This window comes from Pongo pygmaeus, chromosome 19, assembly GCF_028885625.2.
Source record: "Pongo pygmaeus isolate AG05252 chromosome 19, NHGRI_mPonPyg2-v2.0_pri, whole genome shotgun sequence".
Classification (NCBI taxonomy): domain Eukaryota; kingdom Metazoa; phylum Chordata; class Mammalia; order Primates; family Hominidae; genus Pongo; species Pongo pygmaeus.
Window position 1 is genome coordinate 10,404,842 of NC_072392.2, and position 144,179 is coordinate 10,549,020.

Below are 144,179 nucleotides of genomic sequence, written 5' to 3' on the forward strand. Positions count from 1 at the left end.
CTTTAAAATTCTCCTCTTATGAAGCAAGCTTCTCACTACTAGTTAGGATTCCCACACTGGCGAAGGAGATTTCCCAAGGCAGCTCCTCCATTAGAAAAGACTAACTTTGAAAAGACAGCACCACTATAAAGAATAAATTGGTATTCTCTTATCTTATTTTTGGAAGAAGCAAAATTTTAAATTTTAATAAAATATCAAAGAGAAGAACACTATGGCAATGGCTATGATAAAATTTTGGTCATACTCTTTTTGAAATTAAGAATGAAATTTCCTTTATGGTTCCTCCTTAAAATATGCAAGATACTGAGAAAAGTCAGGCTCCTTTTCTGGAGCAAAAATGGACAGAACTTTTTGGATGAATCTTTCTGTTGACCTTCTAATTCTACATACAATTAGATTTTTGGATAAATCTTTCTGTTGACCTTCTAATTCTACATACAGTTAGATTTTTGGATAAATCTTTCTGTTGACCTTCTAATTCTACATACAATAAACAGAACTTCATCTGCATCATGGCCTAGGTGAAGTATTCCTCATAAGTGAGCAGAACTGTATGTAGAATTAGAAGGTCAACAGAAAGATTTATCTAAAAAGTTCTGTTTTTCTCGGAGAAGGAGAAAGTTCAGAGGAAAATAACTTCTTCCAAAAGGAAATGAAATCTGTAACCACAAAGTAACTGGGAGGTTTGAATGCTGTGAAACAGTTTAACTTCTTCCATTCTTTCAAGCCCTTTCTTTATACTGTGTTAGAACTGTGCTTTCATTCTGCATTCTTGTTTATTTCCATCACTATCATCCATTCTTGTTCATTTCCATCACCATCATCTCTAATTTTGACCATTTTAATAGCCTCCTAAACAGTCTTTGAAGGCTTTGATCTTTCCCACCTTACTCATTCCTCCATACTGCTGCCATAATTGTGTCAACTCTCCTCTTTAAGAAATTGGACCAATTTGATGTGAGGCCATACCCTTCACAATCAGGCCTTAACTTCCATATCTGGCCTCATCTGCTCTCCTTTGCTCATGAAGCCTATGCTAAAACTATGCTGAAATCTCAAGCTTGTTTTCTTTTCTTAGAATGATCATATGTTTTTTTTTCTGTTTCACCTGATAACTGTCTGGTCATCTTTTAGGAATCAGCTCATAGTCTCCTTTGAGAAGCCTTTCTGGATTTCCAAAGTTAGCAGCTCACTCTATGTTATCACCACACTTGTTTTTCACACTTATGTCAGAGTATGTATGTTGCACATACATATAGCATATATCTGTTTGAATTGCAATCTTCCACACTGGATTGAACTCCTCAAAGACAGGGATAACTGTCATATCTTTGGTGTCCATTTCTGTACCAGACATGTAGTTGATACTCAGTAAAACTGGTTGAATGGAATTGAGAGTGCATTTGTCACCTTCATGTCTCCTCAGAGCATCTTATTTCATTTACCTTCTATTAAAGTTGGGTTCACTGCCTACATTCATTTTTGTTACTATCTCTCATTGCACATATTAGGAGCTCCACAAATGTTGAATAAAGGAATTAGTTCTAATAGCACTAAAGAGCTTATAATTAAGAGACAAATGTATTTTTAGATGCAAAATTATCTAAAGATTTTATTTCCTTGATATTCAGGACAGTGACAAAGAACTTCACATTTTGTGCATTTCTTTGGTCACATTTTCTTTCATTAGAATGAATTACTCTTCACTTATGACTTTTGTGTGAACCTCCCGACTCTTCACTCTCAGCTTGTTGACTTGGGACTCAGCAATGTCAGCCCGTTCCTCGGCCTCCTCCAGCTCGTGCTGGAGCTTGCGGAACTTGGCAAGGTTGACATTGGATTGTTCCTCCTGAGAACAGAGATGCATTTGAGATAACAAGAAAATTGGACATTTTCTGATTGTTATTGCTTTTGTTACTTCAGGATTTGCCTCATGAATGAGAAAGAAAAAGGCTCTGTTGTCCAGGTGTGGTGGCTCACACCTGTAATCCCAGCACTCTGGGAGGCTGAGGTGGGTGGATCACCTGAGGTCAGGAATTCGAGACCAGCCTGGCCAACATGGTGAAACCCCCGTCTTTACTAAAATTAGCCCGGCGTAGTGGTGGACGCCTGTAATTCCAGCTACTCAGGAGGTTGAGGCAGGAGAATCTCTTGGACCCAGGAGGCAGAGATTGCAGTGAGCTGAGATTGTGCCATTGCACCCAGCCTGGGCAACAAGAGCGAATCTCTGTCTCGAAAAAAAAAAAAAAAGAAAAGAAAAAGGCTTTATTATTTAGTAACATAGTTATTTGAGAGCAAGGCATCTCACAAACTCGCCTATGTAAATGAGTGTGCTTATGACCCTCCTCAAGTCTCTCTCTCACTTGACTCTCTGGCAAACTGAAGAGGCTGCAGTGATAACTGGAGAACAAAGTAGCAGGGATCTGAATTCCATCTTGTTTCTAAAAAGCAAACTTTAAAAAATAGGTGCAGTAGTGGCATTTGGTGCCAAGAACCCTAAGGAAGGTTTCAGAATTAACAGAATGAAAAAGATAACTGCAGCCGAATTGAAAAAAAAGGTCCCAAGATGGATTTATCATGAAGTTAAATGAGGCTTAGAATTCATACCCTCATTTGCACAGGTCCATATGAGTGCTGAGGGTTGTAGAATGTTCTAGATAGGGAGGGAAGTGGATTGCAACCAAGAAACATTTGTATATTAACATGTCTGGAAAATTGCTTAAAGAGGTGTCAGAAGAAGTAAACTCAAATCTCTAAGGCTCCAGTAATTTATGGTTCATTTTTCTCATTCTAAATATTCATGTTCATACCTAATTATGTATTCCCAATTTAAAGAAAGCCCCCTAAATTCTATAAACTTTAGGCCCCACAAAACCTGGATGTGCATCTGAACCTTTGATTTCTACTGTGGAGATACTCACAGCCTCTTCAGCTTGTCTCTTGTAAGCTTTGACTTTGGTTTGCAATTTGTCCACCAAGTCCTGCAGCCTGAGAATATTCTTGCGGTCCTCCTCAGTCTGAAAGAGGGGCAAGTAGATAGTGCCATTATTTTAAAACAACTCATTATTTTCTTGAAAGCTGTAGGCCTGGAAGATATGAAAACACTGGTCACCTGGTAAGTGAGTTCCTTCACTCTTCTTTCATGTTTGCGAAGACCCTTGACAGCCTCAACATTGCGCTTCTGTTCACTTTCCACCTCGCTTTCAAGCTCTCTCACCTGGAAGGGAACAAAGATGTTTACCAGTTTGGCTGTAACTGGCCACAAGGAATTGAGTGAAGTTGTGGAGACCCACCCTGGCCTCCAGTTTCTGGATCTGCTTCTTCCCGCCCTTCAGGGCCAGCTGCTCAGCCTCATCTAGACGGTGCTGCAGGTCCTTCACCATCTGCTCCATATTCTTCTTCATCCGCTCCAGGTGGGCATTGGTGTCCTGTTCCTTCTTCAGCTCCTCAGCCATCATGGCAGCCTGGTTATCAAATAAATTGCGAAAATAATGAATTCTGATGATAGCAGGCAGCATGTATGTGTCAGTAAGACAAATGCTCATCTTGCTTACATCAGTGATGGCCTTCTTGGCCTTCTCCTCTGCATTGCGGGCTTCCTGGACGATGTCCTCCATCTCTCCCTGGATTTGGGAAATGTCTGTTTCCAGCTTCTTCTTGGTGTTGATCAGGCTGGTGTTCTGTTTCAAATTAATGAAAGAGAAGAGAAGCACATTTAATTACAACAATTGACATTGTCATTTTACCTAGTGTACACAGGCAAAAATTATTGATCATAAGAAATGTTTAGAATAAAAACCAAATTAGAAGATAATTCTAAGTTTATGCCTTTTCTCCTTTCTATATATAGCTCTATTAATCAAACTTCTAAATTTAATTTCTGATATCAAACGTACTCAACTATTACTGTTGCCATTTGTAAGCATGAAACACAACCCGCAAAACTCAAAGTGCTGTACCGTGCAGCACCACACCACAGCTCATTTAAAATGAATCAGTAATTTTTAGCTATTAACTCATGTTGGTTGTTTCCATATTTATAAATGCATAAATAGTAGTCTTGTTGACCCGGCACGGTGGCTCACGCCTGTAATCCCAGCACTTTGAGAGGCCGAGGCGGGCAGATCACGAGGTCAGGAGATTGAGACCATCCTGGCTAACACGGTAAAACCCCGTCTCTACTAAAAATACAAAAAATTAGCCTGGCATGGCGGTGGGAACCTGTAGTCCCAGCTACTCGGGAGGCTGAGGCAGGAGAATGGTGTGAGCCGGGAGGTGGAGCTTGCAGTGAGCCGAGATCGCGCCACTGCACTCCAGCCTGGGCCGCAGAGCGAGACTCTGTCTCAAAAAAAAAAAAAAAAAAAAATAGTAGTCTTGTTGGGATAAAAATGAACCAAGAATCCCTTCTGTTTTTGGCAAGTTGACAGTATTTGGAATAGTCAACTTTAGATACTGTTAATAAGAAAAATGTTGCATATTAATTTGATTTTAAAATTATATAAAGCATGTGATTTTAACACTTCTATAATAGTTACGTTTATATAGTGCAACTTTCTGAAGTATACAGTAATATATATTTATTGTAAAAGATAGTAGAACATACAAATTAGCAGACAAGAGACAAAAAATAATTATTGCGCTCTCACCAGAGATAAAGGATAAACTTTTATTTATCCTTCTGGATGTTTCCTATATGTTTATATGGGAAAAAAGATCACACAGCCTATATTATTTTTAAGTTGCTTTTTTAACTTACTATAATGTAAACATCTTCCCATGGCAATAAATGCATACTACAGTGGTTACATATTAGCCATTGTGAGGATATACCACCATTTATTTAACAAATTCACTATATACAACAAATGCTGACTAGTATTAATAATGGCCTCCACGAATTTGAACTAAAGAGCTTCTCTTTGTATCCCATGAGGTTAGCATTCTGTGCATATGTGATACATAAATATTATTTAGTGGCTTTTTGTTTTTCTCCTCTATTTTATTTGCCTATCTTTTTGTAGCTTAGAGTTGCATAAGACAAGACAGCTACAAATGTTGTGTGTATGTTTATTTGTAGGTGGTCTTCTGCGCTTTTTAAATAAAAGTTTCTAGAATTCCAGATTATTTCAACTCAGCGTGATTATGCCAGCCCATAAATATACTCGTGAACCAGCTAGGTCCCAGTAAATCCTTACAGCACCCTATACATTTTCCAGAGCTCCAGGAAGGGACAAAGATTACTTTTTACTTTATAAACAAGCTTATCTTCTCAAATTGTCTTCAGCTTCAGGGAGTACTTTTTCTAAACCATAGTCTTGAACTTCACCTGAGTGTGCAGAAGTTGCACACGCTCACTGGCATCCAGAAGCTCTTGCTCTGCCATTTTCCTGCTTCTCTCAGTCTGTTCCAGGGATGCCCTGAGCTCTTCAACTTCAGCCTGCATCAGGTTAGCTCTGCGCTCAACCATTGCCAGTTGTTCCTTAAGGTCATCTTGGCTTCTGATGGCATCATCCAAATGTAGCTGAGTGTCCTACACAGAAAGAGAAAAAGCCTTTTATTCATGCTCCACTTAAAGCAAATGCAAACTTATGGTCATGTACACTCTTTGATCTTAATGACTTAGAGTATGATTAGATAGGAGCAATCTGCAAGTACCTTTAACAATAAATTCTTTGTAGCTGAGGGTTGCAGTTCTACTCAAAAGAACATGATGTTTTATTATTTTAGACCCTGAATCATTAAAAAATACCATGGCTAGCTCTACAAAATTTTGGATCAGGAAAGTATCCTTAGACTTCAGCTAGTCCAGTGGTGCTATTTTACATATTAAGCAAATGAAGTTCAGATTAATGAAGTGATTTAAGCAGTGGCATGTAGCCAAACTCTTTCATCACTTCCTCTATCTCCCTACCCCTCACCACAGTGCTTCTCTGCAGATAACAAAGCAAACTCTGTCCTGGGCCTTCCAGAATTAAGCTCTTTTTCAGTTGTGTGCGTATAACTTTGAACTTTGAACTGATTACCATGTTGCTTAGGTGATTTATGACACACAGTCCTCGTAAAACATTAAAATTTGAGTTACACAATGGCACTGAGACTGTACAACACTATGTGTATTTACCCCAGCATACCTTCAGTATTCCTTGTGTGTTTCTAAGATTCCTTAGTGCCTCAGCAGCCTGGCGGTTGGCATGGTTCAGCTGGATTTCCATTTCATTAAGATCTCCCTCCATCTTCTTCTTGATCCTCAGAGCATCATTTCTGCTCCTGATCTCAGCATCAAGTGTACTCTGCACTGACTCCACAACTCTGAGATGGTTCCTCTTTAGCTGATCGAGTTCTTCATCTTTTTCAGCAATTTTTCGGTCAATCTCAGATTTCACCTGATTTAGCTCAAGTTGAACGCGAAGAATTTTGCCTTCTTCATGCTCAAGAGATACCTTAATAAAAGCAACATTTATTTAGGTTACCTAAAGAGCTTTTTATTTCTTTCACATTATGATAATTTCTCCAAGAAGGCATTAAAAAACCCATAAACTATCATACATCTTAATGTAGCCTATTAGCTCTGCATTCTCAAGGTACAATTCAGTATTTTTCACTGAATTACATGTGTTATTCCCTAAAGATTTGCAACATGATAGAGATCTCAGTTGCTATTAATTTTCAATTTATTTATAATGCAGAGCTAAGCAAATGAAAAATGTACCTCTGCTTCCTCTAGGGAAGCCTGTAGTTCACTCTTCTCATGATCAAGTTGTTTCTTTACTTTCTCCAGTTCGTGGATGTGCTTTCCACCCTCTGCAATTTGCTCTGTCAGGTCAGAAATCTCCTCTATGATAATAAAGTACCAAATTTCAGTTGAGTAGAAAGAAAAATTGAAAAGATACCTCCCTACCATTTTTAAAATAGAATGATTACAGTGACTCACGTTGTAAGTTCTTATTCTCTCGCTTTAGAGTTTCAAGATGATCCAGGGATTCCTCGTAGGCATTCTTCACCTTGAACAGCTCAGTGCTGAGAGAACGCGACTCCTTCTGGGAGGCCTCAAGTTCAGCCTGAGTTTCCTCATACTTCTGTTTCCATTCTGCCAGAACCTGGAAGTATATAGAAAATAAGCCTTTGAAACCAAGAATGATGTCAGTTTCCCCCCGGGGAGCTGGTACTGTGGACCACCTTGTCAAAGTTCCTTTGCTTCTTATCGAGAGCTATGCAGGCAGCATTAGATCGTTCCACATCAATCATGAGGTCCTCTACTTCATTCTGTAGCCTCTGCTTTGTCTTTTCAAGAGAAGCACATTTGGAATTCACAGCTTCTACATGTTCTTCTGCATCCTGCAGATGCTGGGCCAGCTTCTTCCTGAAAATTGGGTCAGTATGAGTGACCAAGAGCAGACTCAGAGTCACCACAGTGCCCTTTATAAAGCTGCTGACTGGGAAAGCATATTTCCCCAAGAGTTGCCTACAAGTTGTTGAATTTTTCTAAACATTTTCACTCTCTTAGAATTCTGTTTTCCCTGTTGAGTTCTTATTTTTATCCATCTCAGGTATTGCCAAACATATTTACGAAGCACGTGTGTGTGTGTATGTGTGTGTATGAGAGAATATGTTAGCACTAGAGCTGAGTAGGCAATGTGAAAATTTGCTCCTCTTTCTTTGTTTTTATTTCACTAAGCTGGTCCTCTATAGTGTGGCACATTTTCTTGAACTTTGCCTGGGGTGAGAAGTAGAAAACAGGAAGAGACAATACATTTCTCTTTTGAAGCCTGGGATTTAGAGATCTGTAACTACTTGTGGAAAAGGGCTGAGTTTTATTTACTTTGAGGAAGAAATGGCAACCATGAACAGAAGGCATATCACCAAGGAATGGTAGCATTTTCTAGTATGATTCTGTAAGGGAATTTCTAGTATGGTTCTAGTAAGGAATTTAAGCATTTTCTAGTAAAGAATTTAAGCATTTTCTAGTGTGGTTCTGTTTATTTTGCAAATGAGGAAACTGCAGCCCAGAGTGATATGTTCAAGGTCATACAATGAATCAGTAACTTTCTTGATTTGGTGGCCTTTGATAATAAATATTACTGCATTATTGCATTTCCCAAATTTCCTCCAAAATCTTATCTACTACTCTTTTCACCAACCTATGTAATTCATGACCTTTCCCAGCCCACACTCTTATCTAGAACTCTCTCTGGAAATGCTTGCTACAAACTCTTTCATCCTGTTTAATTCTAACAACTACTGAGATAAATTTAGAAAGGCTTCTTTCACTAGGAATATAATGCTTTTTTTCTTTCTGTGTGTAAATCTGTAAATCTCATGACTTGTAGTCCACAAACAGTACGTGTAATTAGTGAATACATTCATTGATATAGGTTGTTAGTTGAAATAATGACAGCATATGACAACCTTAATATAAACATTCAATACTCCAGGTAAGGAAAAACTGATTATTGTTAATTGTAATACTCATAATAATTTACCAGATAGTCTCAATGTCTCAATTTTTCCTTCTATTAAAGGATACTAATTCTATTTAATTCAAAATAATATTCTGATAATTAATAATCCATCTTGGTGGAAAGAAATTTAAGATGCTTCTGGACCGGAATGGGTGGAGGGATCTGGTCTCATTCCGTTCTCCAGTGGACATACACTGGGCTTTAAGAAGAAGAATATGGTGGAATCCACCAACCTATAATAAAATAAGCTGAAGTCTTTCATGTGTCCCCAAGCCTGGAATATTCTCTTTCTTCTATTTTTCCTTCACCGCCTTTACTTTTGTTTCTTCCTGCCCCCCTGCACTAAAAGCGCATACTTGGCCTCCTCCAGCTCCTCTGTGCGCTGGATGGCGTCCGTCTCGTACTTGGTCCTCCACTGGGCAACCTCACTGTTGGCCTTGGACATTCCCCTCTGCAGCTCAGCCTTGGCTTCCTGCTCCTCCTCATACTGTTCCCGCAGCAGGTCACAGTCATGGCGGGCTGACTGCAGGGCATGGGCCAGAGCGCTTTTGGCCTAGACCAACCAAAAACTATGTGATATAAGTTTATCTTCTGATCATTGAAATTCTCTATGCAAAGTTCAATAGTGTGTTATGTTGCACGGTTCAAGTGATTGAAAGTATCAGCTGGAGAATTCTCACCTTAGTCTCCTCTTCTAGCTGCCTCTTTAATTCTTCAATCTGTTGTGTAAATGCTTGTTTGCCTCGGGATAGCTGAGAAACCATAGCATCTTTTTCATCTAGCTGTCGTGAAAACTCACCTGTGGAAGACAAAACAGCAATGATTTAGTTCTGTTGTCTAGGTAAACAATAATTTAAAGAATGGAATAACATTGTAACCCTCTTATTTCATATGACGAAAAAAACCCTCAAGATTTTCAGTGCTGTTGAGAAGGTTATTTCTTGCCTTTTAAAAAATGTATGAGTTTTCTTTGATATTTTAGAATTCGAGAACTTTTGAGGAATGCTGAGGCATAAAAAATCTCCTGAGCCCAGGGAGCTTAATTCTTTTCCCCAATTGTAGCTTAGAATCATTGCATTTTACTGTCTCATAATAAAAAGATGGAGGAATAAGTAAGACATGATAAATGAATGTGTAGAGCTTGAGAAATTACTTGTATTTGATAGGTAAAGGCTTGTCTTTCATTCGTCACCTCTCCGAAGGCTGATGCTATTTATTTACTGACCTGATTCTGTGTGTAAACGTGCCTTCTGGGCTGACAACTCATTTATTAAGCGTTGTTGCTCCTCTTCCTTTGTTTTTATTTCACTAAGCTGGTCCTCTAGGGTGCGGCACATTTTCTCAAAGTTTGCCTGGGGTGAGAGGTAGAAAACAGGAAGAGACAATACAGTTTTATTCCAGAGGCTGGGATTTAGAGATCTGTAACTACCTGTGGAAAGGGGCTGATTTTTATTTACTTTTCTATCAATCTTGCGTGGTGGCTATAAAGTAGTAGAGGCATTGAATTTGGCTAATTAATGAACACACGATTATCAAAATTATATTCTCTTTGAAAGCGTGAACATCATTTAAATTCTGCATCATTTAGAGTATGGTTTTTAGGTAAACCTTTTTTGTAATTATATATTTTTTTCATGGTAATAGTATCAAAGGTTAAAGTGTTTTCTACAAAGAAGTTAAGAGAACTTAAGTGATTCAATACAATAATGTGTACTAGGAGTAAGTTTAAGCTTCAGATGGCATCTAATGTTTGTGTAATTTGGCTAAAAATAGTCATATATAAACTTGGTCATTTTGAATTGTTGCAAATAAAGATGAAAAGGGCACAAATTAAGGAAGACCTTGGCTTTGGAGACAGTCTCCATGTTACTAGCAAGGTCATCGATCTCCATCTTCAGCTCACTCTTTTCCTTCTCCAGCTTCTGCTTGACCCGCTGAAGGTTGTCAATCTGCTCCCCAAGCTCGGCCACACTATCTGCGTGCTTCTTCCGAAGAGCAGCTGCCGTGGCTTCGTGCTGCAGGGTGGACTCTTCCAGGTCCCTGCGCATTTTCTGGAACTCAGCCTCCCGCTTCTTGTTCATCTCAATCTGGGCTGAAGCGGCCCCACCGGCTTCTTCCAGCCTCTCGCTGATCTGCTCCAGTTCCCGGGAGAGATCAGAGCGCTGCTTCTCTGCTTTGGCCCGGGAGGCCTGCTCTGCCTCGATTTCCTCCTCCAGCTCCTCAATGCGGGCCTGGTTGTGATATGTCAACATTAATGTGAATTTATGTCAATTTTGTTTCCTGTAATGCCCAGAAAAGGTGGAGGTTATAACTTACCTGTAACTCTTTGATCTTCTTTTGTAGCTGCATTGCAAGGGCTTGTTCATCTTCAATCTTGCCTTGCAGATTGCTCATTTCAAACTCTTTCCTATTAGAAGAGCAACACATTAGCTTATAATCACTTCTCTTACCAATCTTCTTTTCTATGTATAATCTAAGATTTTTTTTATACTGCTGGTGTTGAAGGAGTGAGTAGTACAATGTTTTACAGATTAATAATTGTATTAGTTTAATTAAATAAAAAGGTCAAAGATGTCATTATTTTTTTCCATATGTCATGATGTAACATTTTGGAGATCTTTTTAGCGTATGTTTCATTTGCAGTGACATACAACAAGCAGGTTATAGCTGAATTATACCATACTTACTTTTTGAGTTTCTCATCAAGTTGCTGTTTATCATTTTCTATATCCATTGTGGATTCTTGGACCAATTTTAGGTCACCCTCCAGTTTTCTCTTGGCTCTTTCTAAGTCCATGCGAAGTTTCTTTTCTTGTTCCAGAGATCCTTCAAGCTAAATTTATGATACATTTTATTTATTTCAGCTCTTAAGCACTGAACCCTATGCTAGTAGCCTTCAAAGATACATAAGAAAAAAATTTAAAGATACAACAAATAGCACAAGAACTTTATTCAGAGACCAAGCGTTAAAGGCTTATGACCATCAGTGCTGGTTTCATGTTACAATTGTTTATTTCATCGCAAGGGGAAACGTTTTCTTTTTCACACTTACATCGTCCACTTGCTGTTCTAGCTTGGTTTTAGCTTTGGTCAGGGTGTTGACTTTGTCCTCCTCCACCTGCAGGTCATCCAGGGTCTGCTGGTGGGCCTCCTGGAGAGCCGCCTTCTCCTTGGTCAGCTTTGCAATGTTTTCATCCAGGCCTGCCATCTCTTCTGTGAGGTTTTTCACCTTTAGATTTGAACAGATGACCGGAATGTCAATGACAACCTATTATCTTGATGAAAAACATGATACTATAGTATCCTAGGATAATGTCAGTCTGAGATGGAAAATGAGAACCAGTAGCTAACCCAGGCCTATAATGGCTGAAAAAGTAGGAGGTAAAGGTCAAGTAAGTAGATTGAAGTGGTAAAGACTAAAGAGATGACATAGTTATGACAGTGTCATTTTTCATATTCAGTCATCTTAAGATTAAATTTTTAATTAAAATACTTCAGTATCAAGGTACTTACAAATATTCTAAAATGGATCATGATTTGTACCTTGCTCTCTGTGGCATGTTTCTCCTTCTCAACCTTGGCCAGTGTCAGCTCAAGGTCATCAATGTCTTTCTTGAGCTCTGAACATTCATCCTCCAGTTTCCTCTTCTTGGCTGTCAGCTCAGCATTGATCTCTTCCTCATCCTCAGCTCTTTCAGTTACCTCTTTGATTTTGGCCTCTAGCTGGATTTTGGTTTTAATCAACTGATCACATCTTTCCTCTGCATCAGCCAAGGCATCTGCTTCCTAAAGGGAGAAATTAAGCATTTTCATTTGTCTGAGCTATATCTACAAGCACACAATAATTTATTATAAGGTAGAAACTTCAGTGACTACCAGTTTGGTCAACATGTATACCAGTTGCTAACTTTTAAAATGAAACAGACAAAATGTTAATACTGTTATCTACTGATCAAGTATAATAACAGATTTCCTTCAGATATTCATGTGTGGAAGGCCAAATCAGGAAAACTAGCCCTTTGGCAAAAATCTGCCACTTTACTAACCTTTGCAACTTTGGAAAAGTCACTTGTTCACTGTAGGACTCAGTTTTCTCACATTTAAGAGGGGATTAATTTAGCCATTTCTCTGCCCTGATAAAAACAACATAACTTCTATTTTATGCACAAAAATACACTAAAGAAAGAATAATCTGATCTGAGAGAAAGTTCCATAAAGAAAGGAAAATGTCTATTGATATTTTTATGAATTTGCTCACTGATGACCAAACTGTGTGTGAATGCACATATGAACATGTGCAGCATGATATGTGACTTTGCATCTATTGCTTCTTTATGCCCGAGTCTTGGTGTTTTTGAACAGCAAACAATCAGAACAAATGTTTCAGTGGAAACCATTCATTTTAAAACGTTAAAAACAATAAGATGTGGCTGAATTGCAATGTATAATACTTACAGCTTGAACTTGGAGTTGTAAGTCGTTTTTCTCTTGCATTAGTGTCACCATCTTTTCTTCTAGTTCTTTCCTTTTTGCCTCTGTCTTAGCCAGCTCTTCTTTGGTTTTCTCAAATTCTTCCTTCATGTTGGCCATCTCCTTCTCTGTCTCTGCACTCTTGAGGAGGGGCTTGATCTTGAAATACAGCTTCATCCAGGGCCAGTGCTTCACATTCATGAAAGCACGGATGTTGTACTGAATGCAGAAGATGGACTCTCTGTAGGAAAAGAAAAAAAGATGCAAATGGAGAATAATGTGGAAAGTGATCATCACTCAACAAAAGTAATGACTGCAGTGGATTCATTTATGAAAGTGTGGAGAAGGAAGACTTGTGTGTGGGCTCTCACCTCCTCTCCATCATCTTTCTGAACTCCACTCTCATCAGGAGCCCTCTGCATATGGCTTGAGTGCGCGTGATGAGTTGAGCTAGCTTTTCATCTCGCATTTCCTCTAGAGTTCCCAGCAGGCCAGCTTTAAAGAAAACCTTATGAAAGAACAAGTTAAGTATGTTATTTCCACTTAAGGGAAAGTCTAAAAGTGATAGAATTATGACAGATAGAAATTTGGACTGGTGATACCTTGGTATGACCGAATTTGTACTGGGTGTGGTCAATGTCAATAGACCCTAGAAGTTTCTCAGAAGCCTTCTTGCTGTCAATGAACTGACCCTCTGGGATAGCACTCGCATTTAGAACCTTGTATCTGTCAGAATAAAAAAAATATAAAAATGTGGTTTTTCTTCACTGAAAAAACCGGTAGAACATTTGGTAGCTATCATTGAAAAGATGATAGATTAAGTTTTGGCGAACAAAATGCCATTTAAAAAGTCAGACAGTGCTTTATTTAAAACTTGGGAAGACATGATGAAAAACTTATGATAATATAAACCTAAGCTTCTTTCTTTTATGATCAATTTTCAAATAATTGCATGTCATTTTTCAAGGAAAAGTTTAAAACTGTTTGAATTATATAGTGATTTTGTGTAGACTAAGACATTGAAAGGGAAAAATAATGAGATACAAACCTCTGTTTGAAGTCTGCATAAAGGATTCTGCTTGGGAAGCCTTTCCTACAGATGCGGATGCCTTCCAGCACACCGTTACACCTCAGCTGATGCAGGACAAGTTCATGCCCCATGGCACCTAAAAGAATGAATCCACATGCCATACTTCATGGTCTATCACACACACACTGGAGCTTGTCTGGATATCAGAAATGTCTTACCAGGAGTTTTAGTTTCATTGGGGATGATGCACCGCACAAAGTGGGGGTGAGTGCTCCTCAAGTTGGTCATCAGCTTATTCAAATTCTCCTGTGGAACCATATGAAAAGTTTTAAAATCATTTCTAGTTGCATCTACATGGGAGTCCCTATCAATGTTTGTCTTTCATTTAACATTTTAATGAGCTGTCTCAAGGAAAAACAAATTATCATAACAGAGAGGAATCATATATGTGGAGCACAGGTAGGAAATTACAGATTACACAAAATCAGTTAATTTCAGTTTGTTATTCTCAAGCACCACCAGAGAAACTTTGTGTTGAGATTTTTGTCACATGAAGGAGATATAATTGAATACAGTGGTTATTTTTAAAAGAGCATTTGATTTCATGTGAAATTTGTACAATACCAGATCTCTTGGATGTAGGGCTCAGGGGCAATGGTTCATGTATCATAAAGATTGATGTGAAGAGATACACAGTTTTTTTTGGTGCTAATTTTTTTTCCTAAGGCATTTAAAAAGGTTACAAAACCTTTAGTAGTATACTAAAAAGTATGCTATACTACTTTATTCACTTTCACCATAAATATCTTTAAAAAATTTTTCTGTTTTGATAGTTTAGTTTTTTAATGAAAGTATTTATCTGTAATTCAAGAATATACTGTACCCTGAAAAGAGCTGACACTGTCTGGAAAGAAGAACCCTTCTTTTTGCCACCTTTCTTTCCACCACCACCCTCTAAAAAACAAAATGGAAAAAATAAAGTTATTTGCAACTGCCTTTTAAGTACTATCCATAAACATCAGGACTGCCAAAATTCCCTTTAGAATTTACATTCGCACTCATTCGCTTGCATCATTTCTATTCTTTCCATGTCTCTCCTCCCTCAATTGTAGATTAAGAAAGTCTAAGATTTGGCTCACTTTATAGGCATTCAGGAAAAAACCAACAACAAAAGAATTGTGAGTGTAAGGGGTAGATGTGGGTAGGGGATGGGACTCCCCTACTCCAAGTCAGCAATGTCTGTTCTCTGAAGGAAGGGCCAAGGAAACAGAGTAGTAATGCCTCGTTAGTGCAGGCCTCACTTGGAGAACAGGCAGAGTTGCACACTTGATCCCGGGTACGTGAACCTCTGCTCACCTGCAGGGAAATCTTGGCTCCCATTTGCCTGTGCTTCCACGGTGTTTCTTGCACATCTGGTCTTAGAACACTTAAGAGAACAGAACTTCAGTTCCCCAAGCACTAGGGCCCTGACAAAGGATTTCCTTATCTCCAGCCTAGCTGGAGAACCTTGAAAGAACCAATACTCTTAAAATGATAGAAGTGAGTTTTATGATCCTGAGCAAATCATTTAACCTCTCTGAGATTCTTGTTTTCTCATCAGTGAAATCAGGCTGTGGGCTAAATGCTCCATAGTGTCACTTAGCTCTGAAAGTCTATGACTGTAAGACTGTATCACAGTTACTACATACACTTTCTTTCATTAGGCATGTATTGGCCAGTGTTTTCGTGTCAGGTTTTGCTGTAGCTACATTTGTCTCTGTTGAACAGTGTATATCTATTTTGTGACTCTTGTAACATATTAATGCTATTAAACATGACCTGCTTCAGCAGTTTGTGCCCCAGAGAAGAGGAGAGCCAGAGTCTTCATTGCAGACTTCTGGTACAGCCCCACCACAGTCTCATTCAGGGGGTCCTTGTTCTTGTCCAGCCAGCCAGCGATGTTGTAGTCCACGGTGCCGGCATAGTGCACCAGTGAGAAGTGAGCCTCAGGCTTGCCTTTGGCAGGCTTGGGCTTCTGGAAGTTGTTGGATTTTCCAAGATGTTGTTCATACAGCTTGTTCTTGAAGGAGGTGTCTGTTGCCTTGGGGAACATGCACTCCTCTTCTAGAATGGAGAAGATGCCCATAGGCTAAGAATAGGAAAAAAGGGATGATAATCATGAGTCCCTCAGAAAGTTATGCTCCATGTAATTGATGGAAAACTGAAAATACAATGTTTCAAAAGAAGACTTTGAATGATAAATTAAATAGGCATGACATGTGAAGCAATCATTATGTACCCAGAACATATGGGAAATATACTTGCTAGAAAGACTCAGTTAAAAAAAGTAATCTGAACCATTTGGCACACTTTATGTTCAGTGTATAAAATCAGATTCTGAAAACATCACTTCAAAATTGAATTCTTTATTCCATAAATGTATATATCTGACTACTTTCTTTCCTACTGACAATATAACTTCCTTTACCTCGAATCTAAAGGTGACAGAAGTATGAAGGGAAGAGAGATTATGTGTAAGGACTAAAAATGATCCATTCCTAGGAGAAAATTGCGTCTTACGTTGTATCATTAAAATTCTGTACTTTAACCTATATTCTCTACCACTGTGGAGTTAAGTGATAGTAACTTGGTTTTGCTTTCTAAGAGTTTGGCTTTTTTCTTAATGTATTTTGTAGGAAAGACTGAAAGAAAATTCAACATTGATGATTTAACAAATTCACAAATTGTACCCCTAAGACTATTTTGGTGATACAGAAACTGAAATACTAGAGAATAAAATAAATGCCTTTTCTGAGGACCGTAAAGTTTTCGTGAATAGTAGAGATATTATATCACCAAATTAACATATCTTTTCCCCAAATTGTGCAGACCTAGTCTGCTTTTAAACTCTTTTATCTTTCATATTTTTGTGAATTTTAACCTGAGTATTTTAAGTTTTCCTAGGTGGCAATTGCATTTACTCTTCCCTTCCCACTGCTTAGGGTAGGGTTCACACATACACTTTATTGATATCAATAAGTATATGACAAGCTCCCAAGATACTTTTGGAAGTGTTTAACAATTGCTTGATGAGTGTTAACATATCTAGATCTGATGTAACTGTTGCTCCACCCCCTTAGTAATGGGGAATTCAGGGCCCATTTTCTAGGTAAGTGATACAGAGGTTTGGTGTTTATTCAGTAGTTATCGTGAACGGAGAAAGACTTAATGACTGCAACGGTTGAAGGACTAACTTTCTGATCTTTAAGACATGTTGACATAGCCTGCCTTGTTACACATGAGGGATGATGATAAATGCACAATACATTGTCGTGAGTGCACCAGGGTTAATTACACAACCCAGAGGAATAGCTGTAATTTCATCCCTTTCTCCCATATGCATGAAATCGTTTAGGAAGAAAAGTGAGAGAGAATTAAGTTTTTAGAGGGATAAATGCGAATCCATATGTGTGTGAGTGATAAACATTTTTCTACAAACTGCTCTACTTATTAACAGATCACTTGGGACATACCTCACAACTGGTCAGAATATACGAGTGTGTCAGGAAACAGCACTGCTTGTTCTTTGAGAACAGGGAGTATGATTAAGCACAGGGAGGCAAGCAATTTGGTTTTCATGTTTTGAAAGCTAGAAAAGTCATATGAACCTTCTCGATGAGCTCGATGCAGGCAGCCAGGTCCATCCCGAAGTCAATGATCTCCCACTCGATGCCTTCCTTCTTGTACTCCTCCTGCTCCAGCACGAACATGTGGTGGTTGAAAAACTGTTGCAGTTTCTCGTTGGTGAAGTTGATGCACAGCTGCTCCAGGCTGTTGAACTACAGGACAAGATAAATATAGGAAATTACACATAACTTAATTATTCTATCTACAGAGTATCTATTAGTATTTTCTTTTGAATTTAAGGCATTTTGGTTTATTAAATTATAAACCTTCAGATTGTTTTCCTATTATATAGTTCTAAACAAAGTAGAATTGATTCTTTGAATACTTATTTTCCAAGTAACTGCATGAGATCATGCATACTAGGCAAAATACTGTGAAATGAGGACTCTGAAATATTCCCTCAGAGTAATTTTAAAAAGGTGTTTTCATGCTCATCTGCTTGGATCCAGGATAGATTTTGACTATTTTAACCTCTCAGGGATCAACTTTTGAGACTTCTAGACTCAAAAGAATAGAATTTTCTCTTTTCCTATTTATACCTATTTACTTTTCATATCTTTTCAAAGACTCTTTTCAGTAGGAATTACATTTGTATATTTTGTAAGGTACATTTTGTAAAAGTGATTTTGTATGCTCTAACCAGATTGATAAAATGACTGAGGATTTGCACTTGCTAATTTTCTGTCAGTTCACTACTCACATCAAAGATCTCAAAGCCAGCAATGTCCAAGACCCCGATGAAGTACTGCCTGGGTTGCTTGGTGTCCAGCTGCTGGTTGATGCGGGTGACCATCCACAGGAACATCTTCTCGTAGATGGCTTTGGCCAGAGCACCCACTGCGTTGTACACCTTCAATAGAAGTGATAGTTTAGTTTTTTAAATTGAAAACAGTGATGAACTCCTGAGTCACTTGCGGTTCAAATAAATCAGAGAATTTAAGTCATGTTTACCTGCTGCACAGTCTGGCCTTTGGTGACGAACTCATTGCCGACCTTGACTCTGGGATAGCAGAGAGATTTGAGCAGGTCAGCAGAGTTCAGACTTGTCAGATAAGCAGCTTTGTCAGCAACTGTGTGAACAAGGTGAGAATGGTGAAACTGACCATGGCTTACACAATTTAAAATGTAAATGATGATGACAAAGAAAAAAGGTTTTACTCAAAAAGATGTGCAAATGTTATTGAAACCTATTCATTTGTTCATATTGCCTCAAAAGCATTGCCACCACTTGCACTAATTTTAGTCATTTCTTGTGATGATAAATTGGAGGTTGGGGAATCGATGCTCTCTGTGATATTTAACGTGGCAAAAGTAGACCACAGATAAAAATAATTTGAGAAACCCTAACCTAGAGGAGTAGTGACAGAAATATTCAGATCTCTGTTTCTTTCAGTGCATGTGGGCACACAGATTATCCACTGAAATAAAATATGTTTTAGTCAAATAGCAAATATGAACTTACGAAAAGCCAATGAAGAATGGAATGAGCAGAAATCACAAATCTGCTCAATAATGTAAAACGTCAGGCAGTGTGTAATTTCCTTCTCGTAATACTTTTGCCCTTCACGAGCTAGATCAGAGAAAGTAAAAACACGGTCCCTGCCTCTGAAAAGTTCACTATGTCAGTTTTGTCAAGTGGAAGATACCAACAGGGGGTGGTACCTTCCGTGCCATCTGGCTCTGCCTGCTCTTCCCTTTGCTTTTGCTTGAATTTCATGTTCCCGTAATGCATCACGGCTCCAGTGAGCTTGTAAATGGCCACCTTTTCATCAGCAGTGAAACCCAGGATGTCCACAGCACTCTGTCAAAAGAGTTGAATTTACTCATCCCCAATTAGCACCATGGAAGAATCCCTCAGAACACCGGGACTGTCTCCCACTTTTTTCTCAAAATGCGTTGCCTTATATTTGACTAGCACTTTGCCACTCATATGCTTTACCTTTTGATCCACATGGCAACACCAAGAGGTATGCATCAGTCTTTCCATTTGAGTCATGAGTCCATTTGGTCACAGCATATGATGTGACTTGTCCACACTCACTGAACCAGGACTCAGAGCCATGACTTTTGATGCCAAGGCCAGTGCTTTGCCCCTTTTCTCCACCCCAGCCCCCCTTTGCTTCTCAGGCACATGCTCCTCAAGGTCTTTTGGCTATTTTTGTTTCTTTTCTCCAGTCTCACGAGTCTCTCTGTTGCTTCTTATTCTCCTATTTGTCCTATCCTAATACATAATCCCAGTCTACCTTCCCCCGCTAATGGGCATGAGTGATAAAGTTGGAAAGAGGGTATGAGGAGAACAGCAATGGTTGTGAGTCTTTCTCCACATGCCTCTCTGATAGCAAGCCACAGCTGAGCTGACCATGAGATGCCTGGGGTAGCAAACTTTAGCTAGTCATTTATTTCTCATGCAGAGAAGAGACATTTATGAAAAGAAGGAATTTCGCCGTTTAGTGTAATATTTCTGTGTCTTTTTTCTCTATCGAATTTGATTACCTTTTTAGTTGCCCACATAGGCTTTGAAAAGGCTTATAAATGGGGGCAGGATTCAGAGCAGGCAGAGGAAAATATGTTTATTTACCATTCTTACCTAAGACTCCTTCCCCAGATTATTGACTTCCACTTCCAGCTCATTAACTCTACCTATTTACAGAAACTAGACATTATTACAGAAGTCTTAGAGCAAGACTGCTACATTTTTTTAAACCTCGCAGACCAGGGTGTGTTTCTTAACTCCTTATCACTTTTGGACACACAAAGATAATAATAAGTTATAGAGAGTACAAGCTGATATTTATAATATAAAGCCACACAAATGAATTATTGACTTCTTGAAAATAATATTTTAATAGAAAAAGCAGTTTTGCAAGCACTGTCAACCCTAACTCGGGGGTATTGGGATAGTCCCACTGATATTAAAGTTAAAAATAAGGAAGATTATTTAGAAATCAAAAGAAAACGTGAAATATATATAAAGTTTACATATAAAGAAAGTAAGCCAAAAAGCAATAATCCTTAAAAAAGAGGTGATGGTGGGGAGAGAGTGTGTTGTTTCAAAAATAAATATAAAGGCTTATGGAGTCCCCAAAATGAGTGTTTTTGAAGTAGACAACCCACTTCTTCTAATGCTGCTTAGGGAGTAGAGAGGGATATATCATTAGCCCACAGAGGTTTATTCAAAATAAGGCTTATGTTTACATGTGACTGTAGAAGAACAGTGGGAGTTCCATGTTTAGTTGTAATAATATTGCAGTTCCTTCCCAGAATCTTGGGTGTGAGGTCTGGCATAAAATAGCAGAGAAACGTTAATATTGGAGCATAAATATCAACCAAAAATGACTAATAAGAAAGATAGAATAAAAGGAGCCTACTAGCTAAGGAATACTAAAGACCCAACATTTATTACAGGCAGTGAAATCTTTTTAACGCATGTAGGGGGAGGGTATTGAAATATCCTATAATTTGTTTCCAAAAGTAAGAAAGCCCAAAGGGTTGTATTACCTATTTATAGTCTTTCTGCCACTGCTTTCCACCCTAATAGAGGAGAGTGTTGTACACTGGAAAATGAATTTACTTTTTACTACTTTGTACCTATTACTTACATCTGTGGCCATCAGCTCTTCCTGGTCATCAATGCTGGGCACAGTAATTTCCCCTTGGCTGACAAACGCGAAGTCATATGGGTTGGTGGTGATCAGAAGCATTTCTGAACACATGGAAAAGAACAATATATAGACAGCATTGCTTTGGTCATCAAAAACATTTCAGAGAGGCTTCTTAGAAGGGCTGTTATTCTTTGGTAGAAATAAATCAAACATGTGTCTTACCAATGAGCTCTGGTTTCTTATTGGACATGATTTGATAAAATATGTGGTAGCTTCTTTCAGCCTTTAGCTGAAAAGTAACTCGGGACTTCTCTAGCAGATCTGGAAAGTCAGATTAAGCTCATTTAAAAGAAGATACCACAGTGAAAAATTAAGTGTTTGAAAATTTCACACAACAGAAATAAGTACAAGATTTTCTAATATGTACCCACAAAGAAAAAGATTCTCAATCACTAATATTTATTAACTTACATGTTTCAATATCTGCAGAAGCAAGTTTGCCTGTGGCACCAAAATGGATCCTGATGAATTTACCCTTAAAAAAGAAAAGGAGGGATTATTGTACACATTAAAATCAGAAACTATTCTTTAGCTGTGGACCAAACAGGTGGAAAAAATATTGACACCACATGCACACAAGAGTCAGTGCTGATCCTCATGAAAATGAAGATCAAGAGACTTACAAAGCGAGAGGAGTTGTCATTCCTCACGGTCTTGGCATTGCCGAAGGCTTCCAGTAGGGGGTTAGCACTGATGATTTGATCTTCAAGGGTCCCCTTAAGAGAAATGAATAAGACAGACAAAGAAAAAAGTTGCAGTAAATAATTTCCCATTGACCTCTTTCCCTTCCCCATTGCCCCTGCACAGTATTCTGTAACTTTGGGAAAGGCTTTCTAAAATAAGTTAAAAAGAAGGTAAATTGGGAAGGGGAATGGGATACTCCAGTGATGTGGTCTTGATTTCTGCATCCCCCAGGCCCAGAAAAGCACCTAAAAAATGATTGTGAGAATTTTTGCCTATTATACTTGCCAGTACATTGCCCTATTCATCTCATTCTCACAAGCTCTTCCAAGAGTTATTTTCCAAATTCTGGCATCACTTGCAATTAGCTGCTATGATTTTGAAGCACCACAGTCAATTAAAAAAATTAACCTTTATTTTGGATTCAGGGGATACAGTGCAAGTTTGTACATGGGTATATTGCATGACACTGAGATTTAGGGTATGGATGATCCTGTCATCCAGGTAATGAGCATAGATAGTACCCAATAGGTAGTTTTTTGGCTCTTGCCTCCCTCCTACCCTTCCCCATCTAGTAGTCTCCAGTGTCTATTCTTCCCATCTTTACGCCCATTCATGCTCAATGTCTAGCTCTCACTTATAAGAGAACATGCTGTATTTGGTTTTCTGTTCCTGCATTAATTTGCTTAGGACAGTGGCCTCCTCATGTTGCTGCAAAAATATGATTTTGATCTTTTTTAAGGCTGCATAGTATTCCATGGTGTATACATACTACATTTTCTTTATACAGTCTACTGTTGATGGGCACGTGGTTAGATTTTAAAATCTGTTATTCTGTCCTTAGATGACTATCATGCCCACCTGCATTTTGCCAGAGGTAGGTTCCTCTTTTTTCTTCTCTCCAGTAACTGCAATTGTTGCAAAGTACTGGATGACACGCTTCGTGTTCACAGTCTTCCCTGCACCAGATTCTCCACTATCAAGTTCAAACAGAAGAAAAGGTCAGAATCTAAGGTAGTAGTAGCCACTACAATGATCAAAACAGAAAGAAAGTAATGAAATCTACATACGTAATCAGGATTGACTGGTTTTCACGATCTGTAAAAGAGAAGCCAAAGATAATATTTAGAAAAACGCACTTAACACATAGGTCAACACAGCACTTATAAACTCAAAATTGTCTTTTAAAACTCCCCATTTGCAAAAATAACTATATGAATTTGTGCTTTGCTTCTCATAAGGTTTTTCTAAAAATAAGTATCAAAGATGTGCTAATTAATAATCCCATTACCTTTCTAATGTATAGACTAATGCATCATTTTACCATTTTATCCATGAAAATAATCTATCAATATCAGATTAATAACAATTTTGTGTCCCATCCAGTCACCTGGTTCATAGTACAAAATTATGTCAATGTCCAATTTAAAGTTTTGTACTGTGCTTGTGATAACTTGTCACTGTGAGACTTCAAAACTTACTTTTTAGGAGAGATTATGTATTATCTATAATTCAAATGCAGAGTTGATGCCTAAATTTAATTAATTTTGAGGTGGAACTAGCATTAGTTAATTTGGATTTTAGCATAGAAATCTAAGCAAAATTTCCTCTATTTTTGGAACTAGTGCTTAGCATAGAAATCTAAGCAAAACTTCTTCTATGTTTGGAACTAGTGCATTTTATTCTAAATATATTTCCCTAATTTTATTATTTCTGTTATCATGTTTGTGCTGAACATTTATTCTCAGAATACTAGCCCTATTTTTTTTCTGATATCAGTATACAACTATTTTACAAATGGCTATGGAAATTGTAATTCTCACTCACCAGTTAGCATGAACTGATAGGCATTGTCAGAGATGGAGAAGATGTGGGGCGGGGCCTCCTGGCGCTTTTTGCCTCGGTAGGCTGTCACCACCTCAGGGTTGTACACCGGCAGCCACTTGTAGGGGTTGACGGTGACACAGAAGAGGCCCGAGTAGGTCTGTGGGAAAGGACGGGGATGCTCAATCAGCAATCACCTTATTTATCTATCTTGGAAATACTGCTTTAAGGGCAAGTAGAGCGGGACCTAAGTACTGTGTTAGTTCTCATAAAGTTTCATTCATTTGTTGCCTCCCTCCATCATTGCTGCTGCACAAAATGCTTCAGTTTTTCAAGCAATTCAGTTAAGTAAATGGTTTTCCACATGTACATTTTAAAACATATCAGAGTTTACAACATTAACCAAACGACTGGTCATAAAAGAACAGTGCAATAGCCAAATTTATTGAAAGCCCTTAATTTATTTTAGCTAACGTGTAGAATGTGGAGTGAGTGAGAAATAGCGTTGAAAGGGTGCTCACGTAGATCATCCAGGCTGCGTAGCGCTCTTTGAGGTTGTACAGCACAGCAGGCTCATGCAGGTGAGTCATCATGGCCATGTCCTCGATCTTGTCATATTTGGGAGGGTTCATGGAGAAGACTTGGTCTTCTTTCACAGTTACAGTCTGTTAAGAAAAGAAGGAGCCAGTGCATATCAAATAAGTAGCAGAAAAGGCCAGGTCAAAAAAATAAGTATCACCTAAATTAACCCAAAATGAGGCAGAGTCTAATCAGCTCCAGGTGTTTTTACTCACAGCTCCAGCTTCGGTCTTGGCTGTCACCTTCCCCCCTTCCCTGCTCTGCACTGTTGCTTTCACGTAAGACTCCTTAGGGTCCACCACAAAGACTGATGTCTTGGCATCAAAAGGCTTGTTCTGAGCTTCAATTCGCTCCTTTTCAGACTTTCGGAGGAAAGGAGCAGCCTCCCCAAAAATGGCCATCTCAGAGTCGGAACTCATGGCTGCAGGTTATTGATGGCAGTACTGGACTAAGTATACCTAGAGGAAGAAACAGAGCCAAATGATGATTCAGGGTTGGGGTGGAGAATTGTTCTGTTGATTTCATATTAATGTGCTTAATTTTCCATGCTTGTTTCCTCACCCCTGCCTTTAGGGACCACTCCTGTGTACTATGTCAAGGAGCTGAGAGATCAGCTCATTGATTTGAAAGCACTATGTTGATAGCTTAATTTTTGTGATACTTTAAGCCTAAGTTCCATCCTCTATGTTGTAAACCTTAGTTGAGAAATGTGGAGGAATCAACATTCAATCAGCAACATTTGTGATGCTCCAAGCATGTTCAGAATTTTTTCTTTTTCTTGCTACTTTTCTTTCTTATTTCCAACTTCCCCCCTTAACATTGTGATGATACAAAGAAATGGACAATAACTGTTTCCAGTGGCTTTACAGTATAAATGAACCTGTCTTAAAAAACTCAAATACAGATCTTTAGGCAAATTTTCCTCTCATCCCAAATTATTAAAATTGGATGTCAGAGTTACTAAAATTGAATGTGGACAGATACACCTGTTCTTTCAGGACATAAGTCCAGATCTAATCATTACAAATAAACACCTAGTTAACTGACAGCTATTAGGTAAGTAAAGGAAAAAATAACTACAATGAAAGCTGAATATCCAACATATAATTTTGCTGTAAGTTAAAATTAAAGTCTCCTTTATTAGTTTTGAAATTGTTTGAAAGTCAGAAGTAGTATCTAAACCAAAAACAACTTTAAAAGATTCTTGGAGAAAAAGAACTTCTTAATTTTTAATAGAATTTTATAGTGATTGTATGTGTTGAGTCTGTATTTCTCTTTGTTTTTAGTTGGATTTCAACATAACATATTTTAAAATCTGATTCTTATTTTCTTAGGTTTATAATCTCGTTCTTTCTTCTCCTCTTTTTAAAAATACTAACCAGTCTTCTAAATACTTTTTGTGAAATGGATAGCCAGTATAAAGTTTCAAGCCAAAATGAACTTAAAAAATTTTCCCCGCTGACAAATTAATTATGAGAAAATAAAATAAGTCCTGCTGTCCTGATGGCAAGGACAGGGTGAGTGGCCAGAATAAAAGAAGGTGACCTCTGTGGAGCAGAAGTGTCTTGGTTGCCAATGACAATGACAGGAATGATGGCGACAACAACAGCAATAGCCACCACCTTCTGTAGGCTTTCCAGAGTCTTGATCTTTTGTCATCAGCATTAACTTTCCCTCAACTTAAAATGTTAGCTATGGAATTTCCACATACTCTATTTTCAAAATCAGTCTTATCTGTAAAAGTGTCCTGATGACACTGTGAAACTTAGACATATTTTCAGGGGATATATATTGGAACATTTAATGTCAGGTTTTTTTTCTTTGAAGAAGAAATGTTATTATATTACATTATATTTTGTTTCTGTGTTTGTTTTTACACCAGGCAACTTTGAATTAACAACACACTACCACGTGGAGATTACTATAATGCAGTGTATCCAGGAAACACAGAAAGATGATTGCTACCCTTCCCATCTCCTGTCTTATTATAGATTAATTGTTTCCCAACTTGGGGATCAAGCCCCCACAGAGCCTCAGGCTGTTGCAGGGGGTCCTTGAATCCACCCACACAGTGATCATTGCCTCAAGTTTGAGGAAGGAACATTTCCACATGAACAGTGTTTTCTGTTCTTTTCTAAATGAATATAGCTGCTATGTTAAATATAAACTCATTTAAAATAATTCTTAAGTGTAGAATAGGTTTTCATGATTATATATACCCTTAACATAATACTAAAAGTACATGTCTCCACATGCACAATTAGCAGGATTCCATTAGTTTTGATTCTCCATTAGCAGGGTTCCATTAAATGTTTTGATTCTGTGGAGGAGTCCTTGAAAACCACTGACTTCAATCACAGTTGGCAAGAGCTGGAAGGACTTTAGCAGTCAATAGAATCCAGCCTCCTCGTTTACGGATGAGGAAACTAAGGCCTAGAAAGGTTAAGGGTCATTCAGTGTCATAGAGGTGAGTGATAAGTGGCGGTGCTGGGACATGAGTCCTGTTCCACTAAATGCAGGTTTGTTAATTCCACTGCAACACACTGTATTTCGAGATACATAAAGGCTAACTGGCTTGACCCAGGCAAATAGAATCAGTGAAAAGCCTGGATTAGCACCTAGAAATATCGACTTGCAGATAAACACACCTTGATTTTATCATGCGGTCTCTCTGATATATCTTTATGGGTTAAGTTGTAGTAGTTCTCATTAAATATTACATATGATGGCTGCATTCTTTCTGAAGTTCTAACAACATGTGAAAGAGAAGTTTCATTAAGTTTTGTTTGATTAAGTGGCCTGAAAAGTCAAAATTTTATGAGAAGGCATTTTTAAAGAATAGCTGCCCCAATATCCTATTCCCAATACTAAACTAGGAAATAAAATGGTAGCTCATTAAGATGTAGCAATATAGAGATTCCTTTGTTCTTTAGAGTGTAATAATAAATTATTCTTACCTCTTGTATTATCAGATGAAGAAGGTGGCAGACTCAAAGCAGACAACTACTGTTGAAAGAAAAAATAAAGAGAATGCGGGATTCTTTTTTTCCCCATTTAATCACAAAATACTAGTAACTATATTGTGTACAATGTCATCCTTAAGAATGGTGGAAAGAATAATTAAAATTTGGGAAACAGTAGATATCCCTTAAATGAAAAATCGTCATCATCAGGAATGTAAAAGTAAGTGTTCTTCCACATATACATACCTTCAAGAATTTTGAGGAAGGACAGGACAGAGGCATCTCAGCTCCACTTTTATAGAGACCATTCTGCAAACACAGCAGCCACCTCAGCTGTCCTAGCTGGGAACCTACTTGGCAAAACCATTTTTGGCAATCTCTTTGCACAATATTCACTGACTGTGGCTGTGAATGGATATAATTAGAAATATTTCTTGACACCCATAAATAATTTAACAGAGGATGATCTAGGGTTCTTTATAGGCATTTGATAGGGGATGGGGATTCAGGGCTTCTCACACTGTTTCTCCAGTTTGGCTGTTGCGTCATTCATCACAGAATTCAAAGCCAGATTCCCACTTACTCCTCTGCCTATAAAATTGGTCCAACAGAATGAGTCTGGTGTGAGGAGTTTAGCATTGATTAATTTGTTGGTTCTTAGAGCCATTAAGGAGTCTGGAATGAATTTTAGATCTGACACTATGATTGGAAGCAGTGAGTGATGCATATTAGGACAACATTCCTAGCCACAGTCTGGATTTTAGAAAGACTGGCGATAGCTTCTTTTAAAGTCTGAAAGTCTAAATATGAAGGTGAAAGTGAATTCTCAGATTAGGCAGTGGTGATGGACCACTGGGGGAGGCATAAGGGATTTAGAATAGATATAAACACTTCTGTTCTTTTTCTGGAGGACTTTCCATGGATATCTCCAGCTTGTATGTTTTCACTGAAGGAACAACAGGATGCTGTGTGATGTTCCATGCATGTTTCCTCTGCATAATGGAAGGAGAAACATGCACTCCTAGTTCATGGGCAGACTCTCATGACTAGCTATAGCTCTAATGAGGTGGGTACCGCATATTTTTATTTAAGGTGGGAGGAAAGTCATGGTATCCACAATATTCTCCCTGTGGATTGAAAAGATGGATGGGCCATCACATATGCCCATAATACTAATAAATTGGCTTTTGATGGTTTTGCTACATACACAGCTGTTACTGAATATGACAGGAAATATGCCTACTCTAAGTGTGACCCTAACTGAGATCTGGTGAGATATTTTCAACTATCATTAGCTGGCTTAAATTACTGATTAATGAGATCAATGTTTTTATAATTCTGTTGACTTAGAATTTATCTTTGACACATTGATAGATTGAATCTTTTATACTTTTAAAATTTATTTTGATAAAATTCTATGAAATAGGTAGTCAGGCTTTAAAAACAAAATCTCCATGAAAATAACTCACCGAAGTCTAGCGACTTACCCAAAGTGCTAGGCTCTAAGCCAGAAAGAAACTTGTTCTATTTTTTCTCTCAGATTTTCACAACTCATTTATTTTTACTTCTTTTGGAACTTAACATCTGACTTGCAGACGTAACAAGTATGTATTATATTTACTGTATTTGAAGTTGAAAGATTAAAGAAGAAAATATGAATGAGACCAAGATACATAGGATGAGTTATAGGATTACAGATAATGAGGACTCTTTACATAACAGTTAGAACTCTGATCAATTACAGATAGACTGATCACTCAGATCTTGAAAGCTCTGAAATGAGACCATAATATTCTAGTGGGACCCCTATTATGGGCCACCAGGGGTGGATCAGAGGACCTTGCAGAGCTTGGACAAGGAGAGAAGAGAAGCAGCACTGAGTGAGGGAGTACACATTTCCCTTAGACTTGCTTCTTAATGGATTGTCTACATAGAAAACACAGGAGATTAACACGAAGGCTTTTGTATTTGTATGGTTCTTTGTGATTAGATATGAGTGGGAACAAAGGCTCCAATCTAAATAAGGAGAATTATTTTGGAAGATGTATTTAAGCAGTCTGTGTAAAAGCTACTCACTCTCTATTTTCCTCAGATTAGGAAATGTTACAGGTTTCTATAACCTTGCATTTCCTTATCTATTAAAAACATAAATCTGGTGAAAATCACATACTGCCTTCACCTTACAAGGTTGTATGAATTAAATTAGATTTTATATATGTAGGTATCAGAAATTATATTATTATATCACATATGGGAGATTATCTATACTTTATTATATGTAATCTTATGTAATTCATACATGCACGTATGTAAACTGCTTAGGATAGTGTCACCAGGGGCAGCTGAGGCAAACATTTCTTCACTAGAGATGAAGGTCACAATGGCTTGCTGGTGTTTCTCCCAGATATACCCAGGGAGTTGAAGTGGTAGTAAAGAGCTGAAGATAGATGGTAGATAGGAAATGTCTAGTGAACAAGATTATTTTTTTCTTTTTTTTTTAAATTTATTATTATTATACTTTAGGTTTTAGGGTACATGTGCAGATTAGTTACGTATGTATACATGTGCCATGCTGGTGTGCTGTACCCACTAACTCGTCATCTAGCATTAGGTATATCTCCCAGTGCTATCCCTCCCCCCTCCCCCCACCCCACAACAGTCCCCAGAGTGTGATGTTCCCCTTCCTGTGTCCATGTGTTCTCATTGTTCAATTCCCACCTATGAGTGAGAACATGCGGTGTTTGGTTTTTTGTTCTTGCGGTAGTTTACTGAGAATGATGATTTCCAATTTCATCCATGTCCCTACAAGGGACATGAAATCATCATTTTTTATGGCTGCATAGTATTCCATGGTGTATATGTGCCACATTTTCTTAATCCAGTCTATCATTGTTGGACATTTGGCTTGGTTCCAAGTCTTTGCTATTGTGAATAATGCCGCAATAAACATACGTGTGCATGTGTCTTTATAGCAGCATGATTTATAGTCCTTTGGGTATATACCCAGTAATGGGATGGCTGGGTCAAATGGTATTTCTTGTTCTAGATCCCTGAGGAATCACCATACTGACTTCCACAAGGGTTGAACTAGTTTACAGTCCCACCAACAGTGTAAAAGTGTTCCTATTTCTCCACATCCTCTCCAGCACCTGTTGTTTCCTGACTTTTTAATGATTGCCATTCTAACTGGTGTGAGATGGTATCTCATTGTGGTTTTGATTTGCATTTCTCTGATGGCCAGTGATGGTGAGCATTTTTTCATGTGTTTTTTGGCTGCATAAATGTCTTCTTTTGAGAAGTGTCTGTTCATGTCCTTTGCCCACTTTTTGATGGGGTTGTTTGTTTTTTTCTTGTAAATTTGTTTGAGTTCATTGTAGATTCTGGATATTAGCCCTTTGTCAGATGAGTAGGTTGCGAAAATTTTCTCCCATTTTGTAGGTTGCCTGTTCACTCTGATGGTAGTTTCTTTTGCTGTGCAGAAGCTCTTTAGTTTAATTAGATCCCATTTGTCAATTTTGGCTTTTGTTGCCATTGCTTTTGGTGTTTTAGACATGAAGTCCTTGCCCATGCCTATGTCCTGAATGGTAACGCCTAGGTTTTCTTCTAGGGTTTTTATGGTTTTAGGTCTAACGTTTAAGTCTTTAATCCATCTTGAATTAATTTTTGTATAAGGTGTAAGGAAGGGATCCAGTTTCAGCTTTCTACATATGGCTAGCCAGTTTTCCCAGCACCATTTATTAAATAGGGAATCCTTTCCCCATTGCTTGTTTTTCTCAGGTTTGTCAAAGATCAGATAGTTGTAGATATGCGGCGTTATTTCTGAGGGCTCTGTTCTGTTCCATTGATCTATATCTCTGTTTTGGTACTAGTACCATGCTGTTTTGCTTACTGTAGCCTTGTAGTATAGTTTGAAGTCAGGTAGTGTGAGGCCTCCAGCTTTGTTCTTTTGGCTTAGGATTGACTTGGCGATGCGGGCTCTTTTTTGGTTCCATATGAACTTCAAAGTAGTTTTTTCCAATTCTGTGAAGAAAGTCATTGGTAACTTGATGGGGATGGCATTGAATCTGTAAATTACCTTGGGCAGTATGACCATTTTCACAATATTGATTCTTCCTACCCAGGAGCATGGAATGTTCTTCCATTTGTTTGTATCCTCTTTTATTTCCTTGAGCAGTGGTTTGTAGTTCTCCTTGAAGAGGTCCTTCACATCCCTTGTAAGTTGGATTCCTAGGTATTTTATTCTCTTTGAAGCATTTGTGAATGGGAGTTCACTGATGATTTGGCTCTCTGTTTGTCTGTTATTGGTGTATAAGAATGCTTGTGATTTTTGTACATTGATTTTGTATCCTGAGACTTTGCTGAAGTTGCTTATCAGCTTAAGGAGATTTTGGGCTGAGACGATGGGGTTTTCTAGATATACAATCATGTCGTCTGCAAACAGGGACAATTTGACTTCCTCTTTTCCTAATTGAATACCCTTTATTTCCTTCTCCTGCCTAATTGCCCTGGCCAGAACTTCCAACACTATGTTGAATAGGAGTGGTGAGAGAGGGCATCCCTGTCTTGTGCCAGTTTTCAAAGGGAATGCTTCCAGTTTTTGCCCATTCAGTATGATATTGGCTGTGGGTTTGTCATAGATAGCTCTTACTATTTTGAGATACATCCCATCAATACCTAATTTATTGAGAGTTTTTAGCATGAAGAGTTTTTGAATTTTGTCAAAGGCCTTTTCTGCATCTATTGAGATAATCAGGTGGTTTTTGTCTTTGGTTCTGTTTATATGCTGGATTACATTTATTGATTTGCGTATACTGAACCAGCCTTGCATCCCAGGGATGAAGCCCACTTGATCATGGTGGATAAGCTTTTTGATGTGCTGCTGAATTCGGTTTGCCAGTATTTTATTGAGGATTTTTGCATCAATGTTCATCAAGGATATTGGTCTAAAATTCTCTTTTTTGGTTGTGTCTCTGCCCGGCTTTGGTATCAGGATGATACTGGCCTCATAAAATGAGTTAGGGAGGATTCCCTCTTTTTCTATTGATTGGAGTAGTTTCAGAAGGAATGGTACCGTTCCTCCTTGTACCTCTGGTAGAATTCGGCTGTGAATCCATCTGGTCCTGGACTTTTTTTGGTTGGTAAGCTATTGATTATTGCCACAATTTCAGCTCCTGTTATTGGTCTATTCAGAGATTCAGCTTCTTCCTGGTTTAGTCTTGGGAGAGTGTATGTGTCGAGGAATTTATCCATTTCTTCTAGATTTTCTAGTTTATTTGAGTAGAGGTGTTTGTAGTATTCTCTGATGGTAGTTTGTATTTCTGTGGGATCAGTGGTGATATCCCCTTTATCATTTTTTATTGCATCTATTTGATTCTTCTTTCTTTTTTTCTTTATTAATCTTGCTAGTGGTCTATCAATTTTGTTGATCCTTTCAAAAAACCAGCTCCTGGATTCATTAATTTTTTGAAGGGTTTTTTGTGTCTCTATTTCCTTCAGTTCTGCTCTGATTTTAGTTATTTCTTGCCTTCTGCTAGCTTTTGAATGTGTTTGCTCTTGCTTTTCTAGTTCTTTCAATTGTGATGTTAGGGTGTCAATTTTGGATCTTTCCTGCTTTCTCTTGTGGGCATTTAGTGCTATAAATTTCCCTCTACACACTGCTTTGAATGCATCCCAGAGATTCTGGTATGTTGTGTCTTGGTTCTCGTTGGTTTCAAAGAAAATCTTTTTTCTGCCTTCATTTCGTTATGTACCCAGTAGTCATTCAGGAGCAGGTTGTTCAGTTTCCATGTAGTTGAGTGGTTTTGAGTGAGATTCTTAATCCTGAGTTCTAGCTTGATTGCACTGTGATCTGAGAGATGGTTTGTTATAATTTCTGTTCTTTTACATTTACTGAGGAGAGCTTTACTTCCAAGTATGTGGTCAATTTTGGAATAGGTGTGGTGTGGTGCTGAAAAAAAAGTATATTCTGTTGATTTGGGGTGGAGAGTTCTGTAGATGTCTATTAGATCTGCTTGGTGCAGAGCTGAGTTCAATTCCTGGGTATCCTTGTTGACTTTCTGTCTCATTGATCTGTCTAATGTTGACAGTGGGGTGTTAAAGTCTCCCATTATTAATGTGTGGGAGTCTAAGTCTCTTTGTAGGTCACTCAGGACTTGCTTTATGAATCTGGGTGCTCCTGTATTGGGTGCATATATATTTAGGATAGTTAGTTCTTCTTGTTGAATTGATCCCTTTACCATTATGTAATGGCCTTCTTTGTCTCTTTTGATCTTGGTTGGTTTAAAGTCTGTTTTATCAGAGACTAGGATTGCAACCCCTGCCTTTTTTTGTTTTCCATTTGCTTGGTAGATCTTCCTCCATCCTTTTATTTTGAGCCTATGTGTGTCTCTGCATGTGAGATGGGTTTCCTGAATACAGCACACTGATGGGTCTTGAGTCTTTATCCAATTTGCCAGTCTGTGTCTTTTAATTGGAGCATTTAGTCCATTTACATTTAAAGTTAATATTGTTATGTGTGAATTTGATCCTGTCATTATGATGTTAGCTGGCTATTTTGCTCGTTAGTTGATGCAGTCTCTTCCTAGTCTCGATGGTCTTTACATTTTGGCATGATTTTGCAGCAGCTGGTACCGGTTGTGCCTTTCCATGTTTAGCGCTTCCTTCAGGAGCTCTTTTAGGGCAGGCCTGGTGGTGACAAAATCTCTCAGCATTTGCTTGTCTGTAAAGTATTTTATTTCTCCTTCACTTATGAAGCTTAGTTTGGCTGGATATGAAATTCTGGGTTGAAAATTCTTTTCTAAGAATGTTGAATATTGGCCCCCACTCTCTTCTGGCTTGTAGAGTTTCTGCCGAGAGATCCACTGTTAGTCTGATGGCCTTCCCTTTGAGGGTAACCCGACCTTTCTCTCTGGCTGCCCTTAACATTTTTTCCTTCGTTTCAATTATGTGTCTTGGAGTTGCTCTTCTCGAGGAGTATCTTTGTGGCATTCTCTGTATTTCCTGAATCTGAATGTTGGCCTGCCTTGCTAGATTGGGGAAGTTCTCCTGGATAATATCCTGCAGAGTGTTTTCCAACTTGGTTCCATTCTCCCCGTCACTTTCAGGTACACCAATCAGACGTAGATTTGGTCTTTTCACATAGTCCCATATTTCTTGGAGGCTTTGCTCGTTTCTTTTTATTCTTTTTTCTCTAAACTTCCCTTCTCGCTTCATTTCATTCATTTCATCTTCCATTGCTGATACCCTTTCTTCCATTTGATCGCATCAGCTCCTGAGGCTTCTGCATTCTTCACGTAGTTCTCGAGCCTTGGTTTTCAGCTCCATCAGCTCCTTTAAGCACTTCTCTGTATTGGTTATTCTAGTTATACATTCTTCTAAATTTTTTTCAAAGTTTTCAACTTCTTTGCCTTTGGTTTGAATATCCTCCCGTAGCTCAGAGTAATTTGATCGTCTGAAGCCTTCTTCTCTCAGCTTGTCAAAGTCATTCTCCATCCAGCTTTGTTCCGTTGCTGGTGAGGAACTGCGTTCCTTTGGAGGAGGAGAGGCGCTCTGCTTTTTAGAGTTTCCAGTTTTTCTGCTCTGTTTTTTCCCCATCTTTGTGGTTTTATCTACTTTTGGTCTTTGATGATGGTGATGTACAGATGGGTTTTTGGTGTGGATGTCCTTTCTGTTTGTTAGTTTTCCTTCTAACAGACAGGACCCTCAGCTGCAGGTCTGTTGGAGTACCCGGCTGGCCGTGTGAGGTGTCAGTCTGCCCCTCCTTGGGGGTGCCTCCCAGTTAGGCTGCTCGGGGGTCGGGGGTCAGGGACCCACTTGAGGAGGCAGTCTGCCCGTTCTCAGATCTTCAGCTGTGTGCTGGGAGAACCACTACTCTCTTCAAAGCTGTCAGATAGGGACATTTAAGTCTGCAGAGGTTACTGCTGTCTTTTTGTTTGTCTGTGCCCTGCCCCCAGAGGTGGAGCCTACAGAGGCAGGCAGGCCTCCTTGAGCTGTGGTGGGCTCCACCCAGTTCGAGCTTCCCAGCTGCTTTGTTTACCTAAGCAAGCCTGGGCAATAGCGGGCGCCCCTCCCCCAGCCTCACTGCTGCCCTGCAGTTTGATCTCAGACTGCTGTGCTAGCAATCAGCGAGACTCTGTGGGCGTAGGACCCTCTGAGCCAGGTGCGGGATATAATCTCCTGGTGCGCCGTTTTTTAAGCCCGTCGGAAAAGCGTAGTATTTGGGTGGGAGTGACCCGATTTTCCAGGTGCCATCTGTCACCCCTTTCTTTGACTAGAAAAGGGAACTCCCTGACCCCTTGCGCTTCCCGAGTGAGGCAATGCCTCGCCCTATTTCGGCTCGCGCACGGTGCGTGCACCCACTGACCTGCGCTCACTGTCTGGCACTCCCTAGTGAGATGAACCCAGTACCTCAGATGGAAATGCAGAAATCACCTGTCTTCTGCGTCGCTCACGCTGGGGGCTGTAGACCGGAGCTGTTCCTATTCAGCCATCTTGGCTCATCTCTATTTTTTTCTTTTTTAAATTTTGTTTAAAAATACAGTTGGGACCTAAGTTGGAGATGTTCATGTCTTAGCTTCTATAGTGTCCAGTGTGGCAGCATGACATTAATTAAAAAAACCCTTAAGATTCAGCAAGTCAGACTGGTGTTTGTCTTCTTTTAAATTTCTCTGAGACTCCAAAGGGCCATCACTACTGAAAAGAGGTTGTATAGTCACTTTCAAGTCAACTACTTATTACATTCTACATAGTTATATTTCATCATGTGGGTAGGTCACTGACTCACTTGTTTGCTCAATACATACTTACAGAGTGTCCACTATGTGTCAGCTGTTGTTATAGCACAGGGGATAATGCAAAAAACTGGCAAAGCCCTGCCCTTATGGCAATTTCAGTCAGCAGGGGTGGATATACATAAACAAATAAACAAGTAAATATGTAGTATGTCAGATGGTATTAACTACTATAAAAGGAACAATAAAGCAGAGTAAGGAGTAAAGGGAATACTGTACAAGGGGAGTGACCTGGATGGGCTTCTGTATTAAGGTGTCGTTTGCGTAGAAGTTTAAGAGAAGTGAAGGAGCAGGCCATATGAATATCTGGAAGAAGAATTTTCAGACAGAGGGAACACAAAGTACAAAGTCTCTAAAGTAGGAGTACACCTAAAGTGTCTGATTTGTGATAACACGTATGAACCTGGAGAATACTATATTAGTGAAATAAGCCAGGCACAGAAAGACACATACAACATGATTTCACCTACAAGTAGAATCTGAAGTTGAATTCATGGAAGCAGAGTAGAATAGTGATTACCAGGGATTGAGGGTTGGGAGAAGGAATTAGATGTTGATTAAACGATATACAATTTCAGTTAGGAGGAATAAGTTCAAGAGATCTATTGTACTGCATCATAACTATAATTAATAACAATGTATTGTATACTTGAAAATTGGTAAGAAAGTCGATTTTAAGTGTTATCACCACAACAAATAAATATGTGAGGTAATGCATATGTTAATTAGTTGAATTTAGCTATTCCAGAATGTATACTTATTTTAAAACATCATGTTGTACACCATGATATGTGTAAATATATATAATTTTTATTTGTCAATTAAAAAAAGCAGCAAGAAAACCTGTAACAGGAGCAAAATGGGCAAAGAAGAGAGTGGCAGGAGATGAGTTAGGAAGGGTCAGGTAATGTAGGTCCTTATGGGACTATAGGGACTTTTGGCTTTTAATCTGAGTGATATAGGAAGCCAGTGAGAATTTTAGGAAGAGAAGCAATAAAATCTGACAGAATTTAAAAATCACTCTGTTTTCTATGTTGAGTGTAGACTGTAGGCATCAAGGGTAGGCCAACAGTGGGCAGCAGGGCCAAGGATAGATAGGCATTGCCACAATGCAGATGGAATAGAGTGATGGCTTGGACTGTGTCCAAGTGACTATAGCTGCATAACAGATTACCCCAAATATGGTGGATTAAAACAGCCATTTTAGTAGGCACATGCATTCTGTGGGTCAATAATTTGGAAAGGACACAGTGTTCTCTCTGTTCTCCAATATCTGGGGCCCCTAAGATTCCAAATCCTGGGGGTGATTCAACACCTAGGGACAAGTACTTTGTCTCATAATAATGGTTAGAGAAAAAAAGGATTGTTGAGAAGGATAACAAATAAATGAAGTGGTATCTGGAGGCAGACATGGGGTCAAGATAGGAGAAACTAAGCATATTGTCAAAAGATGGGCAAGATTAAATATATTTGTGTTGAGGAGAAAAATTCTGTGAGTTAAACAAATTGATAATGCAAAAGACGGAAAGTCTAGAATCCAGAGGCTAAATGGAAGGGTTGGACTCTGATGGGAGCAGGAACACTTTGCGTATTAGGAAAGAAGACTGAGAGTGAAGGCAAGTTTTAGCTTAGTTAGTAGATTTGATGGTGAAAAGATGAGGGAGTTGGTACTTATGGGACTATAGGGACTTTGGCTTTTAATCTGAGTGATATGGGAAGCCATTGAGAATTTTAGGAAGGAATTCTGCTTGCTTCTGTTTTCTCAGTGACATATGCAGCAAGGTCATTGACTGAGTGGAAGGCTGGGGAGGAGATGTAGTGGGTATATAGAGAGAAGATGTGAAGTGTTCATTTTGGAGAGTGAGAGGTATACTACATGTCCCCAGAGTATTGAGTGATAATCATGAAATTAAAGTGCGACCTGTTTAGCAAAGTTACATGCTTTTTTTCCCACAACTTTGGTTGCTTGGATGTGTCCACAGAAAAGATGAATATTTGGATTTAACCAAGGTAAGAGTTTATCGGGTAAGTGCAATAGAGGGAGAGATGGGCAAGGGAGCTAAGAATCTTTTCAAGTGTGTAATTGTAATAATGTGCCATAAAATTTAAGCTTGAATAAGGAAGGAAGTGAGAATATGAGGGGACACATCAGAACAATGAAAAAGTGGAGGGGCATCAATGGATAGAAGGTCTTGATGATATCAAAGAAATTGTAGGGATGAAAATCTGGAGTAGGTGAGCTGGAAGGGCAGAAGGTATTGGATAGAGACTGATTGTAATAAATCCCAATTGGTTGTGATGTGTAACTCTTTTTATACACTGTTGGATTTGATTTGCTAAGATTTTGTTGAGGATTTTTGCATCTATGTTTATGAGAGATATTGGTATGTAGTTTTTCTTTCTTTTTTTTTTTTTTTTTTTCAACATGGAAAGTTATATTTCTTTTTTTTTTTTTTTTTTTTTTCTTTTATTATTATTATTATTATACTTTAGGTTTTATGGTACATGTGCGCAATGTGCAGGTTAGTTACATATGTATACATGTGCCATGCTGGTGCGCTGCACCCACCAACTCGTCATCTAGCATTAGGTATATCTCCCAATGCTATCCCTCCCCCCTCCCCCCACCCCACAACAGTCCCCAGAGTGTGATGTTCCCCTTCCTGTGTCCATGTGTTCTCATTGTTCAATTCCCACCTATGAGTGAGAATATGCGGTGTTTGGTTTTTTGTTCTTGCGATAGTTTACTGAGAATGATGATTTCCAATTTCATCCATGTCCCTACAAAGGACGTGAACTCATCATTTTTTATGGCTGCATAGTATTCCATGGTGTATATGTGCCACATTTTCTTAATCCAGTCTATCATTGTTGGACATTTGGGTTGGTTCCAAGTCTTTGCTATTGTGAATAATGCCGCAATAAACATACGTGTGCATGTGTCGTTATAGCAGCATGATTTATAGTCCTTTGGGTATATACCCAGTAATGGGATGGCTGGGTCGAATGGAATTTCTAGTTCTAGATCCCTGAGGAATCGCCACACTGACTTCCACAAGGGTTGAACTAGTTTACAGTCCCACCAACAGTGTAAAAGTGTTCCTATTTCTCCACATCCTCTCCAGCACCTGTTGTTTCCTGACTTTTTAATGATTGCCATTCTAACTGGTGTGAGATGGTATCTCATTGTGGTTTTGATTTGCATTTCTCTGATGGCCAGTGATGGTGAGCATTTTTTCATGTGTTTTTTGGCTGCATAAATGTCTTCTTTTGAGAAGTGTCTGTTCATGTCCTTCGCCCACTTTTTGATGGGGTTGTTTGTTTTTTTCTTGTAAATTTGTTGGAGTTCATTGTAGATTCTGGATATTAGCCCTTTGTCAGATGAGTAGGTTGCGAAAATTTTCTCCCATTTTGTAGGTTGCCTGTTCACTCTGATGGTAGTTTCTTTTGCTGTGCAGAAGCTCTTTAGTTTAATTAGATCCCATTTGTCAATTTTGGCTTTTGTTGCCATTGCTTTTGGTGTTTTAGACATGAAGTCCTTGCCCATGCCTATGTCCTGAATGGTAATGCCTAGGTTTTCTTCTAGGGTTTTTATGGTTTTAGGTCTAACATTTAAGTCTTTAATCCATCTTGAATTGATTTTTGTATAAGGTGTAAGGAAGGGATCCAGTTTCAGCTTTCTACATATGGCTAGCCAGTTTTCCCAGCACCATTTATTAAATAGGGAATCCTTTCCCCATTTCTTGTTTTTGTCAGGTTTGTCAAAGATCAGATACTTGTAGATATGTGGCATTATTTCTGATGGCTCTGTTCTGTTCCATTGATCTATATCTCTGTTTTGGTACCAGTACCATGCTGTTTTGGTTACTGTAGCCTTGTAGTATAGTTTGAAGTCAGGTAGTGTGATGCCTCCAGCTTTGTTCTTTTGGCTTACGATTGACTTGGCGATGCGGACTCTTTTTTGGTTCCATATGAACTTTAAAGTAGTTTTTTCCAATTCTGTGAAGAAAGTCATTGGTAGCTTGATGGGGATGGCATTGAATCTGTAAATTACCTTGGGAAGGATGGCCATTTTCATGATATTGATTCTTCCTACCCATGAGCATGGAATGTTCTTCCATTTGTTTGTATCCTCTTTTATTTCCCTGAGCAGTGGTTTGTAGTTCTCCTTGAAGAGGTCTTTCACATCCCTTGTAAGTTGGATTCCTAGGTATTTGATTCTCTTTGAAGCAATTGTGAATGGGAGTTCACTCATGATTTGGCTCTCTGTTTGTCTGTTATTGATGTATAAGAATGCTTGTGATTTTTGCACATTGATTTTGTATCCTGAGACTTTGCTGAAGTTGCTTATCAGCTTAAGGAGATTTTGGGCTGAGACAATGGGGTTTTCTAGATATACTATCATGTCATCTGCAAACAGGGACAATTTGACTTCCTCTTTTCCTAATTGAATACCCTTGATTTCCTTCTCCTGCCTAATTGCCCTGGCCAGAACTTCCAACACTATGTTGAATAGAAGTGGTGAGAGAGGGCATCCCTGTCTTGTGCCAGTTTTCAAAGGGAGTGCTTCCAGTTTTTGCCCATTCAGTATGATATTGGCTGTGGGTTTGTCATAAATAGCTCTTATTATTTTGAGATACGTCCCATCAATTCCTAATTTATTGAGAGTTTTTAGCATGAAGGGTTGTTGAATTTTGTCAAAGGCCTTTTCTGCATCTATTGAGATAATCATGTGGTTTTTGTCTTTGGTTCTGTTTATATGCTGGATTACATTTATTGATTTGCGTATATTGAACCAGCCTTGCATCCCAGGGATGAAGCCCACTTGATCATGGTGGATAAGCTTTTTGATGTGCTGCTGGATTCTGTTTGCCAGTATTTTATTGAGGATTTTTGCATCAATGTTCATCAAGGATATTGGTCTAAAATTCTCTTTTTTTGTTGTGTCTCTGCCAGGCTTTGGTATCAGGATGATGCTGGCCTCATAAAATGAGTTAGGGAGGATTCCCTCTTTTTCTATTGATTGGAATAGTTTCAGAAGGAATGGTACCAGCTCCTCCTTGTACCTCTGGTAGAATTCGGCTGTGAATCCATCTGGTCCTGGACTTTTTTTGGTTGGTAACCTATTGATTATTGCCACAATTTCAGCTCCTGTTATTGGTCTATTCAGAGATTCAACTTCTTCCTGGTTTAGTCTTGGGAGGGTGTATGTGTTGAGGAATTTATCCATTTCTTCTAGATTTTCTAGTTTATTTGCATAGAGGTGTTTGTAATATTCTCTGATGGTAGTTTGTATTTCTGTGGGATCGGTGGTGATATCCCCTTTATCATTTTTTATTGCATCTATTTGATTCTTCTCTCTTTTTTTCTTTATTAATCTTGCTAGCGGTCTATCAATTTTGTTGATCCTTTCAAAAAACCAGCTCCTGGATTCATTTATTTTTTGAAGGGTTTTTTGTGTCTCTATTTCCTTCAGTTCTGCTCTGATTTTAGTTATTTCTTGCCTTCTGCTAGCTTTTGAATGTGTTTGCTCTTGCTTTTCTAGTTCTTTTAATTGTGATGTTAGGGTGTCAATTTTGGATCTTTCCTGCTTTCTCTTGTGGGCATTTAGTGCTATAAATTTCCCTCTACACACTGCTTTGAATGCATCCCAGAGATTCTGGTATGTTGTGTCTTGGTTCTCGTTGGTTTCAAAGAACATCTTTATTTCTGCCTTCATTTCGTTATGTACCCAGTAGTCATTCAGGAGCAGGTTGTTCAGTTTCCACGTAGTTGAGCGGTTTTGAGTGAGATTCTTAATCCTGAGTTCTAGCTTGATTGCACTGTGATCTGAGAGACAGTTTGTTACAATTTCTGTTCTTTTACATTTATTGAGGAGAGCTTTACTTCCAAGTATATGGTCAATTTTGGAATAGGTGTGGTGTGGTGCTGAAAAAAATGTATATTCTGTTGATTTGGGGTGGAGAGTTCTGTAGATGTCTATTAGGTCCGCTTGGTGCAGAGCTGAGTTCAATTCCTGGGTATCCTTGTTGACTTTCTGTCTCGTTGATCTGTCTAATGTTGATAGTGGGGTGTTAAAGTCTCCCATTATTAATGTGTGGGAGTCTAAGTCTCTTTGTAGGTCACTCAGGACTTGCTTTATGAATCTGGGTGCTCCTGTATTGGGTGCATATATATTTAGGATAGTTAGCTCTTCTTGTTGAATTGATCCCTTTACCATTATGTAATGGCCTTCTTTGTCTTATGTATTGGCAAGGCTATAGAGAACAGGGAACCCTTGTATATTGTTCCTGGGCATGCAAATTGGTATATCCATTTTGGAAAACAATATTGAGGTCCTCTAAAGAATTAAAAATAAAACAGCAATTCCACTTCTGAGCGTACAAAGGAGATTAAATCAGTATCTTAAAGAGACACCAGCACTCCCATATTTACTGCAGAATTATTCACAACAGCCAAGATATGGAAACAACCTAAGTGTCTATCAATGGGTGAGTGGATAAAGAAAATGTAACACACACACACACACACACACACACACACACATGTTATTCAACCATATAAAAGAAGATAATCTTGCCATTTACAATGACATGGATGAACCATAAGGACATTATGCTAAGTGAAATAAGCCAGTCTCAGAAAACCAAATACCACATGATCTCATTTATACAGTGGAATCCAAAAAGTTGAACTCACAGAAGCAGAGAGTAAAACAGTGGTTGCCAGGGACTGACAGTGGGGGGAATCAAAAAGATGTTGGTTAAAGGGTAAAAAATTTCACATTTAAGAGAACTAAATGCTGGGGATCTAACGTACAACATGGGTAGTGATGGATGTGTTGATTTAATTGATGTAATCATTACACAATGTATATGTATAGCAAATCATCAAGCTGTACACCTTGAAAATATACAATTTGTCAATTAAATATTTTAAATTAAAAAAAAGAAAAAAATAGACATCACCAAAAGGAAATGGGCTTACGTTTATACTGCCAAGCCATCTTGCTCAAAAGGAAATGGACTCACATTTACACTGCCAAACCATCTTGCTCCTTCCAGTGAGGAGGTATCTCCTCCAATTCAAGGTCATCTTCTCTGCTTGGCACTAAATCTCACTCCCTCCCTCCTTTCTTTTTTGGAAGATTTATATAATAGACTACTTCTCTTTCATTTTCATCCCCAATATCTCCCACTCTACTGGATCGTTTCTTAAACTCTCTCTTGATCCTATTTCTTTCTCCAGATTTTTTCTCACATCTCAACTTTACAACAAAGTGTCTGAAAAGAATTGTGTATACACGCTGTTTTCATTTCCTCACCTCCCACCTACGCTTTAATTCATTTCAAAATAGTTTTTGCTCCCTCCACCTCACTGAAATGGATCTCACTCTGATTCAATGATTCATTTGTTGCTAAATCAAATGGACACTTCTCAAGTCTTAACTAACATAACCTTCCAACTATATTTTATACATCTGACCATTCTTTCTTTCTGAAATTGATCTCTTCACCTGATTTCCAAGACTTTTTCCTGCCCTGGTTTTCTTCAGAGCTTTGGCTCTCTAGTCTCTCCTCCTCTCTCCTTTGTCATTTCAACTTCCTCTCTGTAACCTTCTAGTGTTTATGTGAGCTCAATGTGATATGACTCAAGGTCCCATCTTAGACCCCCATCTCTTCTCACTTTACATTTTCTCCCTAAATGATTTCATCCACTCCCTTAGCTTCCATTGCCATTCGTAACCTATGAATTCCAACTTTATATCCCAAGCCTAATTCTTTCCCCTGAGAGTCCGACTCAATCTCGCTACTAATAAGCACTTCAAACACAACACAGCCAAGATGAATTCATGACCTTCCCCTCCTCTCTTTAAAACTTGCTTTTGTTCCCATACCACTCTATCATAGTGGATGGCAACATTATCTACGTGATTGGTTCAAGCTAAAAGCTAGGAATCAGCCTTGAAATCTACATGTCCTTCATTCCCCCATATCCAATCAATCATTAACTTTTTTTTACTACTCCTAAACATCTTTCAAGACCATCAATTTCTCTTTATCTTTGCTGTCATCTTCCTTGTCCAAACTACTATCATCTACTGCCTGGTCTTCCACATACCTATTCTTACTCCACAAATCTATTCTAAACTGCAGGCAGAGAGAGCTTTTTAAAAATAATAGGCTGATCACATCACTCTGTAGCTTAAAACCATCCCTTTGCTCTTAGCATAAAGGTCAAAATCCTAAAGAAGTCCTTTCGCACCTTGGAAGCTTCGCCTTGTGATACTCTTCACTTCCTGGTCCCTCCACAACAGTTAAGATGTCCCTGTTATATGATCTCATCATTTATTACTTATAATAACTATAATAATGTCTTTCTCCCTCATTAAAATACAAGCTACATGAGGGTAAATTGGGGGTCTTACTTGTTCATCTTTGTATCCCTCCACTTGGGATTGTGCCTTGAACAGTTTGTGCTCAATACCTGTATTTTGAAAGTATAAGTAAATGAATGTCTCCAATTTTTACCCAACTTTCATGCTTTCTTTAGGCATCAAAGTATTCACTTTTATAAATTCTATGATACCCAGGTAGACTTAAGTGCTGCCTTTCCCATATTTTAATAGCACAGTCATATTCTTCTTTCTCCTGTTGTAATGCTTTTTCCTCCTCTTTGCAAGTCCACCCTACTCATCCTTCAATGTTACCAGCTTCAGAGAGCATTCCCTAGTAGGAAGGAGAATCTGTCTGTAATAAGCTAATATTTTCCCCCTTTCAGTTATTACTTCCTATCTTACATCTCCTATTGATTTACTCCATCCTGATTATCTCTCCTGTTCAGTTATTGCATCCAGTCTTATGTCTCCTGCTTAGTTATTGCACCCTGTCTTAACTTTCCAATCCAGATATTCCACTCTTCCTTATTTCTCCTGCCCTTTTATTGCATCCTATCTTATCTTTCCATTTCACTTACTGCATCCTGTCTTATCTCTTCTGAACAGTTACTCCTGCTTGTTTTATCTTTCCTATTTAGTTATTTCATCCTGTCTTATCTTTCCTGCTCATTTACTATATGCATCCTGTCTTATCACTCCAGTTCACTTATTGTATCCTGTCTTACCTCTCTTTTTCATTTATTGTGTCATGTTATCTTTCCCATTGAGTTATTCCGTCTTATCTCTTCCACTTATTTTTGTACCCTGTCTTATCTCACCTGCTCATGTACTGCATCCTGTCTCACCTCTCATATCCATTTATTGCATCCTGTCTTCTCTCTCTCTCTCTCATTTGTTGTATCTGTCTGATCTCTCCCTCTCATGTATTACATCCTGTCTTGCCTTTTTCATTTATCACATCCTTTCTTATCTCTCCTCTCCAATCACTGTATCTTATCTTATCTCTCCCATTCAGTTATTATATCCTGTCTTATCCCTCCTGTTCATTATTCCATCCTGTCTTATCTTTTACCTTCAGTTATTGCATCCTGATTTGCCTCTCCTCTTCAATTATTGCATCCTGTCTTATTTCTCCTGTTACTCAAGGCAAATCCAGATTTCAGATTGATACATTCGTTTTACTTGTTCAAAGAAAAATATCTGTATTTATCCACATTTTACTTCTGCATTTTCCCCAGCTACAACCTATGTTTAAGAAACAATTATTTTTTTCAATCTTTTCTCTTATTTTCAACACTGTCAAAATCAACAGGCTACTGTTTACCCAGTAAAATTTATAGAAATCCAAAGTACTCACAAACAACTAGTACATGAAAAAGAAAACATTTAATCCATTTTCCCAACATAACTGCCTCTTATCTTTTTACAGTTATCTTTCATTGCTATCCCACAACTTGGAAACAGAGTGTATTCTCTTCCTATCTCTAATGCCAACTCTATAGGAGATGCTAGCTGTTGGCAGGAACAGCAGTGACTTCCCGGTACTTCTTTTCTTGATTAAAGGTATCTTAGTGCCATACCCAAAACTTGAACACAAATAGAATTCCTGAAAGGAAGCATGACTTTCAACATAAAAGTCCACCTCCTGGAGCAAGATGCCTAAGCAAGTCTTTCTCTCTAACTGGAACTGAGGAAGAGGTGAGAATTTAAGGAAATCGAATATATAATTAAATTTGTCCACTGATTCATTTGTACTACTGTTCATCAATACCTGGAAAATCAGATTCTCAAATAGTAAGTATTAATGTTGCCTGAGCAGTGGATCTAGCATATGATTTTTCATACCTTAGGGTAGAAATGTCAGATAACAACAAGGAAGGAAAATAAGAGTAAGCCACACAAATAAGCACCGACCCTTGGGAATCCAGGTCCTAAATAATAACACAGAATAACTAGAAAGAGTTGAAAGATTCTATCTCTCCAAATTTTTTCCCATTGAGACTTGCTTGTCCAAGAAAATGTGTGCCTCTGGGTTATTATAACATCACATTTACACTTCTCTATTCATACAACGGAAGAAGTAAGAGGAAAGGTGTAGACAGCCAGGAGGGGTAAGAGGTGAGTGAGCAAAACTGTTTCACGTATTGGGGCCAAATGATGAATATGTCACCAAGATAGAATTTTTGAAAAACAGGTTCAAGGCTCTACTTATATCCTGTAGTAAAGAAAACATAAGTCTCTATACATTTCTATCTTTTCAGAGTCATGTAATTTCCATATTTCTATGTGTCATGATTTTAATTTATTTGTGGCATCCTGGTTTTGAATATGTCTGCTTCTGGTGGATAAGAATTATGGTATGTTCAACAACTGAATACCATAACATCACATGAAGTTCCCATACATGTAGGTTTTCATAAAGTGTAAGTCATTTTACAGGAGGTCCTTCACTTATTATCCTGTTAGCTTTTTACTTCTGGCATTACCTTTACTGTGTCAATAAAATACCACATTAGATAAATATAGAATCTTTGAGTTGGAAGGGCCCTTAGAGGCCATACAGTAAAAGGATAGGCAATGCACCAGGCATGGTGGCTCATACCTGTAATCTCAGCACTTTGGGAGACTGAGGCATGTGGATTGCCTGAGCTCAGGAGTTCAAGACCAGCCTGGGAAACTTGGCGAAACCCTGTCTCTACCAAAAATACAATTAGCTGGGCATGGTGGCGCGTGCCTGTGGTCAGCTACTCAGGAGACTGAGGTGGGAGGATTGCGTGAACCTGGGAGGCAGAGGTTGCAGTGAGCCGAGATAGTGCCACTGCACTCCAACCTGGGTAACAGAGTGAAAGCACATCTTAGAAAAACAAGTCGGGGGAAGGGAAGGGAAGGAGAGGGAAGGAAAGGGGAGACAAGGGGAGGCAAGGGGAGGGGAGGGGAGGGGAGGGAAAAAAGGATATGCCATGGTCTCTGGGATAAACCTGCCTGAACTGAGCACTAACTCTACCACACACCAGAGTTATGTGGCCTGAGCAATTTACTTACTCAGACTGTGGCTCAATTCCTTCTCAGTATATGGCAATAATAGTACTTTCTACTCTTCGGGTTTGCATGAGGATAGCATGAAGCAATGTATATCAAATGTTTAGAATATACACATGGTTTGTAGTAGGCATTCAAAATATAGAGCTATTTTTTTCTCACTCACTTCCCCCAAATTTTCCCTACCTGGAATGCTCTTCATTTAGATTTTTGCATGGCTAGTTATTTCACATTATTCAAGTCACAGCTGAAAGAAGCCTACCTCTTGTGGTCCTCTCCCCACATCAATCTCTATCTCGTTACTCTAATTTATACCTTCCATGGTCTAGCACTTGGAACATGAAATTCTTCTTTAAGTATTTTTATGAGCATATTGTCTCCACTACCACCCCCATCAAAATGTAAATTCTATCAGAGCAAGCAGTTTGGTTTTTACACCATTGTATATCTGCTCAATAAATACCAATTGAACAAGTGAATACTAACATGGAAGGAAGCTCAAAATACAGTAAAATGGAAAAAAAAAAACCATCCGTATAATACAATCCCATTCATATAATACAATCCCATTTGTATAATACAATCCCATTTGTATAAACACCATCCGTATAATACAATCCCATTTGTATAAATATATACACTATATATGTGTGCACAAAAATGTGTTTGCATGTATAGAAAATGGCCTCTGGGACTCCCCAGAGTTTAGATTCAGCACATAGTCATCCTTGACTTAGTCATCATCACTATGTGTGTACCTTCTCCAAAACCTCAATTTCAATCATACTATTCAGCCTCTGCACAAACTTGCATAAGGAGAAGCAGATAATCTAAATAGGACTATATCTATTGCGGAAGTTGAATCAAGAATTCCCTAAAAAAGCACCAAGCTCAGATGGTTTCACTGGTGAATTCCACGAAACATTTAAGGAAGAAATAATACTAATCATCCACAATAGTTTCAGGAATATAAAAGCAGAGAAAATATTTTCTGACTCATTCTTTGAGGCCAGCATGACCCATACCAAAACCAAATAAAGATGTTATAAGAAAGAAAAACTACATACCAATATCTCTCATAAACATAGATGCAAAAATCCTCAACAAAATCTTAGCAAATCAAATCCAACAGTGTATAAAAAGAGTTACACATCACACTTTGTCTTTTTTTTTTTTTATTTTTTTTTATTTTTATTTTTATTTTTATTTTCCCAAATCAATAGGTCTTTTATTGCATCATTTAAATATCACAAATAGGTCTTAGGAGTCATCTGGCATCTTCTTTCTGTAGCTGGATAACTCTTAGATCTTATTCATCAGCCTGCTGAACAGTTCCTTTTTCAGAGACATAGATACCATCCAAAAATTTCCTGATATCTTTGTTTTTAACTGTTGTGGCTTGCTGAATCAAAGACGCTGAATTTGAAACAAGCTCAATGTCATTTCCTTCAAGGATTAATTCATCTTTCTGGGCTTGAGATACTGAACAAACAACACCTGGTCTCATCCAAACCCTGCGGATGTATTTTTCACCCAAGAAATTTCGGATTTCAACAAGAGACCCATTCTCCTGGATAACGACGTTGATGGGGAAGTGAGCATACACAGACCTCATCTTGTAATGGAAGCCTAGTGTAACACCCTTGATCATGTTCTGTACATGACTACAAATAGTCCGAACGGTAGCCAGTTTCTTTCTGTTCCCCCACCATTTGTCAACCTGGAGCCTCTTCTTTTTCTTTTTTTTTTTTTTTTTTTTTTTTTTTAACCAATCAATGTATAGGTTTATTTGCCAAAGATAAGGCTTATGGCCTGTGACACAGCCTTAGGGGGTCCTGCAAACGTGCCCAAGGTGGTTGGATTACATGTTGGTTTTATACACTTTAGGGAGACACAGTTACAGGCAAAGACACAAATCAATACATATAAGATATACATTACTTTGTCCTAGAAAGGTGGGATATCTTGAAGCAGGGGCTTCCAGGTCACAGGTGGATTCAAAGGTTTCCTGATTGGCAACTGGTTGAAAGAGTTAAGCTCTGCCTAAAGAGTTGAATTCATCATAAAGAAATACTTGACTTTAGATAAGGGGGTGTGGAAGACAAGGTTCTTGTCATGTAGATGAATCCTATGGGTAGCAGACAAAGTAGACGGTGAATGTTGCTTATCAGACCTTAAAAAAAAAGGTCAGACTCTTTGGAAAAGACTTAGTAAGGGGAGGAGATTCTCTGCAGATTCCCCCACAACAAGTAGCGTTGCAGGGCCACTCAGAATATGTCAAAGAAATATTTTTAGAGTAAAATATTTATATATTTTTCATGGCCTATTATCTGTCACGTTGGAGTATGGCATCTTATTGCTACAAATCATCTGTTTTGTCAGTCCAAAGATCTCTGTTGTAATGATAATGCTGGTCAGTTGTGTCTGAACACCAAAGGGAGGAAAGTATAATGAGGCACCTCTAAACCCATCTGCCAGTCATGGCCTAACCTAGTTTTTCAGATTTCTTTGAAGTTCTCTCTGCCAAAAGAGGAGTCCATTCAGCTGGTTGGTGGCTTACAACTTAATTTTTGGTTTTAACACACAGAAAAAAATATCGCTGCGTAAATTCAATCTAAAATAGATTGGTAAAGAAAAATTAAATTCTTCCTGAATATTCCTACATGTCAAAGAAAAAGAAATGATAAGAATTCAGGTGAGAAATACCCCTCATACAAAAGAATAACGATTTTTTTTTAAACTATATTAGTTTGGCTCCATCAGCAATGAGGATTCCTTTTTAAGCAGCAAATTTACACTGGGAGAAAAGGAGGAAGGTGAAGGAGGGAACAGAAGATGAGTGGTAAAAGACACATCAACAACCCAACTGACTCAGGATAACTGAAGATCAACTGCATGTGGAAATATGGACTAAATTCCTCTGGGCTGTTCCACCTGAGAAATGAGAAAGCTGGGGTATGTATACACCTCATCCTGTCCTCACTGATTTTGAGCTGTCTGTCTTGTTCTCTTTCTTTTTTTTTTTTTTTTTTTTTTACCTTTTTTTTTTCTTTTATTATTATTATTATTATCATTATTATACTTTAGGTTTTATGGCACATGTGCGCAATGTGCAGGTAAGTTACATATGTATACATGTGCCATGCTGGTGCACTGCACCCACCAACTTGTCATCTAGCATTAGGTATATCTCCCAATGCTATCCCTCCCCCCTCCCCCCACCCCACAACAGTCCCCGAAGTGTGATGTTCCCCTTCCTGTGTCCATGTGTTCTCATTGTTCAATTCCCACCTATGAGTGAGAATATGCGGTGTTTGGTTTTTTGTTCTTGTGATAGTTTACTGAGAATGATGATTTCCAGTTTCATCCATGTCCCTACAAAGGACGTGAACTCATCATTTTTTATGGCTGCATAGTATTCCATGGTGTATATGTGCCACATTTTCTTAATCCAGTCTATCATTGTTGGACATTTGGGTTGGTTCCAAGTCTTTGCTATTGTGAATAATGCGGCAATAAACATACGTGTGCATGTGTCTTTATAGCAGCATGATTTATAGTCCTTTGGGTATATACCCAGTAATGGGATGGCTGGGTCGAATGGAATTTCTAGTTCTAGATCCCTGAGGAATCGCCACACTGACTTCCACAAGGGTTGAACTAGTTTACAGTCCCACCAACAGTGTAAAAGTGTTCCTATTTCTCCACATCCTCTCCAGCACCTGTTGTTTCCTGACTTTTTAATGATTGCCATTCTAACTGGTGTGAGATGGTATCTCATTGTGGTTTTGATTTGCATTTCTCTGATGGCCAGTGATGGTGAGCATTTTTTCATGTGTTTTTTGGCTGCATAAATGTCTTCTTTTGAGAAGTGTCTGTTCATGTCCTTTGCCCACTTTTTGATGGGGTTGTTTGTTTTTTTCTTGTAAATTTGTTGGAGTTCATTGTAGATTCTGGATATTAGCCCTTTGTCAGATGAGTAGGTTGCAAAAATGTTCTCCCATTTTGTAGGTTGCCTGTTCACTCTGATGGTAGTTTCCTTTGCTGTGCAGAAGCTCTTTAGTTTAATTAGATCCCATTTGTCAATTTTGGCTTTTGTTGCCTTTGCTTTTGGTGTTTTAGACATGAAGTCCTTGCCCATGCCTATGTCCTGAATGGTAATGCCTAGGTTTTCTTCTAGGGTTTTTATGGTTTTAGGTCTAACATTTAAGTCTTTAATCCATCTTGTCATCTTGGAAGTGAAATACACACCACTATTACAATATTAGTGTATTCTGATTTTGACTGTGTATTTAACTTTCCCTATGAGTTTTATACTTTCATATGTTTTCTCTTTTCCTTCCTTCCTTCCTCTCTCCTATTTTCTTTCTTTCTGTCTTTTCTTCTTTCTTTCTCTTTCTTTCTTTCTTCTTTCTTTCTCTCTCTCTCTTCCTTATTTTCTTTTCTTTCCTTCCTTCTCTTCTTTCTTTCTTTCTAGTCTTTCTCTGCTGCCTAGGCTGGAGTGCAGTGGCATGATCTTGGCTCACTGTAACCTCTGCCTCCTGGGTTCAAGCGATTTTCCTGCCTGAGGGAGAATCAAGCAATTCTGCTGAGTAGCTGGGACTACAGGCACGAGATGGGGTTTCATCTTGTTGGCCAGGCTGGTCTCAAACTCCTGGCCTCAATTGATCCACTTGCCTTGGCCTCCTAAAATGCTGAGATTACCAGCATGAACCACCATCTCTGACCTCATATGTTTTCATGTCGTACTTAGCATTCTTTCATTTCAATCTGAAGAATTCTCTTTAGCATTTTTTGTTAGGCAAGTCTTGTAGTGATGAGCTCTCTGAGCTCTTGTTTGTCTGGGAATGTCTTTATTGCTTTTTCATTTCTGAAGGATACCTTTGCCAAATACAGTATTTTTGCTTGTACTGTTTTATTTCAGCACTTTGAATATGTCATCCCACTCCTTTCTGACTTGCAGGGTTTCTGTTGAGAAGTCCATTGTTAGCCTTATGTAGGTTCCCTTGTATGTGATGAGCTGCTTTTCTCTTGCTTCTTTCAAAATTTTCCATCTTTGACTTTCACAATTTTATTACAATATCTTGGAATATTCTTTTTTGGGGTTAATTTGTCTTGTGATTCTTTGAGTTTTATGGATCTGGATATCTATATCCTTTTCAAGATTTGGGAATTTTTAGCTAGTATTTCTTTAAATAAGCTTTTTGTCCCTTTTTGTCTCTTCTCCTTCTGACACTGTCATAATTTGTATATTTGTGTGCTTGATGGTGTCCATAGTCCTTTATGCTTTTTCTTTTTCCTTTTTTGATCCTCTAATTGACTAATTTCTGATGACAGATCTTTGAATTCACTAATTCTTTCTTTTGCATGATTGAGTCAGTTGTTGAAACTTTTTGCTGAATTTTTCTATCTTTTATTGTATTATTCAGCTCCAGGATTTCTGGGTTTTTTTTTTTTTTTTTTTTTTTTTTGTCTTTACTATGGTTTCTATTTCTTTGTTAAACTTTTCACTTTGTTCATGCATTGTTTTCCTAATTTTGTTTAGTTGTCTATTTTGGTTTTCTTGCTTCTCATTGAGCTTCTTTAAGATTATTATTTCAATTCTTTTTCATGCAGTTTATAGATCTCCATTTCTTTGGGGTTGGTTATTGGAGCTTTATTAGTTTCATTTGGTGGTGTCATGTTTACATGATCCTTTGTTATCTGTGTAGTCCTGCATTGGTGTCTGAGTTTATTCAGGTTTAGTTCTTTCCACTCAAATGTAACAGGGTGTAGAGAATGGCAGAGAAATTTAGGGAGTTGTCAAGAGAATGGCTATAAAGATAGGTTATGAATTTTTCCTTAAATGGGAAGAGAAATGAAGATAAAAAAAGAGACTGATTTAGATAAGAAGTAAAGAGACCAAACACTCAGGTGCTAATGGGGTTGAAGAAATGTTATGTTGGGAATAGTCCAACAAACAAGGTAGAAAATCAGAAAGGAGATGCTTTATGTAGTTAGTTTGGAGAATGGAGATTGGGCAGTTTTGTGATATTTTCTAGAGTGAGACGAGACTATGGAAGAGGGGTAGTGGCAGAGAAGGTAGTCAAGGTAGAAGTCAGTGTATTCAATGAATCATCCATGTGGACATTGAAATCTCCCAGGAATGTGGTAAGGATTGGGTGGAAAGGAAAAGCAGGTGCCAAAATCTTTGATGAATGAAAAGTTAGTAAATGACCACAGTAGGTGTATGGAATAGCTAAATAATATGAACTTCAAAGAAGGAAGAGTCTTCTATAGGAGGATAAGCAACAACGGGAATTGAGAGGGGTATTATTTCTAGCTTAGGACTAAGGAGTTCTTGAACCATGAGAGAATAATGGCCACCTCTTAAGAAGACTTACAGGGAAGGATTTTTATCAGCGGGAGGCAGATTTCAATTTAAACCAAGAAGTGGGTTGAGGGGAATATTCCAAAGAGCATAAGAGATCTCATGTTTTCCGGGAGGGTCAATATTAAGTGAGGGTACAGCTAAGATTTGCTACCATAATTAGATCCTTCCATCCTTTCCTGACTCTTTGCTTAACATATGCCCATTTATTTATCCATTTTTCTCATTGTGAATAACCAAAGGAAATGGCAATGTGTAACTGGAATATTAGGATATAAACTTTGGGAGAAAACTGGATATTAAAGTCTATTAAAATTATTTTAAAGTCCAACCCAAGATATAGCATTACAATAGTGAGTTGTTTCCAGTAATCAATAGAAAATAAGTGGAGGTGCATAATGACCCAGAGAGAATCTTCCCCAGGAACTGAGGTCCAGAGATGTATGACTGGATATTTTAACCTACTGGATCATAAGATTAGAAACATTTAATTGTATATTGTTCCTTTTCAGTAGACTGGGTACTATTCTCACAAGACCTTTGTTATATCTTTAATAGATGAGATACTTGCTATTTTACTTGCTCATGTTGTATGAAAAATTGACATAGGTGGAAGGCCCATGCTACCCTCAGTACAGGTAAACCTGTGGTAGTAATACCACGGTTACAACAATGATGACAATAATTGCCATAGCACTAAAGAAAGGCACAATACAGACATCTAAATATAGAGTAATGAGAGTAGGGTACTGACTTTAAAAAATATGAACTGACCTATTGCTATCAATATACTTACAAGGAAGAAATCCTTGTAAAATACAGAAGTATCCAAAGAGATAGAAGACATAATAGAAACATATTTCTTAACAATTTTTAACTCCTGGTTACCATTTGATTGTGATAACCAAGGAGGGGGCACAATCCAGCAAACTAAACATCTGTAGATAACAAAAGACTAAAAATCTCTTGTATTTAGAAAGGGCCAGAAAACCTACAGAACATGCTTCCCTCTCAAGGGATTCTAATCCCAATTAAATGGTTCATATAGTTATAGTGAAGAGTTTGCATTTTAAATATTTTTTACAGTACTTAAACCTAATTTTTAAATTTTTCTCATTTTATGTAAATAACATGTTTTAATTTATTTTTACTCAGCCTTAGGATGAAGGATTTCCTATCATTTTATGAAGAAAATCAATAATTTCATTGACAGAAACTAGCTATGTTTTGTCAAGTAAGGTTTACCAAATATTCTATGTTTTATGTGCCTGTGGTATACCTTTAGGTTCACCTACTTCCCATAGGGACGCATATGGTGGCACTTGCCAGGTCGGCCTAGCTGCTCTCTATCATGTCTTAATATTGGTGACTAAGCACTTTTCTGTAAAATGTAACCAAAATATTGAGATGTTTTTCTTTTCTCGGTACTTCTAAAGACAAATTGACATAGAGGGGAAAAAGAGACTCACAAGTTTTTGGCAGATAAATTTTTTATCTCCAAAAGTCATAAGTACAAAATGGAGTGACAAAGATTTTCACATTTTGTGCATTTCTTTGGTCACCTTCCAGCAGTTAGATAAATTACTCTTCACTTATGATTTTTGTGTGAACCTCCCGGCTCTTCACCCGCAGCTTGTTGACCTGGGACTCAGCAATGTCAGCCCGTTCCTCGGCCTCCTCCAGCTCATGCTGGATCTTGCGGAATTTGGAGAGGTTGACGTTGGATTGTTCCTCCTGTGAATGGAAATCCATTTATGAGGGAAGAAAGTTCAGAATTTTTCCATTCTTAGGTCAATGGATCTTGAATTTCCTTTTTACTTAAAAATGATTCACTCTAGCAGATATTTTAAGAAACCTAGAGAAATGCTCTTGAATTTTTTTTTTTTTTTTTTTTGCATTAGCTTCTTGAACTCATAGATAACAAGGAAGGACAGGTGACCTTTGTATCTGAACTTTCAGAACAGCAGAACATCCTAGAGCTACTACTAAATATGCCAGGTGTCCAGCTTTTTTTTTTTTTTTTTTTTTCAGAATCCTGAGAATGGAACCAAACCTTTTAAGAATGCAAGTATGCAATCTATACCAAACCAAACCATTAAGCTTGAATATAAGTTATTGCCATGTGAGTATAAATTATTGCCACTTAAGTTTAGAAATTAAGCAAGAAGTTTGTTTCCTAAAATAGTCTGAGCTGTCCCTGATTATACTTAAATATATAGCAGAGAATTTGAGCAGGTCAGTTCTAGTTTAGTCTCTGGTAATCATTCTTATTTAAAAGTCTCAGTAAGAACCTCCAAAATGTGGCATTCAAATTTAGAACAGACATAAAGCTTAGAATCATTAAATAGTATAGCTTGAGAAAAAACCTCAGCTTTTCCTCTTACGGATGAGGAGAGTAGGAACTGGAGAAAGATTAAGCAATTTGTCCGAGGTATGGACAGTAGTGTGTGTGTGTGTCTGCGCACACAAGTGTGTTTGTTTTCTCTCCCTCCTTCATTCCCCTCCATTCCCATCTTTCTCTCTCTCTTACCTTAGATGTCAGGGGTAAAATAAAAACCATCAGTGAATAGAGGAACTCATTTGTGATATGTAACTATGCATATTTATATGTAGGAAGTTGAAACTATTTGATTATTAATCCAGATGAATCATGGGATACGGAAATGAGATAAAGTGGAGTGTTAAGAATCTACTGATTTGAACATAACCAAGACCTTCTGAGTTTCAGAATCTTATATTTAACTATTTACTTGACATGTTCACTTGTGTGTATATGGTATTATGTATCTAAAACAGAATTCCTGTTTCTTTCTTGCCCTGAAAATCTGTTCTTCCCTTTGTTCCCCACTTAAGTGTTACATCATCCACCTGGTTACTCAAACCATAAACTTGATAAATTACTCTTAATTGCCTTTCTTTCATCTCCCAAGTGCAACCTATTAGCAATCTTGTAGTTTCTACCTCCAAAATACGTCCTGAATTTCTCCACTTCTCTCTGCTCCACTCTCTTATCCAAGCCACAGAACCAACCTGAAAAGCTTCCTAACATGTCTCTCTGCACCCACTTGTGTTACCCAATAACCCATTCTTTACATAGTATCCTGAATGCTCTTTTTAAAAAATATAGATCAGGTAATGACTGACTGACCCACATTAAAACCCTCCCTGGCTTCCCAGTACCTTATTGTTCTTGCCATGGCCTGGAAGACCCTATGAGCTGCCTCCTGCCTGACTCTCCAGCACCAGCTGTGGTGCTTTCCTCCTTTTTTTGTCTGCTTCTTGAGCCAGACTCTTTCCCACTCAAAAGCTTTGCATTTGCTCTTCCCCATCTCTAGAACATCTTCTGCTGGCTTGTCAGGCGGTTGGTTTTACCTCAGCCTTGGACCTCCATGTAGCCATTTGTTTTCTTTTGATCCTTCCTCATTTTACTCATCTTTCTTTTGTCACTTTAACTAAACTGGCCTGGTCATGTCTGAGAAAAATCACCCCAAGGGGTTGTGAACTCACCGCTTCTTCAGCTTGTCTCTTGTAGGATTTCACCTTTGCTTGCAGTTTGTCCACCAGGTCCTGGAGCCTGAGAATATTCTTGCGGTCTTCCTCAGTCTGAAATAATGTTTTCAAGAGTAAGTTTCTTGAAAGTACAAATATTACATTTTGTCATACATATGGCTTTTAATCCCATGTAGACTAAAGTGAAAACCTAGACGGGCCATTTTCCTTACTTGGTAAGTGAGTTCCTTCACTTTTCTCTCATGTTTGCGTAGACCCTTGACAGCTTCAACATTGCGCTTCTGTTCACTTTCAACTTCACCTTCAAGTTCACGAACCTACAAGAAGATGGACATTTTAAGGACATTCATTTGACGAATTTCTACTTCTTCACATGACCCACATACTTTTTTACTCTGCTTTATATGTAGTTTTTAATGCCCTAGTTCAGTTTTCCTTATTATGAGCTTTTGGGCATGAGGGAATAGCTCTCCCTCATCTCAGTATGGCCCACATCATCTAGCAGTGCTAGGTATTCAGAATCATGTGTTGGATTGGAATGAGATAGGAATACATGCTGATTAGGAGACCCACCCTGGCCTCCAGTTTCTGGATCTGCTTCTTCCCGCCCTTCAGGGCCAGCTGCTCAGCCTCATCCAGACGGTGCTGCAGGTCCTTCACCGTCTGTTCCAGGTTCTTCTTCATCCGCTCCAGATGGGCGCTGGTGTCCTGTTCCTTCTTCAGCTCCTCAGCCATCATGGCAGCCTAATTAGCAGTAAAACAGAATGGGTTAAGACAGCTAAGGCAGCACATTAAGATTCAAGTTTGACCGCCACTGTGTTACCCTTCACTGACATCAGTGATGGCCTTCTTGGCCTTCTCTTCTGCATTGCGGGCTTCCTGGATGATGTCTTCCATCTCTCCCTGGATTTGGGAAATGTCTGTCTCCAGCTTCTTCTTGGTGTTGATCAGGCTGGTGTTCTGTTTAAAATGTGAAATTTAGAAATACTAGGCACATGAGAGAAAAATTAGGAAACCTCATGTTCTAATGAACCCATAAACTAATTAACTAAATGAATTCATTAATATTCGTCCTTGTTTCATAAATTATCTGAGTTGACATATGTTTAAAAGACAATCAACTGGCTGGGCGCAGTGGCTCACGCTTGTAATCCCAGCACTTTGGGAGGCCGAGGTGGGTGGATCACGAGGTCAGGAGATCAAGACCATCCTGGCTAACACGGTGAAACCCCGTCTCCACTAAAAATACAAAAAATTAGCCGGGCATGGTGGCGGGCGCCTGTAGTCCCAGGTATTCCGGAGGCTGAGGCAGGAGAATGGTGTGAGCCCGGGAGGTGGAGCTTGCAGTGAGCCGAGATCGCGCCACTGCACTCCAGCCTGAGCGACAGAGTGAGACTCCGTCTCAAAAAAAAAAAAAAAAATACAATCAACTATGGATGTTATAGTTCAGATAAACAAAAATATAGATAATCAAAAAAATAAAATATTTTAAACTTTATCCTTCATGAAATCTTATAAATAGATTTCTTAATAGTACCAAGATTTCAGCAAGAATGTCATTTTCATACCCTTGTATTTGTTACTATTCTATTATTACATGCACCTGGGTGTGCAGGAGCTGAACACGCTCACTGGCATCCAGGAGCTCCTGTTCTGCGATTTTCCTGCTCCTCTCTGTCTGTTCCAGAGTGGCCCGCAGCTCCTCGATCTCAGCCTGCAGCAGGTTGGCTCTGCGCTCCACCATAGCCAGCTGCTCCTTCAGGTCCTCCTGGCTCCGAAGAGCATCATCCAGGTGGAGCTGGGTATCCTGTGGAACAAACCGTCATTGAGACACCATATATTCAGGGTTGCAGGCACCCCAATTGTCATGGGACCATCTGTTGGACATATTTACCTTGAGGATGGCTTGTGTGTTCCTATAGTTCCTCAGGGCCTCAGCAGCCATGCGGTTGGCATGGTTCAGCTGGATTTCCATTTCATTGAGGTCTCCCTCCATCTTCTTCTTGAGCCTAATGGCATCATTCCTGCTCCTGATCTCAGCATCCAGCGTGCTCTGCATGGACTCCACGATTCTAATGTGGTTTCTCTTCAGCTGGTCAATTTCCTCATCTTTTTCAGCAATTTTCCTATCGACCTCAGACTTGACTTGGTTCAACTCAAGCTGGATGCGCAGGATCTTTCCCTCTTCGTGTTCAAGAGATGCCTTAATGACAGCAAGAGGTGACATTAGTAGGGTAATGGAAGTGTGTAGTATTCTAGAGATAAGAATGATTTATCCTTCATGAAACCTTATTTATAAATAGATTTCTAAGTAGTAGTAAGATTTAAGCAAGAGTGTCATTTTCATGCCTTTGCATTTTTTTGCTATTCTCTAACACACACACTGTCTGCCTTTGTGCTGCCATCATACATTTTTATTTTGTTGTTATAGAAATTTCTACAAATTATTGAATGTTATTGTTGATTTTATATTCTTTTATCTCCCTAGATAGATTGTGCCCTTGAAAGCAGGGCCTTTAACTGATTCATCTTTGTTTGCTCCATGTGTAGCACAGTTCCTGACATATGGTTATGTTGGTTGTATGCATGATCAGTTCTCCATTCTCATCCCTAGTTCACGGAGCAAAAATTATTTTTCGTTTCTCTTGATTCACCATTTCTTGCATTTAATAGACCCCAATTCCTCCTCTAATTGTTTTAGAGTATGCAATAAAATGCTTACTTCTGCCTCCTCTAAAGCAGCCTGAAGTTCAGACTTTTCTTGCTCAACTTGCTTCTTTATTTTTTCCAGTTCATGGATACGCTTTCCTCCTTCTGCAATCTGTTCGGTGAGATCAGAAATCTCCTCTGTTGGTGAACAAAAAATATAGAAATTTGTTTATAGATGGAAAAGATTCTTTCAAATCTTTTATTGTTAAAGAAAAGGTAAAACGTTCTCACGTTGCAAATTCTTATTTTCCCGCTTCAAGGTTTCAAGTTGGTCTAAAGATTCCTCATAAGCATTCTTAATCTTAAATAGTTCTGTGCTGAGTGAGCGGGATTCCTTTTGAGAAGCTTCAAGTTCAGCATGAGTTTCTTCACACTTCTGTTTCCATTCTGCCAGGATCTGAAGGTCAAGGAATGGACAAGAAATTTAGTGGACAAAATTTGATGAGATAAAAACCATCTATTCTAGCACCTCTCAGAGTTGAGGTGTTCTGGGACTGAAAAAAAATTACGAATGAGAAGAATAGAAACCACAGGAGCACGTCCCATCTCCACAGACAGCTGCTGCTGATGGGTCAAGAGCTACTGAGAACAGCCCTCAGATGGTTTGAATTGGGCACACTGAAGGTAGCAGGCCATTGTTAATTCTGTGTTGAAAGTTGAAGCAAAAACTGGAGAGAATACCTTATCGAAGTTCCTTTGCTTTTTGTCCAGGGCGGCACAGGCAGCATTTGTCCTCTCAACATCAATCATGAGGTCCTCAACTTCATTCTGGAGCCTCTGCTTCGTCTTCTCAAGGGAAGCACATTTGGCATTCACAGCTTCTACATGTTCCTCAGCATCCTGCAGACGCTGAGCCAGCTTCTTCCTAAAAAGTGAAATATGGGCAATAAAAGTGAATGGCTGTCAACTGAATTGGGTGTTTCAAAGTGGGTACAAGAGAGTGAATTCCACAGTCAGACTTCTTTAATACTTTGCTTCTCAAGCTTGTTTTGTAGGTCCAGTTCTATATTAACTCATTCCCGATATCCTACCACCAAATACCAAAAACAACCCCAATTTTGGTATTGCCATACTTCATAGAGTGGCTTTAAGGCCATCCATGACAAGCATGAGCTAACATTTTACCCTTCTAGGTAGCTGGCTTATTCCTCTTCTATAGAATATTAATATCTACCTTGAATTACTGGTTTGTTTTTCTGTGTCTCCACATAATTTTAATCCCCAGAGGGAGAGTCTGTACTGTACTAATCTTTGTATTCTTGTAGGCTGTCCAACATATTAAGGACTCAAATGTTGGATAAATTGAATTCAAATGAAATATACTTGATTTTGTCTGTCTAATTGTATCCCTTATTTGTGCTAGTTTTTAATTAATCCATTAATAATAAAGAAGCTTTCCCACATCAGTATATATTTTGCATCGAGAACTCCTCTCAGAATCTCTTCTAAGGCATCTACCAAAACATTAATTCCAACAATATGGCTGTATATGGTCCCAGAATGTTTTTTCCCTAGTTTTTCATATGTTTTGGGAGCAAGGAAACTGTTTGCCCTTATAGTTCCATTTTAACTAAGTCTGGAACATACTTGGCCTCCTCCAGCTCCTCTGTGCGCTGGATGGCGTCTGTCTCGTATTTGGTCCTCCACTGGGCAACCTCACTGTTGGCCTTGGACATTGCTCTCTGTAGCTCGGCCTTGGCTTCCTGCTCCTCCTCATACTGTTCCCGCAGCAGGTCACAGTCATGGCGGGAGGACTGCAGGGCGTGTGCCAGGGCACTCTTGGCCTGAGAACATAGAGATTGGTGACTTAATTTTATATATTTAAAGTGATGTTTGATTCCTGATCTCCTATAGGCCACCAGAAGAAAGTCTGTAAAAGTAAGCGAAAAACAAATAACGAGAACAATAATGACAAGAACGACAAGTGGAGCTTACCTTTATCTCCTCTTCAAGTTGCCTTTTCAATTCCTCAATCTGTTGTGTAAAGGCTTGTTTGCCCCTTGAGAGCTGTGAAACTAATGTATCCTTTTCATCTAACTGGCGTGAATATTCACCTATAAAAGACCAAGTCCAGAAAACTCAACCTCACTTTGGAAATAAAAACTCTAAAATAAAAACTTGAGCAGGGAAAGGGAGCCGAGTTTGAAACTTGATGGAGGGCATGCGTGACAACAAACCACCAACATCCGCTTTAACCCTGATAAGCAGATCCATGTAAAAATTAGAAGCATGGAGAAATTTGAGGCAGATTACATGCTTGTGAACAGCACAAAAGATTGCAAGAGATATTTACGATTATTTGATCATAGTCAACATTGATGAAGAAACGTGAAAAAAATGTAAATCAAGCCAACAAAATATTCCAGTACTTTTTATTTTATGTAAGGCAGTAGTGTTGTCTAATTTGCCTTCCATTGAAAGTTGGTTGAAACAAAGGATTTGTACTGTGGAAAGTAAGAGACTTTGGGCAATTTCTTCTGTAGGTAGAAATGATAGTCAAAATAAATTCTGGAAAGATTTTTATATTAAGAAATGATTAAGTGGTCTCCCATCCCAGAATGAATTGGTTTCTGGATAAGTACTTTCCAAACTAAATGGCATTTACACATGTCTTCAATTTTTTAAGCCCCATAATGCAGAAAATGCACTACATTATGTTAGAAAGATAGTAAAACTCTTCCACACCATTTTTAAACTAGTTATCTTGAACTTTATCTCTGGCATTTAATAAGAATTATAATAAATATTTATTCTGAACTTTGTTATAGAAAGAACAGTATTTGAATACCAAAAGTGTAGAGTGATTTTCCGACACTTTAACCTGCCTATTACTTTAATAGCCTAAATTACCCATAAAACAATTTCCATTTTGTTACCTTTACTTGGGGAAATAGAACTTTGGTAGAAAGTTGGACAAGTCAGTAGGAGGGGGAATAAATGCAGAGACTTTCCAATTTTTCTAATAAAAAATCTACAAATCTTACTTGAATGCTTCTCAGCTGGGTTGTGGTCTTGACTATTTCCCTACTTAACCATGTTAGTTACCAGTAATTGGCAAGACTTCAGGAAAAAGACTGGAGTAAACATTCTTGGACAAGTCGCTTCGTCAGTACCATAATCCACTGTCTTTAAAATGGGGATAGTATTACACAGACTAATGAGGAAAATAAAGTAACACAGAGCTTGCGAAAGCATTTTGAAAAGTGAAAAGAGGTACTGTAAGGATACACTTTGTTTTTGATAACTTTTTGATTAAAGCCAAGTCTCCCTTAAAGTCTTCAAAAATAAAAGGGCCTGATTCTATTTCTCTCTCTCTCTCTCTCTCTCTCTATATATATATATATATATATCATATATGTATGGATATATGATATATATATGTATGGATATATATACACATATATATATGTGTATATATATGTTTCATATATATACACATGTATTTCTCTCGTATATATATATGAAAGAAAGCAACCTCATGCCAGTGGTCAATAATGTGTTCATATTAGTGGGGATCTCCCAGGGAGGTAGTATATGACCTCAAGTAAATAAATGCAGAGTTTTTCAGCAGATTGCACATGCGGGGTGAATTTGTCATTCAAGGTCAGCACTGGTACATGGCCCACCTGATTCTGTTTGCAGGCGCGCTCTCTGTGCTGTGAGGTCATTGATCAGCCGCTGCTGCTCCTCTTCCTTGGTCTTAATTTCACTCAGTTGATCTTCTAGAGCACGGCACATCTTTTCAAGGTTTCCCTGCATTCAAAAAGTGGTAGAAGGCATCTCAAGTAAGTAGTTGGACCAAAGAAAGTTTCAGTAATCTAAACATTCCATAGGAGCTGCAGTACTCATTTATTTTGAGAAGAAACTATCTTTACAAACAAAACGAGCAAAGGTCTTAGATTATGATGGAAAGACTAACAAGATACATAGTCCAAGCATACAGCCACTGAATTACTTGTTAATCTAACTACTTTACTAAATTGTACTATCTGTGATACGAGAAAAAGGGTGCCTGATTTAGTTCATGAGACGTTTTTGAGATACAAATTATATTTGTGCTAAAGGGAAAAACAAAAAACCAAATAATCAATGTGAAGTGTTGATTGTACCTTGGCTTTGGAGACAGTCTCCATATTACTAGCAAGGTCATCGATCTCCATCTTCATCTCACTCTTCTCCTTCTCCAGCTTCTGCTTCACTCGCTGCAGGTTGTCAATCTGCTCCCCAAGCTCGGCCACACTATCTGCGTGCTTCTTCCTCAGGGTGGCCGCCGTGGCTTCATGCTGTAGGGTGGCCTCCTCCAGGTCCCTGCGCATTTTCTGGAACTCAGCCTCCCGCTTCTTGTTCATCTCAATCTGGGCTGAAGTGGCCCCACCGGCTTCTTCCAGCCTCTCGCTGATCTCCTCCAGCTCCCGGGAGAGGTCAGAGCGCTGCTTCTCTGCTTTGGCCCGGGAGGCCCGCTCTGCCTCAATTTCCTCCTCCAGCTCCTCAATGCGGGCCTGGGAATGGTGAAAAATATTAATACAAACTCAACTTCTTGGTGTCAGTAACTTTTTGATGTTGAATTAGCCTGGTGAAAATCATTTAACGTACTTGTAACTCCTTGATTTTCTTCTGCAGCTGCATACCAAGGGCTTGTTCATCTTCAATCTTGCTTTGCAGACCGCTCATTTCAAACTCTTTCCTATTAGAAAAGCCCTTTATGTCAGTCTCAGAAATATTAAGAGTAATTTCCCCACAAAACTGTTGTCCTAAAACTGCTTACTTTTTAAGCTTTTCATCAAGTTGTTGTTTGTCATTTTCTATATCCATTGTGGATTCTTGAGCCAATTTTAGGTCTCCCTCTAGTTTTCTCTTTGCTCTTTCTAGATCCATCCGGATTTTCTTTTCTTGTTCCAAAGATCCTTCAAGCTAAAAGTTAATAATCCATGAATATGGTTCTTAGAATGGTACCACCTTTTGTCCCGGATTAAATTTTTAAACATTATATCTATTCAGCAAACTATTTTTCTATGAATTAGGCAGATTTGTCCCATTGATTCCATTCTCCTTGGTATTTGCCTAGTTGAAAAAGTCATCGTTTAAAAGGTAAAACGTGCCTCTTTGTCACATTGTTACAATAAGTTACTAGTGAGACATTATGCCTTCTGCATCTCCCCACTGGAATCCAATACTTTTCCAGCTGGGATGGACACCATGCTAATACTTCCAAACCATGAACTTTTTTAATGCCTCCCTTACTCAGGCATTTTCAGTGGGTTCTCTATTAGATATCAGATCATGTTTAAAGCCAAATTTATCTTCCACATTCTTAATTCTGAGTGTCCTTTGTTTCTGTGAGAGAAAACCTTATTGATCATTACAACTTCTTTGCTGCTGCTATGCTGCCTGCTTAGAACACCCTCCCTCTTCTGTAACTGCACGTAGCCCCTTGTCTTTCAAGCCCAGCTAAAGACCTGTTTTGCTTGTATAGCTTTTCTTTGTGAACACATTAACCTTCCTTTCCCTCAATTCTTTTTACCCATATTGTCTATTATTCACAGTTAACTTTCTTTATTGATTTTAAAATCTTTCTTGTGTGTACATCTTAGTCCTTGTAATAGGGATGATGTTCCATATTCCTCATTCATAGGAGGTACTTGATAAGTACTCACTATATCATAACAACACAAACTTATGCTTACTTAGTTTGTTACAAAATTTAAAAAATCATTTTTATATGTTAGGCTTACATCATCCACTTGTTGTTCAAGTTTGATTTTAGCTTTGGTCAGGGTGTTGACTTTGTCCTCCTCTGCCTGCAGGTCATCCAGGGTCTGCTGGTGGGCCTCCTGGAGAGCCTTCTTCTCCTTGGTCAGCTTAGCTATGGTTTCGTCCAGACCTGCCATCTCTTCTGTGAGGTTTTTCACCTACAAAGGTGAAGAAAGTAGCTTAGTTGCTATAAAGCAGCTTAGTTGGGTGGCAGAACCTCTATACAGTACTGTAGAATATGATTGATACCTTGTTTTCTGTGGCATGTTTCTCCTTCTCAACCTTGGCCAGTGTCAGCTCAAGGTCATCAATGTCTTTCTTGAGTTCTGAACATTCATCCTCCAGTTTTCTCTTCTTGGCTGTCAGCTCAGCATTGATCTCTTCCTCATCCTCAGCTCTCTCAGTCACCTCTTTGATTTTGGCCTCTAGCTGGATTTTGGTTTTGATTAGCTGGTCACACCTTTCCTCTGCATCAGCCAAGCTGTCAGCTTCCTGAGAAGAGGCAATAGATATTTTAGATTTTAGTTTCCTAGACATTTTCAGATTTTATTAATATTTTGAAACCAAACAAGTAAATTGTTTTAAGCCTTCAGGTTAATTTTTATTAGCTTTCTACCATTCAGTAAATATTTATTGGGCACTTATGAGTCTGGTGATAAAAAAAGGAACTTAAGTCATAGTTCCTGGTGAAATTATGTTACAATTATATTTGCTATAACATATATAATGTATTGGTATATAATTTCGGGTCAGCCAATTTTCTTTACTTAATATTTATTTTCAGGAGCATTCAATATATGAAAAACCAATAGACAAAAGAATTGGGTTTCTAGCAGGTTGCTAGGAGAGAGAGGTACTATCAGAAAAGTGCCTTAAAAGGAAGAAATGTCATCCAGGGACAGAGTAGACAAAGGGAATGGAACATGTTCAAGGTGATGCTTAGAGAAGTAGCAAGCATATTTCTCATAAGAAGAAATAGGAGTTGGGATAAACTGTGAGGGAAGGACCATGTCTCTCATTCAAACTTACATCCCTGTCTGGACTTCACCCAATATTTATTAGTGGATAGTTGATAGAATATTGTTAAACAGAGGTTTTATAATACTATCCTCAAAGAAGAGGAGTATTCTTGGATAGATTATCTCCTGTTTCTTGAAGGCATGATGAACTACTCCTCAATGTGGAAAACCCTGATCTATACAAAGTACAGGAAAGTCACAGTACCAACCTAGGTATTTGCAATTCATCATTCTTTAGATTTTCTAAATATGTGTCCCAAACTTGTAGGCACAATGGGACTAGTCAATTCCCTTTCTGAACTCAGAGAACTGGGAGGGTAACTTTTAATGTTTCTGCTGTTGGTTTTGGTGGCAGCAATTGAACTGTCATGTTATTTGGGTTACAAAAATGGGTTAGATAGTGGCTCTTGATCAAATATTTCTCTCTAAGCCTCTGGATAGTTACTGGGACATTAAAATAAGAATATCAACCCTATCTCTCATACTTTGCATAAAAATAGACATTATCTATGGAAGGCATTGCCATTATCCTTACCAGAAAGCATTGCCATTATTCTTGCCATAATCCTACTCTTTCAGATACTAAAAAATTTCTAAAAATAAAGTTGAGCAGAGAGTTGCTCGGGGATTGTAGATAAAAAACTCAGAATATTGATTTCAAGTTAATGTGTTTTCATCAAAGTCTCCTTCCTCTTCACTGACAGTATTTTTCTTTTTCACAGCTCTTATTTGCATTTTAGAGAGCAAAGCTCACTTTATTTCCTGTTCACATTCTGCTGTGGAAAACAACAGAGGGGAAGGAAAAATGCTTTTATTTTTGCCTTCTTGACATCAAAGAATCCTACCACAGTGCTTTTTAGTAATATTGTGTAGGGAATTCTATAGAACATTCTAAGGAGTTGTGGATTATTAAAGATTCATAATCTGTCCCTTATTTGGTAGAATCTAGATCTCCTTAGTGACCACTGAGCTGAAGTTTTAGCATCAGATTGCAGGAAATGACTTCGGGATACTCACAGCTTGAACCTGGAGTTGCAAGTCATTTTTTTCTTGCATCAGAGTAACCATTTTTTCTTCCAGCTCTTTCCTTTTTGCCTCGGTCTTAGCCAGCTCTTCTTTGGTTTTCTCAAATTCTTCCTTCATGTTGGCCATCTCCTTCTCTGTCTCTGCACTCTTGAGGAGGGGCTTGATCTTGAAATACAGCTTCATCCAGGGCCAGTGCTTCACATTCATGAAGGCACGGATGTTGTACTGGATGCAGAAGATGGACTCTCTGTCATAGGAACAGAAATGTCCAAATCAGATTATAATAAGAAGCAGAATTAAAACGCCTAAGATGATGCGGTTAAGTAAAGAATTCTTATTAATACCTTCTTTCCACCATTTTCTGGTACTCCACTCTTGCCAAGAACCCTCTGCACATGGCCTGGGTTCGGGTAATCAGCTGGGCCAGCTTCTCATCTCGCATCTCCTCTAGGAGCCCCAGAAGACCAGCTTTGAAAAAGACCTATGTGTGGGAAGAATTTCAGATCAGAAAATTTACATAAAGTTCAAAGGGACAGGAATAGCATCAGGTAGGATTTACAGAATATTACCTTGGTGTGACCAAATTTATACTGGGTGTGGTCAACGTCAATGGATGCCAGGAGCTTCTCTGAAGCCTTCTTGCTATCGATGAATTGTCCTTCAGGGATAGCACTTGCATTTAATACCTTGTATCTGTTTAAGGCAGACAAAAAAATGATATGGCTGTTGTCACAGACAAGAAATCTTCCTGTCTGGCTATAGAAACAACATAGCCACTGGGTAATCTGAAATAAACAAGAAATCATATCTACCCCTTTATCTATCCTCTGTTTATTCAAAGGACTTCAGAGTTTTCTTATGTCAATATGGAGTTTGTTAAGTGAGTTTATCTTCTCTTCAATTTTAAGAGGAGGTATAAAGGATTCTTTCATTGAAAAATGTTTAAAAAGTAATAAAAACCTCTTAAAATAATTTACAGCAAAAAATGTCTGACCTCTGTTTGAAGTCTGCATAAAGGATTCTGCTTGGGAAGCCTTTCCTACAGATGCGGATGCCTTCCAGCACACCGTTACACCTCAGCTGGTGCAGGACAAGCTCATGCTCCATGGCACCTAAAAGAATGAATCCACATGCCATACTTCGTGGTCTATCACTCACACACTGGAGTTTGTCTGGATATCAGAAATGTCTTACCAGGAGTTTTAGTTTCATTGGGGATGATGCACCGCACAAAGTGGGGGTGAGTGCTCCTCAAGTTGGTCATCAGCTTATTCAAATTCTCCTGTGGAACCATGTGAGTTTATACTTTAAAAAATGTACTGTTTTCTACATTCATATTTATAGACATAATTATTGAGATCTATGACAGTGGTTTAATTCTAATGAATAGTATCCAGATGAAAATTTTCAAAGAGTTATCTCTGGAATTTCCACATTCCTAGTATGTCCCCCTATTTTCTGTTGGTGTGCATTAGAAGCATAGTTTTCTACTTGCTGTTGAAGTGACTGTTCGCTGCTGTTGAATTTCCTAGTATATGTTTTAAATTCACTATGACACTCTAAATATATGGAAATACTCTACCCATTCTCTTTTTGCCTGGATACATGGTCTGATTTTACTACTGATCAATGCCTTCCTCTAATTATTCTCACACTTTTTTCTTTGTCCTTTCTTCTTCTTCTTCTTCTTTTTTTTTTTTTTCTGAGATGGATTCTTGCTCTGTTGCCCAGGCTGGAGTACAGTGGTGCAATCTTGGCTCACTGTAACCTCTGCCTCCCGGGTTCAAACAATTCTCCTGCCTTAGCCTCCTGAGTAGCTGGGATTACAGGCACATGCCACCACCCCTACCTAATTTTTATATTTTTGGTAGAGACGGGGTTTCACCATGTTGGCCAGGCTTGTCTTGAACTCCTGACCTCAAGTGATCCACCCGCCTTGGCCTCCCAAAGTGCTGGGATTACAGGCATGAGCCATGGTGCCCAGTCGCACTCACTTCTTTCTTTACCTGACGTTCACTTGTATCTTTGTGTCTATCAAATGCGTATTCCTTGCCATAGATACAGAGCTGTGTCCTCCTGCTTATTCCACAGAAAGTGGCGTTTATTAATGCCTATTCTGGGAATTGGTAGAAAACTGACAGCCATGTTACCAAGCGTGTAAAGTTTTCCATCTTTTGAAAATCCTGGTTTTTCCGAATATCCACAGCATCAGTTATTAGAGATAGAATCAGAAATGGGATTGCCAAAAGAAAAATAGACTTTTCTTTTTTTCCTTTTTTCCTTGAGATGGAGTCTTGCTCTGTCACCCAGGCTGGAGTACAGTGACATGATCTCAGCTCACTGCAACCTCCGCCTCCTGGGTTCAAGAGATTCTCATGCCTCAGCCTCCTGAGCAGTTGGGATTAGAGGTGTGCACCACCATGCCCGGCTAATTTTTATATTTTTGGTAGAGACGGGGTTTCATCATGTTGGCCAGGCTAGTCTCAAACTCCTGGCCTCAAGTGATCTGCCTGCCTCGGCTTCTCAAATTGCTGGGATTACAGGCATGAGCAACTGTGCTTGGCCGTAATTTTTTTTAAGTGTTATTTATTATCACATCTGGTTTCTTATTTCCTTCTTTTGACTCGGGCTCCAATTCCCACCCCTGTTCTATCTTTAGCTTTCAAAATCTACTCATTTCGGTTCTATACCAATGTATCTTTAAGCACCTAAATCACTTGGAGGCTCCCAAAGCCTCAAGCAAGTCTCAGCTTTACTTAATCCTATCCCACTGGAGTCTTTTAAGTGTTAAATGACCTCATTCTCAGGCCCCGGAATCGAATTTTGCCATCTGATACTGACTTCTGCAATTTGCTTTCATCTCCCCTGACTCCTGTGTCTTCTGAATAGTTAGGTATCTCTTCCAAACTATCCCCAAGCTCCCTAAAACTCAGTTTTACCACTACCAGCTGAACTATCTTGTTGAGTCACATCATTTCTAGAATCCTTGAAAGGTTAGTTTTTTCCCCCACACCATAGAGTACATTTAATATCCTAAATCTAATTAGAGAAAATGAAGTTTGTACCCTGAAGAGAGCAGACACGGTCTGGAAAGAAGAACCCTTCTTCTTACCACCTTTCTTTCCACCGCCAGCCTCTGAGGGGAAAAAGAAAGCAATCATAGGATAGCCTTTCTCTGGTTATGGGTTTTTTGTTTGTTTGTTTGTTTTTTTGACGAAGTTTCACTCTTGGTTGCCCAGGCTGGAGTGCAGTGGCATGATCTCAGCTCACTGCAACCTCCACCTCCTGGGTTCAAGCAATTCTCCTGCCTCAGCCTCCCAAGTAGCTGGGATTATAGGCACCTGCCACCACACCCGGCTAATTTTTGCATTTTTAGTAGAGACAGGGTTTTGCTATGTTGACCGGGCTGGTCTTGAACTCCTGATCTCAGGTGATCTACCCACCTTGGCCTCCCAAAATGCTGGGATTACAGGCACCATGTCTGGCCTCTGGTTGTTTTATACCTTAGGTAAAAGATTAATTATATTGATAATTACCTGCTTCCGCTCCCGTTGCCCCAACAAAGAGGAGAGCCAGAGTCTTCATTGCAGACTTCTGGTACAGCCCCACCACAGTCTCATTCAGGGGGTCCTTGTTCTTGTCGAGCCAGCCAGCAATGTTGTAGTCCACGGTGCCAGCATAGTGAATCAAAGAGAAGTGGGCCTCAGGCTTGCCTTTGGCAGGCTTGGGCTTCTGGAAGTTATTGGATTTTCCAAGATGTTGTTCATACAGCTTGTTCTTGAAGGAGGTGTCTGTTGCCTTGGGGAACATGCACTCCTCTTCCAGGATGGAGAAGATGCCCATAGGCTGGAAGAATGAAAAGAAATAAATGCCACTTGAATTCTGTCTGCTTATAGAAATAACATGTAACATTAATAATTATCCCATCTGAGTAAATTCATCCTTTAATTCTACAGAGTTAATGAAAATTCGTTCCTTTGGTCAGAAGTCATTAACTTAACAAATATCTATTGGGTGCTGATCAGAAGCCACGTGCTGTGTCAGGCTTGGGATATGACAGAGTAAGACAGATGAGGGCTGTGCTCCTGTGGAGTTTGTGTCTTTACCCCAAAGACCTGAGAGCAATATTTCTCCAAGTGTGACTTGCAAATTAGCTGCATCAGAATCATTTGCTCAAAATGAGGATTCCGATGTTTCATCCTACACTTACCAGAAAATATTTCTAGGGGTGAGATGAGGGAAAGATGCAATTGTATCAAGTATTCTTGGTGAGTCTTTCTCACACTGGATTTTAAAAGCCTCTGCTTTAACGTACAGTAGTAGAAATTCATACTTCGAATGCAGTAATAATGACTTTAGGATTACAAAAAACAGTAAGTAAAAAATATTCTAGTCAGTGCACTTTTTGTAAGGAAAGATGACTTTAAATGTAAGACTTTGTATTGCAAACTGTGGGTAAGTGTTGTGTTCTGGACTCTATAGAAAATATTTAATCTCCTTTTACCAGAATGTCTACTTCAGAGTTGGCAACGTAAGGAATTCTCCTCATGTTTTTCACAAGTAGAAATATTTAGCCATTGCCTATATCAAGATTTTATGATTTTCTTTTAAATACTGTACAGCAGTATGATCTGTGGTCTGCAAAAAGCAAGCCAACCTTCTCGATGAGCTCGATGCAGGCAGCCAGGTCCATCCCGAAGTCGATGAATGTCCACTCGATGCCTTCCTTCTTGTACTCCTCCTGCTCCAGCACGAACATGTGGTGGTTGAAAAACTGTTGCAGTTTCTCATTGGTGAAGTTGATGCACAGCTGCTCCAGGCTGTTGAACTAAATGAGTTGAAAATACAAATTAGCATTCAATTTATAATGAAATCTTCTCTTTGAAAGGGGTGTTTTTTTAGTTAGCCCAATTGCCCTCTTAGGATGGTATCGTTTTGTCCTACCTATACCTACGCAATGAAGTTTTTGCTGCTGTTAGCATACTTGTTAAAATTGTCTCTTCAACACCCGTCAACAAGCTCTGAATGATGCTTTCCTATGCAATAAAAAAAAGTTGTTTGGAGCTGGAGGCCATTATTCTTAGCAAACTAACGCAGGAACAGAAAACCAAATACTGTATGTTCTCACATATAAGTGGGAGCTAAATGATGAGAACACATGGACACATAGAGGGAAACAGCACACACTGGGGCCTATTGGAGGGTGGAGAGTGGGAGGAGGGAGGGGATCAGAAAAAATAACTTATGGGTACTAGGCTTAATATGTGGGCGACACAGCTTACCTATGTCACAAACCTTCACATGGACCCCTGAACTTAAAAGTTTTTTTAAAAAAGTTGTTTGGTTTTTATAGTATTTGTTTTTGTTAGTCAGAGGTTTCTTAATGATTATGATTATGTTGTAAACTAGCTAAATTTGCTAGATCTGAGCCATTATGGTCTGTATGTTGTCCTTAATAATAAAAATTCAACAGCTAATATTTGGTGAACATTTACTCTACAGTAGACACTATGCTAAGTGCCTTGTGTAAGTTACTGCATGTAATCCTCACAGCTACCTTTGTAGGTGGTATCATTTGCTCATTTCATGGGTGAGGAAACACTATTAGGGAGGCTAAGTAACTTGTGTAAGACCATAGTAGTAAGGGTCATGGCAGGAACCCCAACATTTTGATGCCAGAGCCAGTGTTTGTAACTACTCCTAGAACTTGAGTAGACCTGCCCTGCTTCATTATTCGGGACATCTACATAGAAACACAATTGAGGATGCCCTTGTTTAAGGGCACTATCACCATACACAAAAGTCAAAGGAGTTCTATGAGGGGGATGAATCTGGCAAGCATATGCGAAGTGCAAGAAGCCAGTCACAAAGACCACATATTATCCGATTCCATTATAAGACATGTCCAGAACAGCCAAATCCAGAGACAGAAAGTAGATTAAGGGTTTCTGTGGCCTAGGGGGAGGACAAAATAGAATTTCCTGTTGGGATGATGAAAATGTTCTGAAATTGTTATGATGATAGCACATACCTCTGAATATACTAAAAACCATTGAATTTTATACTTTAAATAGGTGAATTGTATGATATGTTAATTATATCTCAATAAAGCTGTTACTTCAGAAAAAAAAAAACAAACCTCAAAATGATTGCAAGTACCCTATCATTAGTTTTCTTATTTTAAAAAGTGTGGATTGCTTTTTCTGTTCCTGCTTGATGACAGATTATTCCTTTCTTTCCACGTTGGCTTGGAAATGTCTGGAAGTGCCTCCGTTTCTAAAATTTCATCCAGTTTCAGTCAGTCCATACATAGATAAAAGTTTAGAATTGTGACCTCTAAATGAGACACATCCGAGATACTGCTGTCAAGTGGAGGATTGCAGTAGCCCTATTTCCTAAGCTGTGTAGCAGATATTCTTTCTTAGGCAGACAAATCTGAGTTTATTTACAATGCCATTTCTATACTCAATACCTGGATATTGCAGAGGTTATCCTAATGATTAAACACATTTCATTTCTCGGCAAACAGAATCTCAAAGTCTTTCTTTTAAAGACTTTGTCTTCTCCACCGCCATCTTTGATCCTATTGTTGCCCTCAGTATCTTACCATTTACTGAGTGCTGCCTGCATGCTTGGGGACTGTGTTAAGGGCTGAAAACTCAGAAATCTTGAAACTAGCAGACAGATCTCAGAAGTGAGTCTGTGATGTGGAATGCTGAGTGCTTTACCTACAGGTCCTAGTTGAATTTGCCCAGTGATCAATCAGGTACCATTCCCATTATTACACAGCTAGTAATTGGCAGAGCAGGAGTTTGAATCCAGGTCTGTCTCATTCCAAAGTTCATTTCCTTTCATGGTCTTTTGGTGCTCTTTCATATGTCAGTTAAGTTTATAGTGCAGCTATTTTTCATAGACCCTTTCCATAGGTGACTACAGTCATGCTGTATGACTGCAGCAACAAGCTTGCTTGTTGGAAACTTTTTTGATACAATTTTTTCTGCTAACTCACATCAAAGATCTCAAAGCCAGCAATGTCCAAGACCCCAATGAAGTACTGCCTGGGCTGCTTGGTGTCCAGCTGCTGGTTGATGCGGGTGACCATCCACAGGAACATCTTCTCGTAGACAGCTTTGGCCAGAGCACCCACTGCATTGTACACCTTCACAGATAAAGTTTGTTGGTGTTATTAAAGACATGTCATGAAGGCCTGGGATGTGTGTGATTCATTGAGGTCATGCACTTACCTGCTGCACAGTTTGACCTTTGGTGACAAACTCATTGCCGACCTTGACCCTAGGGTAGCAGAGGGCTTTGAGCAGATCTGCAGAGTTCAGATTTTGGAGATAGGCTGCCTTGTCAGCAACTGCAGAAACATAATTCAGACACCCAATATGACTTACTCTGGGACCCACAGTTCAAAGGGGCATAGTATTGGGTAAATAACTTTGTAGAAACTCTGTGTGTGGGTACATCTAAGTATGTCCATCAGGAGCTCAGCTGTAAAGAAGACTTGAGTTTTTTTTTTCTTTTTTTTTATTATTATACTTTAAGTTTTAGGGTGCATGTACACAATGTGCAGGTTAATTACATATGTATACACGTGCCATGCTGGTGTGCTGCACCCATTAACTCGTCATTTAGCATTAGGTATATCTCCTAATGCTATCCCTCCCCCCTCCCCCCACCCCACAATAGTCCGCAGAGTGTGATGTTCCTCTTCCTGTGTCCATGTGTTCTCATTGTTCAATTCCCATCTATGAGTGAGAACACGCGGTGTTTGGTTTTTTGTCCTTACGATAGTTTACTGAGAATGATGATTTCCAGTTTCATCCATGTCCCTACAAAGGACATGAACTCATCATTTTTTATGGCTGCATAGTATTCCATGGTGTATATATGCCACATTTTGGAATGGACATTTTTGCCTATATTCTCTCATTAAACCCAGATAGAGATTCATTTGGTACCTTCAGTGCCATCTGGCTCAGCTTGCTCCTCACGCTGCTTTTGCTTGAATTTCATGTTCCCGTAATGCATCACAGCCCCTGTGAGCTTATAGATGGACACTCTTTCATCTGAAGTGAAGCCCAGAATTTCAATGGCACTCTACCAGGAGAGATGAGAAGACAAAGATTAAGGCACAAGAGAATTTATACTGTATCCTTTACACACATATAGACGGCTGTTATTGCCATGCATAATGGATTTTAAATTAAAATTAATGTATAACTTACATCTGTGGCCATCAACTCTTCTTGGTCATCAATGCTGGGCACTGTGATCTCCCCTTGACTGACGAAGGCATAGTCGTATGGGTTGGTGGTGATCAGGAGCATTTCTGGGTCACAGAATTCAGGGCATATGTTTTACATTAGAAGATAGTACAGTGACAATCTTCTAGCTATGAATTTATTTCTTACCAATTAGATCTGGCTTCTTGTTAGACATGATCTGATAAAAAATATGATAGCTTCTTTCAGCCTTTAGCTGGAAAGTAACTCTGGACTTCTCCAGAAGATCTGCAACGGACAGTAGACATCAGATTATGGGGAAAAATTACACAATGTCCTGGAGTGATTTGGGGACTTGGAATCATTAGCTAAATCTCATTGGCCTCTTGAGATTTCAACTGAATGTTCCTGTGAAGTGCCACATATTATGTCTCTACAAACACTATTGCATTTCCTCCTGCCTCCTGGGAAAAAAGTGAAATATGATTGGCTCAAGATATTCACTTCTCATATAGAAGATCCTTGACGTTTGGAATATAATTGAGTCCTGAGACTCCCTCTGCAGGGTCCTGTCACCATATAATAGAGGGACTACTAAAAGCAACAGTATTAAAGCTCAGACTAGGAATAAATCACATATCCTCAATCCCTGGACAACTTGTTTACTTCTAGAGTTAGTTTTTTCTTAAAAAAAAAATTGAAATCATTCTGATGCTGGAATACTTTGGACATGCCCAGTAGTTCCTGGCAGTGCCCACAGAAGCATTACCTCATGACTGGAGTGGGTAAAGCATACTGTGGGCCATGGATGAGACTGACATTAACCACAAGCATGTTTGGCAGCAGACTGGTACTTTACAAGCTCCATGTTCAGCAGGAGCTGCAAAGTGTTCCTCCAAACCAATATTTGTCATTCTTGGATTCTATTTAGGAGGTCCTGTCACTCACATGTTTCAATATCAGCAGAAGCCAGTTTCCCTGTGGTACCGAAGTGGATCCTGATGAATTTACCCTTGTAAGTAAAAAAGATGATGTTATACCCAAAGCTTGAAGTACGTAGTAGGGATGCCATTGAAATAATTCAGACATGCTTTCTCTGGCATCTAAAGGCAGAGAAGACCCTTTGGCAACCAAGAGACTTACAAAGCGAGAGGAGTTGTCATTCCTCACGGTCTTGGCGTTGCCAAAGGCCTCCAGTAGGGGGTTGGCACTGATGATTTGATCTTCCAGAGTCCCCTGCAAAGGCAAGAGCAGTCCTTGCATCTGGGGCTTGGGAATTTCCTACCTGAGAGTCCCGACAGAGACTGGATTCTGACTGTGACAATCAGACTCACCTGCATTTTGCCAGAAGTAACTTCTTCCTTCTTCTTCTCCCCAGTAACTGCAATTGTTGCAAAGTACTGGATGACACGCTTGGTGTTCACAGTCTTCCCTGCACCAGATTCTCCGCTGTCAAAGACCGAACACATGAGAAATTAAGCACTGTGACAAATGAAACTACAACTACCTCATGCCTTTGTCTTTATGTCTCTATTAGAGAGCCTTTTACATCTTTCTTTTCAGCCTACATATAGCTCATATTATTTCTTTTGCTTTGCACTAACAAGAAGTAGAAAAAATCAGTCATTATTCATTTAACACGTATTTCTTGAGTGTTTATAATGTGTCAGCTTCTTTTCTGGGTGCTGAGGCCTGGGCTTGAGGGGTCTGAAAAGCAACTACTCAGCACCTCTGTAGTGAATGGAACAATCAGTAGGAAACTATGAAACATGTGTTTTTCCATTTCCTCGGACTAGAGACATGGCTCAAGTTTGGTCTTTGAAGGAACAGACATTCTCTAAGTGGGCCTTAAAAATGAACCGCTAGTAATATTTTCAAACTGCTGTACCTTTTGAAGGCTGTATGCTGCTCATTGCACTATACTGGGTTCCAGCCAAGCTCATTTTACACTTTCTACACACTGAAAAGTTCTGTGGAACTTTCAAGACCAGCAAATGAGGTGATTTAGAACATTATTATTTTACATTCTAATGCAATGTAAACCTTATAATAAAGCTAAACCAATATCTAGTTCCAGGTTGATCATTCAGTGCTTTAGTAGAGAACATTAACTAATTTCTTTTTTTGGTTTGTCATTTTTCCAGTAAGAACAAACTGCCAATAAATCTCAGAATAGGAATACATACGTGATCAAGATAGACTGATTCTCCCGATCTGGAAGAAAAACAGTGGAAAATCAGCATATGTATCAGTTACACAAACAAAACTTTCTATAGGGAAACAGGGCATTTGAGTATAAGTGTGATGTATTCAGTGGGGTTTTTCAATATATTATGGTAAGGTTATGTGTGTGTCCTGTTGGTTTAATATAAAGAGCAGTATTCTCCAAAGCTAGATACATTCCGTAGTTGTCTTCTGTAGATTTCAATGGCATGCTGTCTGCTAATTAATGCATATAGCTGAAAAATGCATAATATGCTAAAGGTTTGGACTGTCATTTAATAGATTGAAATAGTGTTAATCAAGCCATGACTGAGATTTTGTTTCTAAATGTGTCAGTTGACTTCACAAAGAGAAAAAATTTAGTATCTTATGGCCACAGACTAACTTCAATATAGCCCTAACTTCGATCAGCCCTCCCAAAAGTGTACCATTGTGTTAAAGAAAGATGAGGTAAGAGAGGATGCCTCAATCAAAATAAAATCTTTCTAAGGGGGAAAACAATTTCTGTTTATATGTGTGTAGCCCCAAAACATCATCTTCGTTCAAACAGAGGATATCATCTCTGAGATGTACTCTGATAACTTTAAAGAGATGACAGTACTTGTAAAAGTATCTAATTTATAATTAACAAGAAACTGAGGCACCAAAAGGATTGAACTCCTATTTTTCATTTCTATTCAGATAATATATGATTTTTATGATTCAGTTGTTACTTAATCTTGGCTCTTATTACTTAAATATATAAAATAAATTGTGTGTTTCCAAGCAAGGAGACCATAAACAAATTAAACTTAATGGAATGGAGTAATAGCATGGCCTAGTAAAGTCAGGGAGGTGTAATCAGGAGAGCTGAGTTTTAATACGAGCTTTGACAGTATATACATCTCTGTGCTTTAGTCACCTCTGCTGAACAACCAAGGGCGTGAATTGGGTTTTTTTCTAAAGGCCTTTTATCAGTTCTAATATTTTGTGATTATGGATGGTAAAATAATTCATATGAGAACCAGCTGAGCCACTCACCAGTCAGCATGAACTGATAGGCATTGTCAGAGATGGAGAAGATGTGGGGTGGGGCCTCCTGGCGCTTTTTGCCTCGGTAGGCTGTCACCACCTCTGCATTATACACTGGCAACCATTTGTAGGGGTTGACAGTGACACAGAACAGGCCTGAGTAGGTCTGCACCAAAAAAAAAAGGGAGGAACAGAATTATTTGATGGGGACCTTAATCATCTACTGCTTTTCAACAACTATTAACTACTCTCATGAGTAGAAGACCGTGAGAAAGAACTCACGTAGATCATCCAGGCTGCATAGCGCTCTTTGAGGTTGTACAGCACAGCAGGCTCATGTAGATGAGTCATCATGGCCATGTCCTCAATCTTGTCATATTTGGGAGGGTTCATGGGGAAGACTTGGTCTTCTTTCACCGTTACGGTCTGTCCAGTCAAACAAGAGAGGCCAGATCAAAAAATAAGTGCTAACTTAACCCAAAATGAGGCAGAGTCTAATCAGCTCCAGGTGTTTTTACTCACAGCTCCAGCTTCGGTCTTAGCTGTCACCTTCCCTCCTTCCCTGCTCTGCACTGTTGCTTTCACAAAGGACTCCTTAGCGTCTACCACAAAGACTGATGTCTTGGCATCAAAAGGCTTGTTCTGAGCTTCAATTCGCTCCCTTTCAGACTTTCGGAGGAAAGGAGCAGCCTCCCCAAAAACGGCCATCTCAGAGTCGGAACTCATGGCTGCAGGTTATTGATGGCAGCCCAATTAAGGACCCTGGCTGGGAGAGGAAGAAAAGAAATTGTAGAAATTAAGAAACTGGACCATTAGATTCACATTTAAAACTTTTTAAAAAAATTTACTGACCAACTGAGTGCTTAGTGTTGCATTGGGTATGACCACCTCCCTGGCTTGGTTGAGGATAAAATGTCAGTCTCCTTGTTCTGTGCCAGTGCTGACAGATACTTAATCATGCATTTGGAAAGAGGCTGTTGTTTCTGGCTCACCTATTGCAGTCTCTTAGCTGCTTTCTCTGTTTCATTTGTTATGTATATTAATCTTTATAAGCTGCCTATCATTGGCTTATGGAGAACATAAAGCTATAATGGTGGCGGGATAATCTCCAGTTCTTTCACTTATAGCTTTTATCTTCCCAACTGGATTATAAGCACCTTGCAGGCAGGGAGCACTCTTCTTTTTATGGTATCCTTCACACCTCTTAGAACAAATGCTGGACACAGAGAAAGGCTCAAAGCTGGCTTGGTGAATTAAAAGAGCAGTAGGAATATGTTGCTATAATTTTAGGAACTATTCTGTACATGACGGAAATATTTTCATTATAAACTTGGGAGTTATGAAGACTTCCTAATATACAGGAAAGCAGAAATGTGTGGATCTTTGTTTTGCATTGTTAAAAAATATTCTATTATCCATCAATTTCTGTTGTCTCTGTATAATAATTTTGACAAACTCAACTTCTTCACTGATCTTTAGCATTTCTCAAATATTTATTATAAAACATTATTACCTATGTTTTCTTGCTTTATTATTAACATTTTTATAACAATTTCACAAAACTTGTTCTTTTCAGGATCCCCCTCTTGCCACATTAACTAGCATTCATTAATGCTGTCAATAATCTTCATGTATATTCTACTTTATAATAATAAAGATACCTTTTCCAGGGAAGCTCATTTGGATACATTTCTCCCATTGAAACTATATTGACTCAGATAACGTAATTAAAATGCTTCATCTTGTTGAATATGATGACAATCATGTTTCGTATTGTGTGTGTGTATATATACATATGTGTGTGTGTATATATTCGTTAATTTTTATTTTATTTATTTATTTATGTTGTGAAACATGCAGATTTAAGCAACTTTTCCAAGGCAAAGATTCAGACCATTCTATTTATCCAATTAGACATCATCTCTGATAGGTTTTTATATTTATAGTGCTGAGGAAAAGCCATAGTATAGAAAATTTAAATTTTCTCTATAATTGAGTAACACTTTGAAATGTTACATTGCATATTGTAATGCAGTCATTTAAAAGATAAACTACAATGCTGGAAATAGTGAATGAAATTCACTATTGTGAATAAAATTCCCAAAGACTCTGAGAAAGCATTTTCATATATTGCAAGGGATATGAGTTAAGGAGAACCAGTTTCTAAAGTCATTCTCCAGTTTTTAAGAGAAGCGCGATCAACCATGAAATAGAAATGATTATTTTTTTATTTTTTTTATCGCTCCCCTCACCCCGCCCCCCCACCACTGTCCAAACCACTGCAGAAGATTCCTCGCACTCTGTGAGGAATGAGAAAAAAAAAAAAATCAGAATCTTACCGTAGAGATGTGACCTTAAAGTGGATCAGAACTGTAAGAAAAAGAGCAAACCTCTTCTGATTAAATTATAACAATTCCCAATTATAGAATAATTCTTAACTGAGAACCAGGAAATGACTGGGAAGACTACAACATCTAATTAAAATTGCTACGGAGTAAGCTGGTGCTTCACTGGCAGGGCTGCCAGGGACAGTGGAAGCCAGGATGTGTGGCATGCACACGGGCAGCCAGACATCCCTTACCGTCCTCCAGAAGACCCCTGTCCTCACACACACTTACCTTGAAGCTTTATGAGGAGAGACAAGTCATACTCATTCCAAGGGTACTTTTATAGGCTGAAATATGGAAAACACGTAACCTCCTCCTCTTTCTTAAAACATATTTGGCAAAACATGTTTTTGGCATTGAAGGTCTCCAAGCCTAATTCCCCTCATATTAAAGATGTTTGGATATAATTAGAAATATTTCCTCTCATATTGGGTTAAGTATATGAATCAATCTCCTATAAATAATTTGAGTCGCTGGCAATCTTAAAGCTGTTGGCCTTTGGAATGTAAGGTGTTGTTTCAAAGACAGCTAAGTTCTGGAATCCCTGGACTTTGTTGCCTACTGCTCTTCTGTTTCACAGAGTCGCCTGTGTGAAGTCTTTTCAACTGCCTGTGCAGTTACAGATAGTATGATCGGGAGGAAAGCTTCTGCTCTTTAGCAGAGGGTTATAAAAACATTGTTGCTTTCTTTCAAAAAGATTTCCTTTTTATTTTTTATTTTTTGCAATTTATTGTGCTTTTTCAAGGTTGCTTGGAAATTTAATTTTGAAACTTGCTTCATGAAGAGCAGCCAAAGATAGCTTCTTTTGTTTCCTTCAATCAGTCGCCTCTTATTCATTGTCAAATCATTCCACCGGCACTTCAGACTTGCTCCGAAATTGCATTGCCTTGCCAAACAGAGATGTCCTGCTTCTCTCATTTTTTTTGGTGCCCAAGTTGCTTGTGAAATCTTGTTTCCTCTATGAAACTCAACCTAAGAAAATATTGGAAACAGGGCATTTTTCTGTCTAAATATGCAGCATCGATGATTTTTCCTCTATCAGCTGTCCATGGGATATATTTAATATTTTGCTTACAAACAATACCTGAACATTGTTTTCTATTTTAATTTTAATTTTTTAAAAAAGTTTATTTCACTGTCTTTGTGGCCTCGTGTCTCTCTGTCAGCATTGTCTGGCTAGGACTGGGACAACAATTGCTTATATACCTGGTTTTGCACCCACATCTGTATTATTGTTCTTACATCTCAATTGATTTAATGGCTATAGCTTGCCTTATGAAAGGAGATATCTGGATATACTAGTTTTAAAGGTCACATAGTTTTATTACCATAAGGGATCATCTAATTCATCTTCCTCATTTTACTAATAAAGCAACTGAGATCCAAAAAATAGAAGAGAATCTCCACAAACCACACAGCAGCTTAGACTCTAGTCATCTGACTTGCGGTCCAGCGTACTCACTTGTGACACTCTTGTACCTGGGGTAGATTAAAGCCATCAGGAAGGGTATTGCAGGGATGTGTGTCTGAGAGGGCCTTTCCTAGCCATCTATTAGCCTGCTTTGTTACCACAGGTACCTAATTTTACTTTCTTACATGTCTGTTTCTTTACTAGGCACCTGCAAAATGTGGGAAATGATTTTCAGGAAGACAGAACATTTTAATAATGCTCTCGATAGGATTTGATGGGAATCTTCAGACAACCTTTTGTCTTGCTCTGGATAAACTTTTCAATGAGTAGGAAGTAAGATATTGTTTTTGTTTATTACTGCCATGTTATAAAGCACTTAAGCAATTCCAGGTGATACAGGAACAAAGTGAAAGAGGGGCTTATGCAGCGAGAAGAGCAATTCCACACCCTTTCTAAGGCCAGTGCGACAGTGTGAATCCAACTTACCTGTTAAACTACCATGTCTAATTTACATCATTTTCACACAGTGCCATTTAGACCAAGATACTCTTGCTTTCTATTTGATGGGAAGTTACCATTTAGCTCTTCCTTTATTCTGTCGAGGAAGGTTATATTTTTGGCTATGCATCTTAGCTGCATCCAGTTTAAAAATCTTGATCCTTTAGGAAAACGTCTCTGAGTGGTCCAGATTGCTATGATATCTACTTTTTGTACCAAACTCATACCCATCATTATGTGTGTTGAATATACATTTGAATAACCTACTTTGAGATCATATTTTCTTGACACTTTTTGTGATTTATTTTGGCTCTTTATATGATTACACAGGAGACCATAAAGATTGGAAACGTAGGCTAATAGCTCATGGATACTGCGTTATGACATGTAAAATAATATTCTCTATGTCTCCAGATTTGATAGACACCCTATAGTTTTCATAGGGAGAAGAGTCTATTTAATTTAATTTTGAAACTTGCTTCATGAAGAACAAGGTCATGTCAAACCCATTACCCAGTGCACGTACTGTAGGCATATGGTACATTGGAATTGATAATGTAAATATCCATGGGCTAATTAAGAACATTTTGTATTTATATTCGTGATAACAGTTATTCAACAAAGAGAATTAATGATACAATTCAGTTTGAATCCCCTATATGATAATATAGCTAGTACTATCCTGATAAAGGTTTATGTTAGGGGAAGCAGGAGCTTTCTAAGATTTTACTGTACTCAGATATCAGGAAAGGTTAGAAAGAAATAAAATGGACTTCCAGATTTCTGTTCATTAGAACAGTGTTTCTGGATAAGTGACATCTTTACAGCCTTAAAGTGTTGCTGTAGACCCCCCAAAAAGTCGCCAATTGAATGTGATTGTTTGACAACTCTGTGACTATTCAAACTTTGACATGGCTTCAGGAAAGAGAAAAGACAAGACCAGTCTAAGGATATTGTTTGCAAACTACCCTATGCTTTATTTCCTTTGCAACAGGGTAGAATACACAATAATTACAGAGGGAAATGACCAAAGATGTCACATTTTGTGCCTGTCTTCAGTCATTCCATGGCATCAGGACATGATCACTCTTCACTTATGACTTTTGTGTGAACCTCCCGGCTCTTCACCCGCAGTTTGTTGACCTGGGACTCAGCAATGTCAGCCCGTTCCTCGGCCTCCTCCAGCTCATGCTGGAGCTTGCGGAATTTAGCTAGATTGGTGTTGGATTGTTCCTCCTGAGAATAAAAATGGAATTGTAAGGAACTCATACTTGCATCTTTCTAGACTCTTTAGACCTAATAGAAGAAAGGACTTGGCATCTATGGAGAAGCAACATCTAGGGCTTATCATTGAAATTAATTTTAAGATTTGTTTATTGGTGTCATATATATATATATATATATATATATATATATATATATATACATATCTCACATTCCTGTTTTGGCAACCAAAACACATAAAATATATGTACCACAAGTAGAATAAGAAGAAAAATATAAGCTTAGAGAGGAAGGCAAGAATATTAAAGTCATAGTTGTTAATGCTTGCTGTAAGATGATGATTTTCCCTTGAGTTAGATTTTTTTATCATATTAAGAATGAATTTATTAAGTTTTTAAAAATTGAAATAAATATTGGATTTTGTCATGTATCATTTTGGCACATTTCACAATGGTTACTTTTTTTCTCCTGCATTGGATATAATGATTCTGTTGACAGATAACCTAATATTAGGTAATCTTTACGTTGTAAGAATTAACCTTATTTAATCACTGGAAGACAATTCCTTTAATAAAGTAAGACTTTTACTGCTTAGTAATTTATCTTTGCTGTAACTGTCTTTATGAGTAAAATTGCCTTTAGTTTTTCTCCCTCTGTCCTCTCTTGGGCAGGCTTTGGTATGACGGTTATGTGAGCTTCTTAAAATGAACTGGACAGCTTTCCATCTTTTCCCATGCTCTTGAACAGCTACATAGCTGGGGGATTATCTGTTCCTTGAAATTTTGAAAGGCCTATCTGGACTTGGGTCCATTTCCAGAAGTAATTCAGCCAACTTGGTCATTTATATTCTCCTAGAAAAATCATCAATTTTTTTCAGGGTTTCAACTTTATTGATAGATGTGTTTTATATTAAAAAATAATCCTCTATGTGTATAGCTTATTCCCTTTCGCATTTCTAATGTTGTTTGTATTTTTTCTCTTATTTTCCTTGATTAAACTAGTTATAATACATTTATTTTATTAATTCCCCAGAAGTTACAAATATTACTGAATTTATCAAATAGAAAATACTATACTCTAATTCACCAATTTCTACTTTTATTTTTAACAGTACTTCTTACTTCTACTATTTTATTATTATTTATAATTTCTTTATTGGACTGTCTGTTTATTTTTACTTTTGGTTCATAATGAAAGCATTTAAAGCAATGAATTAAGCCTCCAAGCACAGCTTTGACTACATTCTGTAGGTTTGTGAAAGTAGCATCTTCCTTGTGATTTTACTTACAATTAATAATTATTTAGTAATTATGTTTTTATTTTTACTTTAAACCAAGAATTATTTAAGAAAGTTAGTTTTTTTAATATTTAAGTACCCAAGAATTTTTGCTTATATTTTGTCATCACTTTACAACTCTGTCATACTGTGGCCAGAGAATATGGCCTGTATTTTTTCTGCTTTTAATTTTTTTCAGGTTTCTTGGTGGATTGAAAGTTTACTTTTAAAATGAAGCTACTGATATTACAAATGATACACAATAATTATTGTACAAAAACAAATGTTAAATACACACGCAGTAGTCTATAAAGCAAACAGCTTGTTTACTACAAGAGGTAGTAATTATTTATTAGCTTAATTTGAGGACTTCGATCTTAAAAATACTTACAGCCTCCTCAGCTTGTCTCTTATAAGATTTCACTTTTGCCTGAAGTTTATCTACCAAATCTTGAAGCCTGAGAATATTCTTTCTATCTTCTTCCGTCTGAAAGATTATAAAAAGTCCAGGACCTTAATTACTAAAGCACATGACTATTGCATCATTGCATATGAGTATTTCACATAGACTTCGACCAGTGCTTAGCTGCTAAAAACTACTGGCCGTACCTGGTAAGTGAGTTCCTTCACTCGCCTCTCATGTTTGCGCAGACCTTTGACAGCCTCAGCATTACGCTTTTGCTCACTCTCAACCTCTCCTTCCAGCTCCCGTACCTGCAAATAAGTAGGCTTTTAAGAACTTTGATCCAATAAGGCACTGAAAGAAGATGGAAATAGACAGATATTGGGAGACCCACCCTGGCCTCCAGTTTCTGGATCTGCTTCTTCCCACCCTTCAGGGCCAGCTGCTCAGCCTCATCCAGACGGAGCTGCAGGTCCTTCACGGTCTGCTCCATGTTCTTCTTCATCCGCTCAAGGTGGGCGCTGGTGTCCTGCTCCTTCTTCAGCTCCTCAGCCATCATGGCGGCCTAAATAGCAAATAAATCAAGAAAACCAAGAAAGTTGTAGATGTCAGGAAATCTTACTGCTAAATCAGTGGACAAGTGTGCCTGCCACTCACATCAGTGATGGCCTTCTTGGCCTTTTCTTCTGCATTGCGGGCTTCCTGGAGAATGTCCTCCATCTCTCCTTGCATTTGGGAAATATCTGTCTCCAGCTTCTTCTTGGTGTTGATCAGGCTGGTGTTCTGTTTAAAAAGAATTTGTACGTTTAAAAAATTGTGTTACCAAAGTATTTATTGGTAACCACTTCTTGAAAAAAATTCAGATAAAAATTTGCAAGTCAAAAAATGCCTTTTAATATTAAAGAATTAAAGGATTGTGTTATGTAGTATGATTAAATAAATTAGAAATGTTATAGAATATTCAGCATCTTCAAGTGTATAGGTCACAAGCAGACCAAATAGCTCTATAATTTTATAATTATCATTTACCAATAGACCATTCACAGGGATAAAAGTATAATGGACTTTCTCATAACATTCCATTTCTCCAGAATGAAATGTGAATATTGATAATGAGGGCCAATAAAGATATTAACACAATAGAATACGGGGCAGCCTTAGAATATTATACGAAGCAAATCAACAGTAGTTTTTCAAAGCAAAACAGTGAAAGATTTCTCAATAATGCAGAATTACTATTCTGTATTATTTGAAAAGAAAATTTGATAGACATATTAGGTCTAGCTGTCTTATGAAAACTCAGGCTTATCTATTCTGGGACATATAAAATTTACTAAGGAGAGTTCTTTGTGCTGAATCCCACCTGGGTGTGCAGGAGCTGAACACGCTCACTGGCGTCCAGGAGCTCCTGTTCTGCGATTTTCCTGCTCCTCTCTGTCTGTTCCAGAGTGGCCCGCAGCTCCTCAATCTCAGCCTGCAGCAGGTTGGCTCTGCGCTCCACCATAGCCAGCTGCTCCTTCAGGTCCTCCTGGCTCCGAAGAGCATCATCCAGGTGGATCTGGGTATCCTGTGGAACAAACCGTCATTGAGACACCATGTTCTCAGGGTTGCAGGCACCCCAATTGTCCTGGGACCATGTCTTGGACATATTTACCTTGAGGATGCCTTGGGTGTTCCTGTAGTTTCTCAGGGCCTCAGCAGCCATGCGGTTGGCGTGGTTCAGCTGGATTTCCATTTCATTGAGGTCTCCCTCCATCTTCTTCTTGAGCCTAATGGCATCATTCCTGCTCCTGATCTCAGCATCCAGCGTGCTCTGCATGGACTCCACGATTCTAATGTGGTTTCTCTTCAGCTGGTCAATTTCCTCATCTTTTTCAGCAATTTTCCTATCGACCTCAGACTTGACTTGGTTCAACTCAAGCTGGATGCGCAGGATCTTTCCCTCTTCGTGTTCAAGAGATGCCTTAATGACAGCAAGAGGTGACATTAGCAAGGAACCAAAAGCTTTATGAAGTTTTTCTGCACAGCAATAATTTTGTGCTATGTGTCTTTTTCTTCACTCTATGCAGATGTACCTAATTATTTTCCAAATTTTTTTATAACGCACAATTTTACATGTACCTCTGCTTCTTCTAAAGCAGCCTGAAGTTCACACTTTTCTTGTTCCACTTGTTTCTTTATTTTCTCCAGTTCATGGATACGTTTCCCTCCTTCTGCAATCTGCTCCGTGAGGTCAGAAATCTCCTCTGTTGTTTGAGTAAAAGACAGGTAGGGATTTGGTTAAACATGTGACGTAAGGGAGAGATTCTTCCAAGTTATGAATATTATTGAATATGATAGGGACTCACGCTGTAAGTTTTTGTTCTCTCGCTTCAGGGTTTCTAGCTGATCCAAAGATTCCTCATAGGCGTTCTTTATCTTGAACAGCTCAGTGCCAAGGGAACGGGCCTCCTTCTGGGAGGCCTCAAGCTCAGCATGCGTTTCCTCACATTTCTGTTTCCATTCTGCCAGGATCTGAAAAACCAAGACCTGTTACCTGCTGTAAAGACAAAAGAGTAGAGTAAAGAGCAGAAGATGCTGGAGGAATTACCTTATCGAAGTTTCTTTGCTTTTTGTCAAGGGCGGCACAGGCGGCATTTGTCCTCTCCACGTCAAGCATGAGGTCCTCGACCTCATTCTGCAGCCTCTGCTTCGTCTTTTCGAGGGAAGCACATTTGGCGTTCACAGCTTCTACATGTTCCTCAGCCGCCTGCAGCCGCTGGGCCAGCTTCTTCCTTGAATATTATACATGTTTTCAGAGAGAAGTGAACCATAATATGAATTATGAGCTATTACCACACACACTGAAGAGTATTAGAAACTTCACATTAATGCTGCCCAGCCACCTTTCATTCTTTCAACAAATATCGATGAGCCCCTTTTATGAACCAGACACTGGCTACGCAGCAGTGACCAAGACAAAAAAGATCTCTGCTTCATGAAGATCACAAACAAGTGAGAGAGGTAAACAATAAGCAAATCAGAACATCCGTAATAATACCTTACAGATACAAGTGCAATGAAGCAAAATAAAATAGAGTAAATGGTGGGCAACTACTCTAGATATTCAGTGAAGGCCTCCATGAAGAGATGTTTGAGTCAAGAGCTAAAAGAAGTCAGAGTGAGCCAAAGGGAAGTCTGTGGAGAGAGTATTTCAGACAGAGAGAACAGCAGGTACAAGCCCCTGATGCAGCGATGAGCTCATTGTGCTTGACAAACAGCAATGAGGCCTCTAATTATCAGTGTAATTATTTGCTCTTCTTTGTTTTCTTAACTAGATTTTAGGATCATAAGGCAGGGACCATATTTGATTTATTCATGTCTTATTCTCAGGGCCTGATTGTGACTCGCACATAAAAGCAGATTAATGAGCATTTGTGGACTAATTCACTGAATCTTCAAAGGTGATGTCTTTCTGATTCTGCAAAGTTTTCTGCTCATTCTCTCATATCTGTGCACATACTTGGCCTCCTCCAGCTCCTCTGTGCGCTGGATGGCGTCCGTCTCGTATTTGGTCCTCCACTGGGCAACCTCGGTGTTGGCCTTGGACAGTGCCCTCTGCAGCTCGGCCTTGGATTCCTGCTCCTCCTCATACTGTTCCCGCAGCAGGTCACAGTCGTGGCGGGAAGACTGCAAGGCATGCGCCAGGGCGTTCTTGGCCTATGGAGACAGTTACACCTTCATTTTACTGGATATTTAAATATTTAACTCTTAACTTTCAAAACCTTTTGAAAGCTGGTATAACAGGCTCCATGTAGAATCAGCTCATGAGGGAAAAAATCAGTCTTAGAATCATAATTACTTTTATCTCCTCTTCAAGTTGCCTCTTTAATTCTTCAATCTGTTGAGTAAAGGCTTGTTTGCCTCTTGATAACTGAGACACCAGAGCTTCCTTTTCATCGAGCTGGCGTGAAAATTCACCTGATGGACAAAAGAAATGGCACCACTTTTTAAGTGAAAAGCAATATTCTGCAAGCCCATGTTAGAAAGAAATTTTGACTCTTATTTTCCCAAATTGAGTGCTCAGATGGTTGAATTCTATACTGACATCTTCATGCTCAATGCAGGTTTTCAGTTTTTATGGTGAAAGTTTCAGATCAATCGGAATGAATAAATACAGCTTAAATTCCTTTTGTCCTTTCCATAACTAATTCTTTCAGAATTATATGATATTGTGCAAAACCTGGTGAGGACTGTGAAATGAGTAGTCTAAAATGTCTAATTGTACAGAGTCCCCATTCCATAGGACTTTTGAGAGACTGGGATATTCATTGCACCATTCTGGAAGTTAGTTGACCCTCATATAAATAAAGAGAAACTTGGCCTGAAAGAGAAGCCCTGAACTCATGCTGGAGTAACCACTAATCCCAGCATCCTCGCAATGAGCAAATACTCAAGGCCGTTCTGGAACAGAGCTTGATTTTGTCCGATTGAAACCTTTATCTCCAGCATTGTCCCAAGATGACCTTGCACATAGGTCAGGTGTCTGAGCTGTTCAGTGAATCAGACATGTTCTCAGCTGCTTTTATTAGGCTCCCACGTCACCAAATCAGTCCGTTGTTCTTAATCACATCCTCTCCACCCTGAAGCTGCACAGAAGAGGGGAGAGTTACCAGATTCAGTCTGCAGGCGCCCCCTCTGCGCAGTCAGGTCATTGATCAGCCGCTGCTGCTCCTCTTCCTTTGATTTCAGTTCACTCAGTTGGTCCTCCAGAGTCCGGCACATTTTCTCTAGGTTTCCCTATAGAAGAAAAAGTAAAAGAAGAAAACAGAGACCTTTTAAGTGAATAATAATCACCTTTGCAGTGGCTGTAACTTCTCCCTGAAATAAAAAATACAATATTTATCTTAATATGGAAAATAAACCAAATTATCTTATATGTAATGTAATGCATAAAAATTTTTCTTTCTTTCTTTTTTTTTTTTGAGACAGAGTCTTGCTCTGTCCCCAGGCTGGAGTGCAGTGGCGTGATCTCGACTCACTGCAACCTCCGCCTCCCGGGTTTAAGCGATTCTCCTGCCTCAGCCTCCTGAATAGCTGGGACTACAGGCGTGCGCCACCACACCTGGCTGATTTTTCTTATATTTAATGAAAGCTAATCATGAAGCTCTGTTCAATATTAATATGAAAATGTTAAGGTTATATTCTAATTTTAAGATTTTGTTAGAATTGTATAGTGTACATTTTCTAAAAGCGTGTTCTAAAATACTTCATTGCCGTTATGTACGATGAAATTTTGCTTATTTCAATTTCCTTGAAATAATTGGAGACCTTTGTTCTATAACTGGAGACTTGGAGAACACAGATGGCTTATGTTCAAAAGCTGGTGTCGTTGTTTATTAATGGTGTGATGGGTCAAAGTGCTTGGCCTCTTTGAATTTCTGATCCTCTATTTGTTAAGTTGAAATAATAAAAAATGCTGATTTTTTCTGCTTACTTCCGTGAATTACTGCAGTTAACAAATGACTTAATGTGTAAAAAGTGCCCTGTGCAAACTATGATGTGTCCATATGCATTATTGTCAATAACAATTTCCCAGAATTTGTAGTACCTTGGCTTTGGAGACCGTTTCTACATTACTAGCAAGGTCATCGATCTCCATCTTCATCTCACTCTTCTCCTTCTCCAGCTTCTGCTTCACTCGCTGCAGGTTGTCAATCTGCTCCCCAAGCTCGGCCACACTATCTGCGTGCTTCTTCCTCAGGGTGGCCGCCGTGGCTTCATGCTGTAGGGTGGCCTCCTCCAGGTCCCTGCGCATTTTCTGGAACTCAGCCTCCCGCTTCTTGTTCATTTCAATCTGGGCTGAAGTGGCCCCACCGGCTTCTTCCAGCCTCTCGCTGATCTCCTCCAGCTCCCGGGAGAGGTCAGAGCGCTGCTTCTCTGCTTTGGCCCGGGAGGCCCGCTCTGCCTCGATTTCCTCCTCCAGTTCCTCAATGCGGGCCTGGGAATGGTGAAAAATACAAACTCAGCTTCTTTGTGTCATAACTGCCTCCGAGCCAGACTGATGAAAATCATGTACTTACTTGCAATTCTTTAATTTTCTTCTGCAATTGAATGCCAAGTGCCTGTTCATCTTCAATCTTGCTTTGCAGATTGCTGATTTCAAACTCTTTCCTTTTAGAAAAGTAGCAAGGGACAACAATTTAGTCCGTATGTAATGTTGGAAGCAAATCCATAAACAATTCTTTCTTACTTACTTTTTGAGCTTTTCATCAAGTTGCTGTTTCTCATTTTCAATGTCCATTATGGACTCTTGGGCCAACTTCAAGTCACCCTCAAGTTTCCTCTTAGCCCTTTCTAGGTCCATGCGAAGTTTCTTTTCTTGCTCCAAGGACCCTTCAAGCTAAATATAAATAATGTTGAATCAGAAGGAATGCTTATCTTCCCTTAGAAGAAAATAATGTCCTTGATGATACTAGACTTACATCGTCCACTTGTTGTTCAAGTTTGATTTTAGCTTTGGTCAGGGTGTTGACTTTGTCCTCCTCTGCCTGCAGGTCATCCAGGGTCTGCTGGTGGGCCTCCTGGAGAGCCTTCTTCTCCTTGGTCAGCTTAGCAATGGTTTCATCGAGACCTGCCATCTCTTCTGTGAGGTTTTTCACCTACAAAGGTGAAGAAAGCAGCTTAGTTGCTATAAAGCAGCTTAGTTGGGTGGCAGAACCTCTATACAGTATTGTAGAATATGATTGACACCTTGTTTTCTGTGGCATGTTTCTCCTTCTCGACCTTGGCCAGTGTCAGCTCAAGGTCATCAATATCTTTCTTGAGTTCTGAACATTCATCCTCCAATTTCCTCTTCTTGGCTGTCAGCTCAGCATTGATCTCTTCCTCATCCTCAGCTCTCTCAGTCACCTCTTTGATTTTGGCCTCTAGCTGGATTTTGGTTTTGATCAGCTGGTCACACCTTTCCTCTGCATCAGCCAAGCCTTCGGCTTCCTTAAGTTGGAAACAAGATCAAAATTGGGAAGAAAGAATGAAATACTTCACAATGGATAAGAGTGTATGTTTTTGCATTTGATCTTTTGAATTTCCTATATTCATTTGTTTACTCCTTCACAAATTTTTGTTTCATGAACCACCCTACTGTGTACATTTTCCACATGTGGGTAAGCCAAAATGTACCAGTTGTTGTTCTGTTCCCCTAAAAGAATGTATTCTACAGTAGATTAGAAAACCTATTTCCCAAAAGCTACCATTAATGTAGAAAGCAATTAGTGACATAACAGATCAGAGAAGTTGGATCAGAGATGGTTTCATGAAAGAATTGCTATTTGATTTGGACCTCGAGAGAGGGATAGGGTTTGCTTTTGCAGAAATCAACTTATTGTGGAGAGGAGCAGGAGGGTTGTGTGGAAGCATTCTAGCAGGACAAATTCAAGATACAGCTGCTACTGATTGTTTTTTTTTTGTAGTACTGGAGGATGCTCCTGATTATGATGTACTAAATTCAAGTTGAAACATAAAGTAATCAAGACATTCCTGGCAACCTGCCGTTTCCAATTAAGGGGGTCAGGGCAGGCGGGAAATGAAGGAGACACTGGAATATATACTCATCAGTAATCCTCCATATCAGCCTTTGAATACATTAAGGAATGCAGGGTGCTGTGTATAACTGTGTAATGAATACAGTGGTTTAGTACAGATTGTGCATAAGTCTCTGGGGATAACAGAAGAGAATACAGGATAGATTTGGAGGGCTCTTTCCTTCTGTAATGTAGGAGTTATTACATTGCTCGGAGTTATTACACTGCTCAATATTGACAGACAGACCAGTCTTAACAGAGAAAAATATGACTTTATGATAAGTAGATCAATTCAATTCACTCCAAATAAAACATAGTCTTATAAATTATAGTCTTAAGTTGATGGAAGCAGTTCTAAATGATTGGTTCAGGAGAAGGCAGTGAGCAGGCTGGATGGAAGAGGAGAGAATTGGGAAGTAGGCTGAGCAACTTTGGTGCTGATGCAGCAATGTGGATGTGACATGATGGGACACTGACTGTGGAGACAGATTAGAAAGAGGGAGTCTGAGTTTTTGAGATCAATATCACGCAATAATTCAGTAAAATTTGATGAGAGTGCTGTCATGTGTCAGCTGTTCCTATTATAATTTAAGACCCGTGGACATCTAGAAGTTCAAGGAAATTTCAGAAAAGTATTACTCTCTCCATGCTATCCTCCCCTTCATATTTTATTTGGGATTGTGTCATATTAACATCATTTTTATGGACTGTATTTAAAGAGAAAATAAGTCAAAAATCTTGTGGTTTGATGAAATTGTGTACAATGGAAAATGAGGGCTATTTCTACCTCACTGCCCTGGTGCTGGTTTGTTGGGTGTTATTGGGCAATGGAGGAATGTTTGGACCTTTTCGTGCCATTGAAGTGTTTTAACCTTTTCCTTCCAATGAGTGTCTGCCGTGCGATTACCCCACTCCTGGCCCACAATGGCCAAAGTTCCAGCACCTGCATCCTGGTTAGTGATACCAAGGGTGATATTCCAACTCACAGCCTGAACTTGGAGCTGCAAGTCATTTTTTTCTTTCAACAGCGTCACCATCTTTTCTTCCAGTTCCTTCCTTTTTGCCTCTGACTTGGCAAGTTCGTCTTTAATTTTCTGAAATTCTTCCTTCATGGTGGCCATCTCCTTCTCGGTTTCTGCACTCTTCAGCAGAGGCTTGATCTTGAAGAAGAGTTTCATCCAGGGCCAGTGCTTGACGTTCATGAAGGATCTGATATTGTACTGGATACAGAAGACGGCCTCCCTGAAATTTAATTGATGCAAATTTGTATTGTGTGGTTGATGCAATGAGATGAAACCTTGGCAGTGAGAGTTGGAGGTTCTGCTCCACCTTGTTCCTACTCTGCTTTCAAACACGCAGATGAAAAAATTCTGTTTTGGGGTGATGGTCAAGGTCTTGCTAAGGTCGCTCATTTCTCTATGTCACTGCTTCTCAAACTTCGGCATGCATAAGAATCACCTGAAGGGCTTGTTAAAATACTGACTCCTGAACCTCACCTCCATAGATTCAGATTCAGATTCAGAAGATCTAGGATGGAGCCTGAAAACTGTCACTTTTAACAAGTTTGCAAGAAATGCTGAGGTTGCAAGTCCAAGGAGCACCCTCTGAGAAGCCTTGCTGTACATCAGTGCTTCTCAAACATCGCTACTAAAACACCACTAAGGGCAGTGAAGAGGGAACACAGCTCTTTAGGGGTATGTGGGGCATGAGATATTAAAAACTCAGAATTTCTTAGAAAATCCCTGGCTTTATATGTTAATGTTGTGTGAATTTTGTATTCTATTCTCTAATACCACTTTTGTTTTCATCTAAATGATTTTTACAACTAATTACCCCATATATAGACAATTACCCAAATATATATATAGTGGATCATGACCAAAATTTATTATTTTTAATGAAATGGAATATAGTTGAAAATATTAGCATAATTACAAGTGGTAAAAATAAAATTTGCTTCATGTAAATTATTTATATATCTGCATACACATATGTATATGTGTAGATGTATAGGTGGCAATGTAAAATGCCTTTCTCAACATGGAGAAATGGTCCTGATCACAGACATCCTGTACTTTGAGACACCTGGCTCTATAGTCTTTGCCATCAAATTAGATCACCAAATAGCTACATTCCCTGATGCATTGTGTTAACTTACTGCAAAAAGTCTTTCACAGATAAATGGCCCCTAATATTTTAAATCATGATAGTTTTGTAATATAAATGATCAGAGGGAAAAAGTTGTCTCTACAGCCTGTGTAAAACCACTCTTGAGTATACTGTCTGTTTTGCAGGTCAATGTTACTTATCTAATGATCTGTCCAATAAATTCATATTAGGAACAAGTGCTAGGGCAAAAGTTTGCTTCTGCTTACTCACTGGTGTATTTTATCTTGTTAAATAAGAAGTACACACTTCTTACCTAACTTCTCAAGTTTTTACCCATACAGTCAGATGGTGATGGTTCCTTCCTTAAGTTTTCTGGTACATGTATATTCCCACTTCATTATAGGACTCTTATTCATTTCTTCTTTAGTGTCCTTATCATAAGCTGAGTCTTAACTGTAAGCCATTTCAAATATGTTTTTGAAGACGGAATATGTGAATAAACATATTTTTTATACCTTCTCTCCACCATCCTCTGGTACTCCACTCTTGCCAAGAACCCTCTGCACCTGGCCTGGGTTCGGGTAATCAGCTGGGCCAGCTTGTCATCTCGCATCTCCTCTAGGAGCCCCAGAAGACCAGCTTTGAAAAAGACCTATGAATGGAAAGAGTTGCAGATCACAAGCTTTAATAAAGTTCAAAGGGACAGGAATAGCATCAGGTAGGATTTACAGAAAATTACCTTCGTGTGCCCAAATTTATACTGGGTGTGGTCAATGTCAATGGATGCAAGGAGCTTCTCAGAGGCCTTCTTGCTATCAATGAATTGCCCTTCAGGGATTGCACTTGCATTTAATACCTTGTATCTGTTGAAGTACATATAGCTTTTAAAAACTAGTTTACTGATGACACAAATACTAGCTAAACATTAAATGATTCATTTTTTAAAGCAGAGCTTTAAAAAAAAATTATTCTTTGTTCACAAGGAGAACGTTGTTTATTTGAATGGTCAACCCTTTGGCAACCAATTTTTACTCCATTTGCCTTTCCCTCGCAGTTGCAACTTTCTTTTCTGTCTCATCAGACCCTGTTCTTAGGAAAGGGTTCTGCCTTAAGAAAGGCGCACATTATGGTGTGCCTAACCAATAAAATGTAATGTGTTATCTTTACTAGATGCATTTGCTTTTTAAGGCCCTGAATTCAAGAGAGCTACTTTTCATTGAAGAATTTGGTAGACAGTACACTTTAGGTATTCGGAACTATCCTAATCACCTAAAATCAAACTTAGACATGCTTTGGATCTTGAGCCCTGGAATGATGTCTGTCAGTGCCACCTGACCTAGACCTGGGAGAGATCAGCTCCTAGCAGCTGCTACCCAGTCCTTCCCCACCTCTGCCTTTTCTTTGATTCTCAAGATGAGCTTATCTAGAGGAGAAAAGGGACCTGAGGAACAGTCATTGTGACATGTTCTCTCTGCCTCCAGGAAACCCTGGGAGTCTAATATGTGAGAGAAAAAGACGAACGTAGATGATACCAAAGGAAATGACAGAAAATGAATAGCTATGTTTGTATGGAAGAGTTTCTAACTCAACCACTTAATAACTGTGACTTTGGGCAAGTACCTTAATCTCCCTGAGCCTCAGCTTATTCATCTATAAAGTAAAGTCTTAATAGTACCTACCTCTACTGTGTTTTTGCGAGGATTAAACAAGATAATCTAAACATATTAAGCACTCAAAAAAGTCGTTCTTAATTATTATTGGAGTTAACGTGTACATCTATGAGCTAAGCCAAGTGCCTGGTAAATCCAATGAAAATTCCACAAGGTGCTTAAAATGTTGTATATTTATATTTTAAAAGTATTTGAGGCTGGGCATGGTGGCTCATGCCTGTAATCCCAAAACTTTTGGAGGCCGAGGCTGTCGGATGACCTGAGGTCAGGAGTTCGAGACTAGCTTGGCCAACATGGTGAAACCCCATCTGTACTAAAAATGCAAAAATTAGCTGGGCGTGGTGGCGTATGCCTGTAGTCCCAGCTACTTGGGAGGCTGAGGCAGGAGAATCACTCGAACCCAGGAGGCAGAGGTTGCAGTGAGCTGAGATCACGCCATTGCACTCCAGCCTGGGTGACAGAGCAAGACTTTGTCTCAAAACAAAAGTGTTCGAGACTTGAGACTTGTAATTTTTTGACTTCTTTTTGTGACAAAACTAACAAGTGGAGGCACATGTTTCACTAAATTGTTTTGCTTGCATTAAACTTGTTCATATTAGACTTCAGAATACACCATAATCAGGAGAAACTGACCTCTGTTTGAAGTCTGCATAAAGGATTCTGCTTGGAAATCCTTTCCTACAGATGCGGATGCCTTCCAGCACACCATTACACCTCAGCTGGTGCAGGACAAGTTCATGCTCCATGGCACCTAAAAATGCATATTTATTTCACTGCAGAGCTGTTGAAAAGGAGGTGTGGCAGTCATCCTTTGCACTTTCATTATAGAACTTCTTACCAGGAGTTTTTGTCTCATTGGGGATGATACACCTCACAAAGTGAGGATGGGTACTCCTGAGGTTGGTCATCAGCTTGTTCAAATTCTCCTGTAAAATCAGGAGAAATCCTGTCATTTTAGGCTTTAGACATGGATACGAGCAGTCATTGGTGTCTATAAAATCAATATCTATAGCTAAGTTGAATGACCAGTATGGACTGTGTTCATATAAGGCAACACTTTGAATGCTTCTTCTGAGATGCACTTTCCTCCTCAATAGATCTTTCTGCACTTGAGTTTCCAGGAGTTACACACAGAACAAGGAAAGCACCCTGGCATGTGCTTCTTTTCAGTTTATACCAACACCATCCTTCCTACCCTGGTCCCTGGCCATACACATACATTTACAAGGCCATTGCCTTCCCATGCGAGATGATTGCTCTTTCTTCTACTAAATTCCATAGTTCTCCAATAAGGAAATGGAAGCCTGCACCACATTTGGCTGTTTTCCTTATAATACAGCTCCTCTTTTCCAGCTCTATCAATTTTTAGGGGATAGAGATTATCTACAGGGGAGCAATCCTACCAATTATAATTGAAAATTGACTCGATTAAGAGCAAGGATACCATATTAGCTGCACTGCAGATTTGCTGCTAGAATTCATGAGTTCATTAGCCATACTGATGTCTTTTAGTCTCTCTGAGTTCATGTCATTGCTCTTCTTCATGGCTCAGCTAGATTATGAATGGCAGAGTATTATGGTCTATAAAATTTTCTATAAAATATTTCTCATTATTTGACTTAGCATGAAAAGTGAACTAATAATTTCTGAGTAATTTAAATCCCTTCTTTCCAAAGTTAGATCAACAGAGTCACTAGTTACTATCAGTCCTTTTCTAAACTACTCATGGAATGATCTTGTACTTTTAAAAGCAAATTTTATGCATTGGGTACAGTGTACACTGCTCTGGTGATGGGTGCACCAAAATCTCAGAAATCACCACTAAAGAACTTATGCATGTAACCCAACACTACCTGTTCCCCAAAACCTATTGAAATAAAAAATAAATTTAAAAAAAGAAAAGACGAGGGGAATTTTGCCCAGCAAGATGTCAAAGCATATTACAAAGTAATTTTAATAAATGTAACATGACATTAGTATATGAATAGATAAATATATCCTTAGAACAAAAATAGAAGTTCAGAAAAACAGACCTATGTAAAAAAAAAAATCCCAAAGTAATTGGAGAATGTCAAAAACAATTTCTTTCTTACTCTGAAAAGGGCAGACACTGTCTGGAAAGAAGAGCCCTTCTTCTTACCACCTTTCTTGGCCCCTCCACCAGCTCCCTCTGAAGAAAAAGGAAGAAAAGAAATACAGTTTTGAATTGGCAGGGCTACTTCTTGCCTATTTGCTGATTTATGTGTTCATCAATTGGAGCCTTTTTTCTACCCAGCTGGCCTCTCTGATTGAGCCTGAATGAATCTTATTTTTCAACTAAGTTTGCAGCCACTTATCTGTGATTCTTTCTCCAGTGGGAAATGAGGCCAGGGATATTCACCTGATCGTATAGAGACGGATTCCCTAATATTAGGACACGTGAGGAGCTAACTTCAAAAATCATCAATAGAAGCTAGTACTGAGAGGTGGAAGTTTGTCACTCTGTTGCCTAAGATTTATACCCTCAGATACTCTATATATCCTGCAGATGTGGAGGAAGAAGTAGGAGAGAATCGTAGACGCTGAGGCTTTTCATTGGTTGAGAGCCTGATAATCCTCTCTGACTCTGCAATAGGGCTCCTGTCAGTAGTGCAGTGAGCCACAAATGTGTAATTACAAGGCTGCCTATCTATTCAATACTTGGAGGAACCAGGGGCTTGATCTGCAACCCTTCTGCCAGGCCTAAGAGATCACTAGCTTCAATTTAACATCACATTTTGTAATAACTAGAGAGTATTATTAACATTTGAGCATTACCTCCTTCAGCAGTTTGAGCCCCAGAGAAGAGGTGAGCTAGAGTTTTCATTGCAGACTTCTGGTACAGTCCAACCACGGTCTCATTCAGGGGGTCCTTGTTCTTCTCCAGCCAGCCACCAATGTTGTAGTCCACAACACCCGCATAGTGAATCAGAGAGAAGTGGGCCTCGGCCTTGCCTTTGACCACCTTGGGCTTCTGGAAGTTGGCAGACTTGCCCAGGTGCTGGTCATACAGCTTGTTCTTGAAGGAGGTGTCGGTTGCCTTAGGGAACATGCACTCCTCTTCCAGGATGGAGAAGATGCCCATAGGCTAAAAAGCAGACCACAACACAAAATTGTACTTCTATTTTTTTTTCTGTCTATAGAATTAAAATAAAAAGCAGTGAATAATATAGTTGCCACAAAATATGGTTTCGGAAATGCAAAACCAACCTTCTCGATGAGCTCAATGCAGGCAGCCAGGTCCATCCCGAAGTCGATGAATGTCCACTCGATGCCTTCCTTCTTGTACTCCTCCTGCTCCAGCACGAACATGTGGTGGTTGAAAAACTGTTGCAGTTTCTCGTTGGTGAAGTTGATGCACAGCTGCTCAAAGCTGTTGAACTAAATAAATAGATATGTTTACTTCTCTCTTAAGCAAATTGAGTATTTTTTAAAATATAGAACTTTTCTATTTTAAAAATATGTGTCCAAGAGCCTTTATATTACAGATGTTAAAATCACTGGGTTAAAGAGACTTTGAAATAAAAGGTGAAAAGTATGGAAGGTTTGAGGGCATGTGGAAGCTACTATTTTTCTGCTGTCATTTTATAGAAAATCCTACCATTATGATATTCTTTTCCTGCATTTGCTTAAGTTTATTCAGGTATTTTCCTGAGTACCTACTTAATCATCCTGTGTTTATTCCCATTATCTTCTACATTTTCCAGAAGGTTTACAGTTTTCTGTTGACTCATTTAGGAGCCAGCTTGCAACCCATGAGAAGCTGGCTGGGAGGAGTCTATCTTGCATGGCAATCACATGGTCAGCATGGCAAGTGAACAATAATTTGCCACCCCTGTTATTCTTTAATGTGAAATGAAAAAAAAGATCAATACATTTTTAATTAATCAATACACTTGTATTTTTAAAAATTCCCCAAACAGCCCTTTGGGAGGCTGAGGCGGGTGGATCATGAGGTCAGAAGATCCAGACCATTCTGGCTAACATGGTGAAACCTCGTCTCTACTAAAAAAAATACAAAAAAATTAGCCAGGTGTGGTGGCAGGCACCTGTAGTCCCAGCTACTCAGGAGGCTGAGGCAGGAGAATGGCGTGAACCCAGGAGGTGGAGCTTGCAGTGAGCCGAGATCATGCCACTGCACTCCAGCCTGGGTGACAGAGTGAGACTCCGTCTCAAAAAAAAAAAAAAAAAAAAAATCACCAAAATGTTAACATTATATATAAATAGTAGAATTACGTGGAATCTTTTTCCTTGGGACCTTCTATATCCTCTGCAATGCCCTAAGTTTTGTTTGTATAATTAGAAAAAAAAAATTAAACTTCTTGAAAACTATAATCAAGAAAAATATATTTCATAATCAAATATGAATTTTTATTTCATGATATCATACTAATGAGTCTTAAAAGCTAATTGCATTTGTTACTGCTGACTCTAAATTATTAACGTTTCTCAGCTCTTATTGTCTCTAAGTATTTCTTAAAATAGACCTTCAATCCCACTGTACTAAGCTAATTCAGAACTCCCTTTGTATCAATAACAAGTTGGGGAGTCCTTATTAAGTGCATTGTTGTTTTTTATAGAAGTGGAATTGGTACTACAATAACTGCCCAGTTACTCTCTTTTAAGGCTTAAAATAATTTCGACAGTGGTAAGAAAAGGTCATAGTCTTCACTAATTCCTTCATATAGATATTTCCATTGCCTTACTGTAAAATCCTCTCACCAACCAGCTACAAACTCACATCAAAAATCTCAAAACCAGCAATGTCCAAGACCCCAATGAAGTACTGCCTGGGCTGCTTGGTGTCCAGCTGCTGGTTGATGCGGGCGACCATCCACAGGAACATCTTCTCGTAGACGGCTTTGGCCAGAGCACCTACTGCGTTGGTCACCTTAAAAGACAAAATTATAACTCTCGAAGTTATTAGAGGCCTGTGAAAATGCTTTCATCCCTGGCAGTTAATTTGAATTATGCACCTACCTGTTCTACAGTCTGGCCTTTGGTGACATACTCATTGCCGACCTTGACCCTGGGGTAGCAGAGAGCTTTGAGCAGATCTGCAGAGTTCAGACTCTGGAGGTAGGCCGCCTTGTCAGCAACTAAAAAGAAGAAAGAGTAGAACAATGTTATTGTGGCCCAAAGAAACCCACTTCCTTAAAAATATTTTTTAAACTATAAGTATTTTGTGCAGTGTTTCACATATCTCTTTCTGGGTATCCTTACCCATTTGTTCATTAAGTTCAAGTTTTTGATTATGGGGTAGTTTGCCCTAAAGAACTTCAATAATTATAGGAAACATCTATCTAGTGCTTGCTTATGTTTCCCATTGCACATTATTTAGGTATACAGATACTTTAAAACTTAATTCTTAAAAGTGAATTTACCTTCCCTAGGAAAATTCCTGGGTAACAAGTTAAGAATGTGATTTTCAAACAAATGCAAGATCATGGGGATGACTTAGTTGATACCTTCTGTGCCATCTGGCTCTGCTTGCTCCTCACGTTGCTTTTGCTTAAATTTCAGGTTCCCATAATGCATCACAGCCCCCGTGAGCTTGTAAATGGAGACCTTTTCTTCATTAGTAAAGCCCAAAATATCAATAGCACTCTGTCAATATAACCAATAGGATAGCTGTTAGGTTGTGATCCACATGCTTACTGTTAATACTGCACATTCCCATTGCTGGCCTGAGGAAACTACCAGTACTAATGGGAGACAAGGAACCCCTTAGATTGGGTATATAGAGAGTTGGTCAACCAAAGGCCAGCACAGAGCATTAGAATTATAGGTGCATACCCTCTGAAGATTCAAAACGGGAATTTAGAACAGAGAACAAAGATAGTAAATCTAAGGAACTTGTTATTTTGTGAGATGGTAGGAATCTAATGCAAGTCAATTGCAAAAAAAAAAAATAGTTCAGAAATTTTCGGAAATGATAGATCTTTAGAAGAATGTAAGGGGTAAGTAAAATGCTATAGGTGCACATCATATTCTTTTCATTTGACTCCAAGGGGCATGTCCATTTGCATCCTGGAATCTTCCTTTGCCATTTCTACTAGACACTGAATATTTATCTGGATCACCATTACTCTGACCCACCATAATAATTCCAATTTTCTTGTGTTCTACTTACATCTGTGGCCATCAGTTCTTCCTGATCATCGATGCTGGCCACACTGATCTCCCCTTGACTGACAAATGGGTAATCATATGGGTTCGTGGTAATCAGAAGCATTTCTAAGTACAGGAAACAGAACAAAGATAAGCATAATTATCTTCTTCATTAAAACAAGAGATTTCTAGACAAATTGTGAGGCACTATATTGTTGTGGGAACTCAGGGACCCCAAACAGAGGGACCGGCTGAAGCCATGGCAGAAGAACATAAATTGTGAAGATTTCATGGACATTTATTAGTTCCCCAAATTAATACTTTTATAATTTCTTACGCCTGTCTTTACTGCATTCTCTGAACATAAATTCTGATGATTTCATGGACATTTATCACTTCCCCAATCAATAGTCTTGTGATTTCCTATGCCTGTCTTTACTTTAATCTCTTAATCCCGTCATCTTCATAAGCTGAGGATGCATGTTGCCTCAGGACCCTGTGATGACTGCGTTAACTGCACAACTGCATTAACTGCACAAATTGTTCGTAAAGCATGTGTGTTTAAACAATATGAAATCTGGGCACCTTGAAAAAAGAACAGGATAATGGCGATGTTCAGGGAACAAGGGAGATAACCATTAGGTCTGGCTGCCTGAGAGCCGGGTGGAACACAGCCATATTTCTCTTCTTTCAAAAGCAAATAGGAGAAATATCGCTGAATTCTTTTTCTCAGCAAGGAACAGCCCTGAGAAAGAGTATGCGTTCCTAGGGGAAGGTCTCTAAAATGGCTGCTCTGGGAATGTTTGTCTTTTACAGTTGTAGATAAGGGCTGAAATAAGCCTGGTCTCCTTTAGCGCTCCCAGGCCTATTAGGATGAGGAAATCCCGCCTAGTAAATTTTAGTCAGACCGGTTGTCTGCTCTCAAACCCTGCCTCCTGATAAGATGTTATCAATGACAATGCATGCCCAAAACTTTATTAGCAATTTTAATTTCGCCCCAGTCCTGTGATCTCGCCCTGCCTCCATTTGCCTTGTAATATTTTATTACCTTGTGAAACGTGATCTCTGTGACCCACACCCTATTCGTACACTCCCTCCCCTTTTCCTACACTCCCTCCCCTTTTCCTACACTCCCTCCCCTATTCCTACACTCCCTCCCCTATTCCTACACTCCCTCCCCTTTTCCTACACTCCCTCCCCTATTCCTACACTCCCTCCCCTTTTCCTACACTCCCTCCCCTTTTCCTACACTCCCTCCCCTATTCCTACACTCCCTCCCCTTTTCCTACACTCCCTCCCCTTTTCCTACACTCCCTCCCCTATTCCTACACTCCCTCCCCTTTTCCTACACTCCCTCCCCTTTTCCTACACTCCCTCCCCTATTCCTACACTCCCTCCCCTATTCCTACACTCCCTCCCCTATTCCTACACTCCCTCCCCTTTTCCTACACTCCCTCCCCTATTCCTACACTCCCTCCCCTTTTCCTACACTCCCTCCCCTTTTCCTACACTCCCTCCCCTTTTCCTACACTCCCTCCCCTTTGAAAATCACTAATAAAAACTTGCTGGTTTTGTGGCTTGGGGGGCATCACAGAATCTGCCGACATGTGATGTCTGCCACAGATACCCAGCTTTAAAATTTCTCTCTTTTGTACTCTTTCCCTTTATTTCTCAGACTGGCCAACACTTAGGAAATAGAAAAGAACCTATGTGAAATAACGTTGAATTATCGGGGGCGGGTTCTCCCGATATCACATGATGCTTGGTTGATGACTGATGGGCACTGGAGAGGCATTTAAAGGATATTAGGCACCATCACAAACACCTTGAAGTTGATGTCATGGTGCTCTTATAAATCCTTATTTTTTAAAAAAAATGGCCGGGCACAGTGTCTCATGCCCATAATTCCATCACTTTGGGAGGCCAAGGTGGGCAGATCACCTGAGGTCAGGAGTTCGAGACCAGCCTGGACAACATGGTGAAACCCCATCTCTACTAAAACACAAATATTAGCCAGGCGTGGTGGCGCATGCCTGTAATCCCAGCTACTTGGGAGGCTGGAGCAGGGAGAATCGCTTGAACCCGGGAGGTGGAGGTAGCCGTGAGCTGAGATTTCTCCATTGCACTCTGGCCTGGGTGACAAAGTGCGACTCCATCTCAACAAACAAACGAACAAACAAACAAAACTATTGTAATCCAAAGAGGATAATCACATAATGGGAAAAGTTTATCACTATAGTGTTGATTATATACAATCCAGAATTGGAAATAATCTATCTGTAAAGAGGGTATGGTTAAGTAAATTGTGCTCATTTCTAGAATAGAATACTATGCAACCATTGGAAATAATGATGTGGAGCTATATTTAGTGACATGGAAAAAGCTATGATACATAATTGCTCAGTAAAAAAGTAGATTACAGGAGAGCATGTAATCATGATTTCAGTTATGAAAATTGTATGTATGTATCTATATGTAGAGATATGTATACAGAAAATGACTAGAGAGATATTCATCCAAGTGTTCATGGTGGTTATTTCATAGTAGTAGGAATTAGAGATGTTATTTTCAGTTTTCCTTTTGCTTTCCTTTGAATTTTTCTAATGAGCACATATAAATTTTTACCAAACTCACAAAGCTATTTAAAAAATAAGAAGGCACATAAACTTGACAAAATTCAGTCATAGAATACTAGGTTGGACTATGCATTGATAGGTACTGATGCAGTAATTCTGGAAAAGATTTATGACATTTCTTACCAATTAGTTCTGGTTTCTTATTCGATGTAATCTGATAAAAAATATGATAACTTCTCTCAGCCTTAAGCTGGAAAACAACTCTAGACTTCTCTAGCAGATCTGGAAGGAAACAAATAACAAATAAGAAAATTGTAAAAATTCATGTGACATGCGAATTTGATTTTTGGTCAGTTTTTTAGGTCATACAAATCAGAAATGATTTTAAAGATATCTGAACACTTACATGTTTCAATATCAGCAGATGCCAGTTTTCCAGTAGTGCCAAAGTGGATTCTGATGAATTTACCCTTGAAATAAAAGCTAATATTACTACCTTGTTTTTATATAATATTGAATCTTTGAGAAATTCAAAACATTTGATGCTGGTACTTTAATATTAAATCAGTTCAGAGAGTATTTGTATCAGGTAGAAAAAGGTGTATCTCCTATTTTATAAGTAGAAGAGTTTTATCTTTGATTTAAAAATTTTAAATATTTGTTAAGTATGTGAAGTAATGGATACGTTAATTAGCATGTTAATCATTCCATAATATACACATAACATATATCAAAACATCACATTGTATTTCATAAGTACAATTATTATTTGTAAATTAAAAATAAAAATTTTAAAATTGTGAATAAGTGTAGATCATGACAGATAAGAAAGAACTCAGGAAAAAGGCCATATATCCTTCAAGATGGGGCTTTGATCCATGTTATTACATGCTCAGAGGAAAAGGAAAGAACGATGATGTAATAGAATGGGAATGAAAAAGATTCAGAGAATGTAATTACAAACATCTCATAAATTTTGACCAGTGAACAGCATCTATTAGCGTGTCCAAGAGACTTACAAAGCGAGAGGAGTTGTCATTCCTCACGGTCTTGGCGTTGCCAAAGGCCTCCAGTAGGGGGTTGGCACTGATGATTTGATCTTCCAGAGTCCCCTGCAAAGGCAAGAGCAGTCCATGCATCTGGGGCTTGGGAATTTCCTACCTGAGAGTCCTGACAGAGCCTGGATTCTGACTGTGACAATCAGACTCACCTGTATTTTGCCAGAAGTAACTTCTTCCTTCTTCTTCTCCCCAGTAACTGCAATTGTTGCAAAGTACTGGATGACACGCTTGGTGTTCACAGTCTTCCCTGCACCAGATTCTCCGCTGTCAAATCAAAACTCAATCAGATGTGGTCTCAAGGCTAGCAGCTATCACAGCCATGTAAAGAAAGCATAAAATCTACTTACGTGATCAGGATTGACTGATTCTCTCGGTCTACAAAAGAAATTATAGACATTTAATACTGTTTTCTTACATATTTGTAAATGATAAGTAAAGTAAAATGGAATGAACTTAGTATTATTCAGTCTGGACTTTGCAACCTTTAGGGCTTGGCAGGCTCTAGACCTACCACTTTCTCCCTCCCCAACTTTAGCACACATCCACCCATTTAAACAGAACACCACTACTTTTATCGGTTTTATATTCAAATCTTCCAAGAAATATTTCCTTTGAGGAAAAAAATTCTAAGATGAAGGAAAATGTTTGAATGCCACTCTATAAGTGATGACCACATGGCTGTGTATTCCTGAAGCACCAGACTTTTTCTTTTTAATACTCTATCACTAAATAAACACTGAAAGTAGACTTGGCTCTTTGGTTAGGTTTAGAAGACGATTTAAGTTAGGGACATATATATTGTGGGTGCAAGATGTAATGAAGAATGAGCGTTAGAGATATTTTTAGTGTATGAAAAGGAGTAAGTACAGTAAAGGTGATACCTTTAGAAATATGGCTTCGGTCATATTTTTAGGAAAAGGTAAAATTTTGTTTTGATGTTTTACTGTCTCTGAACAGGAATTCTCTAAGCCCCTTCTCAAGGTGCCACAGTAGTTTAGATTGGTCTAGCCAAGACAATATTGTAGGAAGCAGATTCAACATCTAAGTGTCTTAATACCAAATACACCTTAAATCTGGAGCCTGTTCAGGTTGGTTCTGGGCAAAGGGCGATAGCATTGTGCCATCCTTCACATAAAGAGACTGTTTCATCTGTCACAATTTAGGATGCTGAGGCTAAAACTACAGAGACAAGTTTTACTCTTCCGTTTTTTGGCTCATAGTAACGGAGACACAGTTTGTATGTGTGATTGTGTGTGCATAAGTGTGTGTGTGTATACATACACAGAAATATTTATATTTTTGCTCATATTTGAGTTTCTGAGTCATTCAAAAGTATACTAACTAACCATGGACAGCCTCTGTTGACCTTTTCAAAGTTTAAGAGATCATTAGCAATTATGTAATATTACGGATTACAAATCAGCCTTTCTCCCCTTCCTGGACCTTCTCCTTCATAAATACACCAGCCTCAACTAAAAGGGATGATCTCAAAGAATGTGTTGAGATTGCCTCGAGTCTCTTTCTCCTATGGTTCTGCTCTAAAGGTTTATGCACTTGCAAAGCATTCGGCTTACTCACCAGTCAGCATGAACTGATAGGCGTTGTCAGAGATGGAGAAGATGTGGGGCGGGGCCTCCTGGCGCTTTTTGCCTCGGTAGGCTGTCACCACCTCGGGCTTATACACTGGCAGCCACTTGTAGGGGTTGACAGTGACACAGAAGAGACCTGAATAGGTCTATGAGAAGGAAAAAGAAAGAATAAGTACCCAAAGACCTTTCCCGTTATTTGTGCAATTAACTTATTAATTGAATGTTTTTTTGAGACAGGGTCTTGCTCTGTCACCCAGGCTGGAGTGCAGTGGTGCTGCCTCAGCTCACTGCAGCCCCAACCTCCTGGGCTCAAGCAATCCTCCCACCTCATCCTTCCAAGTAGCTGGTACTACAGGCATGCATCACCATGCCCAGCTAATTTTGTTCGTGCTTTTTGTAGAGCTAAAGTCTCACTTTGTTGCCCAGGCTGGTCTGGAAATTAATTGAATTTTAACAAAAAGGAGCACTTTAAGTGAGTACTCTTATTTCTTCAAGGCATCAGCATGAAAACTAGTTGGCAAGTTCAACAATGTGATAGCGGAATCCTGAGGGAAGTGACTACAATTCAGCTTTATTGCTCTCCTCAGGGCTTTTCACAGTGATTTTTACATAGCAGAAGAAGAAATGCATGTTATTAAACACAGGTGCTATGAAACTTTTATTGTTTTATGGAAATGGTTTATATTTTCTTTGCAGCATTAAGACAATTCAAATTTATGAGAACATAAATTTGGATATAAGCTAAGTGGCCAACAGTAAGGGAATGGTTAGGTGAACTATGGTAAATCTTCTAAGACAATTTGATACAGGCATTTAAAAAAGTAAACATGAAAGTATACGGCAACACTCAGGAAATATTTACAAAACGTTTTTAAGTTATAAGGAAACAGGACACGAAATGATATATATATGTGTATATATGTATATATATACACATATATACATATATACATACATATATACATATATACGTATATATACGTATATACATATATACACACATATACGTATATATATATACACACACACATATATACGTATATATGTGTATATATGTATATATATACACACACATCATGATTACAATAGGGGGATTTAAAAAATCTTTGACAATTGGTTCAAGACAGGCACGAACTAGTTAGACTGGATGCTGACCATCAACTCTAGGTATACTTGTATAGGTGTTGCCTAGCTAAATAACAGCACTGGCTAAACTATGCAAAAATATGAATATAATATAATAAATTTGATTTAAAAATATTTACTGCATGTTTATTATGTGCAGGCCTTTGCCAGACAGTATAAATGAGACCAGATAAATGAGATGATGTCCTTTGAGGAATCCCCAGTCTATGTAGGAGACAGTCATGTAAATGAATGATCAAGGAGAAACATGGTCAGTGTTAAGGCAAGGACAGAAATGAAAGGACGGAACATCTCACTGCTTGGGGAAGTGGGAGAGGTTTCATCGACGAGGTGACATTCCAGATAGAAGGGACCAGAACACACAGATACAAATTGCTGTTATTTCAGGGGAGTGAAAATGAGTGAAGTTTGTTTTTTTTTCAAAAAAAAAAAATTTTAGGCCAGGCATGATGGCTCATGCCTGTAATCCCAGCACTTTGGGAGGCCAAGGCAGGCGGATCGTTTGAGCCTAGGAGTTCAAGACCAGTCTGGGCAACATAGTGAAACTCTGTCTCTGCTAAAAAAATACAAAAAAAAAAAAAAAATAGCCGGGCATGGTGGCACATGCCTATAATCCCAGCTACTCTGGAGGCTGAGGCACAAGAATCGCTTGAACCCACGAGGCAGAGGTTGCGGTGAGCCGAGATTGCACCACTGCACTCCAGCCTGGGACACAGAGCGAGACTCTGTCTCAAAAAAAAAAAAAAAATTAAAATAGTTTAAAGTATTAAAACATGTTTATCTTTTCACTCTGGATGATTCTGCGGCTCGAGTGGGGAAAAGGAATGAGGAAAATTACCTGTGATTGAAATATAAGCAGTAACTCCTCAAATGCCTGTTGAAGGGTTTCTGGGCAAACCCAGTCAACATGGACAGTGGCCTTCCCCAGCTTTGGATGGGAAAACAAGGAAGTGCTGGTTGCTGAGCTGTGCTTTACAATAGCAATCGTGAAGCCTTTTAACTAGTTATGCTACAATGAAAGTGAAATGGGTCACTACCTGTGACCTATTTATGCTCAGTGGAAGAAGCGGGATGGTAGGGTACATGAGGATGATTATACAGAGCACTGGCAGGGGACACTCACGTAGATCATCCAGGCTGCATAACGCTCTTTGAGGTTGTACAGCACAGCAGGCTCATGCAGATGAGTCATCATGGCCATGTCCTCGATCTTGTCATATTTGGGAGGGTTCATGGGGAAGACCTGATCATCCTTCACTGTCAGAGTCTGGTAAACAGGAAAGATAACCGTTTACATTAATTGAGTGACCAAACAACAACTACAAAAGTCAATAAAATGTGGCAAGCTCCTGGGATTCTACTCACCGCTCCTCCCTCAGTCTTCACCGTCACTTTTCCTCCTTCTCTGCTCTGGATGGTCCCTTTGACAAAGGATTCTTTGGGCTCCACCACAAAGACAGATGTTTTGGCATCAAAGGGCCTATTCTGGGCCTCAATGCGCTCCCTTTCAGACTTTCGGAGGAAAGGAGCAGCCTCCCCAAAAACAGCCAATTCTGAGTCTGAACTCATGGCTGCTGAACTCAGAGGTCCTAAAGGAGATAACACTTTCACATTAGAGAGTCTGGATTGCCATGTATACCGATAAATCTTAATATTTATTGTATTTCATAGGCCCAGTTGGAAATTCCACTAGACAGGTCTACTGTTCACCATACTATAGTTACTGAGACAAACATAATCACAAGACCGAAAATGCATCAGGTGGTCTCTGTGTACCCAATACCGTATTTAGGGCTTTGCATCCATTGTCTTATTTCATCCTCCAAGACTCACATTCTCATTGGGAACTGAGTTACAGTCCAGTGCTGCTGTCAAGTAGCTTGTGACCTTGGGTATGTCACTTGATTTTTTTGAGCCTAAGTGACTCCATCTTTAGAATAGGGATTATAAATTCTGCCTTTCTAAATTCACAGCCCATGATATATGGTGAAGATACTTTGAAAAAGAAATTTAAATAATGACTGAGAAAGTAATTTGAAATTGTTCAGGCTACCATTTATATATAAGATGTCATGAATTATCATGTCACAAAATTCCATGTCTTGAATGTAATGTAGAAGAACTTTATTTCCTCCTTTACCTGTTCAGCCAGATTTGTTCAAGTTCAGTGGCTTATTGGAGATTATAATTTTGTTTGCCTTTTTTTCTTTTAGGTTAGGTGCTTAGTATAGTTTCTCTGACATAATTTTTTGCATATTAAATACAGTTCTTCAGTTTAACCCCCTTAAACTAATTAAGGATAAAAACAGTAGCCAACGTTAACCTCATTCTTCTACATCTAAGGGCTCCCTTTACTATTCCAAATTTTCCTTTGAAGCGTGCAGGCCCTGTTTGCTCTGTAGATTGTCAGTGGTATCATTAGAATGAAAGGTTTGGCAAATAATTCTACCGCAGTCATTACATGATCAAATTACTTGAAACTCATTTGAATCTTCTCTCCTAGTCTCTCCCTTTAGAAATGCAGTAAGTAGTGGGAGGGCAGATTAATACCTCTATTATATATAAGAAAAATGCCGCAGCACTCAGCATTGTGTAAGGCGACTTTTTACAAGGGCTTTAAGAAGTTTAAAGGAAGGATTGTCTTACTTCCATTTTACATTGTTGGATATTATGTTTACTAAACGAATTCTAACAGCAGGATACATTTTTATCAAATTTGAGATTTTTAGCCAGGGAATCTGAGGGTAGACTTTTTCCTGCACAGACAATATATTTATTCAAAGCGATTCCCCTGCTCAAATGTCACCCCACCAATGCTTGAGCTGTAAATGAGGACGTGTGCATTGTCCTGAAAGGACAGTCCTGCCTTTCTCACCCCTTTCCTGAAGCACAGTTGTTAGAGGGTATTTACTGAGACAAGCACTTTCTGAAAGGTGGCTAAGTGACAGAAATCCATCCCAGAGACTCTTGCATTTTCCTCCAGGAGCTGGTTAGTCCAAATCTTACCTTGTTAGCAAGTGAGAAGATGTAGCCTGGGAGTGAGACAGTTCTATAAAAGAAAAGGGAAAAGCACTTGATTAGTTGACCAAAAAGAGGGGGAAAAATCCCATTTATGGCATTACTTGCTATTGTAAACAGAAGTAACAAAATTCATAGAGGTAAAACGTGCAGTTCCAGAAGGAGCAGTACCAGAACTAGCAGCTGCTGCTGACACCGGGCAGTGTGACCAGTGTCCCTCTTGAAAGGCCCGTCCTGCTCCCACTTACCTTGGAGCTTTTTAAAGCAGGACGAGTCAGCCTCATTCCAAGAGCTCTTTTATATGGATAGCTATGGAAACAATGCAGCTGCCTCTTCTTTCTTAAGTCAAAAGGAATTGTTTGGCAAAATACCTCTTGGCAATCTACCGTCCTCGCATAATTCTCATTCATATTAAGAATGGTTGGATATAATTAGAAATATTTTTCTTATTGAGTATGTGGATAAATCTCCTATGGATAATTTGAGAAGATGATCTGAAAGAGTCAAGCTGGTGGATAAAGGCAGTGGCTGGGCAGCCAGGATACCTGGCTTCCCTCGGAACTTCTTTTTGGCTTTGCTGGGCATACCATTCGGGCTTGCCTCGCATCACTTTCGCATATTTCATGTGTTAAGTCACATAAATAAAATACAAATATGTATTTTAATTTTGTGACAGTTAATTTTTACCTGTTGATCCTTTCTTTCCAGCCCTGCAAAATTAAGCGGTGTGCCTTCAACAACTTAAAGAGATAGAGGGTCCTCTCTGTTATTCCAACATTCCTGTAGTTTCAGGAATTTCCTTGCTCACTCACCTTTTTGCTTTTGCCAAAGTTGTTCCCTCTACTTAGCACACCATTTCCTGTCCCCCTACCCATCTGACTTGCCTGCAATAAAAAAGGTTGAATATTTTCTAGTAGCAGAGGTGTTTTTAGAGAATACTTTTCAACATTTTTTCGTGTCATAGCTCGCTGAGAAAAAAATGACAATATTAGTGTAGCATGCTAGAGTAATGTGGAAAGGATTTATCTATATCTGTAAAGGGCTTGGGGAGAATATTTTTAATTTTTTTACATTCCTTTATGTAATATAAATATAATAACTATGATACGCATAGCGTTAAGGAAAATATTAAATACTGAATATGTCGGAAACTTACAAATAATATCTTCTTGAAAATCCTAAGGAAAAATTTGAGCTATATCCCACAAATAAAACTTGTTTGTATCTGACTTTATACTTGAAATATGACACAAATTGCCTGATCAAATTTTCAAAAATGATACAAACAGTATCTGTGTTCTTGATAATTACCAAGCGGGAATCTTTGTCCAAGAAGGAGGGATGAAAATGGAAAACCAAGTAATTTACAACTGTTGGAGTATTTTAAAAATTCACCAGCTCTTCTTTCTCCTTCATTGAAAAATATAATGTTGAATATTCTCGTACAGTGAAAATAAGTTTTTAATCCATTTAAACTCTCTCTTTCATATCACATATTTCAAAGGATAATGAAGCTCTAATCTTCAAAAACTTCATGGGTTAAAGGAGTCATCAGCTGCTACATTGGTCAAAGGGCACATCAGTCACAAATACACAGAAGTACCTGATCTATTCAAAGTCTAAGGTTTGGAGCTATTACTGTGAGCTACCTCTTCCAGTACAACCTACTTAGCCTTCTGGCACCTTTATTCTGGCTGGATGCTCTCTGGGCCGCATGCCTTGTCCCAGGCATCCTGGAACACCAACCCTCCCAGCAATTCCAGGGGTCTCTTGACTACAGAAGACAGCATTACATTCTCAGCTGGCTGCTGAAGTCCTTCTTGGTTCCATCCAGCACATGGCAAATACCACCATTGTGCTTGCCTCCTGTAAGGATCATAGGTTATGCTGTCAAACTCGAATGCAGCCCAGTCAACACTCTGAGGAACCCTTAGTCAGCCTTCTCCCAGCTAGGAGCCACCTCCCAAGGCTGTGGTCCCCCCTGCCCATCCAGCCATTCTGAGAATGAAGAGATCAACATTTTATGGCACATCAGTTACCTTTTTGATGCCAAGACACACTGGTTGGGAAGCTCTGTTTTAAGGTGAGCTGTTGAGCTGTTTTTTCAAACTAAACAGCCATTTTTAGTGCCCACAGCAATAGTTTAATATTCTCTTGTTCCATCTCTGCTGCCAATGGGCATTTTCCTTATGTTTTATTAAATATTTCTTATTTTATGTTATTTACAAAATGATCTTCACTTTTTTTTTTTTTTGAGACAGAGTCTCACTCTGTCACCCAGGCTGGAATGCAGTGGCATGATCCCAGCTCACTGCAACCTCCGCCTCCCGGGTTCAAGCAATTCTCCTGCCTCAGCCTCCCAAGTAGGTGGGACTGCAGGCACGTGCCACCACGCCCGGCTAATTTTTTTGTATTTTTAGTAGAGACGGGGTTTCACCATGTTAGCCAGGATGGTCTCAATCTCCTGACCTCGTGATACACCCGCCTCAGCCTCCCAAAGTGCTGGGATTACTGGTGTGAGCTACCGCGCCCAGCCTGATCTTCAATTTTAAGTCAATCCATGGTTCTATATTCTGTTTCCTCATTTGGTAAACTCCTTCAGTGAATACTGCGTTCTATAGGTAGCCCCTGTCTAATACATTGTTTTTGACTGTAAAGAAGAAAATGCAAAGCCTTGTTCCCAGTGATTAAGAGACACATCTTAATTGTTCCCATGCCACTTGGCTCAGGATCTGTGACTGTTAAATGTTCTCTGAGAATGAGAGCTTAAGGAATATGTCATTCGGGATCATCTTTTCCACTATGTAAACAGGTCAAAGACATACATTCACTTTGTGTCCTTTTCTTGATTTCATTGTATTTTTACCACTGCTGCAATAAGTCAGAGGCTTTCTACTTTGCATTGCTCACACCTGGGAATATCTGTCACACTTTGGTGTAGTGACAGCTTGGGGATGAGCTAATTTAAGAGTGCTGATACTCTCTCTGAATCTCCTTGCATTGTCTATGCCATGCAAGGAGATTCAGAGAGAGTAGCAGCCACTGATCTGGTCTTCAGGAAGGTTACAATCTGAGAAATCGGAAGAGCACTAATAGATGGCTCAAGTCACCTTCAGAACAACGTGACGGCGGCCTTTAAAAGTTACAGTGTGTAAATCCTTTGCAGAAAAGGATCCATATTTTCTGCATCTACTTGATCCTCATCAACACTGAGGATAGTGCTGACATGTAGAAAGTGCTCTGAAATTCTAGTTTATAAATTCTCAGATGCCCTGGGTTTCTTTATCCTAATCATTCTTGTTCCCAGTAACTGAAATTGGGACCTGGATTTAACTTTTGGCTACATACCAGCTGGATATCCTTGGAAATTTACTAAACCTTCTCAAGACTCAGCTTCCTGCTCTATAAAAGGGATAAGTGCTACCTCATAGGGGTTTGTGAGGAGTGAACAAGACACGAAAGTGCTTAGAAGCTGAAAAACAGTGCCTGGTACCCAATCACTCATTCAACTGATATTAGCAATTGTGATTACTATTGCCCCCCACAGTTTGTTAGTTCTTATTCTGAAGTCTCTGCAGAAGTGAAACTAGTTTTCTTTCTGATCTCTATAACAAGACATGCTCCCTTGATCATTTCAGTTACTCAATAAACATTTGCACAGCATGACTATACGGCAGGCTCTCGGGTAAACTCCCCACTGCCACCATGGAATGCCCTCCTCTCTTTCATATTATTGTCTAATTATATCAAAATCCAGCTCAGCTCTTATTCAGACATTTTCTCAATTATTCCATCAGATAGAGAAAAGGCAGTTTGGCCCGCACAGAGAGACAAACTGGTGTTAGCTGTTACATTAAGAAAGGTGTGGTGTAAGAAGAGGCTGGGCATGGTGGCTCACACGTGTAATCCCAGCACTTTGGGAGAATGAGACGGGTGGATCACCTGAGGTCAGGAGTTTGAGACCAGGCTGGCCAACATGGTGAAACCCCGTCTCTACTAAAAATACAAAAATGAGCCGGGTGTGATCGCTGGTGCCTGTAATCCCAGCTATTCGGAAGGCTGAGGCAGGAGAATCACTTTTTTTTTAAATTTATTATTATTATACTTTAAGTTTTAGGGTACATGTGCACAATGTGCAGGTTTGTTACATATGTATACATGTGCCATGCTGGTGTGCTGCACCCATTAACTCGTCATTTAGCATTAGGTATATCTTCTAATGCTATCCCTCCCCACTCCCCCCACCCCACAACAGTCCCTGGAGTGTGATGTTCCCCTTCCTGTGTCCATGTGTTCTCATTGCTCAGTTCCCACCTATGAGTGAGAACATGCGGTGTTTGGTTGTTTGTCCTTGCGATAGTTTGCTGAGAATGATGGTCTCCAGTTTCATCCATGTCCCTACAAAGGACATGAACTCTACATTTTTTATGGCTGCATAGAATTCCATGGTGTATATGTGCCACATTTTCTTAATCCAGTCTATCGTTGTTGGACATTTGGGTTGATTCCAAGTCTTTGCTACTGTGAATAGTGCTGCAGTAAACATACGTGTGCATGTGTCTTTATAGCAGCATGACTTATAATCCTTTGGGTATATACCCAGTAATGGGATGGCTGGGTCAAATAGTATTTCTAGTTCTAGATCCCTGAGGAATCGCCACACTGACTTCCACAATGGTTGAACTAGTTTACAGTCCCACCAACAGTGTAAAAGTGTTCCTATTTCTCCACATCCTTTCCAGCACCTGTTGTTTCCTGACTTTTTAATGATCGCCATTCTAACTGGTGTGAGATGGTATCTCATTGTGGTTTTGATTTGCATTTCTCTGATGGCCAGTGATGATGAGCATTTTTTCATGTGTTTTTTGGCTGCATAAATATCTTCTTTGAGAATCACTTTTGAACCCGGGGGGTGGAGGTTGCAGTGAACCAAGATGGCACCATTGCACTCCAGCCTGGTGACAGAGCAAGATCCGTCTCAAAAAAAAAAAAAAAAAAAAAAGAAAGATATGAAGAAATGAGGGCCCAGGCTAGGAAGTTGGTGGTGGAAGTAGATAACTGATGAAGAAATTGGTTAACAGGTGATCTTTGGAGAGGGGAACTGAATGTTAGGTAACTTGGTGGAGGGGAGACTGACGTTTCATACCATACCATTTTTGTATTTTCAAAATTTTATGCTGGGTGCATGTATTATTGCTTTAAAAATTAAAAGTGATGATTTGTCAAAACAGGATCCCCCCTAAACATTGGAAGAAAAGAACAGATGGGATTAAAAGAATAATTAAAGAGATACCAGATTAAGCCCTAGAAGAGTCAGGACTCAAGATGAAAGTTTCCCAGTGACCGCTTCTGTCTTTTTTCCATGGACTAAACTCCAGGCCCATCAATCCACATTGTTAATGAGTGTTGATATTGTTTTCTAGGAATGCATTGGTTTTCTGTTTCAAACTTGGTACCTTTGCACCAGTAACCCACATGTATAAAGCCCCATCGATAGAGAGCTCTACTTCCACATGTCTAGTCATAGAACTTTCTGAAAATTTGCTTTATAAAGAAAAAAATTGGCTAGTAAGAGGCCTGTAGGAGAGCTCATAATTTGAAGTTATTGAGAGACATAATTCAGAGCATTTATAATTTGAATAAAAATATATACATATATTCAAATTTATGTACTTATTTAAATATATTTATATATAAATTACAAATATAATTTTTATCATATATTACATTACTCTTTTTAGTTCCAGATTTAGCTTTCAAAGAATACATTATTTAGTTCTAATTTGAAATAAATGGAAAAAGGAAAATTTGTATCTGTTTGCACTTATGGGTAGAATTGTACAGGAAATTGCTGGAGAGGTGCTATATCAAAATCCAATAATCCAAAGACTTGTTGTATGTAAAGCATTCTATTAAGTGCTTAGGAGAGAGGAAGATGGGCCTAGCTCTCAGCAGTTCCACCAGCACAAAGCACATAATCTGCATGTAAATAAGAGAGTTTGGTGATCCTTCATGGAAAAATTTGGGAGAAGCAAAACTAACTCCCTTAAGACTAAATTAACGTTTGTTTGTTTCTCTATCCACAAAAGTAAAATTGGTACATGGATATTCTAGAAATTTGGAAAAAGCACGACAAAAGAATGAAAGTTAAGAGAAATGATTTCTTACTAGTGAGTATAGAAAAAAATGCATTCATTTCTGCACATTTCAACATTCGCTTACCATCTTTCATTAGGTTAATTTGATTATGCAATTAAGAGGCACAATCAGTATGTATATAAACTCTATAGTCCTCATGCCTGTCAAATATTAGGCATCAATATGTGTTGGTTGGATGACAAAGGAATAAGCATTATTCTGATAATGCCACTACTTACCTGGCATTTTATAGCCTGTAAAGTGAGCCTCTTTCAACAGCTCTGAAGTACGGATAGCACAGATAAATTCTCTTCTCTTCTTTCTTTTCTAAGAAAGCATGATCTAAAGGGGTATTATACGGCTTACCTAATCAGGGCGGAGCTCAAAGATTTCTTGCCCCATTCTCCATTGATTTTAATGCCTAATATATTTAACCCTGAGTGCTGTTCACTCCAGAATTGCTCTAACGCCTTTAGGTTGACTATTAGGATGTGCATTCATAAACTGCTAGCCTTACTCAGGCTTCTTACAATATGTGAGGAAGATAAAATGATAAATATGCCAATAGTTATTCCAGGATGTAGAAAATGTTAAGTGTAAATCTCCAAAGGAGAGGGCATTCCCCACAAACCCTTTGCTATCCTGTTGGCTCAGTCTCTTCAAAATTAGCACACTGACTGTCAGAGTATATGCAGATTTCTTTAATGAAGAAGTAGCGTTTTGTTGAAGGATCAGGGAAGGCCTCGTAGAAGTGTCATCTGAGATGGTCCATGAAGGAATGGGTAGGATTTAAGAGATGGAGATCCAGGAAGAAAGAAGTTCTAGGTGCAAGAACAGAAACTGAAAGAACTGAGGTGGGAGGAAGAAAGGTTGAAGTCTGTTTGAGGAGGAGAGAGCAGTCTTGTCTGACTGGAGTCTAACGTAAGTGTAAGGAAGAAGTCTAGGGAGACAGTTGGAGCCAGATGCATCAGAAGCTGTTGTCAGGCCTCACTCATTAAGAAGGAATGTTCTGGCCCAGAACTCCAAATGAGGCTGACCAGAGCAGCTTCTTTTTATCTTTGTTCTCAGACCACGGACCGCCTCTTTCCTTATTTTTCACTCGGTTCTACACTCTCAGATTAGTTTTCCATCCCCCATATCCACACGGCCACTTTGGCCTCCTCCTTTGGCCTCCTTTTGCTCATGATCTCCCACCCTTGACCATACTTGATCCTATTAGTCAGGGCACTTAACCCCTCTCCTACTTCTGTGACCAACGTCCTTCCTCCTGCTGATGCCTGTAGAAGCTGGAAACAGTTATGGGTTGTTTTTCCTGCCCTGCCAAGCCCACTCAGCTTGTGACAACAACGAGCCTTGAATGCTTGGCACCAGGGTTTGACTCGAATAAAATATTTAACCCTCTTGGCTTGGGCATGGTGACTGACATCTGTAATCCCAGCACTCTGGGAGACCAAGGTGGGAGGATTGTTTGAGTCCAGGAGTTCAAGACCAGCCTGGGCAACATAATGAGACCCCCATCTCTACAAAAATTAAAATTAAAAGTTAACCCCTAAATATGGGGCTATTAGCCAAAACAACACTTCCATGAATTTAGAATGCTGTATCATTGAGGACCAAAATTATCTCATGCTTACGTTAAAATAAAATCTACCAGCATTTTTTGAGGAATTTTAATTTTACTTGACTATGATGCTTTTTAAAGTCAATTTTTAGGAATGGAAAAAGTATTCAATTAACCCAACTCTGTTTTCCTTCTCTCAGTTGCAAGAATAAAAACTGGATTAAAATAATTTTCATCTTGTCCTGCCAAAATTATGCCCCCACAAACAAACAAACAAATGCAAACCCAAATCTCAAAAGAGAAAAGAAAAATAGAAGTATGAATTAGGGTGGGAATGGAATTCTCATGGTTGAGGGAGGAAAGATTTTTGCTATTCTGTGAGCTGGACATTTTAAAGAAACCCAAATGTGGATCAACTTCCTCAAAACTGCTGCTTTTTCTTTGTGGTTTTGGCTTGTCCCAGGTCAAGCAACTGGTCCAGTGGACAGGAGTTGATTAAAACAAGGCTGTGTTCCAAGGCTGAAGAGTATTTTTAGATCTTGAGGAAGATTTTTTTTTTTTTTTTTGAAGGAAAGGATGGTAATGTCATCCAAAGTACCAGTCCTGTGCAGAAGCTGCTACTGGGCATGTCTCATGGCATGTCTCAAGAAACGCTTCAAAAGGAATGCGGCCAAAGGCCAAGCTTCAGGAAGCCAAATGGTGGAGACCCAGTTGTTCTTCTGGTCTATTTGAAAAACATGATGGCAGACGTTTTCGTGGATTTTCTCATCCTTTGTCCCTTTTATAAACCTTCATGAACACAGGCATTTGCTTTGTTTTGATTGCCCTGTGGAAGACTCCAGCTTAATGTTCTAAATTATTTCCTCTTTGAGCAATAAGAACAAAAATGATCATTGGAAACCCCCAAGATATATCCTTGTAGGAAAATATTAGCTGGCCAATCTTGAACAGTCTTTGAAGTAAAAATTATGGGAAGAATGGATGAAACAAAGATCAGATGCTGGCGTGTGTACATGTGGGTGCACTGTGTGTTTATGTGTGCCTAGCATTCATGCATGTACTTAACTAAAAGTGCCCTTTGCAATTAGGAGAAAGGCAGGAACGGCGGAGCTACTTACTGTTCTTGGATGAGTCAGACTCATCAGGGGGTAGCTGGGTGTTTAGATAGATAAGTGCTCCCTGCTAAGATCTTACTAAAGCAAACAATTCTAACTTGGCATTCAGGAGAATCAATAAATGAAATAAAGAAACTGAATTTCTGGAAATTATCTTCAATTGAATCTCGTGATATTGGCTGAGCTACTCAGGTCCCACGGGCAAAAACTTAGGAACAGAAAGTTTTTATCAGCTGACTGAAGTGCCATTGCGTGGTGCATGACTGTATTATAGTTTCAAAGTGTTGATGCCTATAAATAATATTTTTAAATATCTACAACCACTGGCTGGGCACGCCTGTAATCCCAGCACTTTGGGAAGCCAAGGCGGGTGAATCACTTGAGGTCAGGAGTTCAAGATCAGCCTGGCCAACATGGTAAAATCCTTTATTTACTAAAAATACAAAAATTAGCCAGGCATGGTGGTGGGCACCTGTAATCTCAGCTACTTGGGAGGCTGAGGCAGGAGAATCACTTAAACTCAGGAGGCAGAGGCTGCAGTGAGCCGAGATCGTGCCACTGTACTCCAGCCTAGGCAACAGAGCAAGGCTCTATCAAAAAAAAAAAAAATTTACAACTACTGAAATATGATATGAATATCTATCTTGGTGACTATAATTTATCTTGGTGACTGTGATGATTAATTTAATGCATCAAATTGACTGAGCCAAGGAGATATAGATAGAGATAGAGATAGAGACAGAGATAGAGATATACACACACACACATATATTCAGTTGTTTCTGTTTCTCTGGAGAACCGTGACTGATAAAGTGACAAAGTCACAAGCACTCCTACTAGTACATGAGCTTGTTTCCCAAACCATATTTGAAGGAAATCAACTGCAGGTTAATTGTTTCTTAATAACTTCATATTTTCCCAGCCCAAAGGCTGCTCACTTTTCAAGAACCAGCAGATTTTTCCACCCATTACAATCCCCACTGAGACTCCACATTTCTGAAGTCTTTGTGTCCATATAATAATAACACCCAGCAAGCTGCTTCAATTATTCATAACATTTCAACTTTGTGTTTCATCTCTCCTTTCTCAGTGTAGGTTTCTTGGAAGCAGGGACTGGACTTCTGCTTATTTTGAAATTCCCTGCCTCAACTGCAACCAGCATACTGATGGGAACCTGGTATTCCAGAGGTTCTCAACCCTGAACACACATCAGAATCACTTGCAGATGCTTGGGTTCTATTTCCCAGGTCAGTGGTTCACAAAGTGTGATCCCTGGACCAGCAGCATCAGTATCACCTGAGAATTTCTTAGAAATGCAACTTACCAAGCCCTACCTACAACCAACACAATCAGAAACTCTGGGGGTAGGGCCCCACAGTCTGTGATTTTGGAATGCACTAAAATTTGAGAATCACCGCCCTAAGGACTCTGATTCAGAAGAAATGGAGTGGAATTCAGAAAACTTTATGGAAAAAGTACCATTATCTGGTAAACTCCATGAGGTCAAAGATAGGGTCCAATTTTGCTCACCATTATACCTCAAAGGCCTGTCTTAGTGCCTGACAGATGGTCTGGACTAGAAACTATTTGTTGAATGAAAGAAAGAAATGCAATTTGTGAGGCCCACGTATTGTGCAACTATATTTTTAAGTGTCTGCTGACTTTTATAGAAATTAGATACAAGTCCTTTGGAAGATAAATATTCCCTTTGAAGGTGCCATTTATTGCAAGACATCAATTATTTAACAAATGATGCACTTGTGGTTCATCTAGCAGCTCCAACTAGTGATTTGGCTTATGAGAGCAGCGTTTAGGAACCTAAATGCCCTCACCAAATTAAAGGAAACTTTGCTTTTTTTTTTGTCTTTTTGACAGAGTTTCACTCTTGTTGGCCAGGCTGGAATGCAGTGGCATGATCTCGGCTCATTGCAACCTCCACCTCCTGGGTTCAAGCAGTTCTCCTGCCTCAGCCTCCTGAGTACCTGGGATTTACAGGTGCCCGCCACCTGTATTATTTGTATTATTACTAGAGACAGGGTTTCACCATGTTGGCCAGCCTGGTCTCAAACTCCTGACCTCAGAGGATCCACCCAACTTGGCCTCCAAAGTGCTGGGATTACAGACGTGAGCCACCCCGCCCGGCCTGCATTTTTTTGTTCTATCAGGAGCACTTGCCACGTTGAGCTCTTTGGGGTTTTCTGATCTTCTTGACTACAGGGAGGACAATATGAGTTCTTATACTCTACAGAATAAAGGAAGAAAATTCTTCTGCATTTCGCCTTCAAAATATAGGTAGAATAAACTAAAGCTACAGCAGACTACGATTTCCAAAAGACCATTATGTATATTCAAATAGCAAGTTGTCAGATAGTGTACTTTGCTCTTTAAATAGTGTGTCATTGATGCATTGATTCTACTACATGCAAATTGTGGTGTAAGACAAAACAGAGAATGCTGAAGTGTTCCTTCTCTCAAAGAGCTCACAACACAGATGAGAAATGAGAGCAGGGAAGACAATAACTACAGTCCCTCTTTATCCTCTTTGGTACTCGACAGAGCCCTTTCCAATGTTTTTCTTTATTTATCTGTTTGCTTATTTGTGAATTTGTTGTCTTCCCTCCTCACTAGAACATAAGTCAAGGAAATCTCATTTACCACCACATCTGACTGACACTGAGGATATTTCCTGGTGCTGGTGGACACAATAAATATTTCTTAAATGGAATGCTGGGGAAGGAAATACAAAGTTAAACACATGAATTACTACTTTAAAAATATTAGATCCCACCAGGTGTGGTGGCTCATGCCTGTAATCCCAGCATTTTGGGAGGCCGAGGCAGGCAGATCACAAGGTTAGGAGTTCAAGACCAGCCTGACCAATATGGTGAAACCCAGTCTCTAGTAAAAATACAAAAATTAGCCGGACTTGGTGGCATGCGCCTATAGTCCCAGCTACTCCAGAGGCCGAAGCAGGAGAATCACTTGAGTCTGGGAGGCGGAGATTGCAGTGAGCCAAGATTGTGCCACTGCATTTCAGCCTGGGCGACACAGCAACACTCCATCTCAAAAAAAAAAAAAAAATTAGATCCCACTCTGAGGCATTTATTTTCATGTTCTCTGATGAGCAACCATGCTCTGGATACAGATGGATCTGCGGGGTTCAAATCTTGGTTCTGAAACTTGCTGCTGTGTGCTCTTAACCACGTTGCTTAACTTTTGACAGCTTCTGCTGCCCCCTCCATTGTGATACTTACTCTGTATTGCCTCACCTGAAGTTTAATTTCTTTCTAAGTCTTTTCTTTAAGATAAGCCAAAAAATGTCCCGTAATGTTGAAAAATATATTTTACTAATTCCAAGGACTGCTCGCTTATACCCTTGAAATTACAAATATTTTTATGAAAAACTATACGTGTTACATTAAATTTATTTTCTTATTGTTATTTTTGTAGAAAGCTGTGTTAGCTCCCTCAAAGTGGTAAACTAACTTTTCCTAAGAGGATAATTTTACCCAACAACCTTGTGATAATTAACTCACCATGACTTCCAAATATAGCTCCAATTTACCCAAGCAATATTAAAGGACTTTTAAAATTAGGAGCACAGCTAAAGGAATTTCCTCCTTGGGTCTACAGGTAAAATTAAAGTGACAGAGAATAACTTTAAAACACAAGGCAAGACTTATTTACCTTAAGAGTATTATTGGTTAGTCTGTTGAAGTAATTTTAAATTCCATTCTTATTATTTTAGGCTTCAATAATTCTAACAAAAAGTTTTTATGTGTATGTATAAATATATATGTTATATTTATATAATCACTAAATAAATATTTTTAGAATCATGTTTTTCAAACTTTTTCTTCCCATTGCTGAGATGAGATGGTCTTTTCTATGAGTTTTTCTAAATAAGCTTCAAGGTTCTTTCTCATGTGTTCTGGGACATGTATCTTCTGGTGGTGAGATGCCTAGCCACCCACCTGGGACAGCCATGAGACCTGGTGAGAGAATTGCTAAATCATGAAACTCTCCAAGCTTCTAATGCCCTATATGTAAGGTCAGAATTGTAACACCTGTCCTGCTTTACAGATCAAATAAAAAATTGTGTATAAGGGTGCTGTGATTTGACTGTGTCCTTCAAAGTTCATGTATTGGAAACTTAATTCCCAATGCAACAGGATTGGGAAGTGGGATATTTAAGAGGTGATTAGGACACGAGGGCCCTTCCTTCATGAATGGATTCACACTGTTATTGCAAGAGTGGGTTCCTAATAAAAGAATGAGATAAGTTGGGCATCTTCTTCCCTTCTTCTCTCCTGATTTCCTCCACTTCTGTCTTCCACAATGGAATGACCAGCAAGAAGATTTTCAGTAGATGCTGGTGCTTTGATATTAAACTTCGCAGCCTCTAGAACTGTGAAAAATAAATTTCTTTTATTCACAAATTATCCAATCTGGGATATACTGTTATAACATGAAACAGAGAAAGACAAAGGGTTTTGTAAGTGGAAAAACTATATATAGTAGCACTCTATCAGCATAACACTAAACACTATATATGTATAAGTATATATATACATATACAACCATGCATCACTGAACAATGGGGCTACATTCTGATAAATATGTCATTAGGCAATTTCTTCATTGTGCAAACATCATAGAATGTACTTACACAAACCTAGATGGTATAGCCTACTACATGCCTAGGCTATATGGTCTAGCCTATTGCTCCTAGGCTACAAACCTGTGCATGTTATGATACTGAATACTGGAGGCAATTGTAACACAATGGGAAATATTTATGTATGTAAACATATCGAAACATAGAAACAGTACAGTAAAAATACGATATAAAAGATTTAAAAATGGTAGACCAATATAGGATACTTACATGAATGGAGCTTGCAGGATCGGAAGTTGCCCTGGGTGAGTCAGTGAGTGAGTAAGAATGAATATGAAGGCCTAGGACATTACTGTATACTATTGCAGACTTTATAAACACTGTACACTTATGCTACATAAAACATAAAAACGTATTTTTCTCCAGTTATAAATTAACCTTAACTCACCATAACATTTTTGCTTTATAATGTTTTTACTATTTGGTAATAGCACAGCTTAAAACACAAAACACATTGTATAGCTTTGAAAAAAATATTTTCTTTAAGCTTTTTTCTATTTTTAAAATTAATTTCTTTTGACTTTTAAAACTTTTTTGTTGAATATACTGAGACATAAACACACACATTAGCCTAGCCCTACACAGGATCATTAATATCACTGTCTACCATCTCCGCATCTTGTCCCACTAGAAGGTCTACAATGTCACTAGGCAATACAAATTTGTCAGTGCCATTATAATCTTTTTTTTTTTTTCTGAGATGGAGTCTGGCTCTGTTGCCCAGGCTGGAGTGCAGTGGTGCAATCTCAGCTCACTGTAACCTCCGCCTCCCGGGTTCAAGAGATTCTCCTGCCTCAGCCTCCTGAGTAGCTGGGATTACAGGCATGCACCACCACGCCTGGCTAATTTTTTTTTTTTTTTTTTTTTGTATTTTTAGTAGAGACAGGGTTTCACTATGTTGGTCAGGCTGGTCTTAAACTCCTGACTTTGTGATCCACCTGCCTCGGCCTCCCAAAGTGCTGGGATTACAGGCATGAGCCACCGTGCCCGGCCAGTGCCATTATAATCTTATGGGACCACCATTGTATATGTGGTCCATTGCTGACTGAAACATTATGTGGTGCATGACTGTATACATACATATATTATATAGCATATACATATATGTAAGTTATTGCTGCTGATATTCTTTAATGGCTTGCTTTTATAAATCCCATAGGAAATGGTTATCAAAGCATTTCAGTGGACCTAGTTATTAGTTATTCACTCTCTAAGCCTCAGCTAGTAAGACTGAATATGATTGGTCTTCATGTTTGAAAGCACAAAATATTCTTTTCACAGTTTAACACCGTCTTGCTTTTTGCTTTTCTTTTTTAATAGAAAGTATTGGAAAATGCAAATTGGTAAGCACTTACTGACTCTGAATCTTAGCTAGAAGAATCCTCTTATTCCTTGACAACTACTTCTTAACTGGGGACCTGAGGCCTCGGATGGCAAAGGGACAGGTCTGAGCAAAATGCCCTGCTGTCCAAGAGGGATCTGGCAGTGACCCAGCACAAATGTCCCTTCTCTTGTGACAGCCTCTCACAGACTCCACTGAGCCTTTCTCCAGTCGGACATGGCTCTTTATTCAGACCTCTTTCTGGTGTTGATTATGTGGTGGGGAAGTTACTTAGGGTTTTTTTGCAATAAATAATACCTTGCTATATGCAGTGATAACACTGTAAAAATTAAGTATATAAGCATATAGAGTTAAAAAGTGAATGTCCTCCTTTCCCTCTCTCCCCTTCGTCCCACTCTTAGCAGTTTGGAGCATGACCTTTCGGATCAATTTGTATGCAGTTTTAATATGCACATACAAAAAAATGTAATAAAGAGATCATTCTGTACATTTTGTTCTACATCTCAAAAATCTTGTCATGTCCAAACATATATTGATATATCTATTCTGTAATATAAATATATGTTATTAACTTCCAATGAACATTCCTTTCTTTCTCTTCTTTTTCTATTTTTGCTATTACAAACAATGCACCAACAAACACTGTGTTCTACACTCAAACACACACACACATATGCACATATACACTCACACATATATATCTGGAGGATACTTTTATAATGTTTTATATAATTGGTTGTTTAATGCAGGTAAAATTTATTTTTATATGTAACGTGATGTAAAAATTTAACTTTACTTTAAAAAACAGATATCTAGGCCAGGCGAGGTGGCTTACCCCTGTAATCTCAGCACTTTGGAAGGCCAAGGCGGGCGAATCACCTGAGGTCAGGAGTTTGAGGCCAGCCTGGCCAACATGGTGAAACTCTGTCTCTACCAAAAATACAAAAATTAGCCAGGTGTGGTGGCAGGCACCTGTAATCCCAGCTGCTTGGGAGGCTGAGGCAGGAGAATTGCTTGAACCCGGGAGGCGGAGGTTGCGGCAAGCCAAGATCGTGCTGGGATTACGGGGGTGAGCCACCGCACCTGGCCGAGACTGTTCTTTCACTCAGCAAAATGCCCCGAGATTCATCCAAGTTCTTGACTATATCTGTAGTTCCTATTTTTTTTTTTTTTTTTTGGTAAGTAGTATTGCACTCTATGGAGGTCCCACAGTTAATTCATTCTCTCCTGCTGAAGGACACCTAGGTTTTTGCAGCATTGGATCATTATGAATAGAGCTGTCTTAAACATTCATGTACAGGTTTTTGTATGAATGCAAGTTCATTTTTCTTGAGTAAATTCCAAGGAGTGGGGTTGCTGGATTAAATGATAAGCATAGGTATAACTTCATAAGAAACTGCAAAACATTTTTAGAGTAGCTATACCATTTTGCATTCCCCCAGAGGTGTATAAGAGTGCCAGCTCCTCGATATCCTTAACAGCACTCAATATGGTCAGTATATTTTTATTTTAATCATTTTAAGTAGTGTATAGTCGTGTCTCACGTTGGTTTTAATATGCATTTCTCTAATGGCTAATAATGTTAAACATGTTTTCATTTGGTAAAATGTCTGTTCAAATCCTTTGCCCATTATTAAAAGGGGTTATTTGTCTTTTTACTTTTGAACTTTGAGAGTCCTTTATATATTCTGGATACAAATCCTTTGTGAGCAGGGGCATCTTCATGGGAGTGTGACCTGTGCAGCCGCACAGAGCTCCACACTCAAAGGGACCCAGAGCTTTGTTCAATGTTCTACAGTTGCAGTCTTGAAATTCTTAATAATTTTTCAACAAGGGGGTCCCACATTTCCATTTTGTACTGAGCCCCATAAATTAGGTAGCTGGTCCTGTTTGTTGGATATGCAATTTGCAAATATACGTTCACAGTGCTAGCTTGTCTTTCCATACCCTTAGTAGTGTTTTTCCCAGAACAAAGTTTTCAACTTTGATAAGGTCTAGTTTATCAATTTTTTCTTTGTTGGATTGCACTTTTGGTGTCGTATCCAGGAACTCTTTGATCATGAAGATTTTCACTTCTGTTTTCTTGTAAATTTGTTATTGCTTTGTTTCACATTAAGATACATCATCCATTTGGAGTTAATTTTTGTATAGTTTATGAGATTTAGGTTTTACATTGAAACTTTGATTGGCAAGAGATTTAAGTTATAGATTAATTTAGGAAGAACTGACATTTTTACAATGTAGCATCTTTATGTCTAGAAACATGACAATACTTTTTTCATTTATTCAAGTCTTTTGTGTCCTATAAAGTTTTATGGTTTTATTCCTATATTTCTTGCACTTTTTTCCTGGTTTATTCCTAGGTATTTTGCACTTTTTTTTGCTATTTGAATGAGATTTGTTTTCTATTATATTTACTAATTCATTATAGTAGATGGATTGAAGTTGGAAAGAAATAATTGAAGATGAATTGAGGTTGAAAAGAAAACTGTTGTTTTGGGGTGTTGATTTTGTGTAGAACTGGTTACTAAAGGGTCTTACTAATTGTTTGCTTTTAGGCGTGTTCCGGAAGAGGTCGTGCTTTCTTCCTCACTTCCTGCCTTTCCCTTATAGAAACTAGGGGATTGGAGTGGAGTGGTGGTCAATTATGAGAGTTCTGCTGAAATGACACCTCTGGACAGCCTGAGGGTAGGGAATGGGTACCATTTGCTGCTAGGTACTTGGTGCCATTGTTCTCAGCTGTGGGTTTTAAGAGCTAATTGCATCAGAAAAAAAATAAGATAAAGATAAACACATTTTATCAGTTGATATTCATTCAGCTGCAAGTAACAGACTAGTTTAGTGACATTTGCTTTTAAAAATGTGTTTTATTTTTTTCACATAACAAGAAATCTTGGTGTAGACCGTTGCTGATGTTGGCTCAGTGGTTCAGTAATGCCATTGGGAACCCAAATTCTTCTTTTCTTTCAGACTTTTTTTTTCCAAGCAAACTTTTTATTTTGGAATAACTTTAGATCCATAGGAAAGTTGCAAAGACAGTACAGGCCTCTCACATACCCTTCATCCATTTTTTTCTCATGTTAACATCTTATGTAACTTTGGTACATGTGTCAAAAGTGGAAATTAATATTGGTACATTACTATTAACTAAAGTACAGACTTTACTGGGATTTCATCCATGTTTCCTCTCTTATCCTTGTCCTGTTCCAGAATCTAATCCAGGGTACCATTCGTTCTAATGTTTCCATAGGCATGTCTTGGCTGTGACAGTTTCTTGATCTTCACTTGATTTTCGTGGTCTTGACACTTTTGAGGACTCCTGCTCAGGTATTTTGTAGAATGTCCCTCAGTTTGAGCTTGTCTGGTGATTTCTCATAATTAGACTGGAGTTGTGGGTTGGCAGGGAATCCCACTGGGGTGGAGTGCCCTACTCATTGCCAGGGGTCTTGATATCAGAAGGACTTATCACTTATCACTAGTGATGTTAACATTGTGATAGTCAGCTGGTAATGTTAAACTTGATCACTGATTTTTTTAGTCTTTTTATTATGGAGAATTTGAAACATGCACAAAAGTAGAGAAAACAATATAGTTAACCCCTACGTATCTATATCCAGCTTCAACAATTACTGATCTTATTTCATCTATACCTCCATCTACTTTCCCACTAGCCCCCCTGGGCTATTTTGAAGCAAGTTGTAAACATTACATTTAATCTATAAATATTTCAGTATGGATCACGAAAAGATAAAGACTCCTAGAAAAGTAGGCACAATGTCATTAGCACTCGTAAAATCCTTGACTATATTTTCAAGGCTATTTGTATTTTCCCACTCTGCCCTTTTTGGCATGTGGCTCTTTATCCTTGCTAACAGTTGCGAGAGAACTTCTCTGTCTTCAGCCATCACATCTAAGTTCAAGGCCAAACACTGGCAGGTGGGATAGCAAAAAGCAAAAGATTTCCCAGATCCTTTTGCCCCTTACCCTCACAACCCGACTTCCAGCTGTATCTCACTGGTCAGAATTGTATCACGTGGATACCACAAGTACCGAGAGAAGTTGGAAAAGCTAGCGTTTGGCTTTCCAACCTCCATAACTGAGGATGACATGGGATGATGAGGTTGGGAATAGATGCGGAGTGAGCCAACACAGAGTATCATTCACGCTAACTTGGGGAAAAGAGAAACTTCACTTGATACATTTCTCCATTCTGTGAAACCAGTCATTAGGGAAGAGAGTGGGATTGGCGGAAGAACTACTGAATGGCCATGCCATAGCAGCACTCATGTTCTCCTGCCTCTGGCTTGGTGAGGCCTAAGGCTGGGACCTGGCTGGGCCTATGAGTGGAGACCGAGGCTCCAGCTGTAGGGGCTGGAACAATGTGGGGCTGCAGCCAGAGAGCCGTTTTAATTTGACTTCAATGACTCAAAGATGTAGTTATGAAAGAATGCATTTCAAGCCGGGTATGGTGGCTCATCCCTGTAATCCCGGCACTTTGGGAGGCCAAGGCAGGTGGATCACTTGAGATCAGGAGCCTGGCTACCAGCCAGCCTGGCCGATATGGTGAAACCCTGTCTCTACTAAAAATGCAAAAATTATCTGGGCGTGGTGGCACATACCTGTAATCCCAGCTACTTGGGAGGCTGAGGCAGAAGAATCACTTGAACCGGGGTGGTGGAAGTTGCAGTGAGCCAAGATCGTGCCACTGCACTCCAGCCTGGGTGACAGAGTGAGACTCCATCTTAAAAAAAAAAGGAGAGAGAGAGAGAATGCATTTAATAGGACATAAAATCTAAAATCGGGATAATCCTAGACTACTGAGTAGCTTAAGTATAAGTTTAGAGCATTACCAAAGCAGTGACTCTACAAGAAACATTGAGTTCTGGTGAGTTTAACAAGAATTTTTCAAAATAAAAAAATGTTTAGAAAGAAGCTGCCAATTTTTAATGAAAATCATTTGATTTTACATTATTTGACATACTTTTAAAAAAGAAAAAATGTGTCAATTGAACTCTGAAATTCCATTGATTCTAAGGCACATCCTGACTTTAGAAATGTTAAAATGTGGAAAAAATTTTGTCTTGATATTGATGAAATATGGTATTTTAATTTTTAATTATATAATACAAGTAAAGTTCGGATTCTATGTCACAATCATTTTTAAAAATTGTTTTATTGAGTTATAATAAAATCAGTGAATAATAAGTTCAATGAAATTCCACTTATGTATACACCTATGTAATCATCATCCAGATTAAGATTTAAAACATTTTGCTATCTCATAGTTTTCTTGTGCCCTGTCCCACTTAATCTCTGTTCACAGAAGTGACCACTCTCTGAATTTTTTCAGCACAAATTAGCTTTATTTGTTCTGGGATTTATATAAATGGAATCATTCACTTTCTTCTCTTTTGTGTCTGACTCCCTTTTTTTTTTTTATGTCCAGGATACATTGTTAAGGGGGAAAAAAGCAAGTTATCAATACAATTGAAAGAGTATTATCATTTTTGTTTAAAAAACCACAAGTAGTCTGTATCTATAAGTGTGTTCCTATGTATATTACATGTAAGGACAGCATACCGGAATGGGGAGCTATGAACAGGCCAACCTAGACCTCCATATTTGAAAATTGTCACTTGCTCCTTCCCTTCCATGTTACTCATCTCGTTCCCCTGTTCTGCATTTTCATTTTTCATAGCACTTAATGTCTTCCTACATTTTATATATTTACCTATTTATTATATTTATTATGTATCATATGTTTCTCCTCCTTTCCCTAGAATGTAAGACTGCTCATGGTAAGAATCTTTATCTAGTTAGTATTTGGCACATAGTAGGTGCTCGTAAATATGTAGTTAGTAAATGAATCAAATGGTATCGGAGCAAGGTGAGGAAAAAACACTTTAATTAATTTATAATAGTTGTATGTATTACAATGTGGAACGATCAAATAGGGTAATTGGGATGGATATCCATCACCTCAAACATTGATAATTTCTTTATGTTAGGAACATTACAGTTCTTCTCTCTAGCTATTTTGAAATATACAATAAATTGTTAACTATAATTTCCCTACTGTATTATTGAACAGTGGAACTTATTCCTTTTAACTATATTTTTATTCTCTTAAACCAACTTCTCTTTATCCCCACTTCCCTTCCCAGCCTCTGGTAATTCAGCATAATGTTTTTGAGATTTATCCATGTTGTGGCATATATCAGTACTCTGATCTTCTTAAAAATCATTGAGTAGCATTCTATTTTAAAAATATAACAAGATTGGGCCGGGCACGGTGGCCCATGCCTGTAATCCCAGCACTTTGGGAGGCCAAGGCAGGTGGATCACCTGAGGTCAGGCGTTCGAGACCAGCCTGGCCAACACGGTGAAACCCCGTCTCTACTAAAAATACAAAGAATTAGCCGGGCATGGTGGCATGTACCTGTAATCCCAGCTACTTGGGAGGCTGAGGCAGGAGAATGGCTTGAACCCAGGAGGCGGAGGTTGCAGTGAGCTGAGATCGCGCCACTGCACTCCAGCCTGGGCGACAGAGTGAGACTCTGTCCCAAAAAACAAAAATGAACACGGTTTGTTTATTCATTCTCCTGTTGACAGACATTTGGGTTGTTTCTAATTTGTTACTATTACAGAAAGAGTCTATGAACATATATGTAAGAGTCTTTGCATGGACTTGTATTTTTATTTCTTTTGGATAAATATCTACAGTGGAATTGCTGGGTCATAGGGTATGTACATATTTACCTTTATAATAAGTTGCCAAACACCTTTTTAAACTGATTTTATCATTTTATAGTTGCACCTCCAAGGTATGAGAACTCCAGTTTCTCCACATCCTCACCAACACCAAGAACTGTTAGTCTTACTAATTTTAGCTTTAGCTTTATCTGCTAGGCTTAAAGAAGTATCTCATTGTGGTTTTAATTTGCATTTCCCTGTAGACTCATTATGTTGAGCATCTTTTAATGCACTCTTGGCCATTTGTTTATCTTCTATTAGGAAGTTCTCTTTCAAAATCTTTGTCTATTTTTTTAAATGGCATATATATATGTATATATTTTATATACATATATACACTAAGTTCTTTTTCAGATACATGTTTTACAAGGAGTAATCACTTAAATGAAGAAAAGCCAGTAAGTTGAAGCAAACTGTGAGACTCAAGTCAAACTGACATTTACTGAATAACTACCAGATAGCAGGTCCTTCAGACCCAGGCTTTTCCCTGATTTTCACTCTGCCGGGCATCATTTTCTTGATTTTTTTCACTATGCTACTAAAGCCTAGAGAGGTTCAATAACTTGTTCAATGCTGCCCAGTTTAAAGAGGCAGAGCTAGAATTCAAAGGGGTCTGTGTGAATCCTTCCCCTTAAAAGAAGCACACTTATATTGGGTGCCCTCTGTTTTTCCTTTTATTTAAATTATATAGAAGGGACATCTATTTTTTTTCAATGCTTAACCTCTAGAATCTTAATCTGTCCTTGAATTAGGGCTAGCTGCTTAGTCCTGATTAATTTCTAATAAGGAACTAACTAGTCCTTTAATATGCCCCTGAATTAGATTATACAGAACTCTGGTGGGGAGATTAAAATCTGACACCCCAAAGTACGCTTCTTTTGGCATATTTCAAGATGGCTATTCAGAGGGGCTGCAGACACAGGAGTAGCTCCGAAAAGCTATCCTTTTGTGGGGGAGATTTACATCTGTAGAGGAAATCTACATTAGTGAAGTAAACAGCGGATGCAGGGGCTTTCTCTGAGTTCTCCTTATCCGGATCTAGGAAAGATTAACTCAGAGGAAAAGGAGACGGAACTCTGACATTTTAAAGGCCTGACAGAGAAACTTGTACATAGCCTACCATCTATTCTTTCTGAGGACTGTCAGCCGAGTGGCTTCATTTGCATAAGACAACTACTTTTGTTTACAGTGTATTTCCTCCCTCACCATCCCATGACCTATTGTCACCTCATTCTGGGAGCCCCAAGCCCCTGTCCCTTTCTGTACAGTATAAAACCTTCAGTCGGCCGGGCGCGGTGCCTCACGCCTGTAATCCCAGCGCTTTGGGAGGCCGAGGCGGGCAGATCACGAGGTCAGGAGATTGAGACCATCCTGGCTAACACGGTGAAACCTCTTTTCTACTAAAAATACAAAAAAATTAGCTGGGCGTGGTGGCGGGCGCCTGTGGTCCCAGCTACTCAGGAGGCTGAGGCAGGAGAATGGCGTGAACTCGGGAGGCAGAGCTTGCAGTGAGCCGAGATCGCACCACTGCACTCCAGCCTGGGCAACAGCTCAAAAAAAAAAAAAAAAAAAAACTTCAGTCATCCGACCCTCCCTTGAGTCTGAGTCTCATATTTTGAGTGGCTTCTATGTACACGTGCTTATAGTAAATTTGTATGCCTTTTCTCTCGTTTATCTATTATAATTTTGTTTTGTAGATTTAAATTACCAAACCTTTAAGGTGGGGGAGACAGAGAAGGAAAATTCCCTTCACCCCCACAGTGGATTCATAAAAATGGCAATAATCCAGGATAAGGAGAACCAAAAAAATTTTTAAAAGGTGGGAAGAGGATTCCAAAGCAAGCTGAGAAGAGTTTGTGTACAGCCAGGACAAAAACTGGAAGCCAGTGAATCCCCAAAAGCTGAAGGTCAAGACAGAGCAGGGCTATAAAATCAGGAAAGAGAAACATACACTCAGAGGTGAAAAGACCATGAAGTTCTTGAGAAGCCCACCAGAGACAGAAAGCATTTCTATTTTTTCCTTGTATAGACCTACAATAGCCATCCGCAAATGCAACCACTCCCAGATCTAGAAGCCCAAGGGCTCTTTCAGTTCAAGAACTTGCTCTGCCTGGCAGCTTCCATCAACATGAATGAGTTTTAAAATCTTTTCTAACCCTGGCGTCTTACCCTGCTGTTAGGACATCTTGGTTGTGATGGAAACTCAAATCAATGTAATGCAAGCAAACAAAATGTATTCTGCCTTCGATCTTGGGAATAAAATGACACCTCCAGGAATTGCTCTTTTTCTCCATTTCTTGACTGTACTTTTCTCTGTATCGGCTTCATACCTGCAACAAGCTCCCTCTCTGTAGTGGGAAATCTAGTCCGTGCCAGCTCTAGGTTTTCACTGTCCTGATAGTCTAAGGAAAAGAGAAAGACTTTTCCCAGGAGTTCCGGTACCAATTCTGGAAGGGCTCTGATTGGCCTGGTTAATGTCACATTTTCATCACTAAATAGGATTCCCAGATAAAATAGAGAACTCCCAGTTATATGTGAATTTCAGAAAAACAATTTTTTTTTACTATAAGTATGCCTTATGCAATATTTGAGACATGCTTATACTAAAAAATTGTATTTATCTGAAATTAAAATGTAACTGAACGTCCTGTATTTTTATTTGCTGAACTTGGCAACTTAATTCCTATGCCAATCACTTGTGGCCAAAAGGATGACAGACTCCTGAATCCTGGAGATTGAGTCAGTCTCAGAATGATGGGGACTGGGAATAGGGGAACTCGGTAGTTGCCTAAAGAAATCCTGAGCATATAAAAAGCTTGTGCCTACTATACTTCTTGTTTCTGCCTGTAGTCCCAATTTTGTGTAGACTTTTCCAGGACATCTATCTCATGTTAAAAACTGAGATAATCACCTTCACTTCCAAATGCGTATTTTTTTGACAAACTGCCAATTACTGACAACAGATTTTGTCTCCATTCCTCTCACCTCTACTTATTGAATTTATAAGTTTGGTGTTCTTTCATTTCTTGATTTTCCTTTGGTCCATTAATCTACAACTTGAAAACCCAGACTTGTGTCTCGCCAAGTAAATTCCTACATTCCAGAAGCTGCAAAATTCGACTCAGTGACAGTCTAGTGCTAGCTCAAAGGTGACTTGGGGCAGTATCTGAGCAAGCAGTATGAACCTGGAAATTCAGATGCAGTAGATTTGCTGATTTGAAGAGATCATTCCAGTTTTTATAATAATTTCAAATACTTATTATTTTATGAAATAATGTACTGTCATAGTAGCAAAGTTTGGACCTTCGCTGGAGGAGAAAGGGATGAGTTCAAGAAATTTTCCTATTTGTAAGCACTACTATTTGTTTGTTCTGTATCACATTGCCATGTTCTCACTTGTATGCCTCAACTGTAAGTATGCATATCTGCTTTATTAGGATTCTCCAAGGAGTCAAACGCACGTGTGCACACACACATACACACAGAGAAAGCGAGAGATTTATTTGAAGGAATTGGCTCACACTGTTGTGAGGCTGGCAGTTTGAAATCAGCAGAGCAGGGTTAGCAGGCTTAAGAGCCAGGAAACAGTCAATGTTGTAGTCTTAAGTCCTTTGGTGACTTCAGTCTTTTGAGACCTTCAACTGATTGAATGAGGCCCTCCCACATAATAGAGAGTAATCTGCTTTACTTGAAGTCTACTGATTTAAATGTTAATCACATCTTTAAAAAATTTCTTTGGCCCAGCATTGGGGCTGCTGCCTATAATTCCAGCACTTTGGGAGGCAAAGGTGGGAGGATAGCTTGAGCCTAGGAGTTAGAGACCAGCCTGGGCAACATAGTGAGACCCTGTCTCTACAAAATACAAAATTTTAGCCCCAGGCATGGTGCACATGCCTGTGGTCCCAGTTACTTAGGAGGCTGAGGCAGGAGGATCACTTGAGCCTAAGAAGTTGAGGTTGCAGTGAGCTATGATCACACCAGTGCACTCCAGACTGGGTGACAGAGCAAGACCCTGTCTCAAAAAATAAAAATAAAAATCCCTTCACAACAATGTCTAGACTGGTGCTTGACCCAAAACTGGGTACTGGGGCCTGGCCAAGTTGACCCATAAAATTAACCATCCCATCTAGGAAGTCATTCCTTTATGTCTAATTGTGTCAATGTATGTCATTGTCAGATCTTCCTTCAATATTGTCAAAATTCTTAATACATTGGTCTTATTTGCTTGGAAAAGTTTTGGTGATAATTGCTGAAGGACCAAGCTATTTTATAGAAAAGTTCTTTTTCTCTTGAGGCTATTGGATGTGAATAATCCTCAAGTCTTCTTCTGTAGCAAGTCACTCAAGAAATGGATTGACCTTTGAAAGAAACTTCACAGTCATTTTCCTCTGGCTTATTTTTGGCAATCAAAATAAATAAAATCAAAGACTGGGGACTGGGCATGATGGCTCACACCTATAATCCTAGTGCTTTGGCAAGCCAGGGCAGGAGGATCACTGGAGGCCAAGAATTTGAGACCAACCTGGGCAACAAAGCAAGACCCTATTTCTACAAAAAAAAAAAACGAGTCAGACATGATGGCTCATGTCTGAAGTCCTAGCTACTCGGGAGGCTGAGGCAGGAGTACTGCTTGAGCCTAGCAGTTCAAGGCTGCAGTGAGCCATGATTACACCATTGCACTCCAGACTGGTTGATAGAGCAAGACCTTGTCTCAAGCAAACAAGCAAAAAAAAAACCAAACAAACAAAAAAAACCACGAAAGACTAGAGGGACGTTGATTCGTCTTTGAAATCTTAGTTTTATGCTTAGATGAGAAACTGCAGTAATCTGAAGCTTCATATTAGTCTGTTGGCGTGTGCTTTGACAAAAAGCAAACAAAACATGTAGGTAACAAAGATGAAAGATAAAATAGACCAACATCAAGAAAAATGGCATTCTGAGTTTTGATCTCAGAGAACAAGTCCCCTCTCTATGTTCCAGGAATGACAGAAAATGACATATTTCAAATACAAGTTAATTCTTTTCTTTTAGCTAAATTGTTCATGATTGAATGGTGCTTTTATATGTCAAGAAAATGATCGCTTCTCTCCCTGATCTTCTATTAAAAACAATGGGACAATTAATTTTTCCTACTGATGAATCTGATAATATGCACTGTTAAATGTGTGGAACGCAAATTTAGAGTTTCTTATACAGATCAGATACTCAGGGGGAGTATAATTCACCAAGGATTCCCCTTTGGAAAATGATGTTTAAAAGCTCAGAGAGCACTAATTAAGTTAAGTACAATGATCATGAGAGAAATGTTAGATTAGAATCAAAAACTTTTTGAAAGGTAGAGCAACTCGGAGGAGCTAAGAGAAGATTAATGCATAAGAATTGAGTGACTGTGCTAATGACAAAAAGAACCTAAAGGGACACATTTCAAATCAGTCAATGGTAAATGGTGGAGAGGTGTGAGAGGAAAAGGGGTCAGGGCCCCTTTGACAAATATTCTCTTAGGTATTCTCTCTTAATAGAGGGCCCTTGTGGAGGAAGAGTGATCTAAAAGTTTGCATGGGTAAAGGAATATCTATTGAATTCAGTAAGACCTTAAATGCCCAGGGGAACTCTCTGGCCTTGGCTCAGTAAACAATAGAAGTCATTGAAGGTCTTGAGGAAAAAGGAGGGAGAAGAATGCCGTAGGTTAGAGAAGCAAATCTGGAAGTATAGTGTAGACTGTGGGAGAAGAGTTCACATTGGCGATTAGAGGCATGTGTGAGTTTCGATTCAATATGAGATGACTCTGAGATATTCTTTTTTTTTTTTTTTGAGACGGAGTCTCACTCTGTTGCCCAGGCTGGAATGTAGTGGCGCAATCTTGGCTCACTGCAAGCTCTGCCTCTCAGGTTCACGTCATTCTCCTGCCTCAGCCTCCCGAGTAGCTGGGACCACAGGCGCCCGCCACCACGCCCGGCTAATTTTTTGTATTTTTAGTAGAGACGGGGTTTCACTGTGTTTGCCAGGATGGTCTCGATCTCCTGACCTTGTGATCCACCCACCTAAGCCTCCCAAAGTGCTGGGATTACAGGCGTGAGCCACCGTGCTCGGCCGACTCTGAGATATTCTAAAAGAGTTGGGGGCTTACAGAGAGGAATCGTGGACAGGCTAGATGGTATCCTTGAAGTTATCTGATCCAATATACTACCCAATTCGATATGTCTACATTTAAGAGTCCATAGCTTATATTGGAGTTCACTCTGTGTTGGTCATTCTATGGATTTTGACTAATGTCATACATCCACCATTACAGTATCACATAGGTATCAATTTCTTTTTCAGAGACAGTGTAGACTAATGCTGTATCAATGAAGGAATTTTCTTTGACTACCAGATACCTGTTTCTGTAATGTTATCAGTGGATTCCCACTGTTCTGCCAGAAGCTTTGAATGTTCTTCCTGCTTTGCAGGCAGTTTCTCCCTAAAGAACTACTGAATATTATGTCATACTCCCAGCAGGGTAATATATGTGATGTGCACTGTAAAACTTTCCAAAAGCTATTAAAATACTGAGTTCTGAATGCACCTGGCCCCAAAGGTTGTGGATTTGGAGTTGTGGATCTATACTCCCTAGTATCCCCAGCAGGATCTGGGAGAGGACCTCAGAATCAAACAACTTCATATTTCTGCAGTGAAAGAATCTCTGCACATAAATACTCACACTAAGTGGGATAAAGAGAGATAAATATCTCTACACCACTTTCAGTCAAGTTTTGTTGTGAAAGGGAAAACCTATTTTCTTAAAAAAAAAGCTTTTGTCTTTTCAAAGCATTTTGGATTTCAGAATTGTAGATAAGGGATGGTGGACCTAGACAACACATGACAAAGTGATATAAATGCCACTGTAAAAAAGACTATGGCACTCCAGCCTGGGCAACAGAGTGGGACCCTGTCTCAAAAAAAAAAAAAAAAAAAAAAAACGGCCGGGCTCAGTGGCTCACGCCTGTAATCCCAGCACTTTGGGAGGCCGAGGCAGGCAGATCACATGAGGTCAGGAGACCAGCCTGACCAACATGGTGAAACCCCGTCTCTACTAAAAATACAAAAATTAGCTTGGTGTGGTGGTGCGTGCCTGTAATCCCAGCTACTCAGGAGGCTGAGGCAGGAGAATCGCTTGAACCTGGGAGGTGGAGGTTGCAGTGAGCTGAAATCGCAACACTGCACTCCAGCCTGGGCGACAGAGTGAAACTCCATCTCAAAAAAAAAAAAAGAAAGAAAAGAAAAAAAATAAAAGGCTATGGGCCCATAGAGAGGCAATTGGTTCGTATCTTTACCCCTTAGCTAAGCTGATTTTAGATAGGTCAAGAGGAAGTGATAAGGGAATGGAGCCAGTGGGCATGGACTATTTGTATGAGAAATTTATGGTGGGGTGCGGTGGCTCACTCCTGTAATCCCAGGACTTTGGGAGGCTGAGGCGGGTGGATCACCTGAGGTCAGGAGTTCGAGACCAGCCTGACCAACATGGAGAAACCCCGTCTCTACTAAAAATACAAAATTAGCTGGGTGTGGTGGCACACGCCTGTAATCCCAGCTACTCGGGAGGCTGAGGCAGGAGAATTGCTTGAACCTGGGAGGCAGAGATTTCAGTGAGCAGAGATGGTGTCATTGTACTCCAGCCTGGGCAACAAGAGTGAAACTCAGTCTAAAAAAATAAAAGAAAATAAATGTATTAAAGTGTTTCAATTGCTATGTTTTTGTTAAAAACACCAGGAATTCCAACTCAAAGAAGCTAAAACATTAAACGTGCCAACTAATGTATCTGGAAGGATCAGAGAGAAGACTAGCATAAGGCAAGGCTTGATCTGGAAGCTCAGTGATACTATCAAGAACTCAGATCCTTTTGGCCTCTCAGCTCTGCCCTGTAACTTATACTTTTAGGTGCACATGAGCAGGAAAAACAAAACTGAAGACCGTAGCTTAGGCCATATGCCCCATCCATCCCTGGAGGTAACAAGAGGAAAGTCACCTTCCTTGGGACTGTATAGATGCCCAAACAGAAATCTGATGGTATTGGGAAGGGGGAAGAGGGATTGGCTGGTGCAGAGGGAAGCATTTGACAAAGACAAGGGGAGAAGCCATTGAAAGGAGGTAAGCTTTTAATGTTTGTTTTAGATAGAGAGTATATGTGTGTGTTTGAGGGCAGAAAAGTGGGGATGGGATGAGTTGAAGTCTAGAACTCATTAGAGACGTCCTGGAGGAGGAGGGGAAGAGAAAGGATTTAGACAGAGAGAGACAGTGGGTGTGTGGCTTGGTAACTAGATTGTGGCAACTGGCTCTGGTATCCTGAACTTGAACTGCCTGATAGATGGACGGGCACAGCTGGTTACTCAAGGCAGTGTCTCTTGGGGATTGCTGTGGTTACAGAGCAGTTTTTTCTGTGAGGTCAAGCCACAGCTATAGCCTCAAGCTACTTGAGAGCCAAACCTATCTGTTTAATTATTGCTAAAAGGATTTTATTGTTCACTGTGCACAGGCATATAAAAATGCACTTGAGGTTATAAGATTGGGTCCCTGAACTTACCCTTTTTTGGTTTCAAGCAGCAACCATTACAGAACTTTAACCAGATAAACTGTTAGTAAAACGTATCCATAGTGATTGCCACTTCTCCGCTATCTTTATATGAAGATAGCATTTTTTTAAAAGAAAACTCTTTATTGAGTATCATATAAAATGCAAACAAGTAAACATCATAAGATGACAATTTGATGAATTTTCACCAACTGAATACAACGAGCTAATGAGCATCCACGTTGAAAACCAGCACATTGCTGCCACTCCAGTAGCTTTCTTCTACATGTTATTCTGACCATGTTTATGCTTAATCCAATTTGGGGATAAGGCTACCAAAAGCATGTAGTCTGCCTTTGAAATAATATCATGGCAATTTTAGAGTCAACTGTTAACTTGGTTATGTCAGTATTTCACTGCTGGAAGACTAATTTCAGAAATACTTTGCTCCCAAAAAACACATCTTTAAGCAAAAATCTGAATTGCCCATAACAATAATTTTCTCCTTTTGGTACATCAGCAGAATCTGTCAAATGAAAGGGTGAATTGATGAGATGTAGAGGATATGGATCTTT

At 39.0% G+C, this 144,179-nt stretch overlaps 4 protein-coding genes across 11 annotated transcripts; all 4 read right to left on the reverse strand.

Moving 5' to 3' along the window:
* Positions 1–1,590: 1,590 nt before the first annotated feature.
* On the reverse strand, positions 1,591–33,095 carry LOC129018023 (myosin-4). Of its 4 annotated transcripts, XM_054459137.2 has the most exons (40): positions 27,581–27,602; positions 27,329–27,377; positions 24,587–24,829; positions 24,314–24,457; positions 23,796–23,952; positions 23,039–23,066; positions 22,830–22,944; positions 21,911–22,003; positions 21,699–21,762; positions 21,450–21,548; positions 21,225–21,328; positions 19,288–19,426; positions 18,577–18,695; positions 18,326–18,475; positions 17,607–17,777; positions 15,778–16,087; positions 14,843–14,913; positions 14,178–14,265; positions 13,978–14,095; positions 13,532–13,655; positions 13,301–13,437; positions 12,915–13,170; positions 12,003–12,245; positions 11,512–11,688; positions 11,147–11,292; positions 10,776–10,866; positions 10,301–10,690; positions 9,685–9,811; positions 9,140–9,258; positions 8,816–9,012; positions 7,177–7,360; positions 6,932–7,097; positions 6,710–6,834; positions 6,132–6,440; positions 5,327–5,530; positions 3,555–3,680; positions 3,294–3,464; positions 3,113–3,217; positions 2,922–3,017; positions 1,591–1,849 (listed from the first exon to the last, which is right to left on the reverse strand). In XM_054459137.2, exons 3-40 carry the CDS (start codon positions 24,788–24,790, stop codon positions 1,697–1,699), a joined length of 5,820 nt encoding a protein of 1,939 aa, XP_054315112.2. In that variant the 5' UTR covers positions 24,791–24,829; positions 27,329–27,377; positions 27,581–27,602; the 3' UTR covers positions 1,591–1,696. The 4 variants fall into 4 exon arrangements, with proteins under 4 accessions (XP_054315112.2, XP_054315109.2, XP_054315113.2 ...); XM_054459134.2 differs by lacking the exons at positions 27,329–27,377; positions 27,581–27,602 and adding an exon at positions 33,085–33,095 and having other exon boundaries at positions 24,587–24,785; XM_054459138.2 differs by lacking the exons at positions 27,329–27,377; positions 27,581–27,602 and having other exon boundaries at positions 21,911–22,007; positions 22,837–22,944; positions 24,587–24,790.
* A 15,737-nt stretch (positions 33,096–48,832) lies between these two features.
* Positions 48,833–49,298, reverse strand: LOC134738705 (large ribosomal subunit protein uL6-like; the record flags this gene model as incomplete). Its single annotated transcript, XM_063656055.1, has 1 exon — positions 48,833–49,298. A coding segment is annotated over one exon (429 nt), but the record flags the coding sequence as incomplete, so codon positions are not given.
* Positions 49,299–55,402: 6,104 nt separating this feature from the next.
* LOC129018024 (myosin-1) lies at positions 55,403–82,316 on the reverse strand. The gene is made up of 39 exons (XM_054459139.2): positions 82,029–82,316; positions 79,933–80,176; positions 79,693–79,836; positions 79,420–79,576; positions 78,363–78,390; positions 77,511–77,625; positions 77,320–77,412; positions 77,125–77,188; positions 76,366–76,464; positions 76,180–76,283; positions 75,913–76,051; positions 75,190–75,308; positions 74,955–75,104; positions 72,603–72,773; positions 71,482–71,791; positions 71,011–71,081; positions 69,140–69,227; positions 68,940–69,057; positions 68,515–68,638; positions 68,290–68,426; positions 67,937–68,192; positions 66,150–66,392; positions 65,882–66,058; positions 64,915–65,060; positions 64,743–64,833; positions 64,259–64,648; positions 63,776–63,902; positions 62,085–62,203; positions 61,737–61,933; positions 60,831–61,014; positions 60,381–60,546; positions 60,163–60,287; positions 59,335–59,643; positions 59,044–59,247; positions 58,275–58,400; positions 58,014–58,184; positions 57,653–57,757; positions 57,438–57,533; positions 55,403–55,664 (listed from the first exon to the last, which is right to left on the reverse strand). Exons 2-39 carry the CDS (start codon positions 80,134–80,136, stop codon positions 55,512–55,514), a joined length of 5,820 nt encoding a protein of 1,939 aa, XP_054315114.2. The 5' UTR covers positions 80,137–80,176; positions 82,029–82,316; the 3' UTR covers positions 55,403–55,511.
* Positions 82,317–84,657: 2,341 nt separating this feature from the next.
* Positions 84,658–113,740, reverse strand: LOC129018025 (myosin-2). Of its 5 annotated transcripts, none has more exons than XM_054459141.2 (40): positions 113,718–113,740; positions 113,458–113,500; positions 111,817–112,040; positions 111,575–111,718; positions 109,295–109,451; positions 108,064–108,091; positions 107,866–107,980; positions 107,675–107,767; positions 107,062–107,125; positions 106,839–106,937; positions 104,102–104,205; positions 103,437–103,575; positions 102,949–103,067; positions 102,710–102,859; positions 101,179–101,349; positions 100,747–101,056; positions 100,044–100,120; positions 98,789–98,876; positions 98,584–98,701; positions 97,020–97,143; positions 96,796–96,932; positions 95,158–95,413; positions 93,342–93,584; positions 93,074–93,250; positions 92,846–92,991; positions 92,672–92,762; positions 92,200–92,589; positions 91,262–91,388; positions 90,451–90,569; positions 90,112–90,308; positions 89,200–89,383; positions 88,958–89,123; positions 88,731–88,855; positions 88,264–88,572; positions 87,973–88,176; positions 87,267–87,392; positions 87,004–87,174; positions 86,816–86,920; positions 86,598–86,693; positions 84,658–84,942 (listed from the first exon to the last, which is right to left on the reverse strand). In XM_054459141.2, exons 3-40 carry the CDS (start codon positions 112,018–112,020, stop codon positions 84,790–84,792), a joined length of 5,826 nt encoding a protein of 1,941 aa, XP_054315116.2. In that variant the 5' UTR covers positions 112,021–112,040; positions 113,458–113,500; positions 113,718–113,740; the 3' UTR covers positions 84,658–84,789. The 5 variants fall into 5 exon arrangements, with proteins under 5 accessions (XP_054315116.2, XP_054315115.2, XP_054315118.2 ...); XM_054459140.2 differs by having other exon boundaries at positions 113,641–113,740; XM_054459143.2 differs by lacking the exons at positions 113,458–113,500; positions 113,718–113,740 and having other exon boundaries at positions 84,765–84,942; positions 100,044–100,118; positions 100,757–101,056; positions 111,817–112,020.
* Between the last annotated feature and the right edge of the window lie 30,439 nt (positions 113,741–144,179).

Coding starts and splice junctions, on each gene's coding strand:
- LOC129018023 (XM_054459134.2), bottom strand. Junction 12,246..12,914: donor TACAACTCCAAGTTCAAGCT/GTAAGTATTATA, acceptor TTCTCCCTTTAG/GAAGCAGATGCCTTGGCTGA. Junction 10,691..10,775: donor AGAAGATCAAAGAGTTACAG/GTAAGTTATAAC, acceptor TATCACAACCAG/GCCCGCATTGAGGAGCTGGA.
- LOC129018024 (XM_054459139.2), bottom strand. CDS start 80,136: ATGAGTTCCGACTCTGAGATGGCCGTTTTTGGGGAGGCTGCTCCTTTC. Junction 75,105..75,189: donor AAGGTCAAACTGTGCAGCAG/GTAAGTGCATGA, acceptor TTATCTGTGAAG/GTGTACAATGCAGTGGGTGC. Junction 72,774..74,954: donor CTGGCTTTGAGATCTTTGAT/GTGAGTTAGCAG, acceptor CAACTCATTTAG/TTCAACAGCCTGGAGCAGCT.
- LOC129018025 (XM_054459141.2), bottom strand. CDS start 112,020: ATGAGTTCAGACTCAGAATTGGCTGTTTTTGGGGAGGCTGCTCCTTTC. Junction 109,452..111,574: donor ATGCAGCCTGGATGATCTAC/GTGAGTGTCCCC, acceptor TCCTTCTCATAG/ACCTATTCAGGTCTCTTCTG. Junction 100,121..100,746: donor GGCTCAAACTGCTGAAGGAG/GTAATGCTCAAA, acceptor CTTTTTCTTCAG/AGGGAGCTGGTGGAGGGGCC.